A 144,179-nucleotide genomic window follows, 5' to 3' on the forward strand; every position below is an offset into this window, starting at 1 on the left:
TAAATAAACTTCAATATCAGTTACTAACAAGACTTTAACCGGGGCATCTTCTACTTGCAAACACATAAATACAATAGGCATGCATTTTAATTTGCTTTTCATGATTAGTTTAATACCGAAAAAAGCATAAAAATTGCTCTGCTAGGCTTTTTCAGCCTCTTGCACACACCTGCATACGTTTTTGCAACCACCAGCATATAGAGGAGATTATTAATATTTACATTGACAACGGGCTTACAAGCCCTATATTTGCAATGTAAGTATTGTAAGTGACCTGATTTGAAAGACTGTTTTTGAAAAAAAAAAAGTCTGAGTAAAATTTTCTCCACCATGGCTATAACTACAGAGGTCAAAGAGTTTATATTTTAATGTTAACTGACTTTTTGGTAAAAGAGACATGTAAATGTTGAAATCAAGTCATGTTTCAGTACTGATAAAGTGCTGAATTCCAATGGCAGGTCTGGCAATAAACAGCTCTGTCGATGACAACCCCAAGGAGATATTTATGCAGATCTTTGATCTGTATAGTGCTGGGTATTAGACAATGTATGACATTTTCTTTCCCTGCCTCTTTGTTTTGCTTTCAGAAAATCTGCCTTTCAACCTTCTGTATTGCACAATATTGATAGACATGCTGGGCTTGCAGGCTTATATAAATGACAATAAATGGTAAACAAGAGATTACCATTGAAGAAAGTGAGGAAATTCTTCTTTATTCCTGCAGCAGACTAATAACATATTTCCTCCAGATTCTTACTAGGAACATTGGGGGATAAGGCAGATTTTGGACAGAGAAGCATTTGCCCCTGAGGCTAGTTAAAATTATGTATGTTGGTCTGGAATTTCTAAGTCAAGCTACCTTTAATCATATTAGAGTAAGCAACAGGCCAGACAAGGTATCTTTACAATCATTTAAAACAGAAGTGCCCCTAAACTAAAACTAGTCATTCTGCAGGCAAAATGTTGTATTTAACCAGTCACAACTCTGTTTGTTGTTTTCCTCTTTCTACAAATACCTATTACAGCAATTCATTTCTCAGTCCTATGTCTGTAATTGTTATCAGGCAGATAGGAAAGGTAGGGAGCTAATTATGAGTGAGGAATCTTTGTCTGCTATATCCAATCACTGGGGTGTAAGTCAGTTGTGTGAGGGGAGAGACTAAACATCTGGGGATAATTTTATATCAAATCTAGACATGGCAGTAACTAGGTCTGGTTATTTGGTTGCCTGACCACAACTTAGGGGTCTTTTGATACAGAAGATACCATTGACTCTGTGTGCCATTATGTGTGTTTTAAATATTCTGCACCCCTTTCCCTCTCTCTCAATCTCTATATGCTAAATTAATACCCATAGACAAGCAAAAGTGTCTGGGCCTGACAGTGCTACATATCAAGCAGAAAGAGTTTGAGGTCGGGGGTAAAGCTGCAGTCAGTCCAGGCAGCAAATTATCAGATGGTCAAAAAGAGCGAAGGTCAGAAACAGGTATCATCAGTCCAATGACACATACAAATAATAATGATACACTCACAGCAGTTGAAGATACTAATGCTATATTAGGCTGGGTATTCAAGTGCTGAGTGAGCTTTTATTCATCCCCTGGTCAATCAAAGTATAAAGTAGGGTCACAAGGGGGGTAGATCCCCCAAGTCATTTGTATGTGCTGTCCTTTGTGGCAGGCAGCATGACATCACCAAAAGTCAAAATGGATGCACATGCATCTGCAAAGAGAAGCACAAGGAAGCACTTCAATTGAAAAGCATGGACCATTAAAAAGAGAGGTAAATAATAACACTTGGTACCATATCACTTATTTTGGATGTTGCATGATTTCCTTTTTTGCTGATGATCAGGACAATCACGTTGAAGGCTCCAGCAATAGTCTGCCAACATGTGTCTATCCCATTTCTATCCCATATTTTGATACTCCCATATGGGCTAGTAGTCCAGGGATGTTACAACAGTACACAAAGTCTCCATATTCACTGAAATATGGTAGGAGTGTCACCTCTCTTGTCCTATAAACTGGTCTGTTAAGCTGCGTACACACGTGCAATTTTTGTCGTTGGAAAGGATCTTTCACGATTCTTTCCAACGACAAAGGACTACACGATGCATGAACGGTGCTGTACATACAGCCCCATTCTGCTCTATGGAGAGGGGAGGGGGAGAGCGACGGAGCGGCACCCTGCTGCGCGCTCTCCCCCTTCCCGCCAGGACGGTCGTTCGGACGATGGATGACGCCGACTGTACACAGACCAGATTTTCGCCCGATATCTGGCCGATGCTTTAACGTCTGGCGTCAGACAGTTCTTTTCTTTTAGCCTGGATGCTAAACATTCAGATGCTTGTTTTGACAGACTTAGGTCACGTATTAAATCATTGAGCTCTTCTTGGGAGAACTTCTGGTTTGATTAAACACTTCCTTCATATTCACTTCCACTGCTAACTCCAGGATTACACTCCAAACCCTGTTCAGTTTTCCATTGACACTGTACACAAGTTTTGCATACCATATGGGGAGCCCAACAATTATCTTGGTCCCCCAGTTTATTACCAAAATAGGCAAGATATGCTTGTTTCACAAATTCTGTAATGTTTCTTCTCTGTTTTTTGCTGAGAATATTCACCACAAATGTAGCAAAATACATTAGAGTCATTTAAACAACTTCTTCTTGAAGAACTCATATTTCCGAAAAAAAGAAATGTATGAATAAAAAGAAGGCAAATGAAAGTTTCATGAAAATAATGCTACATTTAATATATAAAATGCAAAACATCGGTGTAAATAAAGATTGATAATAATATGCTGTGTTAACATTTGTTGTTGGTAAAATCGTCTATTCCGATTCTTGTATCACAAGAACTAGAGCCAGTTCAATGAAACTGATGTCATTTCTGGATTCAGCAGCCCTTAAATACACTAAATATATTAAAAAATCCTTGGCAAGTGAGAAAAAAAAATATTTTTTGTTGAGCTGTGTTATCAGTATCTGTATGTATTCTTATTCTGTACATATGAACATTAAATAGACCAGTGTTTCCCAACCTTTCTTAGTCGCGGCACATATTTTACAATTAGAAAAATCCCACGGAACACCACCAAAAAGTCAGACACGTAAATTAGCTACCTGCTGCCATCTAGTGGAAGAGTTTTTTTTGGTTCTGCCTATCACTATACATCGCTGGTATAGACAAATGAAGACAAATTTTTTGCAGTAAATAAATCATTTTGGGACCAATTAACTGAAATTGGATAATTTCCCACGGTACACCCGAAGATCTCTCAAGGCACACTCAAGGCACACTGTGCCGCGGAACATCGGTTGAAAAACACTGAAATAGACAATGCCTTGTTCTGTATGCTGGATGTAATTCAGTATCTGTTCTTAACTTCATATGTATGGATACTGCTCAGCAGCACTTCCCTAATTCTGTATGTTTTAGTTAATTTTAATAATTATTATTAAATAAAATATTATTATTATTATTAATAAAAATACATTTTATTTATAAAGCACAGTATTGTACTAAATAGGGATCACAGATGATAATCCGTATAATGGACAAAAACAAACAATGACTCAGGAGAGGACCCTGCCCAACAGAACTTACATTAGAACGGCAATTTTTTTTCGTCCATTAAAGAAAGAGCTCCTATCCTCGGACATGCGCAGAAGGAGCAGCCAAGACCTCCCGGGATGCGTGATGTAAATATATCGGGAGGCTTTTCACTCCATTCTGTCTTGATCGCCATTGCACTAAAAAATAAATAAATAACTGGATGTAATTCCCAGTATTTCTTCTAATTATTAAAGCTCACCCACACCAACAAGTTCAGTTCTGCTCTAAATGCCTTACCTGTGAGAATGCACTAAATAAAAAAAAAGTAAAGTGATTTTATTGTATTCATTTTGGTCTGTTAGGTATACCATAATTTAGTGTTTGATGTATGTGTGAAATCTATCAATGCCTGGTGATAACTTCCAGTCCATTCTTCCCATTTTGCATTCTTACCAGATATCAATGCAGACACACTTCCCTAGGTCATGGGCAACCTTGCATTTACTAAATAATGGCATTTGTGGGGATTCCATAGTACTTTTTACCAGTAGATGGCAGCAACGCCTTCACAATAAATCTGCAATTCCATCTGGAGCAATGATAGTTCATTTGCAATAAAATAGTGTTAAAACTTAATGAAAAAAAAGTAACAGTTTATAGAGCTATTTGCAAAGTTTCTTAACTAAATGTCTTTAATTGTTTTGACTGCTCTACACTGAGGACTTGCTCTAATTGTTGCAGAGAAGTATTATTTACACTGCTTTATTAGATAAGACCAATTGTGCTTAAAAGCACAAATGTCAAAAACAAATCCCAGCATTGGTAGAAGTTATATAAAATAGTTACAGCAGCAAGCATTTTATGTATGCATCGTCCATTTCCTTCCTCAAGCTTCTACAATACTTGGTAATTGGAGTGCTACATTGTGAACAATTACACTTCTTAAATGAATATTACTGCACTGCTTGCTATGAAAACATTTGCCATTTGACACCCTTGGAAAGCTGCATGCCTTAAAAGAGGTACCAAAGAGGGGTGTAACTTCTGTGCAGTCCTTCCTACATATTTTGCATCGACCATGCCCACTGCCCCTGTGGCAACTTAACTCCTCTTTTGCCAGGCAAGCTTCACACAACTACACAATGATGTTCTTCTGAGTCATCTGGCAGCAAAGGGGTTACATTATTGCTGCTACCTCCTTTCTAATTATGCTTTAAAATTTCACACACATACAAAAGATTTGGCTACTGACTGGGAATGCTCCTTTAAACACAACCCCTTAAATTATGTGAGGTCAATGCACTTTTTTTTTTTTTAGGAAACCAGCTGCCAGAAAAATAATCCACTACATAGATTGCTTAAAAAACTAGGAAAGAGCAGGTCCCAGAAACATCAGGATCAGTGTGTGAAAAGCCGGCACTCATTTTAAATCCTCAAGGAAGATCCAAAAAATTTGCTCAGGTTTATTCTTCTACAGAACTGGTATGTATCAAATTTTTCTCTTAATGCACATTGTAACTAATGTATGGCTGTGCAGAAAGCTGCTGTTTTGGAGTATAATAAAATATTGGTGCCAACATTATTTTTATTTTTGTAGACAATAAGACAAATACAGTGTGTGTATATTTAATATAAGTGTAACTACTGATAATGATATTATAACTCTGTCTGGCTTAACATATTGCTTTACAGAAATGGCGAAAAAAAGTGAATAAGGAAATATATTTTTAAAAAAGGAATTTGATCAGCTGAAGAACTAAAAAAAGTTTTGATTTGAATTTAGTGAAGGATTGAAAATTGTATTGGGTAATTGCACAAAATCTTTTGTTTTTCCTGATGATCACATTTATTTATTTATTTGTAAGCTGGAATTTGAACACAGCCCTGCTGGAATGCATAGGTTAAGTTACAGGCAGCCAGGTTGTAATGACTGTATCCCCTTTACAATGCACTCTTTGTATAAATCCCCTTATTATCCCTTCAATAACTAATTGCTGAAACCTTGTGATGTGGCTCTATAGCAGCTCAACTATTAGAATAATGCATCTGTTTCATTTGTAATATGTTATTCAACATTGTTTAATGTGGCTATATACTCTACATATGACAAGCACTCACCCTATATTTTTTATTACTCTTGAGCAATCTTCACAGTGTCCGGTAGTTCACACTAGAGAGCAATCATTGCATTTTGTTAGGTTTTTCCTTAGTGAGACATACCAGTTTTTCTTTGAAGTTTGACTCCAGTGGTTAATTAGACATGAGGAATCTTAAGACCTTATGGAGGGGAAGAAGCCATTGAAATAATGTGTGCAATTATTACAATAAAGCTAGGAAGTACTCAGAACTAGCAACAAATATATATTTTTTCAGTGAACATTTACACGACTAAACATACATGGTATATCCTTACTGAGTTCTGTTAATTACTTTAGGCTTAATTATAAGAGAATCACTAAATAGGTGAATAAACCTTAATCTGTTGTGTCAAGTCAGGTAAATGAAATACAGGCAAATCAGCCAGAAGTCACTGTGCAGTGTCATAATAAGTAGGCCTAAAATTACCAGTTGCCTGACACTTGAACAAGAATAATTGTTATTGCAGGGATTTGACTAAATCAGGTTTATCTACTTAATGCAAGTATTTATGCACTTACATGTGCATCTGAAACCACAACCAGTTTTGGATATATCTAGACAGAGTTTCAACCTCATATATTAGGGAGTTGTTCCTTCACCTTCTGTCTCAGATGTACAGCTGAAAGTGATAGGAGATATAGTAAATGGTAATGGAACTCCTTCGCTTAGACAGTAGTCACCCTAACATGTCATCAATGCATAGTGTCTCCTAAGTTCCTGTTCTTTTAATTCTCCTAAATGCTAACAGATGTTCTAACCTTTCCATACTTTTTAAAAAAAATTTAAAAAGGGCATAGACACACTTGATGCATTATTATTATTTTTTGTTTTTTACAAAAGGTTTTGCGCTATTTTAACATTAGGGGATGTTTGGTAAGTCATAGTACTATACAGTACCAAGTCATTCAGGACATCTCAGACATCTGCAGGTCTTCCTGTCCCAATCAAGAGTCAAAAAGGTTTCTGTTATAAGGCAGAGTGTTCATATAAAAGCATTTTAGGGACACGTGTGTCTGTACCCTCATCTGAAATGATATTGGTTCTGACCAGAGACTTCACATCAATACAAATTGCATTAAGGCCTCTACTGCTATTTATACACATTTTTTTCTTACTATTCATCATTTGCTTCATCTTTTTAGATTTTACTGACATGTTCACACTGCTTGCTAATTTAACAGGGGAATACCAATCATGTGGAAATAAAAGACTTCTGCCTCAACAGGTTATTTTCTAACAACATTAGGGGCAAAAAAAAACAATCTCCCAGATTTCAATTCTATTTCCAGCAATAAGCACAAAACAATTAGTATGACTTGTTTAGATTGAATCAGATGACTGCTTATTGCTGCAGCACACAACACAAAGGATCTCTATCTGCCACCATAACGAAGGCCCTCCCTGGTTGCAACACCCACAGATGCTGAAGCCTAGAAAAGGCTGTTCATATAACTCAACCAATTATACATTTCTTTGCATGCAATATAGCCATATATATGACAGGCAAAAACAAAATCAGCAAAAAGACAAAAATCAGCATGGGTGGTAAGTGGACAGTAAAGTAACCAGAGAAGCAGCAAGCAGTAACACAGGAACACAAGATTTTAAACGATTCCTAGAACACCTCAAAAGAGGCATAAGGTTTCATAGGAAGTCACAAAGGGTAACTGGAAGTGTCAGTAGGGGGTGCAGCACTAGTATAGCTATGTGTTGCTGTGCCTTTTAAAGGCCGAACCAATCTGGGCAAAACCAAAAAGGTTTATGAGCCACACAACAGAGGGGAGGCCAAGAACTGGATTTCAGGATTCGTATGTATAATAATATTTCCCCCCTACAAGGCCACTTTACCCATCTAGAACTTGGCTAGATGGGTAAGAAAAGTGTACCAGTTGGGGGAAGAAACACATCCAGTGCAGTGACCCAGGTTCAGTTAAGTACAAAAGTCTTTCCAGAGAAAGTACAGTTTGGTGGGCCTCAAGAATCTATTCAAAACCAGACATTTGGAAGTAATTTGAGATGCAGATATGGACAATTTGAGATTTAGACATGATTTAGTTTGGTGGGTATCATGTATGTACATGATTTGGTGGAGATAATGTATGGTTAGATATACCGTGTAGCAGCCTTGAATTTGGAAAAGATATCCAAATAGTCTACATAAGGAGTAATAATGGAGAAGGACAGCCTAGGAAAAAGCCAGAGAAATTGATTTAAATGGCATGCCTTCAGTGTGGAATGACAGGAGCAACAGACCAGCACTGGGCAATATAGTTGGAGTACCAAAAGATGATTGTAGCAGTTGTTTGTGGAAGAATGAGGAAAGAGATAGCCTCCCGATGTAGAATATTTATAGACTTTTGATAGTTTTGGTATGAAGGTTGATGGAGATGGTGCCATCACCTGCAGATATCTCCTAGATTGTAAGCTCTTTGGGGCATTGTCTTCCTCTCCTCCTGTGTCACTGTGCATTAGTCTGTCATTTGCAATCCCTATTTAATGTACAGAGCTGTGTAATATCTTGGCGCTATATAAATCCTGTTTATTATTATTAACCTTGATAGGGGCTCTATAGACAGGTCAAATCAATTGACAAGACAAGCAAAAATAAAGTTGCCAGCTTCTCCTGAATCAAGGAATGTCTCTTGGATGACAAATATTGTGTCAAGGTACAACTGGTACCATGGGAAGGGAAGTAAAGGGAGTGATCCAGCATGCCCCTCTTCAGACATAATTGACGCTAAACTTTTTCTGGTCAACTCAGGTTGTCTATCATCTACTTTTTTTCAAACCTACACACAAAAAAATAGCAAGCAAGTACAAAGAGAAGGTGGAATGCCACCTTAGTGTCTACTTTGAACCATGTTACCATGCCTATGAGTGGAGGAATAGAAAGAAAATAAGAATGTAACTTTTTATTATTTAACTTAGTCCGAATGTCAAAGAAATAGAAAATATACTGATTCAGTACTTTAGAGAAGAGATGGATCTCCTGTCTTGCATGCCCGCCATTAGTAACAATAATGGTTCTTTAGCACGCTGACAGACTGCAAGTAAAAAAATATCAACTATATTAATAGTGATTACTGTAAGTTCTGAGAAACCAAGAAAGGAGCTCAGTCTAATGCATTATAATTGTGATTATGGAAATTTTAGCCACTTTTTACCATTGCAGCATACCCTTCAACAAATACACAGCATTTTTAAGGAATTGACATATATACATACTTAACTGACTGTCTCTCATAATCAAATGAACCATTAACTATGCAGGCTGCACCAGGGTCTTATACTTAACCAGGCTGCAAGGGTCCCATTAAAAGGGTGTTCAGTTCAACAGGTGTAACCTCCAGGAGTACCAAACCACCAATGTGTTCTAAATAGATTCACCAAATCAACTGTGATACCGAGTTTAATATGTACAAAATTTGCTACTTTTGTTTATTAGTGCTTATTGTATTGTTCCTAATTTTCACACAAACCAAGGTTAAAAAAACTTAAATTAGAATGTATGTAGGAATATTTATTATTAAAATTATTTATTTACATTTCTTTAGCCTGAAATTATTTTTCAATGCTGAACTGTTCCATGACTATGACCTGGTGATGGGAAGGTTGTCTATTTAAAGGACAAGACACCTTTCATTAGATACTTGGAGTCCAGTTGTACAGTTGTATCCCATTACTGTGCCCTGGCATTATATATTCATAGATTCCCATCTCTTCATTTTTTCTTCCACCACAATTACATTAGGTACAGCATTTAGATTCCAGTACAGAAATTGTACACATTAATGAAGAGACCGTAAAAATATATAAGCATAATTTGTGTAGTATCAGTGTTGGCAGCCATTGAATATAAGTTTTTCATGTTTTTTTTCTGTAGTTTTGTAACTTTGTTGCACCAAATTAACACGGATGAACATTGATATATAACGCAACGAGTTGGTTTATAGTACATTTTAGTCAGACGTCTGTATATACGGTCATCTCATTGTTGGCTGGCTGACAGTTAATTATGTGTTGGCTGTTCTAAGATATAAAAAAAAAAGTTATGAAAAAAAGTTTGATGTTATGTTGTACTTATATGCATTTTGTCTTTCACTGAAGTGAAAAAGTACACAGCATGTTCACTTTTACTCTTGGCACAACTTAAAAAAATTATAAATAAATTGATGTGGTAGTAAAGGAAGAACCTACAAAATCACCACAAATAACAGTACTTACATTTGTTCACTGATCACTTCAGATTATCCTGAAATATAAATGGTGGGCAGGATGTTTTTTAAGATTTTGGCTCACTCATTATTCTCTTAGTAACCAAGGGCTTAGATTTTCACTGCAGTAAAGGAAAACACAATGTGTATAAATGATTTCATGTCCTTAGAGGAAGATGGTTTTATAAAGGATTTAGCCAGCTGGTAAAAGTGATTTACTAGTCACTGGAATAAACCGTCATATTGAGATGTTTAGCCATGAAAAATATTTGTTTAAAAAATGGATGGTTTTCTGATCTTTAAACAAGAGAAATGTCTTGTCATTCACTGGTTGTTATTTATTGTTTGCATGTGATGGAATTACTCTTTACAGATTGCACACCACATCAGGAAAACTACTTCTTTATGCCTAGCCAGCTAGGGCTGCCCTTGTAAGGTCTTCAACCATCAATACAATTGTTGGAAGGAGAATTGTGTAATCGCCAAAGCAATCGCAAATGCAATAGCAGATAGCAAATCACTTTTCAGAAATCCATTCCAGGTTTGTTGGATCGCCCAAGTTCACTGATGTAAGTCTATCTTCTTCAGCCTTGGAGAGCTTTAATAAATCAGGCCAATTGTTTGTAGAGGAGAATCTACAAAAATATACAATGTGTAATACAAGACCCAACAAACCAGTATGTGTAACCTATAAATAACACATAATTATAGACAAATACACTTGAAGCTTAAGTTTCACTACAGAACATAGTAGTAGTATAGTGTCTGTTTCTTATTTGGACATAATAAAGATAAAAAAAAACAGCAAGCCTTTAGATGTGGGACCAGAGAACAGAAAATTCGGCAGGGAGGAGGAAGGCACACAGTCCACATAAACCTTATTACACAAAATATTATGTTACAAAGATCTCAAAGTTACATGGTTAATAACAGATCTATCAAAATCTGGTGGTAAGTAGTACTCAGGGCTCCCACACTGTGCAAAATTTTAATGCAGAATCACGAAATATATATTTATTTATATATATTTATTTATTATATATTATATAAATATATTTAATATGGGAGATGGTCCCAGTAGTTAAATTTTCATGTCTTTCAAACCCCCGCATTGCAGAGGTAACTATAAAAACAAAGAGATGAAGCCACTGATTTAAAATAAGGTGTGAGATAAATATACTAGTATTGCTAGCAAAATGTTGGGGGGGGGGGGGGGGCTGGTTGGGATGGAGGGCTGACAACATGTATTATTATACAGTATTTATATAGCACCATTATATTACACAGCGCTGTACAAAGTCCATAGTTGTGACACTGACTGTCCCTCAAAGGAGCTCACAATCTAAGGTCCCTACTATAGTCATATGTCAATAATGTAGTCTAAGGTCAATTTTTTGGAGGGAAGCCAATAAACCTATCTGAATGTTTTTGAGATGTTGAACTGGAGTATCCGGAGGAAACCCATGCAGACATGTGGAGAGCCTGCAGACTTCATGCAGATAGTTTCCTGGCCGGAATTCGAACCTGGGACCTAGCGCAGCAAAGGCAAGAGTACTAACTCCTGGGCCACCGTGCTGCTCTTGCATGGCAAAATATTAGCAAATTAAACTAAACCCTGATTGAAAAACATATGCTTAGGGATGTGCATGCTAAAGGACATCATACCCTAGCAGCAAACACTCAGGGCCACTTTAAGCTAAGAAAAACCCCACTTACCTTCCTCCATTGTCATCCCCGTTATCCTTCTGGTCCCCACAGGTCCTGGGGACACGTCTTCTCCCTCCAAAGTGAAAACCTGAGATCTACGGGGTTTCCCGAGAGGTCGGTGCAGGTGCTGTTTCGTGCAGGTGGATCCGTGGGAAATTCAAATCATTTTGTATTGGATTCAATACAAAATAACTGTTTTGAGCCCAATACAAAGAAATCTTCATAATATATATAATTATATTATATATATATTATACATATATATTATATATGCTACTGTACAGTTATATTACCTTTTTAACAATTTTTTTAACAGATTTTTTTTTTAAGTTTATTATTAAATAATTAAATTTATTAACAATTGGACATATTTTGGGGAGTTATGCCTAAGAATTATAGCCTACAATGTAAAACAGACTTTCATGCAAAAGAATTACACTGCTAGGGGGGTTAAAATAACTAAATAAATATATTAATTTTATTTATACATAACAAATAAAATATCTAATCTTTAATTTTTTATTAAGTAAAATAAGTAAAATGTTTTTGATACACACAAAATACTGTAAAGTTATGGTTTATTTGAGCTTTATTGTCATTATGCACGTTAATTAGAAAAATTTCACGTGTGGAGCTGCAATATCCAGCCCTCTCCTCATTCCCTCTCCCCTCGTTGTTCTACAGGCGATGGAGAGCGCACATTTCCTATGTTTTTTTTTTTATGAGATCGAGCTACCAGGAGACGGAGCTTCCTGTCAGCTCCCCGAGAGTGGGTGTATACTATAGACCTGGCAATGCTGTGGCTGCTACCTGCCCACCTTGTACTGTGAGATAATATCACCCCTCGTAAAGCAGCATGAGAGCTCTGTCTGTGTCCATGCAGCCGTCAATATTTCCTTGTATAAACCTTGATATCTCCTTTACTGATTTTCATACCAATGTGACATTTTCAGGGGACCCCGAGAGCTGGTACTAAACCAAATTTTAGTCACCTAAACATAACATGTTGCCAGATATGCAAAAGCATAAAATCTTAACAATAAGGGATATTTTCACATTAAGGTGGGTTATTTCAAGACCAGGTCTGTGCTGTGGTGCCCCAAATATATACTTGTTCGTTTACAAAACTTCAAGGCTGAGTTCAGACTGGCAGTGAGATTGCAGTGTGGTTACCCCTTCCTCATGCCATGAAACCCTGCCTAGGGGGGGACGCTCACTACCGCTCACTGCCGTCTGGAGTCAAATGTGCAGATGCTGCAGTGTGAGGGACTGAGCTGCTGGTGAGGTGCCTGTTACACATAGCTGGCCACCTTCTCTGAACAATTTCTCTGGAAAAGAGGATTGTTAGCAACTTGAAATGTGGCCAGTAGGAAACCCCTTTTGCCCTCCCTCCCCCAATAAAATGTTATACCCATCATATCATGCTAGTCTGTCACACTTAGCTGGGCACTTACCTTCAGTGAATCCTAATTTTTCGGAACCCAACGGGGTAGTAGTATGTAGTAGTAAGAACATGTAAACCACTTAGCTATCTGTCACATGAATTTAACTTCTCTGGAAGTATCCATTGCAGAGATTTTGGGGTACAAAGAGGATTAGCAGCCCCTATAACCGATGGGACGCATTGTATGATGTAGTTTCTGCTCTTACAAGAATGGTGATCAAGGGGCAATAAATGATCGGCCAGCACTGTATGCAGTGTTAGTTTTGTATCTTTCATTAATAAAATGAACATCAAATTGTTCAGAAATTCATGATTTGTCATCTCTTTTATTTGGTGCTTATACGTTATGGTAACTAGAAACATTTCAATTTAAATTAATTTTTAATTAAAACTATTTCACTTTTAAACATGCATCTTTAATGTTTGTTTGCATTGTGGCCCACAAGTTTTATCTCCATGTAAACAGCGGCCCACAGATGAAAAAGGGTTGGGCACCACTGATCTAAATAATTTGCATCTGCCAGCTAATAGCTAGGCTATATATTGTAGTAGACATTTCATTCACAGACATACATGTTATATATATTTCACATTAACATTTTGCTTCATAGGTTTTCACACACAACCCACCCCTGAAGTGACAAAATTTGAGCTTTGTAATAGATTTCTTAGTCAATAAAAATTACATTTTTGGATAGTGGAGAGGCAGGGGCAATCTCCCATTGCCCCAGAATGCACTTTGGCAAACAAAGTAAAATGATTACTTGTATTCAAACTAAACTACAAACTGAATAACCTCACTATTAGCTTCTATGTTTTAGGGAAAACAAATATCTTTATTTTTTTAACATCCTGTCTGCTCTAAAATGATAGTTTGCTGTTTTTCACTCCTGTGATATCATGAGGATAATACTGCACCCCCTAGAAAAAAATCTTTTTATGAATTAGTTATTTAATATTTTGATTTTCATGGTGTGTCAATAGGTCATCCTGTCTGCTGCAATATGAGAAGACAATATTTAGCAGTATATAACAAATTTATCTTTTGTATACTTTTTTCATGTTGGGTGTGTTATATTGTAAAATACCAGCTTTTATGTCTGATTCATGTGAATGCTTTGTGGCTCACAAAATTCAGCAAAATAACTGAAAAGTGGAAACAAACAGCGAGAGCAGGAAAATATTTATTTTTTTGCCGTTGTGTTGCCACACCCTATTAAAGAGTCCTTTTTTTTTTTTTTTTCTTCAAGAAAAAACATTTGGCTTCCCCCCACCACATTCTCAACAAAAAAAAAATACATAAGCAAAAAATTTTTTAAAAAACAACAGTTTTTTTTATGCACAAAAGTGATAAGAAGGATTGTCACTAGTTTTATGTCAGATGAATCACTTAACAAATTAGTAGATTGTGGTAACAAATTAGTTAGTAACAGACAAGATGTGAGAAATGTTTGCAGATTAAATTTAGTTCCTACTACGGATTGTACACTTTTAGATGCATGTACATCTAAACATTGCATTCAGAAACAGACACCAGTTAGTAGTTACTGCAAATGTATTTTCAGCCGAAGTTTGCCAAATTCCAAAGTTTCATAGATTTCTGAGACTCAGGAAAATCACTCCTTGTATTTAATGCAGAACAAACACTGGGATCTTTGAGTTGTTAGGTAAAGTGCTCTCTGCAGCCCCAAAGTCTAGTTTTGTTTACTCTTAAGGCCCAAAAAGATGCCTAATCAATGTCAAACTGCATGGTTTCCAAACCATCATCAGATAAGCACTAAAACTGGGTAAAAAGTTGAAAAAAATCCACAATCATTACCAGATGCCAGAAGCAATTCTGTCAGGGAAATTTGTTTGGATGATTATCACCAATGTTTATGTCTGTGTAGAGATGTCATATGTATTGGATAATGGATTGTGATATTATTTGGGGAGAATGCATGTAAATTGGGAATTGGTCATTCATAACTATTGTTGGTTAGCTTCTGTATGTCGCCTTACTATTAGAGGTTTAAGGTAAATTTATACCCAAAACGTTTTTTTTGGTTTTGGATAGAGTGAGGACAGATTAAAAATATACAATTGTTGCTTCATTAATAGAGATACCTTCACTTCATAAAAAACTCCCTAACAGCAGCACAGACAAAGTAATTTTAACTTAACTTAAAATTAAGGCATCCCAATTGTATCCCGTCAAGTGAGAGGTTAGCTTAGCTTTTACTTTCATGGATGATGGTGTAAGGCCCTGGTTAGCACTAGTTCTCGGCAGACACCAGTCCCCTAATCTAACACAGCAGTCTTCACCTTTAGTAAACCCGTTTAGTAAGCCTCAGGAGACTGCTTGTGTCTCCCAGCACTAGGTTGGCCCCAGGACTTACTGCGCAAGGGACAGTGTCTGGCAGCAAGCCAGGAGCCCACAGATAAAGCAATACCAAGCAGAGGTCATACACAGAATATCTGTCCACCAAACGAAGTACACAAGGACAAAACACAAGCAGGTTAGGGTTGCAGGCAAGGGTCGGTCCAGGCAGGATAAACTGGCAAAGTCAGAAACAGGAAAGGTCAGCAACAGTAAATCAAATGATAAATCTCTAGAACAGATTAGCCCAGCTATACGCTACAACAGGCACTGGTGACTGGGAGCAGAGAGACTATAAAATCCCAGCAGCCAATAGCAGTGCAGGACTGAGTCAGGAGATAATTGCCTCTGAAATCCCCTTCAGCTGTGCACAGCCTCACAGAGTGGTGCTGGAGATGCCAAAAATACATCAGGCTGCACGGCTAAAGGAAAGCAGGGGCTGCTGCTATCTTAGTTCTCCTGCCTGCTGCAAATGACATTGCTGGACAGAATAAACAGTTTTTCATACTGCGATGGTACACAGCACAGAGTCGCCAGACAGATGAGCATCTCCATCAGATGGCTTGTGATTTGCAGCATGGTATCGACTGTTTAGTGCTTTGAAACACTTTGCTGGTTCACAGCATAAATCCAGTTGAACATATGTGTTTTTTTTTATTAAATTTTTCAATCAATTAACTTTAGTGAATCTTTTGAACACAGAAGTAAAAAGGGGCCTTTGGTGTTCCAGGACACTTTTCAAAGTTTTTTGTTTTTAGTTAATTTGCTATTTATATGGTATTACTGAAGTTGTAATCTGATTTGAACCCACAGTTTGTTTTGCTGCTACCCCACTGCAGATGATACACAATTTTCCAGCATTTCAGGTTAGATTTCAATTGCAAATATTGTTCAGTAGATTTAGACAACCCACCATAAGATGAAAAAGGCACCTACTGCTATTCTAGTATAAATAAAATTATTACAAATTACCATTCTATATAAATAACACCAGGGAACAATTTTGAACACATTTTTTGTTGATTTCAATTTTTAAGCCTATTTACACTAAAATAGGTATGCTGATTCTGAAAGTGCAGTTAGTTTTCTTCTATCACGTCAGGTTTTTTCTCTACCACTTATTATATTATAATATATATATTATATTATTGTGATTACTATAGCGTGGATTTGTATAGGCTATTCATTTACATGCAAGACAGTGTGGTCAGAGGTTGTGCACTGCTCTACGTAGTGAGAAAGCAAAATTTTTTTTTTCTACTTATACACGTATTTCCTTTCTTTCAGATCATGTCTGGCTTTGCTGTTTCTAGTTGTAAGTGCCTAAACAACCCTGATTTATTTTGTTATATCTGTGGCAGTTTCACCATTCCCAGTCAAAGGGCGAACATCAGCACATTTGTAGAGCAAGCATATTTGGCATATTTCAAAAGTAAACTTGGTGATCAAGATAAGTCTTGGGCCCCTCATAAGGTATGCACAGTGTTGAGGGTTTATGGATGTGGACAAAGGGAACACGTGATAAGATGCCATTTGGTATACCTATGGTTTGGCGGGAGCCAGGAGATCATTTCAGTGACTGTTACTTTTGTATAGTGAAAACTTCAGTATATAACAAGAAAAATAAATGTAACATAGAGTATCCTACTCTACCATCGGCTATACGCCCAGTGGCTCATTCAGATGAAATTCCAGTGTCGGTTTTGCTTACACTGCCCTCTCTTGAAGAACATGATTATAGTGATGAACTAGGTCAACAATGATGAAGAGTTGGAAATTGAAAAGGACTTTGTTCGTAAGGGATTTGATCAGCATGATTTGAGTGATTTGGCACGTGGGACTATCAAAGAATGCTTCAGAACTCCTAGCATCAAGACTGCATGAGAAAAACTTACTTGAAAACTTGGAACGAAGGTATCATACTTTCGAACCAGAGCAATTGCATTTCTGCAGTACTTTAGAACTGACAGTGGCTTTGTGTATTGCCATAACATACCTAGTTTAATGGAGGAATTGGGAATTTTAATCTATAACTCAGTGACTATTCATCTATAGCTCAAAGTGGAGCTTAAAGTGTGTCCTCCTTCACCATGGCTATATATTCATTCAGTTTCTCTTTGTGGAGAATATGCAGACATAAAGAGAGTCATTGAGTTGTTGCAATATCACCAACACTAATCGCACATCTGTGTTGACCTTAAAATGGTATGCTTCCTTCTTGGTCAGAAACGCGGATACACCAAGTATCCCTGTTATCTGTGCATGTGGGACAGCAGAGCTCGTGAGAGGCATTGGGTGGAAAGAAATTGGCCTCCAAGATCTGCCCTAAAACCAGGTGATCCAAACATTCTACATGAGCCACTTGTTGATAGAAAGAATATTATATTCCCGCCTCTGCACATGAAACTGGGTCTGATAAAGTCATTTGTTAAAGCTTTGCATCTGAAGGAGACTGTTTCAAGTACCTCATTTTGGCATTTCCTAGCCCGTCATTTGAAAAAATAAAGGTCGGTGTGTTTGATGGTACACAGATTCGGCAGCTCATCAAAGAGGAACATTTCAATGACAATGTCAGAAGTCGAAAAGCATGCTTGGTTATCATTCAAAGCCAATGTCAATGACTTTCTTGGAAACACACAAGCAAATAATTACACAAAAATTGTCCAGAAACTCTTGGAGAGCTACAAAATGCTTGGTTGCAATAAGAGAATCAAGGTGCATTTAATGCATAGCCATCTTTCTAACTTCCCAGAAAACCTGGGTGCAGTGAGTGATGAGCGATTTCACCAAGATTTGAAGGTCATGGAAGGACGGTATCAGGGTAGATGAGATGTACATATGATGGCTGACTATTGTTAGAGCATCCGGCGGGATTGTCCTAACACTGAACACTCCAGGAAAAGCTTTAGGCGTACATTTTTACCTTACCGCTCACCCGAATAATTTTCAAATGTTTTTACTGTAAAAAAAAAATGTCATAGAGTAACAATAAATCCTTTGTATGAACAAAAGAAATAAAAAAAAAACAGTACATTCAAGTTATTATTTCATCATTTTTTCATTGTATGTAAAATTTGTATGTTTTTTTGACAAAAATGTAGGGTATCCTGTACCGTAAAAACTGAACGTGATAGCAAAAAACTGGATTCACCACCCAAAAATTAGTAAAAAACAAGTGTAAGATCTAACTCAACAAAAAATGCGTTCCCCGTAATAGTCTGGTTCTTTTAGGGGGTCTCCAAATGAACCATCAGAGATGAGACAGTAGATTCAAATTAATTAAAGGTTTAATGTTGCAACAGAGAAAATCAAATGCTTAGCAGTTAAAGCATAAAAATTCTGATTGAAACAAGGAAATTCGTCAATTTCAGAAATTCATCAATTCCAGTATTAGTTTTTCATATAAGCAACTTATACTTTAGTTCGGTTTATGTTTTTTCAGGCCCTTCCTCCATTCTAGGTTTTTCTGAGGTGTATAACAGTCTTTTTGCACTTATTTGCAAATGCTAATTACATTTTTTAGAAAGTAAAAAAAATCGTACAGTAATGTTGGAGGCTCCAATAGACCCTGGCAGAAGGGGAGGGAAGTAAAAGAATGCAAGTAATGTATCATACTGCTTTTACAATACAGGAAGATTTTTTCTTTCAGCTTTCCTTTTTTTAGGTTGTCACATAAAGATAGATGACATAGAAATAATTTACTGTAAGTGCAGTACAAGCACCAGATATCTTTGCATAAATCATAATATTGCATTCAAAAGTATACAGAAACTTCTTCAATCAAGAGTTAAGGAGTGCACAGTCACAGTTCACAGGACAGATATCATGATAAACCATCCAGATGGTAATGAGCATATAAATAATATCAAAAAGCAAAACTTATCTCATATTCATATGAAGGAATAGTACAATTGTCAAGTTTTTATTGCTCTGTGTGTGTCCATCAAGGATATAGATATTCTACATTTGTCTTGATCACCAATCTTTGAGGTGCCACTAGATCAAGGGGCAGCAACCTTTACTATCCAAAGAGCCATTTTGCCCCCTCTTCCACTAAAGAAAAATAGTCTGGAGCCGCAAAACATAACACGTTTTAAACGTTTAATCTTTTTTTAATTTTACCTGTTACAACAACAGACTACAACAAACAGAAGTGCAGTGTGCATGTGTAGGCCTACTTTGAAATAAATTAAACACTGAACTGTGCAGGCCTTTTTGAGTCCTGTAGACAAAATAGACAATTCAACAAATCTTTAAATGCTTTCCAAATTTGAAAAGATTGAATGCAAAAATAATGTGGAGCCTTACTTAAGTGGGATAGTTCATCTTATTTTATTATCAGTTATTTTAAATAAATTCACTGTGCTCATGATCAAATTAATCCAGTTCATATGATAATATACTTATTTATTTAAATGTATGTTTATCATGATTCATTATCCCAAGATCAATGCATAATTTATCAGATGATTAATATATGATTAGTTGATATATAACTGAAAAATCCATAATGGTAAAATTTAAAAAAGATTAATAAAATTAATTTGGCTATATATTGCAAGTTTGAAATATGATGTTTAAATACGCCAAAATCCTTTATTGTAGTACCAGAAATTGAGAGGTCTTACTCCCATAACAATAAACCATGATAAAAGTGAAATAACATTTATTAAAATAGTTCCAGAGTTGTAATAAAAATTTTGCAATCCTGCATCAATAACCCATTAGATTGTAGTACAGTATTTCAACAAACTAGCTGTAATTTCATTTCATACTCCGCTCATGTGGAAATGTATAGGAAAGGTAGTAAAGCCACTTACAGCAACAGGGGGATAATAACTTTGAACAGTCAAAAATTTTAAGTCCAATGTAGCAATTATTCACTTCATATAAACTTAATTACACTGGGGCTATCCTTTAAGCAAGATGTGTTGAGTTTGTTTTCTTTCAACACTTCATTAAACACCAACGACAAAAAGCCAATACCTTACTAAACATCTGAGGAATTTGGCTTTTGGCCCTTTTCTGCCTTTTATCAGTTTTCTTATCAGGTTTCACAGTACAGTTATGCAGCATAATTTAAGTTTTGTTTTCTGTTTTTTTTAATGATTGTATTATTCCACCTATGTTTTATTTCTCAAATTTATTAATTAGAGCTTTCCAAATGTACTCAATAAAACTGAAGTTAAGGTAGATGCAGTTCTTTACTTTTAAAATTTTGTATTTAATGCTGTTTTACTTTATACTAGTCTAAGATCTAAAATTTGACTTATAGGTATGTTGACGGTGGTGGGGAACTGTTATGAGAAAATCAGGTGTGCTACATGCACATGAGCAGATAAGAAATATGTTAAAAGCAGGTGAGGGCAGAGGGCTTTACAGTTGTTAACACTCTACAATCCAGTCAAGGCCCTTAGAGATAGCTTAGTTTTTTACATTAAATATGTATCTATGGGCATCAATAAACATGTCCCTCCACTAAATTGTTGTACTAGTGTGTACTACAATTGCATTAAACAGGTTGTTACAAATTGGTGTTAAGACTAATCTTAACAAATATGCTGTGATACAAGCAAATGATCCATGTATGGCAAAGAAATATCCCAAATCTATTATAAACAGTAAATTTTAGACCTTGGACAAGCTTGAATTCTGCATAATATAATTTTGAATAAAGTCAGCAGAGCCACCCTTTAAAGTTTATGAAATATTCCTGGATGATTTGCTACTCAAGGGTCAATAAATATTTCTGCATTCCCCAGTTGTGTCTGATCTAGTTTTTATTTGAAATTATGGTTCTTTCAAAATTTTTTACTATTAATTCATTACTAGAGGTAAACAGAATAGGAAAAATCCCAATTGGTTTAAATCCTGTCATATCAGTCAGGAATTTTAACCAGATTTGAAATTCCAAGTTAGAATTTGGATGAACTTAGTATTGTTTTTTTTAGCCAATTTTGGGAACATTGGACAGCCATGAGGCCACCTTGAATCTCTGTTTCTAATTGGTTCACTTAGTTAATTGTGCTGTTGGTGGTTGTGCTGGTGGAACAGTTACTCCTTGGCATCAGAAATAGGTGCCTGAAACAGGTCACCAATCCAGGATCAATTTATTTCAATGAACCTCAATTGCTTCACACCAGTGGCAGATCATAGTCGGTTTTGGAGGTACAATTCCACCCTTCTTTTCCATGTTCTTCTAGACGTTCTAGGGTTCCTTGAGCAATAAGCAATTTGTGACTCTCAGGTGAGATGCCACTGGCACTATTGATCTTTTTGGCTATCTGTAAAGGTGATATTCTTTGTACTGGCCAGCAAAGTAAAAGCCATTCTTCCTAATGACCACCATGCAAATGTACCATGAACTGTGGATACAGTAAGGATACAATAAGGTTTCCCCTGTGCTAAAAAGGTTTAGAAACTCAAGCATAAACTGTTGTGTCAGATAAATATTTCTGTTAGAGTTACAGCATTGTGTGAATATTACCCAGATGTATACCTTATGATTTTTTGGAAGTTGCTGTTTTCTGTTGGAACTTTTACTTTGTCTTCTAGATAGTGTGTAAATTTGTGTTATACCAGACCAGGGTTTGTTAAAAGATACAATTTGAATTGTTTCAGGTAAAGTACTTCACAACAATCTCCAGTATTAGCTGAACAAATGTAATATCTCTACCAAACATAGATGTATTTAGTTGATGGAAAGTCGATTAGTGCATGTGCCCTATTTGTTGATGGATTACTTACCCTCCTGGCAAATGGTAGTCAGCAGACAGATAAGGGATGCTTTGGATCAGGTGCTTTCAGCCTTATTTTGGAAGAACATGTTTTGTCTAAGTCAGGAACATTCTGTATCTTTTCATTTCCTGTATATGCAACAAACATTATTATGTAGTGTTATATATTATATTATAAAATGTTGTATTTATGCTATAGCAAAAACTGATATCAATGTCCATTCCTGAATTTTTTGGACTTTCAGTGTGAATTGAAATTTGAATTTGAATAAAATGAAATTTTGGAGGTGCTGATTTGATTTTCATTCTGTGTTGTAGGGTATGAAGATTTACCTGATCACAAATTGATTGATATGTACAGGAGGTAATCTTTTTCATTTTTGGGTTTTATTTTCTGTGTGGGGTTGAGGGTATCCTGGGTCCAAAAAAAGGTGAAATCAAATATCTCCATGGTTGGTGTTCCACAAAAGTCTATATATTATTTTCCAGTTTTGTATTGTCTGTTTGAAGTCACCTTGTAGTGCTTGCAAGTCTGTGGCTATTGTCACCACAACAGAAAGTGATGGGGAATTCAAAACCAGCCTCATGCAGTATTTTGAGAACTGTTCTTTGCAACATTGTCCTGTGAATCAAAGGCCATGTGATGCTGCACCACAGGGTGTATATCTATGGGTTCCTGGGCTCACATTAAGTTAATTGAATGTTGCTGGTCACCATACTTTCAGGAACAGATCCTTTGCTTCAAAAATTGTGAGTTACTGGAGAGGACAGCTTCTTAAAAATTTGCATTATAGCAAAAGTTAAATATTACTATGAAGGACTCTAAATTTACAATTAAAAAGAATTGTTACTTTCCCATATTTCCCATAATGTTCAGACTGCCAGACCAGAATCTTTATTGCTTTATTAGATATATATAGTATAAAGAGTTTACACCATCTGCAAAACAGTTTTACCAAAATTACTTGCCTGTAATGTTTGGAGCAAAACCTACAACGTTTTTACCATACATATAAGCAGTAAGAGTTGCAAGCCTACAAAAAATAAGAAGCTGCCCTATATGAAAAATAATTTCTCTTGTAGTGGGGATATTATATATGCATATGGGGCTTAGTTGTGTATTTTGACCCTTGAACACATTAGGCTCTATTGTTAAAATAGTCAATATGATATTTCCTCAAATTTTCCCACATGGGAATAAATTACTGCCATTAAAACACATGGACTTGCTGTAGGCAATTTGGATGAACGGTAGCTAATTAGGCAAAAGAGAATCATTTTTATGATTGCATCCACTGGACCATAAAAATGTAGTTAGGATAACTATGTCATAACCCTTTTTTTTTAAAGGCATGATATGCTCTTTTAAAGAGGAACTAAAGCTCTGCTTTTGAGATTACATGATCAGGAAGGGTTTTATTGAAGAAAGGGACAAGCAATATCCCTTCTGCAATAATCTCTCCTAGTTACCTGACTGCCCTGGGTTTCTGGCAAGAAAGCTGAGCTGCACATGCACATGGTCAGCTTTGGTTGCAAGGATACCTAGAATTTCGGGCTTGACCTGCCTGTGCAGGGAATGAATAAACTGTCATGTCCAAATGAATCAAACTGGCTGAAGATCACAAAGAGGAAGTGGAGAAAGATGACAGTCCCTGCAAGGTATTGGAGACAGGTGAGTAACACTGGGTTTAGCTCCCCTTTAAAGTAATAAACACGACATGTCAGCAGTGTATTGTCTGGACTCCATTGAGCTAAAGCATGTCTCCATATGAGGAATTTGTTCATCTAAATGTGCTGGTCTCCTGCCCCTAGAAGTACCATCTTTCCTGCTGACAGAAACGTAGCGCCCCCTATGACACTATGCTTTAGGACATCTTTGGGCGTAGCTAAATTTGGTCACCAGTTTGGTTTCTGTATATTTGTACATGGATATGTTATCCTACTCTCAAAATCCCCTGAAGCGGTTTTATCTGTGAAACGCGTCAGACTTAACTAAAATGTTTGATAGTATTTTATTTTATATAGTGCTCAACGTCTGAGGCATTTTGTTTGCGCCTTATGCTTTTATCAATGCACATGGAATGTTTAATATTGTCATTGTACACTAAATAAAAATATTGTTTTTTAACTAATTTACTTGCCAGTAATTCCCTGCTCAGGTACATCTGTACTCTGTTCCATTCTCTGCTGTAAATTAGGTTTAAATTAAGTAAGTCTAAAATAGATAACATAACATGAATAACAGGGAACTTTAATTACTTTAATGAGTTACACCAAACCATTACAACACTGTGATCTCTTACTTGTAAAAGAGGTTATACTGCAGAAATACATTCTTATTAGGACTTAGTAGCAAGTGGTAAAAAGAAAATAGTCAACACTATAAAAGTCAGTTATGATTGCTACTAATTTTACTTAGTTGAAAGGCAGTCTATGGGTCCAACGAATATTTAAGTATTTATTGTTTATTAAAGAAGACAGCATAGTTAATAAAAAGTGTTGTATTGACCAGTGTTTCTCAGCAGCTGTTCTTTGAGCAATGGGAAATTTGTGCATCTTTATTCAGTTTAGGTGGCACTAATGATCTTTTTGGCTGTTTGCAACATTCTTCCCAATGGCCAGCAATGTACCACACTAATATACTGTGAGCTGTGGATATAGTAATTATGCAAAGGGTTCCCTGAGGACCTAAAAGTTTTTTTACGAGTTCCCTTATGTTATAAATGTTGAGAAACACTGGTATAGACCATTCATTTTTTTGAAAGAGCAAATTATCTGCAAATCATTGATTTACTTCATGCATTAAAACTGTACGTTAAACACAGACTATGTATTAAATCTTACAGACGTTAATAACAGTACTTAGCTTTAACATAAGCACTAGACCTGCCCTAATTCAGTCTAACAGGTACAGCATACATATGTGTGTCAACAGACTTGACCCCTATAATCAGACAGCTTAGTGATGTATACAGGAAGCCGCTGCCCCAAAAGACAGACAGTCTTTCACAGGAGAGCATGGCTAGAGAACAGCGACACTGTTGTATTAAAAAAGAGACCCTTCCATGCATAACCTGCATTTGCTGCCCTCTATCTAAAACAAAAATATAGTATCCTGCTTACACAATGACAAATTCAGTACATAGACTAGCAAAGAAATCAATGACAAAAATAAGAAAAAGAAAATTACATAATTAAGAATAAATGACAAAAGCAGGAATTGTGAGTTTGTTGTGTGAGTTTGGTTTCAACATTGCAGCCTACACGAAAACAGTGATAGATATAAAGAAGAAGGTTTTTAGGAACTTTAAGATTTTAAATACTTGTATTTGTGAAATATTATTGTTTTATGGCCTACTGGAAAATTAGAAGCATTTGGAATGTTTAGTTAACTTTGCAGCAATCTCCCTATCAATGCTAATACAAAACAGAGCAAACTTCCACCGGTATATGGCTGGTTTTCTGAGAAACGCAAAAAGCATAGTTTCTTTCTTAAAAGGATAACGACTTTTGACATATCTCCTTGACTTTGCAAATTAACGCAAAAATTCAGAAGAGGCGATTAAATGGAGGAGCTGATTAGGATGGAGTCCTACTTTTGAATAGACATGTAAGGTAAAGGGGCTAAAAATGGGGACACAAGGTAGTATCTTACAGTTATAGTGTGATATCTAGTAAGAAGGAAGACATAGGACCTGTTAGGAAATGAGCTAGTAGTGCTAGAAATTTTCAGGGAAAATGAATTCCTCCTGCTCCTTTCTGTTAGGAAAGTGGTAGCTAAGGATCACAGAGTTTTTCCCATTTGGGGTTGGAGGTGAGCATTCTTTTTCCATTTTTTTATATTGGCACTATTAGCCAGTGAAAACATTATTGTAAAGTGGACTGGTGGCCTGGCTATATAAATTCAGGTTTGCTTGTTCATAAACAATAAATGAGCTTTAACACAAGCTCCCACTAGCATCTGTAGCAGCAGGCAATATGAAGCATTTAATCCTCACATTCACAGCAGAAGCACTGGGTTGTTTAGGTTGTTCTCCTTACAGCTTGACTAAACCTACACTCACACACAGCAGTGACTCAGCAGCCTTCCAGCAGTATACTCTCCAATGTAAGCATAGGTGCTCTAAGAGGGAAGGATGGGGAAAATGAGCTGCTAATATATAGTGCTTCAGCTATGAAATTTGACGATTTGCTCCTCAGTGCCTGCAGCTACAGAGGTCAGTTCCTCTGCTGGTACTATTACTATTTTTCAAAATAAATAAAAACATAAACATTTCTACGATTGTTAAAAAATATTATTTTTAAATGGTGGTATTTCCAAAAAGTATTTGGAGCCCTCGTAACATTTTTGATCTCTAAATCAGTAATGAGAACATAATGTGAAGGAGTAATTATCCCTGCTAAGCACATGTTCTCCCACATTGTCTTTCTTCCAGATTGTGTATTGTGGAAACAGAACATGTTTTTTTTGTTGCTTTTGTTTGTCAGGCTTTTGGAAGAGAAGACAGTGTGCCTCATATTTTATGTTTGCAATAGGTCAAACTAAGTTTAAGCCAAAACGTATTTTTTGTTGGGTTATAGTACATAACAATCAAAGGTTTGCCTTGTTTTTTATCCTCTTCAGTACCCGAGGATTTTTGCTCCAAACTCTTGTACTTATGATAGGGAATCACGTGGATAGATGTGATGGAAAATCTTTCTTCTCATTGTGATGGGTTTGAGATTGCAGATGTAGTCTTGGCTTTCTCCTTTACCTTGGCTTGGCCTACACAAACCCCAAGTTGCACCTGAGGTTGAACAGAAGATTCTTGATTAGTTACTCTGATTTTGATGCAACCTGAAACCAAGAGAAGAATACCATTAAAACTAACTGAACTAGAAACACCCCACCTTGTTTTGCCGCTCCTGTAACTTTCTCTAACCATTGTGGTCAGCCTTGGATACTTTTATAATGAAAAAATAAAAAAAAAAATGTTGGCTAGTACATGGAACTTATCTTTCATGCTACTGCTACTACATAAGGAATATGATGAGGGACAGTATTTCTTGATTGAAGTTAACTATTAGAAATGTAAGAAATATCAACCTATCTCTCGTTTTCTATAATTTAGGAAATAGTCCACACCAAAGCCACTGGTCAATGTGGCCTTTTATATGAAACAATGGTTTTCTTGTCTGTTGGCAAACAGGTGTGCTAAATAGGGGACTTTATCCTGGAATTGACATTTTGTGTGGTATTGTGATGTAAGGAATAGCAGAGCCTAAATAAAAAAGACTTTTAGATAATAAAAACATAAGTACAAAATAATCAGGATATGCTGCTATTATTATTATTATTATTAAACAGGATTTATATAGCGCCAACATATTACGCAGCGCTGTACATTAAGTAGGGATTGCAAATGACAGACTAATACAGACAGTGATACAGGAGGAGAGGACCCTGCCCCGAAGAGCTTACAATCTAGTAGCTAGAACATTATTTAGAGACAGTGAAACTCTAAACAGAAACAGGTAACTCAATTCTACTATAATTGGATTGGAAACTATATTTGGGAAAGATTCATTAACACAGACCCTGACAGTAGGGTCATCATTAGAGGGCTGTGAACTTAAAAACAAAGTTATCCCCCATATCCAGATGTACAGAATACAAAGCAGAACATCCTTCTGTCTAGCAGGGATATCCGTGTAATAGTGTGGATGGTGTTGTATTTTGCCTCGCTTTGAGGAAGAAAGCCCAATTTCTGCATACATAAGACATGGTAAAATGCATTTAATGTGGTTAGCTAGCATTTTGGCATCTAGTTTCATATCATTATTGATTAAAGAAATAGGTTGAAAACTCCAACAGTTTAAGTAATCATCTAAAGATTTGAGAATCACTGTAATATGGATTTAGAAACGGTAAAGAGGGAGGTCAAATGGTCTTTAAAGGTTTTAAAGTGGATGGTGAATCCACCACAACCTGTAATTTTGCCAGAAGGGTAGTCAAAATAGCTTTGAGAAATTCATCAGGGGTAAAAGATGATAAGTTCTGTTGACAGTGGTGGATAAGTGAAGGGTAGTATCTAGCCGTGTACATGTTAAATTTTGTCTGAAATCCAGAGGGAGAAATACATCTAAATTTGGGCTGAATATTATATAGGGAATCGTAGAAATAATGAAAAACATCTGCAATATCAGAGAAGGCACAAATAGCAAATTACTCATAGATATAGTCTTGGGGATAAAATGCACATTTGTTCCGATAAATAAATAAACCAACATTTACAACATTTACAGGATTTTTCCTAATAGAGAGGTATTTTTGATTAAAAAGGAAACAGATTTGATGGTTATCAAGTTTAGAAGTATCAAGTCAAAAGATGCTTATGCAACGTGATTACACAATTTTCTCACATCCCCATCAATCAAATTCGCACATTGACCATTTTTGGCTCCGCCAGAGAGACCTAGACTGAGTTAAAAGTTGCAGGAGCAAGAGTTTTACACTCTCGAAACATGCCCCAGTATCCTTGAACTTTGAATAAGGCCAGACTTTAGAACCAATGCTACCCCGGACAGTGACCCTCTGGTGGTATGGGAAGCACATAATAATCCGGAGTATACAGAGTATCCGGTAATCCGGAGTATACTCATCTAACATGGCACTAGGCTTAAACAGGCGAGACTGAGATAATATCCCTTTTCACTAGAATCTCCCAAAAAGAATGCACACATAAGGCCGACTTTAGATGTGACCCTGGCAAAAGCTAAGGCTAAACTTGCTAGGTGCAGACGAATTTTACGAATTTGGAAAAAAAATGGGAAGATCCTGGTACAGGCACTTAGAGCTCAGAGAGAAAGGTCCTATATACCATTTATTGTGGATAAAAAGCAGAGAAACAATTTAGAGTGGTGAAAATTGCAGAAGCCTTTTGTGGCTATTACCAAAATCTCTATAATTTATCGCCAGTTAGTGAAGGAGGGGTGCAAAAACTAAGGAGGAAGCCATCCAAGCCTACCTGGAGCACTCTGGAATGCCCTAGTTTGAAGAGAACATGATCTCGTCTCTGTTACAGATGACAACATCTTACATCAACAAGCAAGTCTCCTCGCCTGGATGGCTTCACCCTGCCATATTATAAAGCATTTTATGATACCCTGGCTCCACACGTTCTGAAAGTATTAAACACCATCGCGGAGGGTGGTCTCTTCCCACAGGACTCTCTCATAGCACATATCTCAGTTATACCGAAATAAGGCAAAGATCCAGCAGCATGCGCAGGCTACCACCCAATCTCCCTACTCAATCAAATATTAACAAAAATACTGTTACTGAGGTTACCACCTCTACTGCATAAATTATTTAGACCAAGCTGGCCTAATACCCTCCAGGGAAGCTAGTACCAACACAATTAGTGTCCTAAATTGGGTTCATGAGGCCACGCTAAATGGAACCCCTACTGTTTTGCTCTTTAGAGACACCGAAAAGGTGTTTGACTGGATAGACTTATCCTTCATGACCATGGTTTTTAAACATATAGGCCTAGGAGACCAGATGCTTGCATGGATCCACTCACTATACAGTGACCCCTCAGCTGGAGTTGAGGGTAACGTATATACCTCCTCGCCCTTTCCCATACAAAACAGAATGCAGCAGGGCTGCCCGCCCTCCTTCTGATTTTTATTCTGACACTTGAACTATTATTGTGTGCTATCAGAAATAATACCGATATCACAGGGTTAGAGATGGGAGGTGCTCACCAAAAGGTCGTAGGGTTTACAGACGACCTAATGTTTGTCATTTCAAACCCAACAGTTACCCTACTCAATCTTATGAGAGAATTTGGTACTGTAACATCCAATTTTAAGATAAACTACTCCAAATCAGAAGTCATGAATCTTACACTGCCACCATGTTTGCCCTAACTTCCCCACTTCTCGCCTGTAATAGGGCAGATATCCAGGGGTGGGCCAAGGAAATATTCTGGTTTGGTCACATAAATATTATCAAAAAGAATGTATTACGGAAACTGTTGTATCTGTTCCAGGCTCTGCCTATAGCTATTCTAAAAGATTTTTTTCCAAAATATCCATACCCCGCTTTTCAATTTTGTGTGGGAAGGCACAGGTTCCAGACTAAATCATAAATCCCAAGAAATGTCCCAAATACTGCATTCACTACCCACAAGGTTTTCCCCTACCTCCTTGAGGTCCTAGGAGGAAGAGATGGAGATAACACTGTCCCCTGACCAAAGATCTTGTATGATACAACTGACTCGCAAATCTTCAATATGTAGTACATTTAGGAAGATAGGGTATATGTTAATGTCACAGGGTGACATTAACTTATACCTACATCAGATGTTCCTGGAGGCATCTGACAGATGTTGGAGATGTGCACAGGATAGAGGCACCTTCCTCCATATATTTGGTCTTGCCCAAGATTGAAACCATTTTGGGGCAGCTATAGGAATGTAGTTTCACAAGAAAAACAAAGTCAGTCATGCTCATGACAGAGGACAGGTTCTGCAACACTTGGTTCCACTGGTTATAGTTTCAGGAGTCTCCTGAATACAGGGAGTATTTAACCCTGAGCACTTAACTATATAATTGTATAAGAATTACTGAAACTTGCTGGTTGTGGGGATGCCCCTTGATGATTGGATTGAATAAGTTACGTGTAAGCTATTAAATTGTATTACATAAATGTACAAAACCCATAACCCTTTTCCTGACACTTACTATCTCCCATTTTTCCCCTGTGTATGTTGGTTCTACTAGTTTTTATGTTTTTTAAGTATGTTAATGATTTTATATACAGCTCAAACTTGTTCAATATTGTTTTTATTTATACTGGAATTCTATGTTAATAATATCTGCTATGTTTGTTTAATAATTTTAAAAATTGCAATAAAAAAAAGTCTCTCAAGTAATAGTCACTCAAGCTCCATGTGATGGATCTAGCATTGAAAGTGTGTATCCATAAAGATAGTGGCAAATGTGGTTGGACCATAAAGTATTGTCAACAGAAATGTGAGGGGATAAATTTAAAAACAAATGTTGAATCCAAATGGGATCAGTAATACTGTAGGTACCACATACCATGGAAAAAAAGTTATAGTCTTAGTCATTAGAACTCAGGATTTATCATGTGTCAACAAAACAGCCACAAGAGCATGTCTGTAAATAGTAATAGCAACCCCTTTGATTTTGAAAGTATTAGTGCTGTGAATCCAAATCTGATTTTTCCTCCCAAAAGGGATAGTGGACATCCTAAATCGGGTTTCCTGGAAAAGTAACATATCAACCATTTGTGATATTGTGATTTAAAATTTTGAGACCCTTTTTCTGGAAAGTGTAAGCCTTTAACAAAAAAAAAATACTATTCACAGTTTGGACATATGGGATCAAAATATATAAAGAAAATGGAGAGAAGTGATAGAGGAGGAAGAACAGAAGAAAAGAAAAAGAATAAAAGCAGGGAGGACAAGAGAGTGGATAGTAAAAAAAATCAGATTACCTGGTAGCAAATCGTTTACTTAAAAGAGCAAGTTAAAACCAGAATAGATTACAACCTAAAAGGGATATGGTCCCAGCAACACTGTAACATAGGAGAGTTCGCATGGCCAAAAGGAAGTCCAAAAGAAAGAAAGCCGCAGCACTAGGAGGTCTTTTGAACAACAAACAAACAAGATTCTATACAGGAAGTAAACCATTGATTAGTCAAGTTGGTGGAACAGGAGGGGGTCCATCTGCTATGGGAACATCGGGTAGAACCTTTAGTCCAAGTAGGATGCTAAAGAAGGTCAGGTAGTGATAGCTTTAGTGGCCACAGAGGAAATTATATAATTGTACCTGATTGTCCACCGCTGGAAGCATGTAGTTGGAAAGTGTTGTCGTGAAAGTCAACAGGATTTTTGGAGTGGCGGCTAATATGATTCCTTCCTTCTCAAAGATGAAGTGGATGCAACAAAAAATATCACTCAGTTTGGTAGGATCCAGGCCCCTGGGTCCCAAAAATCCATGAGCTTGGTCAACTATTATTACTAGTCTGGAGTCTTATCCAGTGTTTGTTTTTAAAGATCTCTTTATTAATTGCTGATGTGACCTAGACTGGTGGGACCGTTTCAGATATGCCTCACGCACAGTTCCCAGATGGCTACAGAAGATCCTGGATATGTGAGGTTTGCTCATATAAGGCAATTTCATACAGCTAAAGTTGATTAGTAACAGAGTAAAGGGTCTTGCCCATATCACCTATGTTGATGTTGTGTTGTAGAAGGTCAGATTTGAGGTTATGCATTTCCTTCTTATACACAGATTCCAGTAAGCCACTATATCCTATTTATCTTGTCTTTGTCCTGGCCCCAGAGAGCAGCTCTGAAACTGGGTCCCACCTTCATATAGAGTTGTAGAGGACTACCTAGAAAATGGTTTTAGGGATGTGGGAGTGTACGTAGACCACTTCAATGTGGAAGCTAGCATTATATCCTTAAAGTCCAGCAGGGAAATCTTCATATCAGCTTTGAGCCAAAATAGGTACCAATCCTTCCAAAACCCACTCAAAACGGTAAAAGTGGAAGCTGGTTGTTGCTGTGCCTGCTCATGAGAACCTTCTGGAAGCTTTAAGGTGAAAAGATGGATGAGACTCACATAGGTATAGCACTCCTCAGAAGTGCTGCTCATCACACCATAGCGAACCAACCCCCTTAAAATTTTGCTTTTAAAACTATGCACATGCATGTATTAGTGTCTTTGGGTTTCATCATTGTTATTTTGACAGTTTTTTTTTTGTCCCTTTTTTCTTGGTAACCTTAAACACATATGGATGAGTGCAGGGTCAGGTCAGGTGCAGTGACAAAAGTGAGGAAGATGCTGGGTATGGTGATGAGAGCATGGGGAAGGGGAAGAAGTGAGGTCTCAGTATAGGTAAGTACATTTATAGTGCTGCCACAGCAAATGTGTGTTGTCAAAACTGCACTCTTTTTGAGATTTTAGTCACCTTGAATTATTTCACTGAAAACCAATGGGCTTGGGGAGCGGAATGTGTGTGTAGAAAATGGGTAGGGGTGCAAAATTGGTGGGTGTGCTGACTTGGATGTGAGGATTTCTTTAGGTGTCAAGATGTAAAGCAGGTGTTATAGTGGTTAAAATGATTGTGTGTGAACTCTAAATAAACTTTAAGAACTTTAAGTAAAAAACTATTTACCTGATTCCTTTGGATGCACTGCTAGTATGGAAGTACAATCATCCACAAAAAGTGAATGTTAGAGACACTGACATTTGCTAATGCCTAAATCATATTTAAAGGTCAGCATCCAGAAAGGCAGTAGAGGCGGACATGGCATTGTAGCATGGCATTCACTGATCAATGCAGTATGCAAGAGAAATGTACATGGGTGGTCCATATACAGAAAATTGTAATAACTAAACAAAGCTAATAAGCTAATAGGTAAAATAGAAATGCTAAGCTGCAATTTCAGGAAAAAAGTCTCTCATGATACAGGTATTGCCAATAGGAAAAATTAAAACTACCATACCAGTTTGAGCATGGTAAATTCACAACAGGTATGGACAGCGCCTTCTAATTTTCTTCTTCCACTCTTTCATTTTTTATTACATTTAATACCAAAACACCTGTGGGAACTTTGCAATTCTTTTTTACAAGTGCAAAAAAACTGGGGTTCATAAAAATGACTGTGCTTTAACTTGTGAATTTGGATCCTTGGAGAGATCCTGCCATTTTGTTGTTTGGAGAGAAGCAATCGGGACATTTTTTTTCTTATATATTTTGTGGCTTTATGTTACATCATTGGGCATTTCATCAAAATACAAACTGAAAAGCTCACACTGAAAATGAAAGGATAATATGAAGGTTTTGAAACCAGCTTGACCTTGTTTTATTGGCTGTGCTGCATCCAGAAAGTTTTGTGCATATAATTTTACTGTAATCATATATTCCTTACGAAATTCATAGCACATGTGGATACAATATTGGTAGCTTCTTGTACTTGAGACCTGTTCCTTGAGGCCAGGAAACCAATCAGAATCACCCTTTTATTTTTTCTAGTGTGGTAATTGGAAAAAGAAGGGTGGAATCTGATTGGTTGGCATGTATAAAATAATAATTTTAATTTTCTTTTCAGGCTCTTATAATCTTTTTTTTTTTTTAAAGCAAAGCTGATGTGTTTGCCATGTACAAGTACATGGGCGAAAGGATTCTATTATTTTAGAGTAAATGTAGCCTAATGCAGTTGTAGATGAATCACCACTTTTTATCATACCAGAGTATAGTGATGCTTTAGAATTTTTTAAACTAATAGTTTGTTTTACCCTAGGGAGAAAAGTAAGCATGAATCTTTTGTCTACTTTTCTTCTATGTTCTCTCTAAAAATCTCTCTTGCTTTGTCTGTCAGTGCTTGCTTTCCTTTCCATTTCCCCATTTCAGTCTTTCCCACGCTCTGCTTTTCCTCACTAGCCCGCACATCTGTTCCTAATCTCTTTTTCAATGTTCTCTTTTCTCTTGTCCTCCTCTCCTCCCTGTGTATTTTTCTGCCTGTAACACATAGCAAACTTGATGTGTGTTTGTAGCCAGCTTTTAAATACTACTAAGAAAAATATATGAAGCTTTCCTGATTTTGACACCTTCATTGCCTGGCACAGACATGATTTCTATAACTGTGGCATATTTATTTTATTCTCTCTTCCTGTACTGGTAGTTAAAGTAACATAAAGCTCTCAAAACGTTGCGTAAACTACAAACAAAAAAAACATAAGAAGTTGTGGATAGAGATATCATTTGGAAAAAAACACAACTACACACACTGATGGTGAGTAGGTGTGAGTATACTAGAAGTTTCAACTCTTGCATTCAATCCAAATCCTGTGGAATCTCCTAGATAGAAGTCTAAAGACACTCAAGCTACTACGTCAGCCACATCAGCCATCTGGTTGCAGCAACATACTTGCAGCAGTGGAATTGTGAAAATAAACCTTCTAAACCACAAGGCTGTTTTTTTAATACGTAAAGAAAGACATTTTAGAGGCAGGCTGTGTCAGGCCATTTTGTTAAAACTGAAAAGTCAAACTTTTGAAAGCTTGTGGGTGGTTCCCATCAAAATTTTTATGCCATTTGAAGGTCAAGGATGATTTTGATGAGGTCACATGTTTCTGTTCCCCTCCTCCCCCCGCCTTTCTGTCCTTGCCCCATAACTAGTTAAGTAGGTTTGGTGTAATTTGTAATACTACAGCTGTATAAAGTAATTGCAGGAGAAATGTTTAGCTGCAGCCTGTGGTATGAAACTTTCTGTGTTGCAAAAAAGACAATTCTTAATATTTGTGTTCCCGTTATACTTACCCATTAAAACTATTCTAGTTTAAAACATACATTTTTAATGTTTATTTGCATTGTGGCTCGTAAGTTTTATCCCAATGTCAACAGCGGCCCCCAGATGAAAAAAGATTGGGCACCATAGCTGTATACCGTATCAGAAAGGGAGAGAGACATTGCTTTACAAACGAATGAGGCTTTCGTGCTGCTTGTGTGCAGGACGGAGGCTTGATGGGGTGAGAGGAGAGGTTTGCATGATTTGCAGAAGAAATCTTTTGCTAAACACAGCTGAGTTTGTGGGTAATCTTAGGAGGGTGAGCTCTTCTGCAATCTTTTGTGACCTTTAGTGACCAAGACAAATTCTGCAGTTGTTTTTTTTTTTTTTGCATATCAAAGCACAGCTTGCTCCAGAAGGTAATGAATGTCTAGGCTCCATAAAGCTAGTTTTTCTTCGCTTTGTGATTAACTCACATTGAGGTTTTTTTTACAGTGACTGACACCATGCTGCCTATTAATGTTGAGACTGTTCCGATTGGGAAGCTGTTCATTTCAGCCTTTGGTGAATTTATGATCTATTACATTGTGCTTTATACTATTTTTTTTAAAACTTATCCAGAAGGAATTAAATGATTTTTTATAGAAACCTATGGGAATTCATGTTTGGGCTAACAAAGATTTCAGCTAACAAATGCGATTCCGTAATCAATTATCTTTGTTAGGCGAGGTATCACTCACTGTATTGTCAATATGCTGTAGTGAAACAAGCAGCCTCGGTATCCATATCATATAAAACATACCATACTACATGGAATGCCTAAAATCATGTGTTAGCTCTAATCTAGTGTGGATAACAGTGATTAGATAATCTTCCTCTCAAAAGTCTTTATTTTTATTTCCCTCCTTTTACTCCTCCCCCCGGAAAGTTGCTCATTGCTCCCTGTCCTTCCCAGAAATCAGAAATCACTTTTGCTCCAGGAAGTGTGTTTATGCATTATGTGGGATTTCTACAGAAGGTGCCCTTATTTTGACATGCATTAAATTCCATGGAAAATGCAACGAGTTAGTACATTGATCTCTAGGCTTTGCAACACAAAACATCAGGATGCTGCTCTGCATATTGCAAGTTTGTTTCTCTGGTGCATATTAACAGCCTTATATTTAATGATGGGTGCTTTGATGGATTAGCACTGACAGGCATTGGGTCATCATGAATGAGAATTAATCTACATTATTAGATGTCATGATTTATTCTGAATCAATTCTGTAACTGTACTTTTTGCCCTGGAAGGTTGGATATTTGGTCACTGATTCCACTGTAAGCCTCTGAACAAGCCTCCACACACCTGGGAAACCAAGAGCCAATGCACAACAATTCTATTTAAAATATATTGTAGAATTGTATTGTATTGTGTCACTCAAAGTGGAGAAAAGTTCCCCCAGAGTGACGTCATGATGCCCAGGTCTGAACCTGCGATAGAAGAGTGGGCAGGTTGTGTCCAGAAACACCAACCCGCCCACTGCCTTGAGCCTGCAATACATACAAGAAACATGGCCGTGGCTCTGGCCGATGCGCCCTCCCCCAAGCGGGGTCCGTAGTCCACAGGTTGGGGACTGCTGGTCTCCATGCTCTCGCGGACCAGCTGTCAGATGGGGTTGGGGACCCCTGTGTTATAGGACCTGTGATGAAGAGAGTTTCCTGTTGTCAAATTTAACATTTAAGTAATTTTTTTCTGTTCATTATAATGCAACTGAATCTGATCCTTTTGGCTATCTGTAAAGGTGACGTTCTTCCCACTGGCCAGCAATGTCAGGGGCATTCTTCCCACTGACCACCATGTACAGTACGATGTAGATATAGTAATTGTAGCAGGAGTTGCCTAAGGATCTGAAAGTTTTATTAAAGGTCCATCTATCCTTAACATCCTTATGCCTCTAAAGACACAACAGACGCACCCCTGTTTTTATGCCAAAAGGATGTTTTTTTGCTTAGTGGATACCGAACTTTATGTACAATTTTTAGTTCTGAAATAACTCTACATATGTTTGTTTTGTTTTACTCCTTACATATTATGTATACACATTTAAAAAATAGTATAGTGCTCCAGACAGTACATTTATTCCCTCACACCAAAAAGATTTGTGATAGAGATAATCTATTTTACAGCAGGACACATAATTTATGTATATGCAAACCATTGTCTAAGTGTATTTCAGCTATCTCTGGCAGGCTGAAGTTTATAACTAGAGCTGTTCAGCCTCAATCCAAATATAATAATTGTTTTGACATCTGGAGTAAGTCATATCTGCCAATATTCCCAACTGTATTCAAAAAAGACAGATAAGCCATGGATAACAGGAGATGCTGGAAAAGGTCAAACAGAGTAATTGGGGGAGCTGCAGGGTAAAAACATTTGGAAATGTAGAGGCTGTTACAGGAAAACATTATAATAAATACTTGAAATTACAATACGCTGTGTAGGTAGAGCCTCCACAGCTCAAAGTTAAACTTCAGGGAAAATAAATCTAGGAAACAAATTAGATTGTTGTTTACGTAGGTAAAATTGCTGAAATAGCTATTGGATTTGTTAGTATGGCTCATTGCATTTCTTACTTCTTCTTTTTCTCTTTTTATCCTTTAGCACATATGTTGTACAGTAAAAATAAAGCAGGTGAATCAATATGTGTCCCATTGATCTTTAATAACTCTCTTCATAATGTTCCTCCTTAGTTTGATTAGAGTGTGAGAGGTTACTAAGTTAGGTGGGCCTTTTGAACAAATAAGGTTGATTTACCACTCCATGTTGTGGTTTCTCCTAAAGGAGTTGTACATGACATTCAGATAGAAAAAAGAAAAAGAAGGGAAAAGTGGAGAAGGGTTATGATAATAATTATAGGAAGGGTGGGAGTGGTAGAAGAGAAGGAACATTTCCGTTATCTAGGTATAATGTTGTTCAGCTACCTCAAAGTCCACTGAGTTTATGCATTGTAAAATTGCATACACACAATTATAGTCGTTGGAAAGGATCTTTCACAATCCTTTTCAACAACTAAGCACTGAACGATGCATGAACGAGTGCTTTACATACAGCACGTTCTGCTCTATGCAGAGGGAAGAGCGACAGAGCGGCACCCTCTCGATCCATCGTCAGTGGATCCGCCAGGGCGGTCATTCGGACGATGGACGACGAGTGCTGTACACACGCCAGATTCTCGTTTGATATCGGCCCTGAGCCGATTATCAGGCGAGAACCATTGGACGTGTGTATGTAGCTTTAGACCTAATAAATGAAGAGAAAAATAATTGTCTAATTTGCATTGCTTCTCAAGGGTGTGGGAGTATCTATAGCTTGAACTATGGAATAGTTTGATTTTCTGAAAAAGAGTTTCAGTCTGATTTAGTAAACTAAAGCCTGTACCCTGCATATATAGTATATGCATGGAGTTTGTAGGTTCTCTCCGTGTCTGCATGGGTTTCCTCCAGGTACTCCGGTTTACTCCCACATCCCAAAAACATGCAGTGAGGTTAATTGTCTTCCCTCTAAAATTGGCCTTTGACTGTATAAATGACATATGACCATGGTAGGGACATAGGATTGTGAGCCCCTTTGAGGGACAGTTAGTGACACAACTATGGGCTTTGTACAGCGTTGCGTAATATGATGGTGCTATATAAATACTGTGTAATAATAATAATGTAGTATGAATGTGCTTAGCTCTAGGCATGAAACAATTTTTCAGCCTCCTTAGATTTTAAAATGTACACCCGAGTGAGCCATGTATGCATTTAAATAGACCATAGAGTAGTCAAATGTTTGTTAAACATATGGAAAAACTATTTACAGACTATAAAAAGTTTTAAACATCTAGTCTGGGAGAAGACCTTTACATCTGCTGGGGTGTTTGTATTTTTTAATCCTGCATTTGGGTCTTCCAAAAGACTCACTGAAATTAGAAAATAAAGTTTATTTAGCAAGTAAATATATATTCTCTTTGGAATGTTTATTTATTAGGTCATTGCAAAGCTTGTGAAGAATTAATTGCAAGCTCTGGCAACCCATGGCCTAGAATCAAATAATAGTTTCCTGCACTAATATCAGTAAAAGATAACCAAATATCTTCTTTACGCTTTGTTTCTGTGTTGAATTTAAGTTTGTCAAAACGCCAACCTAAAATTCCAGTATTGGTGAATATTTCTTGTGCTTAAACCTGTGCTTCTCAATGTTGCTCTTATTTTTAGGCATCAAGCACTAGAAGTCTATAGGATGTCTGACCTTGGATTTTAGCAAGACGTTGACTACCACATTACCAGGTTACAGAAGTCACTCAGATATGGACTTCAGTTTGTGAATTTGAAGGTCAAAGACAGGTTGGTGTGTATATTGTAGATGATCAGTACATCAAGTACCATTGATATTTGCCATAATTAGTCTTTCTACAAGTATTACAAAATTATTTAGTTACATGGATTGTAGTGTTTGTAATCTGCTAAGGCTTAAAACATTTTTTTTCTTTCCAGGGTAATAATTGTTCAGTAAAAAAAATTGAATATATACTATTACTGAAATTAACAAAGAAGAAAAGAAGGCAAAACCGAGAAACTGAAGTGCTGAAGGAGATGACTTCACAGGCTTTAGGTTAGTAGTCCCTGGGAGAAGGCCTAAGGGACAGCGTCATGGTGAAAGTGGGCGTTACAGTTAAGCTGAAGAAGACCACACACCATGGCAGTTATTTGGGGTTTACTGGCTTTGGCCTTCTCCGTGACTGCTGCAAGACCTTCTGGTTTCAAAAGATTCAGAAATCCCAAGCACAGCTCAGAAGGTGAGAGATAAATATATATGTTTCATGTTACAGTTAAACACTGATGTATTGTCTGTTTGAATCGTAGGTAGGTGGACACATATGTGAAATACCAAGGCATCTTGCCTGATAAAAAAAAAATTGAGAAAAGGATAATGTATGTATTACTTATATAGAGTCCTGCTGTAACTGGTTAGGTTAACAGGAGTAAAATAAGACATCTCTGTGGCTGTTCCAGTCAGTAATAGGAGTGACCTTTTATTCATCGGATTCTTACTGATATGAAACACAACATTTTAATGCTAATATACATTTTTGCTTGTTTGAAAATGCAATGTCCTTTAACATTAATAATGTATAACACAAATGTTGGCATTACCCTCCAACCCAAGAGAAAATATATAATGTATTGCATCTTACTAGTCTCTAAACATGGTGACTGCATTTGTTTTCTTTTTTCAGGTTAAGTATATTTTCTGCAAGTGCAAAAAAATCATATCCCAAAACCATTGTGTTGTAACTATCTGTTTAGTAAAGTAAAATCCTAAACAATGGTATCTAATTTTCAGCTTTCTTTTGTGAACTAAACACCCTTCTATAATAGATAAAATGTTAGTAGTTCAAAACAGGGGGCAGCCTAAGATGAAAGCACCACTCATCCATAGATTCAATAGAGTAGGTAACACTAGTATGTTACTTATCAGGTGAATAAAAAGAGATAAAATCATGAAAAAAATGTATGCGGCAGCAGATTCTTAGAGAATAAATAGGTGTCGCAGTGAGTGGGACTAGTACCTCTCAATGCCGCCAGCTGTGAAATGTGCAGATACTGGTTCTCCAGCACTCCAGTGCAAGTGACTGATTGACTTCTCCATCCCAAAGCAGGTCTGAACCCGCCCCAAGACAATTATTTAGATGTTGTAAAAGCATTCTGTACAACTCCTTGTAAATTCCCTGCACTAAGCAGTAGAATATGTCTTTGCCTTCTGTCTTAGCTAACAAACTTTAAAATGTATGTAAATAAACTGCCACCAAAATTGGTGACAACACCTAAGAAAAAAAAAGTCTAGTGTAAAGCAGCCACCCAACCTCCTTTAGTGATCTGCCATGGTGATTTCTGGTGATTGATTTCTTGTTTCTATGGTTGTTTGAAACAAAAGATAGATATAAAGTATACAATTACTCATTATAAGCTTTCTCTGCTGGATAATCTACAAACATGTTTTAAATGTAATAAACAAAACCATGGACACATATTTATTTATAAAAGGTGAAAGTGGCTAATTATTTAATAAAAACCCTGTAATAATACATCAAATATACATTTACTAAAAACACACTATACTACACTACACTATCTTTATTATTGTTGTTTTTTCTGCTTGGTTGCAAGGAAGTTCATTCAATAGTAGATTGTTAATGCAAAGTATATTTTGCACTAGAAGTAACTTTACTGTGGCAGGTAATCTGTGGATTTTAAAGTACAATTAAGGCAAAATTAGGGGTAAGTCTAAAAAAGAAGCTTGGCCCTATATGTCTATAGTTTTACAATTATTTGTCTAATACCTAGAATATGAACTACTGGCCCACTAAAAAAAATAGTTATGGATTAGTTTTACAGAAAATCATTTTACACAGCTTATCAAGTGCATAAAACGTATCATGTGTGTTATTGTTCCCTATTTTCCTGTTTGCAGTCTCCTGTAAAAGTTTTAAGGTTCTCACTGTACACATACAAGGCTTCATATGTAAAAACTGCAGGGACTACCCAGAGCATCAGTAGTCAAGTGTGTTTGACATGATCATTGCTTTCCACTTTCTCCAGTTTTATTCAGTGAGACAATTTTATCTATCCTAAAGAATATTTTCTTGAAGAATGGCAAATTCTTCACTAATGCTGATATACCAGTCCACTTTAGTACTCTGGAAAAAATTACACCTTAAACATGTTCCTGCCATTAGTACACTTTGGTCCTTTGATCATTATATAGATTGTGATTGTTATTGTGCTTGACATGGTGCCTTATAATTCAGCCCAAGTCACTGCATCGTTGGGATGACAGCAGCCAGTGAAGTCCTCTCCTCTGACCCAGCAGATTTCCTCTCCCGTCTGAGCCATTATGAGATCGCCTTTCCTGCCCAGGTGGATGAGAGTGGGAACTTCTTGACGTATGACCTTCGCAGATCACCACCCAACTTCCGAAGGTCCCGAAGGAGCATCCCTGATGAGTCTGAACGGCAGGTCTTCTACTGGCTGCAAGCTCAGAGTTCTAACTTCCTACTCAACCTCACCCTGCAGACAGATCTACTGGGACAGCACTTCACGGTTGAGTACTGGAAAAGAGGGGGACTAGACTGGAAGCATGAGCTGTACGAAGACTGTCACTATGTTGGCCACATACAAGATCAGTTGAGCTCCAAAGTGGCAATTAGCAACTGCAATGGACTGGTGAGGACAGGCTAAATATAATCAGGAGAGGAGAACAAATTGATACCTATAAAAAACTTTCTGCAACATATATATCTAGCATTCTGATAGCTTGGTACAGAAGTTATTTTGAACCTGTATAAATGTAGCTTGTTATAAAAAAATTTGAATAGTTTAGTGTCACTGATGACCAAAGTGACCTAATGAAAGTTGCGTGTTTAATAGAGTGACAATAGATGAATACTTATCTTTTTTAAACTCAGAAGACACCATACAGTAAAATATATTAATTTGTATTTTCCTTGTAGAATTATATTTATTCTCGAAGCACAGGAGCATACTTTGTAATCCATTTTCAGTATCCTGTGTAAAAAAAAAATATATATGGAATCCAGCCAAGTAGGACCCTCTCATTATGAGAAGGAAATATGTTCAAAACCATGCCACTAGAGTCCCAATCAGTAATAAGAAGATGATGAATGATTTGAAACAGTGGAATCCACCATTTTGTTAAAACATTGATTTAACAAATCAATGGGTGGATTTATATGTGATGAGTATTGCTATCAATGCTAGAACAACTAGGTTTTTTTGGTTTTATAATTAGTAATTAAGTTAGTTGAAACAGACTTATAATAGCCATCTTATTTTCTCCATGACATCTCTTCTTCTTTTTCAAACCAGCTAGGAGTGATTGTATCAGGGGATGATGAATATCTCATTGAACCACTACCTCAAGGTGGAAATTACAACAAGACCAATGAGGGGACTCCTCATGTGGTTTACAAGCGTTCTTCCCTGCAAAGACAGCATCTTGATGCAGCATGTGGTGTAATAGGTAAAGATATCTAGACGCAGAATAATGGGTACTATTGTCAACATTATGGCTTGGTATATGAATTATAGGAATGCCATACATTATATAAAATGTTAATAGCAAGCACACTAGGAAGGTTTTCAGGGTTGAAATTGTGAACAAGTATATGATGTAGAAAAAAAAAGCTAAGTACATACATTCTGATTCTTTAAAGTGCTCTTCTCCATACATTAATTTATCCATATATTATGTTCAAGAATATAGCAATATAGCATTTTTATTTCTTTTTATTCAGTTATTTAAATAACTTGTTTAATGATGTGCTGTTAAACAGGCTTATTAGAATAATCTTAGATTTTGCATGCATAAAGCTGAAAGAGTCATCTGAATAACTTTGGTAGACACACCAACATCCTGCTATCTTGGAAGAGATAATGCAGTCTTGACCTTAAGTCTGTACAGTTAAAAAAGTGGGCCCTAGGCTTTCTGGTTAAAAATCCAACATGATCTATACAGAAATACACAAAAACTGCAAAAAGCAGTGTCAATGTAACAGTAACCACACAAAGAACGTCCTTGCTGCATTAACAACCTGCAAGTATTTTGCAGTGTTGAAAATACTTGGTCTTTATATACCGTTTATTTGTGTACGCTTTAGTATAACAGGATAATATGATACTAGGCATAATTATGATATTTTGTAACCAAAGAAAGTATATGAACAAATGTTTGTTCTACTCCAGATGACAAGCCTTGGAAGGACCGTCATTGGTGGCTGAGAAATCCAAGGCCTCCACCTTTGCGACCAGCATCTAACCACACACATCGTGGACCTCTGCCACTTAAGCGATCAGTGAGCACAGAGAGATATGTAGAGACTTTAGTGGTTGCTGATAAAATGATGATTGGTTATCATGGAAGAAGGGACATTGAGCAATATATCCTGGCTATCATGAACATTGTAAGTATTACAACCTATGCAAGCTATATTTTTATGTCGAGAAGAGATGAAAATACCATCCTGTGTACCAATTGTTAAGCTTTTGTCAGTGATATTAAGACTGATCTTTTTTTCTTTCCTGGAGGTCAGGTTGCCAAACTTTTCCAGGACTCAAGTCTGGGGAACATTGTGAACATCATGGTGACTCGACTAATCCTGTTGACTGAAGATCAGGTTAATAAAATAATAATAATGCACACACTAAATCACTAAAACCACATTTGTTATTGTTTTTAAAGTCTTTTTTTTTAGTTTTTGAAATATTTTTATATTTCATATATTTACATTTCAAATGATACTTTTCACAGTATAAGTATGTCTGATCTGTCAAAAGTTTTGTTTTATTTCTGTTCTAGCTTTTTTTTATTATCCTTTCGCTATAGCTGAAGGTATGTTGCCCTATAGACATTTCCGTTTTGCACAATTATGTGATCAGTTCTAGCTATTATATCAGTAAATACAGTATGTTATTCGTTCAGGTTAAGTGTTACCATACACAATGAAGGGGATGATTTGAGTATTGCATGCAGTTTAGACAAGCCACAATAAAAAGCAGAAGGAGAACAAGTGGTTCTGCTAATCAGATGGCCTTGAAATCAGTCTTGTAGTCAGAAGGTCTTTTAACATGAAAATCCTAACTTGACTTTTTGCTTAAAATAGAGAAAAAAGGACTTTTCCTCTACTTGCAAACATTGGCCATGTTGCCTAAAATGTAAAAGTTGGCCCAATGGATGCAATATTCTGTCATCTATAGTTTGTTTAAGAATATCAATCATACATTGTATCATTTTTTTCAACGTAAAGAGAGAGACAGACAAATGATTAGGTGTTCAGTTAAATTTTTAGCTCTCATTAAAGTAAAATTAAAGCAACATTATGTTTCTGAAGCTTAGTCACTTCTCTCTCTTTAGGGTTTGTGCAGGTGAGGGTTGAAAGAAAATTGGATGGAAAGTTTAATTTATTTACCATGGGTTAGAAACCTGTTATGGTCACTACTAGTGCGATGCCAGACCTATGACCAAAGCAAGCTGCTTTGAGCAAGCTCCCTATGCATGTCAGTGAAAACAACCCACTTTTGTGCGGTTTTCTTGATTGAGGTTCAACAAACATCTGTTTGTCCTTTTTATCTTCATCAAAACTAAAAGCTGAACCTCATGCATAGTGCTTTTCTCACTCTACCAAACCTACTGCTTTTAATATGTGGACTTCCTCCTAAAATCCATTAGATCTTAGAAAGCTACATCCTAACTTACTAACTAATTAACTTGGTGACAGATTTAAATATCTATTGAAATCTCAACCCAGTGCTCCACCAACATATTTTATTAATTATTAAACCTTATAACTATTATTAAACTATATGAAGCCAATGCCTTTGGTAAATGCAAAAATTAAGTTTAGTCATTGATATACTGTAGGTTAATGCAGCTTTCCTTGAAAATGAATGCCATAATATATTAGCATCCTTAATGTAACAAAATGGATTGACATTATTATAATATTATTGTTGTCTTCAGCCCAATCTAGAAATCAACCACCACGCAGGAAAGTCTCTTGACAGCTTCTGCAGATGGCAAAAGTCCATTGTAAATCGGAATGGTAATGCAATCACAGAGAGTGGCATAGCTGACCATGACACTGCTGTCTTGATAACCAGGTAATCAAAACAATAATAGCAAATGCAAATATATGCTTTTGTTTAAGTGTTCTGGAAGGTATAATTGCATTTGAGCCTTGGGTAAAATGTGGGAGTCAGTAAATGAAGATGAAACAGCTGTAATAGCTATGGCCTAAGTTTAGATAATAATTGCCATTGCAGTGGTCTAAAGGAATGATGTCAATAATGTTTCTTATTTTGCATTGCTAATAACACTACATTATTTGGAATCCTATTTTCAAATAGAACAATCATAAATGTCTGCAAACTATTGTGCATTTCTTGTGTGTAATCAGCAGTCCCCACAAAACGGTAAACTATTGCAGGTATTCCTTGAGGTAATAATACAAATCTAAATGCATTATAAGGATTATTATTTCTTTTTTTTTTTTTTTGCAGATATGATATTTGCATTTACAAAAACAAGCCATGTGGTACATTAGGTAAGAAGCTATCTGTTTTATATTCCTAATTGAATGAATATTTACTATATATATACATATACTCCTTTTTAAGCATGTGTAACTAAAGATAATTCCAGATCTGTGATAAAACTGTTTTGATTTCTCCATTATTCTTTAGGTTTAGCACCAGTGGGTGGCATGTGTGAAAGAGAGAGAAGCTGTAGTATAAATGAAGATATCGGCCTAGCAACAGCCTTCACCATTGCTCACGAGGTGGGACACACGTGAGTGAGTTCCATGTACACTTTCCATCCTCCAAAATCTAGCATCCTTTAGTTTATTGTTACTAATTGAAATTAATATTTTCTGTAGTAATTAAAGACAGTAGCAATTTACTGTACATAGAAGTCTCTTTACCTGCATAATAGTCAAAAAAACATTATTATTTATTGGGAAAGAAAAGCTGCAGCTAGTCAGTACCATTTTGCAGTTAGGGAACCTGTCTGGTTGAAACTATTTGAAACTATACAGAACATTTGAGAAACATTAATAAGAGACCCATTTTTTTTATTTAAAAAAACTAAATTGGTCTTATTATTATAGGAGTGCTTCAGAAATATTGACCTAAATATGGTGTTCCATACTTTTATACATAAAACTAAACTGTGTAATTTCTCTTGCTACTCCATCTACACCAATAGAAAAAAATATTGTTTTAGCCAAATGGAACATTTTTGCATAGGAATGTTAATATTAGACACAATAGCAAGAATAACCTGGTTATTTGAAGTTGGGTAGCATACAATATTTAGCACTGGATATGTATAAATACTTGCACCTTTCCTATCTATCAGCTGGCATTTGCAAGCTTCATGTTTTTTAATTTGGTATGTATGCCCTTGTATGTTCAATGGATATAGTATATGAATAGCCCAAAACTGGTTAGATTTGCATAGAGCAGGCGGAAAAAGGAGAAAAAGGGAGAAAGGCTGGGGTTTAGAGGCAAAATAATAATTGTATTTAATATATATTTAGTGAGTTATATTCATAGCATACAACACACATATCATATAGTAATATACCATATAGTTAGGTGGTTCATCCCCTAGCTTCCATATTGGGAAGGTGAGGTAACTTTTTGGACTAACTAGACTAGACAAAGCAAACTCTCTGAGTTTGTGAACGTCATAGAATGTAGAAAAGCAATATATCGTACCCTGACACGTTTCTTTACGGGACTTATTAGTTTCAAATAGTACACTGTTTACAGAAAATACATATATAGGGTTTGAATAGGTATATTCATTCTAAATATTAGAATATAATACAATACATATATAGGGTGTGAATAGGTATATTTATTATTATTCATTATTATATTAGAATATTTAGAATAGGTATAAACATTTTAAATGAGGTATATTAGCATTCTAAATGCATAGAACATGAAAATAAAATAACAAATGAAGGTGCGATGGTAACAGCATTAGTAGGTATTCCAGTGACATTATGTAGAGCACATAGAAGTATATGTATGAATACAATATACAGGTATAACAGTAACAAATTTGAACATAAAATGTACCCAATGTATATACTAAGTGTTGAACAATAAAATGAGGTAATAAATATAATGATAATATGAGGTTGAAGGAATGATGATGAATTAATTCTGTGATGTTGGTACAAATATTAAGTGGTATTGGAGATTAATGAAGATGTACTCACAGTTAATTGCTGGAGTGAAAAATCAAATGAAAAAAGTTGGTGATGCTGGTCAAATATGAGACAGCCTTGGACAGCCTTGGAGTGGTTACTAGGGATTGCAAATAGTAATATAAGGGTAAACATTTAAAAAAATGTTGTATAAAATGTTGTATAAAATGTGTATAATGATGATGCAAGAAAGCCGCAATTATAATTTTGTAGAAAATTATACTGTAGCCCTCGGGAGTGCATGCTATTTTTTCCTCCAGACAAAGGTGTGCTTTCAGATTGACTTGACTGAATTGTTTTTAAAGCAGAAGTAAACCTGGCCAACTCTCCTATCTGCGTTCCAGCACCTGGCGCCTCCATCTTCTTTCTATTTTTTTTCTGGATGATCTCCAGCCATCTTTCTGGCACACAATGCCAGGAAAACAAAGGGAAATGCTGTTTCCCTGGGAACTAAAGATAACATTAAGCAAAATTTCAGGAAAAATCAGGCAGGTAAGTTGCATTATGAACCTTCACATACACTGTGCAGGTGCAGGATCGAGTGACGTAGCCCGGTGTAAAAGGGAAAAAAAGAATGCAGATCACTGCACATACATGAGATGGGCATCTCTTTCCCCTTGGTGAAGGAAAATGCCCTTCTGCACATGCCCGAGAGCATACAACATTGACTTGAAAATCTCACTTCTTCATGTGTAGCAGAGATCTTTTAAAAACTGTCATTTTTTTATATTATAACCAGGTTAGCATATTGGAACTTAGAGAGCTGCTTGGCTAGACATGAAGCTCATCAGACATTCCTGCAAACAGCTGGAAATATTTAGCATTTTCATCATTTTTTTCATCATTTAGTTGTGATAATTAGAATGTTTTATTTCATAAACTTTATAAAATTCGTTTATAAAAGCTATTCCAGCCATACAGAAGACAAACGTGTTCACACTAGTGCTATTAGGATTAGTGCTGCCATTAAACCTTGGCAACCACAGCACATGTCTTAGATCTTCTTTGCGTTACTGCAATCTTTTCATATCACGGCAACCTTATTCACTGTCTTAACCAAACCTGCAGTATACAAAATGCCTTCCCAGTGATGTACCTTTCTTACTTTGTTGTTAAGCCACCCCCGGGTTCTAGTTGGCTATAATGTTAGGTCAAGAAAAAGGCTCCAGAAGAGAGTATCTAGCCAATTACATTTCTCTAAGTGAAGGTAATAGTTGAAAAATTATTGCAAACAGGAAAAAAGTGTGTTTTCTTTCTCTATATAGTAAAGTAGAGAGAACAGGGGTCCAGGTAATGTTAGTTGCAACCACATTGAGTAAAATAACAACAAATTTGTCTCGGTTTTAATTTTAATTATAGTTTATTATATACAAAAACCTCAACTCATTTCATTAAAGAATATTCATGTAATGAATATAGAATTCTAACCATAATGGACAAGCATGCTTGCAAAATGTTCTTTTAGCATAATGCTGCATTTTACAAACATTTTTGATGTCCTTTCCTGTAATGTTACCTAAAGATCACTTTGCAAACATTGTCATAGACTATAAAAGAGGGTAAAATTGTTCTGAAACTTCTGCAAGCAGGTTATTTTTTTTGTTTAAAATACCAGCTGCAAAACAATGTTTTCTTCTTTTCCAAGAAATGTTTCAATCCTTAAAAAAAATCAAATAGCCTTTAAAATTGTGAAAAAGTCCTGTGTGGTCAGAAATGACTAAAGTCATGAGACATTTCTAAAACACATGCATTATACAACCACATCCATGTATTCACCACTCCCACTGCCCCAGGGAGGTTGTAGACCGAAGGTCGATTTACTAAAGGAATCTTAAATTATCCAGAAGTTTCACATGATTTTATACCTTAAAGAGGAACTAATTAAAATTGTGATCAGACAGGATTTTTATTGTGGAAGGGACAGGTATTGTCCCTTCTGATATAACACATACTTGTCTGCCTTTTGCTATCTTTTACTTTTTTTGGACGCTGCTCAGCGTATGACCCCAGAATATGCTGAGTATCCCCTGGGACTGCCAGGACTGAATGATCTTCTGCATGCATGTGCAGGAGTTACATCATTCTGGCCTGACCAATAAAGATGGCTGAAGATCAGGCATCTGGAAGAAGACTGGGTGAAGATGGTGGCATCCGTGCTGGAAAGAGGAGAGGTGAGTGTAATTAAAATAAATGTTATCAGGTAGGTTATTTTATTGCAGAAGGGACATCACTTGTCCAGTCTGCAATATATTACTTGTCTGTTTAAAATCAGTAAAATGCAGAAAATGTACAATGTACAAATGAAAATGTACAAAAAAATTTGTATTTTCATATGATTAAAAAAATTCTGTTATGTGTAGATAAAGTTTTCATGATCAAGCAAGTAAAAACTATTAAAATTATCACATAAGAAATGCAAACCACTAATCAGAATATATAGACATTCCATTATACAAATATTTTAAATAAACCTATTTGTCTCACAACCTAGTGTTTTCTGAATACAGGGTTTCTTAGTTACAAAACAAAATAGGAGTCGATTTATAAAGCAGTGTGTCTGACATTCATCAAGTATTCTCTAATGGAGAATCTTCCAGATCCATGAGTTTTCCAAACAGACCCCTAAATCAAACATTTTCTTCTTTTAGTTTTGGCATGAACCATGATGGTATTGGCAATGGTTGCGGATCCAGAGGTCAAGAGACGGCAAAGCTTATGGCAGCTCACATTACCATGAAGACTAATCCATTTGTGTGGTCAGCTTGTAGCAGGGACTACATCACCAGCTTCCTGGAGTAAGTTACTCTAAGTACTGTCTGTATACAGTTTAACACTGTTTTACCTTTTTTTTTTACTTCCAACTTATCTTATGGATGAATGGATGGAAAAAGAATCTCTGCTAAATACATGGTTATTTTATTAGCTTTAAAAAGAGAGCAAACAAGTGAGTGATTATTAGTTTTCTAAAAAATTTGCAATATACCTGACTTAATGATGCATTGGGTATATGATGCACTGAATGCTTTGCAGCTCTACTTATACAAATTTTCAAAGTGGCTGTCATATAGCCATATGCCTTATACTAATTACCTCCAGGTAGTAATACTTTTTAAAAAGTCCCTGGGCCCTCCAAACTCTGAGGTGCTTTGGTATGCAACCATTAAACAGTTCCACCTCCTTCCAGGCATAACTATCGATTAGTAAGTCCTCTATGAGCCAAGTCCAAGGGTGAGAGGGGCTAGAGCACATTTACTGCTTTTATTTATATTGGCCCCTATTTTCAGAATACCTAAATTGCAGTCAGCATTGAAAACAGTCTAAAGCTACGTTCACACATTTGAATTTTGTTGAAAGTTCTGTTCCAAAGACAGAAGACTGGAAGATGCAGGAACGAGTGCTTTACATACAGTGCTGTTCTGCTCTATGGAGAGGGGAGGGGGGAGAACAAACCAGCGGCACCCTGCTGCACTCTCTCCCCTTCACTTGCATTGTGGTCGTTTGTCGATCGTGGATCTGCCAGGACAGATCCCCTGAACGATGTTAGACGGCTGCTGTAGACGCGTTAGATTCTTGTCTGATACTAGCCCTAAAGCGATAATCGCACGAGAATCATCTGATGTATATACATAGACTTACACTATACAATATATACATTAAACAGTGTATACAATAGATGACCACTATGTAAGTTTTACATTTTACTATGTACCACACACTGATCTACCTGCTGAAATAGTCTTTAAAAAGGGGAGAATCTTGGAACAATAAAACTACCTCCTTGTAAGCATGACGTCTTGTAATATGTTAATTATTTTAAGGTATATATTTTTTTATGGAATAAATCCCACACTGCACTGCCAGAAATTAAAAAATATAAAAAAATTACAAAAAGACTGGATGACTTCTATGTAGCTAATAGTATCTACAGTTACAGTTGCTTGGGGATAATATGGAAACATTTCGTTCCAGAGAATTCAATCTGACTTCCTTTGTGGGTCCAGGTAGGATGTTTATTTTTACAACTGTGAAGCAAAGTTGGCAACAGCCGCTCAAAGAGTTGTGTTGTGCCTTTGTTTTGACCATAACTGCTAAATTGTGTGAGAAGTAAATGGACGTTGGTGTTTTTAGCTTAGTTTATTTTGTATCTATGCAGCAAACAGCGTGTTTCTTGTAAAAGAAAAAAAATCAACTTTTTTTTACATCCCCTTCCTACAAAACAAATGATAGATTGCTGATGCTCACAAGTGGTTACTAGGTTCAGGTACCTGAGCATTTTGTAGCAAATGCCTTTACTGTTAGGCCTGTAAAGAAGGCCTGCTGCCAACAAATTAAGTAATAAAACAGGTGGTGGAGTGGGTGGGAACATTCTCTCCACTAAGGCGCAGTACTGTACAGTTCTGGCTGGTATGTAACAAAGTGTGCTTTAAGAAGGGAAATAAAAAAAGAATTAAAGCATATGACATATAACTGGCTTGCCCTGTCAATGCAAAAAGCAACCATGATATGTGGTTGGGGTGATTTCTGGATGATACTGTAATAGAAAACATGTTTATTAGGATAATATATTTAGAGGTGGGGGCCCAAAAGGTAAAAATTCTAGTTTTCTTCATTAAAGACATTTTTCAGAAAGAAAAAAATGAAAACTTTAAACCCTTTATAATGTGCCAAATAATAAGGTCCATGAAAGACCCGTGTTAAACAAATATGTTCATTGACCAGCCAAAGTCACATATACTCCGGAGACTCTTCTTATTAATGTATGTGATGTAGACATATTGCAACTTTTCCTTGTCGAGGGGCCAGCATGAGCAATGAGCAAATCTCCACTAAGGTAAAATTCCTAATGTCTAAAAAGTTATCCCATATCTCATAAATAAATTTTTACTCTCATGAATTCCCGATACAGGGACAATATTTCTTTGGTGACACCTTTGGATTCCACTATCAAAATTTTAAGGGATTGCATTGTGGCAAAGAAACAGTAGCTTATTCCAAGATAATTCCAAGATTTTTTATTTAGTAAAATGTACATAACACAGTATAAGCAAAGTATGTATATATCAACAGTTTCAATAAACACAATAGTGTAACCACATACCGAAAATAAACATTTCAGTAACAGATCACTGAGAAACATTTTCAATATGTAAAAAAAGGGAGGGTAGAAATAGGGGAAGGTATAAAAAATGCTAGGGTTTGAAAGCGAGTATGGATAAAGGAGGGGAAAAACAAGAGCAGCGGGAAGGCACCACATCCTATTCCACAGTACAGGAGTAGATTCTTATATATTGGTGGGTAAAAGTAAGTAATCAAAAAAATTCTTCTTCATTATTTGTGCACATTAGGGATAAATATTCCCAAGTAGTAGTATACTGAATCCAATAAAACCACGTCCTTTTAGATTTTTCAGTTCTCCCATCTTGTGAGGTAATTAGATCCTCCATGGTCATAATATCATTTATTCTGCAAAACCATTGTGACACAATTGGAGGGGAAGTATGTTTCCAGAGTACTGGAATACGCACCTTTGGAGCATTAAGCATATGTTTAAGTAGAGAGTTGTGATACTTTTTCTTAGAAAAAGTGGAAATATGCAGATAATGCCAGCTCTGTCCTATTGTGGATGGAAACATCTGGTAAATTATGGCTAATGTCCTTTACCTTGGACCAGAAGGGAGCTAACACTGGACACTCCCAAAATATATGGAGTAGACAACTGGGACTGCTCAGGCATCTCCAACAGGCCCCATCTGTTTGTGGGTACTTTTTCACAAGAACATTCGGAACCCCATACCACCTCTTAAGTATTTTGTAATTCAGTTTTTAAAAAGAATTACTAATTGAAGCTTTATGGCCAAAATACAGGAGTTGGTTCAGCTGCTCAGGTGAAAACGTGAAAGGTGAAAAGGTCCCTTTCCCATTTGGTAACAAAGGGCAACCTCAATGAGGTTCATCCAGCCAACATTAATTGATAAGCATAAGACAGCGTACCCGTAACAGTCCCTCTCCTAAACAGAGTAACTTGAAATCTGATAGAGAACATACAAACTGGTGTGGTGCAGGAATGGAAAGAAAAACATGCATTTTCTGCAGTTGCAGAGCTCGCCAGGCATCCAATGCCGGAAGTGAATGCTCCAGCTGCAGAGTTGTGCTTGACGTTCAATCAGATGTATTGTAAAAATTGTGGATGGCCTAGGATAGGAGACAGAAGTGATGTCTGCAGTCCTGATGCCTTGAAATATTTAGAAATTTAGAAGTAACATGTACATTTGGACCAATTGGTGGGTACGTAGAAACCTCTGTAAACATATTGTGAGGGGACCACACTATTCTACAGCAGAGGTCCCCAAGCAATGGGCTGTGAATCTGTGCCAGTCCATAGCTAGCAAGTTGAGGGCTGCAGATGACAGGAGGCAGAAGTGCAGGCAGTGGGAGCACTGGTGGCCCTCCTTACACAGCTCTGCAACTAGTGACAGTGTGATGACAGGAGGCAGAGCTGCTGAAAATGGCAGAGCACTGAAGTTGTTGTGACAATCCCCCTTTAAACAGCAATGTAACCCAAATATTTAGGCTTTTCTGTGTCAGTGGACTTAAAAATATTATTTTAATGCAGTCTGTGAGTTTTTCAAAAATTCCATTATGTTGTACACAAATAACTGTATTGCCCATATAGGATAAAAATGACAGATGTATTTGTTTATGGCAAGATGTGGTACTGCTGGCAACATAATTAACATAATTGTCTTTTAATCTCTTCACATTGCAAAGCAAATTGTCTTCCTAACACTCCTCTGTCATGTGAATTGGTAGAGTAAATTTTTTGTGTGTGTACCCAGTACAGCACAGCAAAAAAACAGAAAGTAGCTCGGCTCAGCTAACATCACTTAATGAGTGCTTTCCATGTCACTACAAAACTTTCAAATCCTTTAACAGCTGGACTCGTTCAAGCAAAGTAGGCAACTGTGCTAAATAGTAATAATTACTTCTTTTAAATTAGACTTTAGTTAAAAGCACTATAAAAAAAATTATTTTATTTCTTGAGAAAGTTTCTGAAAAAAAAAAATACTAATGCAGACTTCCTCTCTTCTCTCCACAGCTCAGGCCTGGGTCTCTGCCTAAATAATGCTCCCCCACGTCAGGATTTTATTTATCCAACACAAGCTCCTGGACAGGCCTATGATGCAGATGATCAGTGCCGTTTCCAGCATGGAATTAAATCTCGCCAGTGTAAATACGGGGTAGAGTCCCTTCCTATTTTGTCTTGCCAGTTTATGAAAAAAGAAATTAGGAAATTCTTGGTGTGTGACATAAGATTTAAAACGGACCTTAACTCAAATGTTAATTTGTCAGCAGTCTTGCTGGGAAAGAAAAAATAAAGGGCTGAAATCCCTTTCCTGGAGAAAACATTGCCCGGGTTCCTTTTAGTATTGACCATGTGACTAGAAAACTAGATGTTTGTGCATTTATTCTCAGTGAAATGGGATAATCATTTTGCATCCCATGAGAAACCACAGGACCAAAAGCAAAGACGCTGAGTCACAAAATCTATTTTGGGAATAAGGGAAGATTGCACATTATGGGACTGATTTACTTAAGGAGTTTAGGCTGTTTACTTAGTAAAATGAGTTACCGCACTGCAATGAACAAGATGTTTAGCTTAGATAAAGGAACTAAACTGAAAATAAAAAATCACACTTACCTTTAATCCAGCAAATCCCTCGATGGCGCTGGATCTTCCCTCGACCCGGTCCTGCGCTGTCCTACTGATAAGGAAGTGCCAGGTGCCACCATCTTCCGTCTTCTTTTCCGGTCGTCTTGTTACGTCACCAGATCTGGCACTGTGCAGGTGTGAGATCGGTTGATTTAGCCCCCTGTAAAGGGGGCAAAAAGAGAGCCGATCTCAATGTGCATGGATCAGCATCTCTTTCCCCTTAGTGAAAAAATTGCCAGAGCCTCCCGAGATGCGTTACATAGGTATGGGCGTAACGCCATACCTACCTCTTTACATATAAGGATTATAAGGACCCATTTATGTACAGTAAAAATGTTGAGTTTAGGTCCGCTATCCTTGCATGTGATTGGATATTGTTTGCAAAATAAATTGTTACTGTGTGTAAGCTACGTAAATGATCTCTTGCAAGGGCTTATTTACTTTGCTAAGTGAACAGCCTAAACTGCTTTAGTTAACCAACCACTGTGTTAATCTACATCACGAGCAGAGAACCTGTCAGTGCATTAGCACTAATAAATCTAAATTATACATAATATATATAATATATTAATTTTAATAATAATTTATTTACATATAGCTCACCATAAAGCAGAATGAGGTCTTAACAAAACTATCCAGAGTATGGATATGAAATGCACATTTCTTTAAAATGGATAATGTCATCCTAATAGAACACACATTGTGATGTTTCTCATAAAGAAAAAAATAAGACAAAGACATCAGAGATGCTTAAAAACATCAGCTTAAATACAGGTTAGCATTCCTATAAACTCAAAACCCTACAGTAGTGGAATATTTTGTTATAATCAATTGCTCCAATTCTTCCCTCTGGTGTTTGTAAACCGTTTATAAAATTTGGGTAATTTAAAACATCTCACATATTCAGTATTCATATTCAGTAACTCATTGTTGATGTCCTCTAAAGAAACAAAATAAGCTCCATTTTAATTACAGACCCTATGAGCCTGATTTATTAAGGCTCTCCAAGGCTGGAGAGGATACACTTTCAGTGGTGAAGCTGGGTGATCTAGAAAACCTGGAATGGATCTGGTCCAGGATTGAAAACATTTGCTAGCAAATAGCAACTTACTTTTAAGAAATTAATTTCCGGTTTGCAGGATCACTCATCACTCATCAAATCATGACATATTCTTTGTCATCAGCTTTAAAAGTGAAATAGAATGAAAAATACTATGACGTTTAAAAACATAAATATTTTACGTATTTTGTTAACGTTACAAAAACAGAGAATAAATAATTATGCAGAATGGACAGGACTGACAGCAGTGCGTGTGGTTACCATTAGAGGAGGTCAAGGGAGTAGAAAATCTTTACCATCAAGAAAGGGCACGCTGAAGCCACACTATTTTAGGGATATATAAAATAGGAAATATTATTACCTAGTATTTATATAGCCCCGACTTATTACGCAACACTTCACAAAGTTCATTGTCATGTCACTAACTATCCCTCAAAGTGGCTCACAATCTAAGGTCCCTACCATAATCATATATCATTAATGTACTCCAAGGACAATTTTTTTTGATAGAAAGCTGATAAACCTAACTGCATGTTTTCGGGATGTGGGAGGAAACCCACAAAGACACAAGGAGAACATACAAACTCCATGCAGATAGTGTCCTGGTCGGGATACAAATCTGTGAACTAATGCTGCAAGGGCTAACCACTGAGCCAACCGTGCTGCCCCACAATTCACAAGGGATAAATGCTAATTTAAAAAAAGGCACAAATATCACAGCAGAAACAATTTAGTTTAGAATTCGACCTTGAGTTATACTTTATTAAAAATGAACTTTAGACTTTGCATTTGAAAACATACTGGCTGCAATATATCTTAATGAATCATGCTTTCTCTTTTCAGGAGGTTTGCAGTGAACTTTGGTGTTTAAGTAAAACTGGCCGCTGCATCACTAACAGCATTCCAGCTGCTGAAGGGACCATCTGTCAAACTAATACAATTGACAAGGGGGTAAGAAATATTAATCAGAGGGATTACAAATAACAAGTTACAGCATAACAGCACAGAAGCACATGTAGCACACCCAAAAGAGTGATACACGATTTTATTAGAGTGCATACCTGTAATACAATCTGACAACACTCCTGAAATACCCAGTATATATGCTTATATGTTTATAGTGTTCTAGATTTGCATTTGAAAAAGATTTATTGAATTTCCCTATTGTCATGTATGTATATCCGCTTATTACATATATTTGAAGTCTAAAACCAGCAGAAACATTATACTGTATTTTCGTTTTTAGACCTTTCTCAGATATTTACTGCTATCTAGGGCTCTATTTGAAAGATTTTAATTCACTTACTGTGCTAGTAATATGATTTTCAATAGGTGGGGGAGGCAGAGGGGAACTTCAAAATCAACAGAAACAGTGAACACAAGCAGCAATATAAAGTTCAAAGAGGTTCTAACCCTCTCTGCTTTAGTTAACCATTGAAGTTTTTACTTCCTGCGTGGTCATTATCCATTGTGACAGAATAGAGAAAGGGGGGAAATGTTTTAACAGAAAGTAAAGCCTGATGTTATAGTTATCCTTCACGTCTCTATCCCTATAAAAAAAGTTTTTACTATTTTATTACTTATACTCCCTCTAACTTTGGCTGTATACCTCTACCCTGAAATTCTTTATTAAAACCTAATATATTTATTTATATGCTTTGTTGTAATGCAGTTTCATTCATTCATTAAATTCACCCCAACACACCTTGCCAAATGACATGCTAAGCTGATGCGCAATCCATTCTGTGAACTCTCTCCAATGTACTCTACCGCAATTCTGTTCATAGTTTAATCACATTAAATTTACACTATTTATAAGGGCTGTGCCAGCAACTTTACACTCATTTAAGATTTTGAGGTGTTGAGATGTTGAGGAGTGCTGTATTTACCCAATTTGCACTTCTAGTCCAGTGCCTTGGAATGCCTTATAATTTACAGATGTTAATAATTTTGGTTTGTGGCTGAATAAAAAGAAGTACTATAGGGAAAATGATGTGCAGTAGATGTTTTGTATCTTGTAGGTCACAAAATATGAAGCCATTTCTCCTTTCTCTTGTTTGGTTATCTATTCAGTTAAAAAGTAGCCTGCATATAAGGAAGCTTCCATCAGTAGTTCATTCTAGCATTTGTTTTTTTGCTAAAATAAGACTCTTGCACAAAACTCATCATTATTAAGATGCGCATAAGTTTGCAAGAAATCGAAATACAGCTCTGATGGTGAAAAAACATTTTCCTTAATGTTATGCATGACCATGACCATGCCATACACATGACCATGCCATAATATTAATGCATGATGCTGAATCCGTCTCAAGGACCTTCAGTTATTATTGAATAATGAGTTGTTCACCCCAGACTAGAAAGAAGTTTAGAACACATTTTAGTAGCCATTCCTTCAAATATTCAGAAAAAATGTTCAGGTTTCATACACATTTCTTAACTTTAGTTTTTAATGAAAATGCAGAGGGACCACTTTACATCCAAAATAATTGCTTTAGGTGAAAGACAATCTCAACATTACCGTTTTTAATTTTTAGTGGTGCTATAAAAGGGAATGTGTTCCTTTTGGGACTCGGCCTGAAGGGGTTGATGGAGCTTGGGGACCCTGGTCTTCCTGGGGAGAATGTAGCAGGACCTGTGGAGGAGGTGTGTCATCATCTGTAAGACATTGTGACAGTCCTAGGTAGGTTGCTTTCCGATTTTATTTTCTAAACCTATTTGCTGTGTCAATTGCTTAAGTTACATTCTGCATTCCTGGCTGTTTTGCTTAATGACTAACTTATCTGTAACAAGCAGTTATAACTTTTTTAATTTCTGTTGTGGGCTTTAGGCCAACTATTGGAGGAAAATATTGTCTTGGAGAAAGGAAGAGGTATAGATCTTGCAATATTGATGTGAGTACTGATAATGCAAAGTGTATATGTGCACATGGCATGTGTATGTTTGTGGATTTAAACACGATTACTGTTCTTACTCTAAAACATGTAGGCAAAGCATCTTGCAGACTAAGGCTAGGTTCAGACCTGCCTCGGGATCAAGCAAACCCACGCAGCTCCTGGCGACTGGGTCCTTGCCAGTTGTTCTGTCCCTCACACTACAGTGTTTATTCTTCAAGAACCAGCACCTGCAGATTTGACAGCTTGTGGCAGTGAAAAATGTTTTATGATTTACTGCTGCCTTCATTCATTCTCTAGGGAGCTGCTGTGGGTAGAAGCTACTTGAAGCATCCACACCAAGGCAGAGGTTCACTGGCATGAGGAAGTGGTCTCTGAACTGCAACCTCATTACCAGTTGAACAAGAGAGAACCCTTAAAGTTTGAGTGTTACATGGCTGCTTCAGGAGAGTAAAAATGGGCAAGTTAGAAAAGAGGTGGCTGGGTGGTGTTAGAGGGTAGTTAGGATCATCCCTGATATTATCTTTAATTTTTAGAGCCCAGAATACAAACCAAATATTAGTGCACTGAATAACGGAAAGGTTTTTTTTTTTTAAATTAAGAGTTTTATCTTCATGGTCTTCATTTGTTCATCTTTTCAAAAGTGGCTTACAGACTAAAAGAAAAAAAAATACTAGTAATAATTGGAAATAATACTAGTAATAATTGGAAACACATCATCTAGATGATCCCCCTCTTTCCTCTCTTTAATATTAGAGAGACATGGAACCCTACTTATCAACAACACTGCCAAAATAGACCTCTGAGGAGCTTCTTCATACGCCCAGTTTGTTCCCAAAGCACCCAACACCTACATTAAACATGTGGAAGGAATGAGCAAAGTAGCTTCACACTTTGCTCTTTGCAGATCTGTGTTCCAAGCAGCATCCTTCTGACATCACTGACCCTGAAATGACCCAGCAGTAATGGCTTAGAGCAAATAAATTCAACTATTTTTTCTTTTTAGGACTGCCCACCTGGGTCACAGGACTTTCGGGAAATGCAATGTGCAGAATTTGACAATGTGGCATTTCGAGGCAAATACTATTCATGGAAGAGCTACAAAGGAGGCAGGTATCTCTATCAGCACAGTTTAGTTAGTAGGTGTTTTGTGAGAAAAACCACAAGCTTTACATGGAAAGAAAGGTAGTAATATATTTTATACATGTATTATGTTTAGGATTAAAAGGAGATTATGTTCTGATTAAAATCTGGTTAAAAGTATAGATATGAACTGAGGACCTGCCTTCTAAGGCTGCATTTTGTAAATTTAGGTTCAATGATCCAGTAAAAAGTTCTTCTCATTTGGTAAAAATATATCTTTTTTCTTAACTGTTATCACTTTGGTGGTCTAAAACTCTTTTTTCCATCACAGATCAATATAAATTTGTAAGTGATGTCAAAGAATTCTTTGTGTTGACTTTGCTGAAGTATTAATTTGTTTTTAAATTGTACAGAATAGTATGTACCTAAAAAGAATCCCCAGAAGAATATAAAAAACTTGCAAAACTAAAAAAAGAACTTCCCAGCAGTTCCAGCTGATGTGCTCTTGAGAAGCCTTTCTCAACTTTTATAGCATGGTGGAGCCCTTGAAATAACTTCCAGGGGAACCCTGGTATATCTACTATATCCATATCTTGCAGTACATAAGTGTGGTGGTCAGCAAGAAGAATACCTTTTACATTGGTGGCAAATGGGAAGAATGTCACCCCTACAGATAAAAGGATCATAGGTTTCAGTTAAACTGACCTGAGAAGCACAACTTGCTCATAGGTCAAAGATCCCCTAGCAATCTCTAGAAGAGATCCATGGAATCCTGGTTGAGAAACACTGATGTGAAGAATCACACCTGAAGATTCAGAGGTTTACTGACCCATGCTCATGCTGTTAAAACCCCCTTGCATTGCTGGTTGTTGGCAGTGCTGTTAAACAACTCCTTTCCTAACAATAGAGGTCAACGGCAGTGTTACGTAACCTCCCTGCATTGGAGGTCAGTTGCAGTGCTGTTTTACCTTCTCCCTTTGGTTGTAAGTGATGGTATATGGTGGTATGTGGCAGTACTGTTACATTTACCCCTGCATTGGTGATAAGTGGTTACTTGCCTTGCAGCACTATCTCTCCCCCTCCCATGACAACGAAAATATTTGTAGTATAGGGCAAGGATTACTTTGCCTGGCTAGAGCAGGTGTTTTCAGTGACAGCTGCTTGAATGAAGAAAGCATTCCACACCCAGAACCCCATTGCATCATATAAACTGTTTGAAGGTGGTAAATTAGATTTAGGTTAGTTACTAAAGCCCCAAATACTATTCATCCCACTGATAAAGCAAGGTTTGATACCAATATTCTGGCACTGGGACTTAGGCTGCAATACATTTATAAAAAAAGAAATAATGGATTTGGGGTAAATGGGTTTAAAAAGGGCTTTCCTGGTTGACTTCCTAAACACAGTATTCTATGTGATATAATGTCAAAAGTGTTTTGTCAATCTATAGTGTGTTAAAATAAAAAGAGACCCATTTCCTATGTACAGCTGAAATTATTAGAATAAACAAAAGTATTATAGCTGTTAAATGTGTCTTGCAGACTTTGCCCCTTACATCTTGTCCTGTACTCAAATCCATGAACTCAGGTATCTTATTTAACCAATCAAAAACAGCTGCACCAATGGAAGACAATCTACAACTTTTACACAAAATAGTAGAGTTTGACTTTGATCCATATCATATTCTGCACCTGTCTCTCTGGTCTTCTATATTAAAATGTGTACTCTGTTTATTTTACAATTGTGTGTTAGGCCCCCCTTCACGAATCATCCAGTCAGCATTTTGTTCACCCCACCTCCTCCCTTCACTGGCTTGTTGGGGAATTTTTCCCCTGGGAGACTCTGCATACAATTTCTAAAGTGGAAGATTTAGATGAAATGCTCAGCTCAGCGCATTCCTGAAGGGAGAGTGCAGAGGTGCAAAGGGAAAATGAGGCCAGGAACAAAGCTTATCTACACCAGATGCAGATAAATTCTTCCAGAGATCAGGAGTGCACAGAACCTTGTCTATACAAGACAAGTGTATAGAAACCAACACACTGATACACAAAAACCAGCACATACTAATAAAAGATTTTATCATGCCTTCAGTTTTGTAAATATTTGGCTTACTATGTAATAGTATATTTAGTTTTAGCAAAATCCAGTTTATGTTTTTATCAGCAAAAACACATCTGGACCTGGAATGTCAAGACTTCTCTGTCATAACATTCTGACAAAGAGCAATTGCTCTACAATTCTTAGGCATGGATACAGCTGCTTAATTCCCTAGTCTCAGAACTGGTTCCACAATATATGCTGTTATGGCTTGTTGGACTTGTAAATCCAATATTTCTAGTTAACTAAACAAATTATCCTAAAATGCATGTATAGCCAAAATGTTTAGTTTTTGATGTTAATGGTTTGGATGCATGGATAACTTTTCTTCAGTTATATTGTGTCAGGTAGCCTATTCAAAAGAATGACCTGCCATAATACAAAGCATGAATCATTATGTGAGGCAAAGTGCATTCACACACACATTCACATCTAAAGCACAACATTAGATTGAGTTGGTGTGAATGGGCCTTGCTAAATGTGTTTTATCATTTGTTATACACTGGTGCGTGCAGATTTGAGAATTAGGAGAAATGTCGTTTTCTATTGGGTACATGTCCCTAGGAAGTGTCAGAATGAACTCTCTGATGGTGTCATAACCATTTTTCAATGTAGTATATTTTTATTTTACATGGGCATTATGGTCATATGAATTAGAGTAGTATCCTTTAGACAATAACTAAAAGTTGGAAGTTCACCTTTAAGAACAATTTATGTTATATTTACATTACATGCAAAAATGTATGTTATATTTTTTACCCATAAGAGATTTGATAGATAAACAAATAAGTAACTTTAACGTTATTCCAACAATTTTGTAACTTTGTAGTACAAGTGTTTTTCTGTTTATTGCCAAGTAAAAGATTTATTCTAAATCACCGGCATGTATAATTGTAGGTGGGGTGAAGGCTTGTTCACTCAACTGTTTAGCAGAAGGCTTTAACTTCTACACAGAGAGAGCGGCAGCTGTGATAGATGGAACACCATGCAGACCAGACTCCTATGATATCTGTGTCAATGGAGAATGCAAGGTATGTATGAAGACCTAAATTTACATAACCTAACTTACTAATATTAACTTGTATTTATATAGTGCTGACATATTACACAGCGGTTTACAAGTCCATCGTCATACCCCCACATACCCCCTTAGCTTCACCTATTATAAAGATTGTATTTTTGCATTATTGTTGTTGCACATTTAAGATTTGTGCATACTTATCTTTATTGTCACTAATCTAATGTTCTGTTCTGCCACTGGGAGTGAGAAAAATAAGTCTTGACCAGGTTGTTTTAGTCAGTGCTAAAACAGGACTGATGACTTATTTTTTGCCCCCTATGGGCAAGGCTAGTCAAAAAACACTAAAACTGTCATATGGGAGGAAGGTAAGTGCTCTTCTGTACTCAGGAGTATCATATTTTTTTTGTGCCAAACAGCTAAATGTAATGGTGGGGAGTGAAAGGAAAGGTGCTGGTAATTTAAATACTTTGTGGACAAGACACATCTTTTCTTTTAGCTGTGTCAAATGCTGTCTCATTGTAGATGTCTAGAGGCAAGATGTTCCCACTAGGCAATAAAATTACAAATGCCCTAATGGCTTCGTCGTACTTTACAGTATTAAAATTGCAACTATGCTTCCCTTTGCTCCAATAATTGAAGGAGTAAATGGTATTGGAAGCTTCATATTGGGACGAGAGGACCACTTTCATTCATTAGGGGATAAGTAGTTTGATATTATAGATCCCATTTGAAAAAGAAGCAGGGAAATTTCACCACTGGTGTCTTTGAAATAAGTATGACATTTACAAGCAACACAATCCAGTGTTTCCAATGCAAAATATAAACATCATTATTAAGTGAAGCTGGTCTCCAACGCTTTAGTTAAGGTACAAATTATTCTTTTGAAATGTAATCCAGCATGTCTTGATTTTACCAATAGCACGTGGGCTGTGATCGAATCTTGGGATCTGATGCCAAGGAAGACAAATGTCGTGTGTGTGGAGGAGATGGCAACTCATGTGAGACCATTGAGGGAATATTCAATCAGTCTTTAAATGAGGGAGGTGAGAAAAACATACTGATATTGGAAACAAGATACATTCCAATGGGAGAGAACAACTACATAAGTAATTTATTACAAATGGTTGATCCTTTATGGTCCAGTGTTTTGATTGATAGTGAGTGTGAACCTTCATTTACATGGAATTATATATTTTGAAAAATCTAAGGCCAACAGGTGTCATGTAGATTTATAAATCAATTGTCTAAAGAAAGTTAAGTTAGTGGGATAAAGTAAAAACACCAAAAGGCAGTTGAAGTGAAATTAAAAAAAAAGAGTAAGAATAAAGAACAATGCAGGTCTACAGCTTATGAGGTGGAATATCCGAGGTCTGATTTTTTTCTATTCTTCATATCACTAAGGACATGGAGAAACTAATACAATTAAATTATGCTTCCCTATGTCCTTACTGATATGAAGAATAAAAAAAATCAGACCTTAGCTCAGATGTTCCACCTCAAAAGCTGTAGACCTGCATTGTTCTATATTCTTACTCTTTCTTTTTATGCTTACCTCTGATCCAGCTGAATACAGCATTGCACCTGTACTGGTGGGCTGCATAGACTTAATAAAAGGTTAATTTACAATTTTAGTTTGTGACTGGTGATTTGAAATGTTGTCAAAAAATGGTCAAAAAATGTTATCATGTGAAAGTCTAGAGTAAAAAAAATGGTTTAAAATTTGGAGTAAATTTAAACAGGTATGCCTGGAGAAGCCTGATTATTACTAGAGGCACAACACAGTACAATGGCAACTTAGGACCTCCAGTGTTTTAGAGAGGAGCAGGTGGCAGGTTCATGCATGTCTTCTACAATTTATCCATTGTTTTATATGTTCCAAGAAAGACAACTGTCACAAGTTACCTCTGCAGTCATATGTTTTATGCCATTATTTTAAACATTCCTGTGTATGTTTTTTATAACACAATCCCTGTTGCCAGTTTGCTCATCCATGTGAGCAATGACTTACACAGGTCATGTATTTTGGATATAATGTAAGAGATCCAGAGGTCCCTCCCATCCATTGATCTTGCAGACACCTTTACCATCTTGTATGCATGTACTTTTTAATTGTGGTACGTCTGAAAGTAAAACATGCAGTGTGAATGTGAGCTATGCCCTTACACGATTGAGTGTTATGTCCAACATCTCTCTTACAGCTTGTTCCCCTCTCTTCCTCCCCCATTTCTCAAGGATTTGAGGAGGTTGTCTGGATTCCAAAAGGTTCTGTCCATATTAACATAAAACAGCTCAACCTGTCACAAAACCACCTTGGTAAGTAGACTTTATGCGCTCACATCATCATCTTACTCATACAAGCAGTTAAAAAAAGTATTTAGTAAGCCAAGATTTAGGATGATCAAACATGGGCTAGTCTGGTTGCTTGGTTAGTGGTATGCAATGCATACTGTACAACGTATAGTCATACATTTTATTTGATCAAACTTATAGAATTAGCATAGTATGTGTTTGATTGAAAAATTACAGTATACAAATATTTTGTGTTTGATTTTAGTTAGATTAGGACCCCTAGTAGGACACAGAGACAGCAATATAAATATGGCATAGGGTTTTATTCCTTATGCCAAAGTCATGTCCAGAACCTTATGCTGGCAATGAGTAGGCCATTTCTTTTAGTTCGGATGAAAAAATCTATATCAGACATCACCAACCTTTTCGGATCGGCGGACTACTGAATTTGCCAGCTCCAGACCGCGCATGCACGGGGAGCCGGGTGTCACTCAAAGGGGAAGAAACTTCCCCTTTAGTGATGTCATTATGCCAGAAACCGCCCACTCTCCGATCACAGATCTAAGCCTGCGATAGTAGAGTGGGCGGGTTGTGTCCAGAGACGCAACCCGCCCACTTCCTTGAGCTAGGGATCTGTACAGGGGACATGGTCAGCGGCACTGGCCAGTGCGTCACCCCAGTGGGGTCCTTCTCCTGACCCCGCTCATGGGGTGCACCGACCAACAGTTAGCGCCCGCTGATCTATATGATCCCTACTTTAATACTATCACACTGGCATCAACGTTGGCATCTTGTTACATGGAATAAAGGCTACAGTGCACATTTTCTTTTAATACAAGCCTCCCTTGCAAAGGAAAAGCACATGGAGACCTAGAATCCACCTCAGTAGGTGTTGTTTCACAGTACAGTTACAGTAGGTGTTGTTCTCAACCATAGGTGCAGTAAGTTCAGCTTTAATTAGCTGCCAATCCCAAACTCAAGTGCTATAAGTGCTGTTCCTTAGGTTCCACTGCAACCTCAATGAAAGTGTGAACCTAGCTAATAAACCTGCAGGGTAGGGAGTCCTGCTTCACGTAAAAGTTCATATGACAATTAACTAACAAAAATCAATATAAAACTTTAGATTTAATATACCCCCAAAAGATTTGAATTGTGTAATTTGGATTTTTTTTACACACACATTCAAATGCCATTTACTTAGTAATTACCATAGCCAATTAAATTGATAGAAAGTTAGAAATATGATCTATTAAGGGTATTTAAGTACAGGATTTTAAAACTGGATGCATCATCTGAATTTCGCCAAGGTGTTATTGTGTCATTTTATGTAATTTGTATATTATTTTCTGCATGCTGTTTATTTTTCTTTTTTTAAACAAGTTGTAAAGCATGCTTTATTTAGAAATGTGCTGGCTTTTGTAAATGATTAATAACATCCTTGTTAAAAATAAATGAAAAAAAAAACTAACAGAACTTTATTTTTTATAGCTTTGAAAGCAGAAGGAGGGGAATACGTTATTAATGGCAGACTCCCTCCAGATGCCCCGAAGAGGTTTGATGCAGCTGGAACAGCCTTCCACTACAAAAGACCCCAAGATGAACCAGAATCACTGGAGGCTTTAGGGCCTACTAATGCAACTTTAGTTGTTATGGTAAGCAATTTACTGTGCACAAACCAATAGATTTCAGACATAAGGGTTTGGCAGTTTAAATGTGGTGCATTTCTCTTATTCTTTCATTTTAGCAGTTGTTCTGTCTACCACTAGAGGGAGCTAAATTTTAAAAGACAGACTGTAAGTTTATCCTAATACAAGGCTATATGTTTTCAATCTTTTAACTTTAGCACCCTCATCTCTTTGAATATTGTAATTGCTGCATAATAGTGGAAAGGGATGCAAAATGGTGAGCAGCATGACTGCATTGGAAAAGTGACCTCAAAAAGCAGAGGAATTAAAGGACAGAGGTGACAGAATGTACATTATGTATGTTTACAAGAACAAGTAACCAACTCAGGTGCCCCTGCTGCTTTGGAGGACATAAAGAACAAAGCATACATTAACGAACTGGGGTTGATTTAAGTAAAATAGAGTGTTCACTTAGCTTAGGAAAGGAGATGAAACGTCCCTGATGTCAGCCATCCAATCGTGTGGCAGAAAAAAATCCTGTTCTTACACATGACTGGGTTTTCTTTACCTAAGCACAAATATGCTATATGTAAATGTATGTTAGCATGATATGGTGTGTTTATCACTAGAATCCCGTAAAGCTAACAAAGAATCTGTTAAGTGGGATATGAGTTGCATTTTGGGCAAAAAGTGAAGTGTACATCAAAGGTGGCAACGCTGAGAGGAAACATTATGACATAGGTGCCCCAAGAAGGAGTTAGGGAGGATTGGATATGTCTGACCACATTTGCAGAAAGTTTAGGTTTAGTTTAAGAAACCCCCATTCAGACACATTGAAAACCTCAGGATAAAGCTTGGGAAAAAACTGAGCAGTGTGCAGTCCTGAAGCTCTTACTCACATATAGGGTTTTCAGGTTTGACATTGATATTATTACCACGCCACGCATATACACTTTTCAGTGATTGTTGAATAAGTGCTTTGTACACTGTGAACTGATCTTGACACTGATTTTGAAATTACAACAGGTAACTGGTATGCAGAGGCCAAATTTGAAACAGTTCAGATTTTTTTTTTTTTTTTAACATTCCTGCCCCAAGGATACAATTAAACTATTCATTATCATTCACATAGACTCCAAAGCACATTACACATAGACTCTAGCACCTGGCTTTCCTGTATGTGTAAAACAAGGCTAGTTTTAAATAACACTGGGGAACCATTTTAAACGCATTTTTTATTGGCTTACATTTTTAAGCTTATTTACACTAAAACAGGTATGCTGATTCTTAAAGTGCAGTTAGTTTTCTTCTATCACGTCAGGTTTTTTCTCTACCGTTTATAATAATGCGATTACTGTAGCGTGGATTTGTTTAGGCTATTCATTTACACGCGATTCAAGACAGTGTGGTCAGAGGTTGTGCGCTGCTCTACGTAGTGAATAAACAAAATTTCTTTTTCTACTTACACACGTATTTACTTTCTTTCAGATCATGACTGGCTCTGCTGTTTCTTGTCGTAAGTGCCTAAACAATATCTGTTATACCTGTGGCAGATTCACCATTCTCAGTCAAAGGGCAAACATTAGCACATTTGTAGAGCAAGCCCCTCATAAGGTGTGCAAACAGTGTGTCGAGGGTTTATGGATGTGGACAAAGGGAACACGTGATAAGATGCCATTTGGTATACCTATGGTTTGGTGAGAGCCAGGAGATCATTTTTGTGACTGTTACTTTTGTATAGTGAAAACTTCAGGATATAACAGGAAAAATAAATGTAACATAGAGTATCCTAGTCTACCATTGCCCAGTGGCTCATTCAGATGAAATCCCAGTGCCAGTTTTTGTTACACTACCCTCTCTTGAAGAACATGATTAGGGTGATGAACTATGTGACAACAATGATGAAGAATTTGAAACTAAAGAGGGCTCTGTTCATAAGGGATTTGATCAACATGAGTTGAGTGATTTGGCACGTGTTTTTGGGACTATCGAAGAAGGCTTCAGAACTCCTAGCATCAAGACTGCATGAGAATAACTTACTTGAAAAAGGAATGAAAGTATCCTACTTTTGAACCAGAGAAATTGCATTTCTGCAGTATTTTAGAACTGACAGTGGCCTTGTGTATTGCCGTAACATACCTGGTTTAATGCAGGAGTTGGGAATTCCAATCTATAACTCAACTGAATTGCAACTATTTAACGATAGCTCAAAGTGGAGCCTAAAGTGTGTCCTCCTTCACAATGGCAATATATTTGGGTCAGTCCCAAGTGGCCATTCAGTTTCTCTTTGTGAAGAATATGCAGACATAAAAAGAATCATTGAGTTGTTGCATTCTCACCAACACTAAATTGTGTTTCCTTCTTGCTCAGCAATGCTGACTCACCAAGTATCCCTGTTATCTGTGCATGTAGGACAGCATAGCTGGTGAGAGGCAATGGGTGGAAAGGAATTAGACTCCAAGATCTGCCCTAAAACCAGGTGATCCAAACATTCTACATGAGCCACTTGTTGATAGAAAGAATATTATATTCCCGCCTCTGCACATAAAACTGGGTCTGATGAAGCAGTTTGTTAAAGCTTTGCCAACTGAAGGAGAATGTTTCAAGTACCTCATTTTGGCATTTCCTAGCCTGTCATTTGAAAAAATAAAGGCCGGTGTGTTTGATGTTGACAGATTCGGCAGCTCATCAAAGAGGAACATTTAATCAGAACAATGTTAGAAGTCGAAAAGAATGCTTGGTTATCATTCAAAGCTATTGTGAAGGACTTTCTTGGGAACACACAAGCAAATAATTACACAGAAATTGTCCAGAAACTCTTGGAGAGCTACAAAATGCTTGGTTGCATCATGAGCATCAAGGTGCATTTTCTTCATAGCCATCTTTCTATCTTCCCGGAAAACCTTGGTTCAGTCAGTGATGAGCAAGGTGAACAATTCCACCAAGATTTGAAAGTCATGGAAGAACGGTATGAGGGTAGGTGGAATATACATATGATGGCTGACTATTGTTGTAGCATTTGGCTGGATTGTCCTAACACTGAACACTCCATTAAAAGCCAAGTGTAAATTTTTACCTTAACCGCTTACCCAAATAATTTTTTACTGTAAAAAAAAATGTAATGGAGACACAATAAATCCTTTGTATGAAAAAAAATTAAACAGTACATTATGATTTCATTATTTTTTCATTGTATGTAAAATTTGTATGTTTTTTGACAAAAATGGAGGGTACCCTGTATCGTAAATACTGGATGTGATAGCAAAAAACAAGTGTAAGATCTAACTCAACAAAAAATGCATTCCCCAGTGAATGTGCTGAAGGAAGAAAAGAAAAAAAAAAAAGAAGGGTGAATATGTGCTTACTGAGGAAAGAGGATTACAGCAAACATTTTGCTTGCCCAGCACATTTTCCTTGTAAGCACCCGGAAGAACAGAAAGATGAACTGATGAATTGCCAAAAACCTATTTTTTTTTTTTTTTTACAGAAAAGACCCTAATTAAAACTGAACTCTTGAAGCAATAAACAAATATTATCTCAATACAAAAAGCATGTGAATTATTATTACTTCTATTATTATTATTACTTCTATCTCAGTGTGCTTTGTGTATTAGTACAAGATCTGTGGAGTAAATAAATGTGAACATTTGCCTTTTTTTAAACACCTGGTACATGGTGACTGGTCTTTTATCCACCCCTTTCAAATAGTTTGTTTTGCCACCATCTTGTATTGGGTAGGTCTCCTGGGTCCTTTCCATGACTCTGTGCAACACAGCAATAATGTAGCTGATTTGTTTGCATGTTAATATCTGAGTTTTAATATATGGTGCGCACAAGTAGAATTACATGCTTTATTGTAATTATAATTCATATATGTCAAAAAAAGATTTGCTTTGTATTTACTTTTAAAATGTGTTATGGTAATAAACTAAGGAGACAGTGATGTGGTACTCCAAGTATTTTTGGGCCACAGTGATTTCATTGCTACTGAGACTTTTAAATATTTTAATCTTGCTTTGCCCCATGTTTCCCAGGTCATGATGAGAGAAGAATTCCTTGGTATTCGCTACAAGTTTAATGCACCAATCAGTAGACACGCCGAGAGTGGATACATGTGGCAGCATTCCCAGTGGACTAAATGTTCTGCTCTATGCGCTGGAGGTAAACCAACATACTTTCATTGTGGTGCATATACAGGAGGTGAGGGTGCTCCAGGTGCCTTGTAAACATAGAGATATATATCTAAAAAAAAAAAAAAAAAAAATATATATATATATATATATATATATATATATATATATATAGTTTCTGTTATGTGCAGTTCTACCAACACCACCTTTACCCAGGTAAAGCAGGTGAATGACAGTTGAGTGCTGTACTTTATGGTGGAAAATTTTCCAGTGTGTACCTGCATTTCTTCAATTTTATCTTTTTTACAGTTTTCCAATTTTAGATAGGGTGAAGAAGTACTGAAACAGAATTTTCTTGCTGACTGTGTCTTCCCCAGGCACATTACACTTCCCCTAGGGACCATTGTTTTTAGGACAGAAAGTGATGTTATGTGATGTATCTGGTAATATGATGCATATTTATTTTATAGGAGTTAGAATAAAGAATTTCTCAATACCCAGCCTACCAGCCCCCAACCATTTGAATCCAGATGGTGGTCAGTATTGCAACACTATTGCATGAAAGCAATAGGTTTTCCTCCCCTTGACGTTCTGCCCGTTGTCAATACAAATCCAGGTTGTTGAGCACAAAACCTGGTGATTGCTAAACAAAAAGTTGTGATACTCAATTCTATCAATACAGTATCACTAAACTTAGTATTGTGTTACTCAAGTGTGTCAGAAAAAAAAGAAGAATTAACTTTCTCTATAACAAACTATAAAAATATAAATAAATAAATGGCATTGCATACACTTTGTCAAATCATATTTCATGTTTGCTTTTCTTACAGGAGTACAAATGCAGAATGTTGTCTGCAAGAAGATTGCAGATGGGTCTCTTGCCTCTGAAGACATGTGTGATACACAACATAAAATCCAAGAGAACCAACGTTCATGTAACACTGAGCCTTGCCCCCCTGAGTAAGTAAAGCTAAAACAGGTTCTATCGTAGCAACAGTTTATATTATAGTAATTATAATAGATAGACAAGCAGTATATCCTCATAAATCTTGTAAAACATACAGTGGTACCCTTTAAAAAGGTATATTTTTATATAACAGTGTGATCTAAAATGACCTAAAAGGTCCTTAAAAGTAGATGAGGAAAATCAAGTTTAACAAATAAAAAAAAATATTAATTTTAGATTATAAAAATGTATATATTTGATATTGTATTTATTTTAAAAAAGTATCCAATAACATATCTGTGTGTGGCAAAAGTAAGTGAATCGTGCTCTCAGTGTTTGGTGTGACCTACGTTTAAAGTAGCTGTTAATGAGCACATCAACTAAGAGGAATTTTAGCCCATTCCTCCATACAGAACAGCTTCTGGATCTTGGTGGGTTTCCTCATATTAACGACTTGCTTTAGGTCTTTTCCACAACATTCATTTGGATTAAAGTCAGGATTTGACTTAGCTATTCCAGAACATTAATTTTATTTTTATTTTCTACAAACCATTGGTAGAACGACTTGTGAGTTCAGAATCATAGTCTTGATGCATGACCCACTGTTTCTTAAGATTCAGTTCAAGGACAGATGACTTGATATTTTCCTTTAGAATCCTCCAGGTATAATTCATATTTTATTGCTTCTTCATTGATGGCAAACTGTCCAGGCCCAGATGCAACAAAACAGGCCCAAAGCAGAGTGCTCCTGTCACTATGTTTTACAGTTGAGATCATGTTCTTATGCTGGAATGCAGTGGTTTTCAGTGTTTTTCTTTCTTCAAATGTAACACTTAATTTGTCCACAAAACATCCTTCCAGTATCCTTCTGATTTGTCCACATGATCTTTAGCAAACTAGACATTTTTTAGGGGGAAAGCAGGGGCTACCCTGTCATACATATAATTGCCATTCAGTGTTCTCCTGATGCTGGATTCATAAACATCAACATTTGCCAATGTGAGACAGCCCTTCAGTTGCTTAGAAGTTACCCTGGGTTCCTTTGTAACCTCTCAGACTATTACACATATTACAGTTATTACAGTTTGATGGTCGACCACTTCTGGGTAGGGTAACAATGGACTCCTGGAATTTTCTCCATTTGTACATCTGTCTAACTGTTGATTGGTGGAGTTCAAACTCTTTACAGATGGTCTTGTAACCTTTTCCAGCTTTATAGGCATCAACAACAACTCCTTAGACACTTTCTTTATTTTAGCCATGACACTTGTCCACAAATGTGTTGTATGTGTGATCAGGACTTGCTGGCCCCTTGATATTTAATTAAACAGGGTATCTCACATACATCTGATTGTCATACCATTGATTGAAAACACCAGACTATGTTTTTCAATAAATACATGACCAAATATAAAAAAAAATTGTTTCAATTGTTTAACTAGTTTTTTTTTCTACTTTTAGCATCAGATGATGTTTTAGGTCACATTGGTATAAAAATATAGAAAACTTTAAAGGGTTCACAAACATTTAAGCAGATTCGATGTGTGTCATGAATGACTGAGCTATTAGCATGGGGGTGCAGTCTTGCTCTGCATTCATTCAAGGGAACATTGGCAGACAATTTAGAAATATTGACTCCCTTGACATAGCATTTGTGTTGTAACGCAAAGCACAGGTGTGATTTACTTAGGAATTAGTGATCAACCTGTTCTGAAAAAAGGGTTTTGCATACCATTGGGAAGTTATCACATTGTGCATTATAGTTGTCTTTTCTCTTTTAAACTAAGAATCTCTGCATGCTTTTTATGTAATGTAATGTAATGAGGCTCTCAATGGCCTGGACCTACAGCAGGGGGTCACTGTTAGACTTTTTTATTAAAAAGTTCAGGGATTTTTCTGGTTCAAGAAGTTGCAGCAACCTCTTATCCTACAGAAAGTGAATAAACATACCTGTGGACAAAGGGATCAATGCTTAGTCACTGTACGGTGTCCATGGAGGAGCAGCTTTGTCATACTAGGCTTCTTGCTCCTGATCTCTGTGTACAAGAATACAGTATTAGCATATGAAATATTTTTTTTTTACATATTTGGTAATATAATTTATTTATCAGGTGGGCAATAGGTCCTTGGTCTGAGTGCAGTCGGAGCTGTAACTCTGGGGTTCGTACTCGGAGTGTGATCTGTCAGCGCCGGGTATCAGCAGGAGAAGAGAAATCTCTAGATGATAGCAACTGCACACCACCTCGCCCCACAATGTTGGAGCCCTGCAACACCCAAACATGTCCACCAGAGTGGGTGGCACTGGACTGGTCAGAGGTAATGAGTGGACTTCATAAACCTTTCCTTCTGATGATTTGCTGCACATATGGTTCCAGGCAAAATATTATTTTGTATAGTTCTACAGGTATACGCAATACTTGCTATAGTTATGGTTGGTGTTTAGCAGTACTAAATATTACAAGGAGTAACACTTGAGATAGCAGGAGATTCCAGGTGTCTTTTTCTGTTACAGGGTTATTAACCATTCTTTATTTCTGTAAGACAAATCCTGCATAGTCTTATCATCCATTTCAAAACCTAACTACAGGTCCATATACCAGACACAAATAATGCATAGCAGGTCTTTAAGATACATCCATAAAACATAGCAAAAACTGCAGTATTAATTTCAAATTAGTTACAAATTTAAACTTAAAAACAATATATTTGAAAATAAATGTTTTCTTTTTTTTTTGTTTGCAGTGCAGTCCAAGCTGTGGCCCAGGATACAGACACAGAGTTGTACTTTGCAAGGCTGGTGATAGTGAAAACACTTTAGCCCCTTCACAATGCCCTGCTAAGGACAAGCCTGCAACTAGCTTAAGGTGTACCTTGCAGAGATGCCCCCCACCACGCTGGGTGACTGGCGATTGGTCTGAGGTAAAGTTTACAGCTTTTTAGCACACAGAAAAAAAAATGACACATAACATAAAATGCCTCTAAAGGTTATTTGTTATATTTCTTTTTTCATTCGCAGTGTTCAGCCCAATGTGGACATGGACAGCAGAGACGCTCTGTGCAGTGTGTGAGCCACAGAGGACAGCCATCAGTTGAATGCATAGAGTCTTTGCGGCCCCCTGCCATGCAGCAGTGTGAAAATAAATGTGAGGCAGGACCTTCTGATAGCCCTGATGGTAAGCAAATTTAGGCTGTCTCGAAAAAAACAAGCCATTCTCTTTTTTTATATTTTTTTTTCTTTTTGCAACTATTATATTGCACCATCTTGCTCCATTTATGTAAAACACTTTCAGTTACTATTCCCCTTTTTCTGTGCCTCAGGCTTTCATCCCTCCCACAGCATGACACTTTCATCCCCTGCGTCCTATAATAAAATTCAGACCCTCCTTCCTACACGCAGAGACCCTTTTCTCCAATACTTTCTGCTTCTAACATTTATTCCTATCTTTTTCTACAGAATGTAAGGATGTCAACAAAGTGGCATACTGCCCCCTGGTGCTCAAGTTTAAATTCTGCAACAGACCATACTTCAGACAGATGTGTTGCCGCACTTGTCAAGGCCACTGATTCTCATCATCAGCAAACTATATTCTTGCAGTTTTTTTTTTACATTGTTTTATGCACTTTCTTTTTTTACTTTCCTTTCTATACCAAAAGCTATTGCTTCCATTTTTACCTTTTAACAGTTGGTATAGTAAATGTTCTGTTAATATTTTATTTCATCACCTAAACTTCCTCTTCTCTTGATATATTTTGTGTCTGTCTCTTTCTCTCCCTCTCTCTAACCCCCCCCCCCCCCTCACCTCCTCAGCAGTGCTTTCTCAAACATCTTCTGTTCACCACTTTACTTCCTCTTATTCTTCCTGTTTGCATCACTCACTATCTTTTTACACTGCTCTGACGTCCCCTTCCGTTTATCCTTATTCACCCAACTTTACTTTTTATCAACGGCCTTTTGTTCAACATAATGATTATTTAGCCATATATATATATATATATATATATATATATATATATATATGTCACCGTTACCACCTCACTCTACAGACTTCAGTGCTGTCAAGAGCAGGAGCTGCATACATACATACTCGGAAAAAATGTCCCTCTTTGACTGGGATCCATATTCTTGAGTACATGGTCTAAAAGGAAAGTCTACTAACATGAAACTTAATGAAAGACTTGGCATTCAAAAGTATATATGGACTATTTGTAAAAGATGTATTAATTGACTTAAGAGCATTGTGAAAAAAATACTTGGTATTTGTTAAAGCTCAAAAAGCAGGAATGGAACGAAAATCATTTTAGCTTGAAACCAAAAATCAGAAACAGGAGAGACCATGGGAGGCGATGAGCATGTATCTTAGCTAGCCCTGTAAACCTATTGAGGTAATGTTAATAGTATTCAATATACTAAGAGCATAATCTGCTGCTGCTGACCAGTGCAGCAAGGCAGTGATTGTAGGGACATCTGCATAAAACACCTTTTAATTATGCCTAAACAGTACAGAAAAGATACTTTATTTTTTACGCATAGGAATGAATTGTTGCTTTATAAAAAAGGGAGAAGCCTGTTGTTCCTCCAACCTCTGCTTCAGGGCTGTTATAGATCTTGTAAAGATCATGCAATCACCTTTTCAGTTCTACTCACTGCATTCGTGGTGCTGCCTTAAAAGACTTCCATTACAGGCTTGTAGCAGGAAACTCACTTATTGCTGTTGTTCCTTTGATGAAATCATTTATTTTGGTTTATTGATGGATGCCAGTGAGTTGAAATACCCACTGATACCTTTTATCTGCTAGAAACTCCATTAGTGTGTTATCCATATGGTATTGCTAACTACAATTCATCTGTCTTGCAATGCAACCCATCCAGAAAATGGGCAGGTCCTCTTACTGGATTCTGTATACATTCATAGAAAAAAATCAAGGACAAGGAAAGGGACACCATGGAAAATATTATTGGAGTCTCTAAAAAATGGAACATGGTGTGTAATTCAACCAAACATTAGGTGGACAATTACAATTACAATTACTAATTATAAACCTATAAAAAATGTTATATTTTAGGTATAGCAATATTTCAAAATGGGTCAGTTCACCAAGAAGTGATATTTCATTCTAAGCCACCTCCCGGCTTCTTTCTTCTTTTTTAGACCTATTCATTTTTTCCACCCATGTTGAAGTCTTCTTGAAATTCACACAGCAGATGTTCACATTTGACAGTAAAACACTGTTAAATCCCTATATTAAAAACATTGGTGATAGGTGATTTAATTATGCAGGATTTACCAAAAACTATAATACCAGATTTGAGTGGACTGGCCTTATTTATCAGTGTTAACTGAAGGTTAGAAAATACAGTAATGAACGTTATGGTGCTTTACCCTGTTTAGAAGTCCCAGACGGTGGGTACACTTGCAGTTGAAGGCAGTGGGGAAATTTACTTGCATCCTGCACAGTATTTAAGTGGGACAGTGCAAAAAATGTTATCATTGGTGCTGCTTTGTTCTGCTTAAGAAATGCAGGTTGTTTTCTGTTTACGTGGAATTCAGCAATTTAAAAGTATTTGGTACAATATTATAAATGTTTTTTTTTCTAGTGGTTAAACGTGTTTATTAATTGTAATATGCAAATGTACTGTATCCCATAGCAACTAAAGAAATATGAAATGATTTGTTTCTACAGATTAGCTTAATATAAGCTAATATCTGATTGGTTGCTATAGACTGCACCATTTTGTACTTTTTGCACCATATTATTTCTTTTGCATAATTATGTTTAGTGCAGGATGAATTACTTTGAATATATTTTAATGGCTGAATACCCATCTAACAAAGTAATAATGACCCAAAAATAGTGTAAGTTATTTTTATGGGTATTTTATAGGTGCTCCAAAGATATTTTTATGTGCTGAGCTACTGCAAGTAGCAGTGTGTCAAATACATTATGGTTTCAGCTATAGCCTTTTATATTTTCATTACAGGACAAAGATATCACTTTATAAATAACCTATAAGGTTTTCTTCTTTACAATGGCAGAATATAATAGGAGTAAACTGGACAGTATTCCAGAAGCATCTATATATATATATATATATATATATATATATATATATATATATAAGGATTTCAGATTTGAGAAAATGTGTCTAAATGTATAGTCTCTTTAAATCTGTGGATACATTTATATATATATATAATAATGAAAAAGTGCATCAAGAATTGTCCCACATACATCCTAGAAAGGCAGATTAAAGTAACCTTTATATTTAGATGAGTAATTCAAACATTTTACAGTGGCCAAATATCTTCATGTATATTGTGTACATTTGTAACTGCCAAACTTATAGTGCATCTACAAGAGAGTCAAATATTGCATCCATATAAAATTTGAATTCATTTGATTATGATGGAAAGTGATACATGACACTGCTCTTATCACCAGTTTTTTGCGAGGAACAATAGTCTATTGACCAGAAATGCCCTCTGACATAATAAGCTTTTCCTGGCCTGAGAATCCTGAGGACTGATACATTCCATAGTTAGGCTACGTACACAGGTGCAATAATTGTCATTGAAAAGGATATTTCAAGATCCTTTCCATTGACAAAAGTCTGAACAATGTATGAATGAGCCCTGTACATACAGCACCGTTCTGCTCTATGGAAAGGGAAGGGGGAGAACGACGGAGCGGCACCATGCTGCGGTCTCGCCCCTTCACTTTCATTATGATCGTTCGCTGTCAATGGATCCACCAGGGGTTGGGCCATGAAAGCCTCTAACGCTGGCTGGGAGGAGTGAAAGATAACAGTCATTGTGACACATGTTATAATGCAAAGATTATGCATCAAACAATATCCTGATCCCTTGTCATGTTAAGGTGATTTTCATCCTTGAAACGTATATACAGTGACAACATAGCTGGGAGTTTGGATCTGCGTTTGGATCAAGTTTCTTGATTGAGTTAATAATATAGGGAGCATGCTATTAGAATGCTATAACCCAAAATTAAAAACAATCAGTATGACAATGGGCAGAACCTATGGTCATTTACCCTTAATGACATTTTCAAAATGCAGAAACCGTTCTAAAGTTGAAAAAAATATACAGTACCTTTTGATCCAAGCTCTATTTAATTGTTTTAGCAGCTTTCATCCTAATTTTAATTTTGGGTGAAGATAGTAGTAGTCTTGTTAAATGAATATGTACAACTCTGTTCCCTATTCATATCTTAAGTGGTGTTTTGGTGTTTGTAAGGCTGTAGTGGAACAAACAGAAACACATGGTTTATAGGTGTTCAATGTCAAGCTCAGAGCTGGTTAGAATACTTTTAGAGGGTTTATTGTTTTGGATCAGCTAAATTTACAGATGAAGTATGTTGCCTATAACTTAAATGGTTTGTATAGGTGGCCCTAAACACTATTGGTGTATTTGCTTATGTAACAGGTCCAATCAAAGGAAAACCAGCTACGTGAGGCCAGCTTAGGTGGACATTTCAAGCCCAATATACTATTGTTCCCACCTCTGAATACAATGAAAAAAGTTTATGTTAATACCTCTGTGGCTCGGAGGTTTACATACCTACAATGGTTCAATACATTTTGGCAGATACATGGAAAACAATGGAGGAAAAAGTAAAATGGTATTTAAATGCATGATCATCATCTTAAGTTTAACACCATCTTCCAATAATTCTAACAAAGATGAAAACAGTAGTAGAACTTAACAGTTCTGTGTATTTGCTTATCTCTGCTGTCCTACTCAACCTGATCTGAAGACCCCCAACTGATCATTTTCACTCATTGTTCATGTGTTTTTTTTAGCTAGTCTGTCTGGCTTCTGTGCCACACAGTCACCGTAGGTGGATCAGAATATTGCAAAGAGTGCTCAAAGTTAGAGCATTGTTTTTTGGTTATTAGGCCACTGTTGTCCACCTCAAAGTGAAGTTCCCACTGTGAGGCTTTAGTTTAAATGTATCTTATCAAATCAGTAAAATGTAATATCTATGAGGTGTATAGGTATATATGGTATAGTCCATACAAATTATACCCAATCACTAGGCTATACATTTGTTGGTATATACATGGTATATTGATGATCTGGAAAAATATGACTTTGTGTGGCAATCATTAGTCTTCTGATAACCAGTAACAAACAGTAAGAAAAACAGAGAATGAAGAGTTTGATAGGGGGGCTTTATTATATACAGAGGTATGTCTAAATTTAAGTCTAATGTTAAAAGTTTGGTTAACTTTTTTCTTTTACCAAGAGTTTTTCCACAAATAAATAAAAACTATCTCATATTGTTAATATGGTTCATTTGATGCAAATTTTTGAATGATATTTTGAACAACCCCAATATTTACATACTTTGAAATTAACCTGCTCATTGTATGCATACAAGAATTATGTTACTTGAATTGCATTAAAAACACACAAATTCAGATAAAATTTTAGTGATACTTATTTTGTCCATTGAAGGTCATGAGGTATGAATACCTTAACTGAAAACCGTAAGGATTCTACACTTAACTGTGTTCAACAGCTACTGGCAAACAATAAGTTTCAGTTATATCTGCCAAAAAGCCGAACTAGACTGAAAATAAAAAATACACTTATCTTTAATTACCCAGATCCCTCGATCAGGCTGGAGCTTTAATTTCGATCGGGTTGTGCGCTGTCCTGGAATTCCCCTTTATCTGGAGTGGAAGACACACCGCCACCTTCCTCCATCTTCTTCCCATCTTCGCAGGGGCAAGATTGGGTGACGTAGCTTGCACACATGCCCAGTGAGATCCGCACTCTTTTCTTCCTCTTTACAGCAGGCCATGTCACCCGAGCAGCCAGCAGCCTCCTGGGATGTGTGACGTAGGTCTTAATCAACAGAATGGAAGGCACTTTTAAAAAAAGAATAGTAATTTTACTTTATACACTACCCTACCCTTTTAAGTAAAGAAAACTTTTTAATTTGGGTCTGCTTTATTGTCTTACGTAAATACACCTGCAATCTAAATGTTTTTATTAGATAGAATTTAGAAGTGTAAAGCCTCTGTTAGGTTTTATTTTTGTTTTTAGCAAAATTAGTCCTGACACAGAATGGTCCTGAGACTGTACACTGAGCTGCTAATTTACATACGTAGAATAGAAAAATGTGGAGAAAAACTTACCTTCACCCTTGATCAATTCATCAGGCATGGTCATACAGCCTTTACTTAGAAAGAATTCCTGTTGGGTCCTCTTTATCACATGTGATTTAGCATGTAAGCAGTAGCCCCACTCACTCCTATGAGGTACTGCTTCTGGATGGCTGCAGCACCCCATAAGAATGAATTGGGCTGTGGTGCACATATGAGAATCAAGACAATCCAGTGGCAATGCTTTGGTTAAGTACTGCTGTGTGGCTCTTGGCATTACCACACAGTAAGGCTCACCAAATCAAGAAAAATGGTGAATATTTCTTCAGGTGGGTTACATGTTTTATATAAAACATTACCGTATATATTGTTATTATTCATTTATATAATAGTGGTATACCAACAAACAATTCTTGTGTTTTTGGGATGTGATTCTCAAAGTCAAAAGACTTCCCACAGTTTTTCTTAAAGAAGCACACAAGTCTGTTCAAAATGTGTTGAATTTGTCCAGAAAATAAAGATTTCCAGGATACACAAACAATATTATAAAGCAGATTTGCCAATTATATTGAAAATTGCAGCTTTCTATGTATAGAGTAAAGTGTTGAATAGCTGTAGACCAATCAAAGTACCATCAACTACATCTTTAGAGTTCCCAGAAACAATAATAAACATGCGAGTGAATGGACTAACAAGAAGGTGTCCTGGTCTGATAAATTTTATTTTATTTAAAATCATGTGGCTGAGTGAGTGTTCATGGATTACCTTAAAAAGATGTCAAAAGATGCACTATGGGAAAGAAAAAAGTGACAAGGCAGTATGATTTAAAGAATCAGCTAGTAACTTCTTGGTGCCAGATGCCACAAGACACTTTCAAATGTTTCAAAGGCCTTGGAAGGTAAGGGTGGATTTGGTGGCACGAAGAGGACCTACATAATATTAGGCAGGACATTTTGAGGGCAAACTGTATTGATGCTATTACCATATTATATTTTTAATAGAACGCCGGCATTCTGCTAGAAAGATGCAGTCTGCTAGCAAAGACCTAGTTTTTTTGGGGTAATGAATAGGAAAGAATACTATTGGCCAGTGGGCAGTGAGGAGGAACAATAGTGCCTAGTGGAGGGTGGAAAACAATAACAATGCCCATTCAGAAGTTGGGGAGAACAATGTTACCCAATAGAGGATTGGGGAGAACACTAGTACCCAAGGTGGTGGGGTTAGGAAGAACAATAACTCCCAATGAAGTGTGGAAAGGATAATAGGATGACAGTGTTCTGTTCCCTATGAAATGTGTCATGCGCTGCGTAATATGTTGGCGCTATATAAATCCTGTTTAATAATAATAATAATAATAATGAAGGAAAGTTTGTAGTATTACAGCCAAGAGGGCCCCAATTAATCAAAACAGGCTAGTTTGCAGGTATTGCATTCATAAGGAATCAGGCTACAACTATTTTGAGACCAAACAACTCCTTTAAGCTCCACAGTCTATACCTTTTTATACTATTCTGTAGTAGCTACTCCAATCTTTTCTATTCATAATAGTTTCCTTTAATTTCAATATTGCATAATAGTCTAATGTAATCTGGAATTAGGAAATATATTATGTGTTAATAAAGTTAATTTCATGTTCTCAAAAAATATTGTGTGTTCCTTAAAATGTATTGTGTTACTACACATTATACAGTACCCAGTGTTGCAGAATATGTCTACTTCACAAAATACAGTTTGTATTGACAGGATACATTACTTTAAAGTGGACTGCGTTCACATTAAAAGGCCACACATTAAAGCGGACCAAAACCCACATTTTTAAAAGGGTAGACAACCTTTATTTGGAATGTACAGACACAAAGAAACTTTTCATGCATATCATAAAAACATCATAATATCCTATTTCCTCATATGTAAAAGAGCATAAAAGAGTCCATACATTTGGAGCAAGTGTCCATATCAGACCAGGACATTTGCACAATTTATTTAGTATCCTTGTAGTACACTATAGATTATTGGATAACAGCATGTCCTTGGGATATAACATGATCCCACAGCCTATAGCGGATATCGACGCGCTTCGCAGTCAAAAACTGCTTAATCAGGAAAACGCAGAGCTGGGAGACCTAAAGATCAAAAAGATAATAAGATATGTATAGTGCAAAAACCATCACAGGAACTATGAATCCACAAATATTTTAGTATACATTGTTATCACGTAGTCTTGAAATTGCATACATACTTACTAACAATGGTGTGAGTGTTATTGTCACCAATAAGTACAAAGTCTCTTCCTAACATTGTATGCAGATTCAACAAGGAGTGAGGGCTCAAGCTGGAGAGCAGCGCAAGCAAACAGGAGATGAACATTCTCCGTAGGCATACGTACTGTGAATACGGAATGCTATTCTTAAGATTTCTTAGCTGATAAAATCGAATTTCCTGCAGTAGTTTTACGATATAATTTTGATGATAAAGTATTTGGATTCATTTTCTGTATCAATGCATCAAGGAAAAGAATAGATAAAAAGTTAGTTTCCATTTAAAAAAAAAAAAATAATTTAATTCAAGCATGGAACCCGTCCAGATGGCGAACATGTCATCAATTTACCTTCTCCACAATAGAATGTGGCGAAGGTATATTGACAAGGCCTTGTCACTGAACAAATCTTTCCCCCATCCCCCCAGGTACAGGTTTGCATATGTAGGGTCCCCATAGCAACTCCCTGTACCTGGAGGTAGGTATTTCCATCAAAGACAAAGATATTCCTGTATAAAATATATCTTAGTAGTGATGATATAAATTAACTTAAAGGTGCCATTTTTTGGCTTACCTCGCTTATAAAATTATTGATCACATATCATCCCCATTCATGGGGAATAAATGAATTTAGAGCCTCTATATCTATCGCCACCAAGATAGCTTCTTCTGGGATATTTAGGTTATCAATAAATTTGAGTAGCTCAGGTGTGTCTTTAAGGAAGGACGGAAGGCTAAGTACAAAGCGGCGTAAGTATTGGTCTACTAGCCAAATGGCATTGGAAGCAATGCTTCCAATTCCAGCCAAAATGAGGCGTCCTGGGGGTTCAACCAAATTCTTGTGTATCTTCGGAAGGGCATAAAAAATAGGTATCATTGGAAACTTTGAAAAATGCAAATGTACTCTTATTTATATTGTCTATTGACAAAGCCCCATGGATTAAATTGTAATATTCAGTATAAAATATTTCCCCAGTATTCTGCGGAACAATCCTATACCAATCTTTATTATCCAAGATTTTATAGCACATCTTTTTATATTTTGACTTGTTCATGACCACGGCGTTGCCACCTTCATCCAGTGGTTTTTTAATATTATCAGAATTGTTTTGTAATTTTAAAATGGCCTGAGCCTACTTTTTCGTTATATTATCAGATTCTCCCTTTGTGGGTTGCCAATCCATAACTGCCATGGAGATTTATTGAACAAAAGCAAATAAATTGGGATTCTGTTTCAAATCAGGGAGTCTAGTAGATTTGGGTGTAATTCTACATGTGGGATTCACTGAAATCCTTTGATTTGAATTAGATAAATTAATGGAGTAAGGTGTCCTCATGTGGATTTTCATTATCTAATTGAATTAGGTCTCTCATGACTCTAAAATCTAGGGAGAATTAAAGTGCAACCATTCTTTTAATGGACCTTGTTCTTGTATTGATTCAGTCTTAAACAAAGCTTTATAAAATAATTTTCTTGCAAAAAGTTGTATGTCTTTCACAAATTCAAATTTATTCACTGAATTGGTGGGACAAAAACGAATCCCCAAGCCTAGAACTTCGATTTCAGTATCAGATAAATTATATTGTGACAAATTGATAACGTTAAGCGTGTTTAATGTGGGAGTATCTTTGTAGTGTACCAATTTGTGGGGCCCACTATATAAATGGAAATGCCCCCTATTGTGGGGGCATTTTTACAGTGAATTGGTTTATAGGACCCACCTTTCGGCTCGCTATGTGTGGAAGTGCCGGACCTAAAATAGTGCTAGTGGGGGTTTTGGGTCTAGTATCTGAACTACCAAATGTGGGGTTAAGTGATAAACTCGATGCTGATGCAGCATTAGCAATTTTTAGAGAAGTGTCTTTGTCTGAGTCAAAATCAGTTCTAGTACTGGCTTGGTTTGTATCATTAGTCATCTTAAGGCGTCTCTTTTGTTTCTTTTTATCTTTTGAAGAATGGTCTTCCTTATGTCTTTTTGTGCCTTGTTTGATTTCACTAAAGGATGATGGGGGATTTTTGTTTTTTAGTGAGGACTGAGATGAAGAATCTGATTCACTCTCAGTGATCTCTGAAAACTGTTCTGTTGTTTTTCTATGATGCTTAGCCATTTGAAATTTTGGGAAATCTTGCCATTTATAAGCCCTTTCCATTATGAAGGTTTCTTGATCCTTGAGGAACTTCTTTTCTTTGTTAGAGTATAACTGTGAATGAAACTTCTCCAAGAAGGATCTAATCTCAGTATTTTTTGACTCAAAGGGTTCTGAGGACATTATGTCTGCATATTCGCTAAAGAAATGGTCTAATTCTATTTCTGTTTTCCAAGTTTCCTCATTATAGTATTTTATTAGTATTTACATCATTTGTAAAGAACATGACCATAAAACATTTTCCCAATCTAAATTGATCTGCGAATTGTCTCTTATGTTTGGAAGGATCTAGACATGTAAGCCCATTGGATTGCAATGCTCTGAAATATACTTTTTTAAGACAAATATGCTGAGTGTGCTGAGAAGTTCCTGGCTTTGCCCAGAAAGAAGAGAGCCAAAGTTTTAAAATAACACATTTACTCAACATATTCCCCCCTGAGAATTATGAACTTGGTACAGCGTAGTTGCAGCTTTTCTAGACCGTTCAAAAAAAGTCCTTTTGTAGGGCTGCAAACCAGCTCTCAGCAGCATCTTTGACGTCAGAAATGTCCTCAAAACGTTGCCCCTTCAGGTGTTTCTTGAAAATCGGAACAGATAATAGTCTGAAGGGGCCAGGTCAGGTGAGACCAATTGGAAACCCAGGGTGTTCAATTTGGCAGCCACAGCATTGGACATGTGCGCAGGTGCATAGTTCTGCAAAAAAAGGATCCCTTTGGCCAACTTTCCACAGCGTTTCGTCATAATTGCCTCCCTCAGCTGGTCCAGGAGGTTAGCATAATACTGTCAGGTGATACTAGAGCCCTGAGTTAGGTAGTCCACCAACAGAATACCGCCTTTGTCCCAGAAAACGGATGCCATGACTTTTTTGGCTGACTTCTGGGTTTGAAACTTCTTGAGCTGTGGGGACCCATGGGAATCCTTGGTTTCAGGATCATAGATGTGGAGCCAGGTTTCATCCTCAGGCACTAACCTAGCCAAAAAGTCCTGTGCAGCTTCAAAATGGGCCAAAACAGCTTTGAATGCTTTAACTTGTTCTTTCTTCTGATCATTGTTCAAACATTTCGGCACCCACTTTGCTGAAAGCTTGCGCATGTCTAGGATAGTGGTGATAACAAACCCATCACCCTCCCGTGAGATGTCAAATATCTGGGCAATGTTTTTTGCGGATATTTGCCGGTCCTCAATATTCAGCTCATGGACAGCATTGCAGGTTGCCGGGTCAGTTGAGGTTGAGGGGCGCCCACTGCAGGGATCATCTTCAAAGGTGAAATGCCCAGTCTTGAAATGAGATATCCAGGTTCTGACAGTGCTGTAGGAAGGATACTTCTCCCCCAGTGTTTGTGACATCTCAGTGAGAATGTCCTTTGCTGAATTTCCCTGGAGAAACAAAAGCTTCATGACGGTCTGTAACTCCAACAGCGTGAAACTTGCTTGTGCCTCTGCCATCACAGCTTCTCACTAAAAGAAAAAACAGTTTAAAGAATCGCAAAGACCTGATATTTGCACAGTTACATACTAAGATATTAGGCTGTCTATTTTATCTGGAAGGGGGCAAAGCCAGGAACTTCTCAGCACCCCCTCGTATATGGAGGCTCTGGCTATTTCTTCTGTGCATACCCCATGTAGGGCATGCACAGAAGGGGCATTTTTTCCACTAAGGGGAAAGAGATGCCAATCTCACACATGCGCAGTGAGATTGGCTCTCTTTTCTTTCCCCCTTTACAGCAGGCAACATCACCTGATCTCGCACCTACGCAGTGCGAGATCAGGAAATGTATCAAGAAGACTGGAAGCGAAGACTGAAGATGCTGGCGCCCAGTGCTTCCTCAGTGCGCCCAGTACCGGGACGAAGAAGAATCGGATCCAGGACCAGATTTTAGGTATCCAAAATAAGGGAATTGTTCCTTAAATTTAGACATCCAAAAGAGTTTTTTAAGAGGAATCTGTGCAAAGTGTGGACATGTTGGTAGGATAAAAGCACTAAGCGACAAGGCGAGGAAGTCATCAGTCTGCCATCTTTCTGTTTACTGTTCAATCACAGACTGACATTCCCTCAAGTATGAAGATTTTGATTGCTCTTTGCAACTACAATGGTTGTAAGTTCCCTAGATCATTATACAGTTGGTTCTTGTATTTGTACCTGGCTGTGATAGTCCTCTCCCTATCCCTTCCTTCCTTTCTTCCTTCTTTTCGATCCCCTTGCCTCCCTTTTCTTACTACCTCTTTCTATTTCAAATTGGAGTTGTCTTTCTTTATTCTAACTTAGTTCTTATGTTTACTTACCTTTGATTCTTTTTTTTTCTTTCTCTTTGTGGCATATAGTTTTCTTGATTTTTATGAAGTCTGTACCCTGTTTTATTTGGCTCTTGAGCTTCCAAAATATCAGGTTTGATGCTTGTAAGTAACATAGTTGTTGGACCGTATATATAATATAATATATAAGTATTTTATTGAGGCAAACAATAGCAATGCTCATGTACAGGCATTGGCTTATTTTAGTGTCTGATTAACATGTTGTACCTTCTGCATTGTTCTGTGCATTTTTAAGTTATCACAGTGTCGAGTTATCACAGTGTCACAGGCCGGATTGTGGGCCCTGCATCAGGCCAGGGCAGGCAGCAATCAGGAGTAATCAGACAGAGCTGGGGTTGGTATGTCGAAAAGTCATAAAATACAGACAGGAACCCAGAAGCTGGGTTTAGTAGAAATCCTTGTTCAGACACATTCCTGTTGCCAGTCACTTCCTTATATAGAGAATGACAATGACCTGCAGGTATCCAAACCCACCACCAGAGGGAGGGCTGTAAAAGAGGCAGTTCATGTGGTGGTGTTCACATTTCCTGGCAACAGGTGGAGCGTGTCTGTGGAATATTCTAGTCCTCTGAGGTAAAGAGGCAGCTGTCAGGGAGCCATGTGATCTAGACTATCAAGTGACCAGGAAATGAAACTCCTCAGCAGAGTTGCTGCTGGCAGCAGGGCAGTGCAAGGTGGGTGATAAAGAAGAGGGCACAGATCCCCTGGTTGTGCGGGTATCTGTGACAGTACACCCCCCTTAGTATGAAACTTCTTGAGGAGAAGGAGCATCAAGATCCTTTGAAGATACAGTTCCTCCCAAAGAGTGGGTTAAAGTCTCTTGAACTTTTCTCTGCCTGCTGAATATGATCAGCAATAGCAGCTGCAGCAGAAACCTCAAACAGGTAAAGGGCAGGAGAAGGGAGCCTGGGATAATAACCAGAGACTATAAAGCAAGGACATTGGTCTTTGGATCTATTGGAGCATTTGCTGTAGGAGCTAACATATAGATAGAGATATTGCTCCACGGACTGATTAGTTTGCCCATTTAACTGAGGGTGGTAGGCAGAAGTAGTCCAACTTGACCTATAACAGATACAGAAGTCTTTCTAGTAGTGAGAAGTGAACTGAGCTCCACAATCAGAAACAATGTGTAATGGTAATCTATGCAGACTGATAACTTCCTTGAGGAAGATTTTTAGTGAGAGCAGAGGGAAGACCAGGAAAAGCCATAAAATGAGCCGTTTTTGGGAACCAGCCAGGAACCGAAATGCGGTACATTCATTAGAGGACAGAAGATAAATAATAAAGTCCAAAGAAATATGAATCTATAGTTGTTCAAGAAAAGGAAGCAGGAGCAGAGGACCAGAGGGGGACCTTTGAGGCACCTTGTGCCGGGCACATTCAGTGCATGCAGTCCCAAACTCACAAACATCTTGCTTCAAAGTTGGCCAACAGTATTCGCGATTAGGTGGAAGGTTTTGAGTTGCCTGTGGTGACCAGCCAACTTCGAGGTATGCCCCCTTTTAAGCGCAAAAGGTTTACAACCCTGGAGGGATCTGATCCAGCCAAACTGGGGCCATGGGCGTGATTTAGTCGGATTCAATGAAAAAAGTTGTCTCCTATTCAGGATTCTCCTTTTCAAAGGATCGATAACTAAGGCGATAAGTAAAAAAAAATCAAATCTAGAGAAAAAGAGTGCCCAACAAGCTTAGAGAGTATTCAGGGGTTGAACAGTCTGTGGATACTGTTTATACTTATTATCCGTGTATATGGTCACTGGATGATGGGCACAACGTCTCTAGAGCACGTTTGACTTCTTCAGTAGCGGGAGAAAATTGTTTAGAGAAGAAATGGCAGGATCCAAGCTTGAAACATTCTTCTGCGATAGGACCATGCCATCCCCTTCTAGAAAGAACGACTGAAGACTTGGAGGTGTCAGGATGAATCAGAGATGGAGATGAAGCAAAGACTTTCTTTCCTAACTAAAAGGCTGGAGTGCCTCCCGTGACCAGCCTTTACGATTACTACCCTTCTTGGTCATGGGTGAAAGTGGGGCAGTTGGAATAGTCTCTAATAAATTGCTGTTGGTAATTGGCGTAACCAAGGAACCTCTGAATCAGCTTTAGCCCAAGTGCTTGTGGCCAGTCAAGCAAAGCTGATTGTTTAGCAGGGTCCATACTCAAACCTTCTGCTGAAACAATGTAACCCAGAAATTGGACTATAGAAAGTTCGAGCTGGCATTTCTCCAGCTTGGCAATAAGTCTATTTTTCAAAAGCTGTTGCAGGACCATCTTGACATAGTCACGGTAGGTAGGCAGGTCCTTGTAATAGACCAGGATGCCATCTAATTAAACAACCACACAGACATAGGGAGATCACAGAAAATATAATTCACAAAATTCTGGGACGCGTAAATTATAAAGGCTATCCTGGGTATTGAAGGCAGCCTTCCACTTGTCTCCTTCACAGATGCAAATTAGATTGTAGGATCCCCGCAAGTCCAACTTGGTGAACACAGATGCCCCTTGAAGTTGTTCAAAAAGCTCAGAAATGAGAGGCGGGGAATTGTTTTTGATTATTTGAGTATTTTTATTTAGGCCCTTGTAAGCTATACAGAGAAGCAAACAACTCGGACATAGTGTTGGTTTCTGGGGGAGGGTAAACTCTGCCCTGAGGGGAAGAAGAACCAGGGATCAGGTCTATAGTACAGTCATAAGGACGATGTGGTAGCATCTCTGCTTGTTTTTTACTAAAGATGTCAGCAAATTCCCAGTATCGTCTTGGTATACCAGGCAACGGGGCAAATTTACCAAACAGGAAGTAATGTGGAAAGACAATCCTAAAAGCAGGTAGTGCTCCATAAAATGATGTCTCCCTGGCTCCTTATAATAGGCCAGGGCAAACCAATCAGAACAGAGTGAATGGCTTTAGGAATGACCATAATGTAAGCTCTGAGCTTCATAGTAAGTGGAATGGTGACATGCTGGATACTACCAGGCAGGACTGTTCCATTCACCACAGAGACAACTAAGGGTTTTAATAGGAGCACATAAGTCATGCTTATTCCACTTGCATAAGCTCAACTGCTGGGGTTCTGGAAACTTGGGGCCTATTTAAATAATGAGCTCATTCCTGGAAGCGAGAGTCAACCAGAATGAGCCAGAGGGAGAAAGCGAGAATCAACCAGAGGGACGCCAGGTCTTCAAGCATAGACGGTCATGACCGGCAAGTTCATATTTAATATGTCTTGCAAGGCCCTGCCAGAACACTGTCACAAAAGCATTATTGTTCCAATTCAGTTCTGAAGCCATGGTTATTATTATTATTAGCCAATATTTTTTATAGCGTTGACATATTACGCGGAGCTTTACAAAGTCCATATCACTAACTGTCAGGTAGGGGTCAAAATTTTAGGGCATACTAGCCAAAAGTGAAGAAGGCCTGATATAGGTGAAGGATTTCTGATGCTGATGAGGAGGCACGACCCTATTATTCAATTATCTTGTGGAAGGTCTGCAGAAAGGTATTGAAATTACTTAAAACGAGATCGCCAATTTCCCAAAAGGGTGAAGCCCAAGCTAGGGCCTCTCCTGTCAGATAGTCTAATCCCCATATTCCAAATATTCCTGAATTCCAATTTTATCTTCTTTACTGATTGGTAAATGTTTATTCTTCCTAATGAAAAATTTTTGAAAGTTAAAAAAAAGTATGCTGAGATTCTTGCCTCAAGGTCGTTGCAATATCTGTATACATGTTGGTTGGAACATAATTCTGGGGGGAGTGGTCGTGTGATGAAGGAGTAAGGATGTGTTGGAATGAAGATCCCCGCGGCAGTTGACTATAGATTAGTCTGGCACCGATGCAAGTGAACCCCGCACCGTCTTCCTGATGTCCCGAGGTAAGAAGACGCTTGGGCAGGTTTGTAGAAGGAGAGAGGTGGTTCTATTACGTTACTTCCTGGCCGGGAGTGCTGAGTCCCTGGGCCAGGCAGAATCAAAATGAATTTTTATATTCTGCGAGGACAGGGACAATACGGTTCATACACTTAATATAATTAATTATGTTCACAAATGTATCTTTGTTTTTTTTCACTTTCTAGAATTTTTCCATCTAGCTTATTCCTATGCTGGCAATGCCTGCAACCTCAGGCTGGTTTCCTCCATATATTTTAGTCTTGTCCTGCAATTAAGTCTATTTGGTGGGACGTTGTTATTTAGGTGTCCCAACTCACCTCACCATTTATCTTCTTTATACCATCCCATTGCATACTTGTTTGGTTGAAACTCTGGCACCAAGTAGAGCAATTAGAACCCTTTTGAGCCTTCTGTTGCAATATGCTAGGAAGCTTTTAATTTTGCATTTGACAAAATCTGCCCCACCCACCTTGGAAAGCTCAAATTACCTCATAATTGCTTTTATATCAAGCTTTTTATGCTAATAGGGGACAGTTTGTTAAATCTGATTTAGGAAGAATTTGATACATTAAACAATTAAAATTATTAAAAAATTATGTTTCCTTGGGGTCTTTTTTATAATGTAGTGAATCTAACATTTAGCAGAACATGAACTCTTCAAATTTCAGTATGCTGGTCCTTTTGTTTAAAAGGTTTTGGGACCCTTTCTCAGTCCTGGTTAGACTAGTTGATTGAGTATTTCTCGAGAATTCTCTCCCCCCCATAGATCTTCAATCATTGTCATGGGTTAATAGATCTACCCCCCACTTTAGACACCCATTGCCGGGTATTACCCCTGATGTCTTGAATCTGTGGGACTCCCTGTTGAGAGCGAAAGCTCTCTCATCCAAGATTAGCCCTATGACTCCAATTTTTGATAATCCAGTTTTCCCACCGGCTATGGGGGTAGACCAATTTCTAATGTGGACGGCAGATGAGGACAGACTATTCTACAGAATGGTTGTCTACCACCCTGTCCTCCCTCGAGGCAGCTGGCATCATTTAAATCCTCTGATTTAAATACACAATTGATAACTAGAAATCATACCGCATTTGAATCTCTGCTTAGGTCTCAGAATAAACTGTCACATACCCTATCTCAGCTTTATCATATACTGCTAAAAGATAGTGGCAATTACAGCCTTTCATATGACCAATATTGGGAAAATGATATTGGAACACCAATCTCAGCTGAAGAATAGGAAAAACTGTTTACAATAACACACAAACTTGCTCTCCCATGTAAAGCTCAAGAGACCAACTACAAAATTCTTTCTAGATGGTATCTCTGCCCCACTTACATTCACCGTGTATCTTCTGCCGCCTCTGACAGATGCTGGCTCTGCCAGACAGAGGGGCACCATGGTGCACATCTGGTGGGAATGTCCATCGGTGTATAGCTAAGGGACAACATATTTCTACTCCAATATAATCACTGGCCCTGATGTAACTAACAATCCTAAAGTAACCCTTCTATGAGCAGTGGTCATTACCAGACTGCGGAAACAGACAAGGGCCCCTATGAGAGATTGGCTGACAGGCTGAGAGGTTCTAACACATGGGAATATTGGTAGCAGAGGATGATGACCAACTAGAAAATATAAATTAGTATGGTCTATTTGGTACTGGTTCAAAAAAATTCCCTAATACTGGTCCTATTGGACATAATATAGAATTCATTGTTAAAGTCCCTGAGGGTGCGGACCTGTATAAGTAAACTTTCCTTACCCTATGCCGGTATTCCTGGCTTCACATTGGGAATGAATTCCATGACACCCCCCCCCCCCCCCCTTCCATTCCTGATCTGTTTGTTTTTCCCTTTGGTTATCTTATTCGCCTTCCTTTCCCTAATATGTTTTTTCTTACGATATCCCGCTACAATAAATGTTTTAATATGGGCACTTTATAGTCTTTAAGTATTGTGTTACCTATGGTCTACTTTTATTCTATTTATTTTAGACCACTAGGTGGTACTTTTTCTTTTTCGTGGTATTACAATAACCAGCCAAGAATGATGGCATGAACATATTGTTTACTAGCGTTTTAGAGGTTAAATATGTGTATTGTACAATATTCATGTTTTTCCTGAACACTACCCCAACTTTTTATAGCCCTTACAATGCCATGTGACATTCCATGTTCCCCCCCCCCCACTTTCTTGGACCCTGTTTAAACTTATTTGGATCTTTGGAAAAGTTTAGAAACAACATGTTTCTGTTGATATTGTATTTATTTTATTGTTTCTTATGCATCTGTTATAAAAATGCTAAACTTCAATAAAAATGACTGAAACAAAAAAAGTTTTTGGGACCCTTGATCAAGAGATACCACCTAATTCACAAAATATTTACTGTACAAATAATAGGCATAAAATATATGTATTGGTTTGCAGCCATATGCAAATAGTGGTAATCCTTTAAAGTAGGTTCATAATACAATCAAGGGGTTGTGGGGCCTTTTTTTGACAGCCTATTAACTGCAAGTCTCTATTTTCACAAAGTTCCCAATTCTAGTAGCCTGAGCAAAAAAAAGGATATACAATTCCATGAATAATTTACTTTGGTATGCTTGTATTCATAAAAAAGAATCAAGCATTTTCATATACTAACCAAGGGGAGGTCAACTTACACTAGTTGCCAAAATGTTTCCATTCTTTGTAGCGGTTTCATAAACCTAGACATGCATACATAAAGTTTATTATGCCTTTCTTTTCCTGTTATCCTTTTGCTGATCCTTTCACTGGTATATTGTATTGAGTGTATTGAGCTTAGTCAGTGAATCCCTAAAGTTAAGCTGGAAAAACAGCATGAGATGGTGAATTCCTTTACAAAACTGTAAACTTTACCATTAGGCTTAGTCAGTAGAATTCCAACTTATTAAGAGGAAAGTAGTCATCATTATTCCATGTTGGGTCCCTCGAATTGATCTTTTTCCATTACTGACTTACCATACTTGATCTTACTTACCATGATCCGTACTGTGTTTTTGTGTGGGTGGTATCTAGTTCCCTAATGCCTAAAGGATAAATATTTACACACCAGCAGAATTGGTCCAAAAGAACAGGACTGAAGAATGAATAAAGCAAAAACAAGGAGGCACACACAGTATGGATTACTCTTTCCCAAGAAGTACATTACAAAATCCAACTCAAAGTTATGTAACTAGGAGTCATAGGCAGAACTTAAGTCAGCCAAACATGAGTAAATATATGCATTGTGAGCCTGCTATGGGGAAATGCTTGTAGCAACAGACTTTTTAGCAGGTCAAGGAGCAGAAGTTTAGGCTCCTCTCTGAGTTTTTTATTTTAACACAGGAAAATACAAACAACAAAACAAAATTTTAGCCCTGCTGAGCCACCTAACTACCTCTTTGGTAGTTCCCTCTAAAAGCAGAATACAACAAATGTCCCTTTGCATAAATAGATGTTGATGGCTTACTCTAAAGAGGTTGTATCTGGAGCTACTTTTCCTTTGAGATGTGTGAAGCCACTGAGCTCCTAGCAGTCTGCTGCTGATCCTTGAAATTGAGCCTGTGTACTTTATAGATCCGGGTAAAGACCCACACATGGCCAAGGTTCCCTCCAAACTTTTCCTTGGCCAGCTTTTCATAAAAGCTAACTGTCTGTCAGGCTAACAAATATTTTCCTAGGGCCATTTAAACAAAACGTACTAGCCTGGGCACTACATGTACCCAAGAGTTTCTCTGCCAAACCATGCAACTCCTTGTCACAGCACAATCAAGTAAACAATTTATTTCTCCCTGAAAATATTTGTTTACCTTGTGTACTGGCAAGCACTAACCAACAATTATTCGATTTCAGCAAAATTCTACTGTGTTGTTTTGTTTTTTTTATTCTGTCTATAAAAAAGTTGCCCTACACATTTAACAACTACATTACACATTTTACATTAGAATACATGGTGACATACACACATTACACTGTGTGTAGAGTAGTGTAAAGTCTAATACAACCTACATTTGTCAGTGTTCCAATAAAAATAAAATGAACTTTTCAATTCAAATCCAACAAACAGGGTTGTAAGTAAAAATAACATGAATAAAAAAAATGATAAAATGCTTTATGAAGGTGAAATTTCAAAAACACACCATACTGCTCATAAGCAATGACGTTGTTAATATATTTGTAGGCTTTTATCTGCATGTGGTGTTTAGCGTATCCTTTAAATGTCAGTGAGATGGTTAACACTTGTCTGTCCCACGCATACAGTTCCTCTCTCACTATGAAACATAAGGTGAAGAAGGAAATTACTTTGCAGCACTGCACCGCCATTATTGCAATATGCATGCATAGCTGTATGTCTGATGAGTAAGCAGAAAATGACAGAATGGCATTGGTAGGGAGATCAAGCTCAAGTTTTATAACAAAGCAGCAATCAACAGGTGTTTCTCAACTAAACCACATTAACTTGTTTTTGATGATGATGACACACATGCTACTCTAATGCATATGAGGAACTAGCCCGTCTTTCCAAAACACAGCTTTTACACTGCTAGTGTACACTTGCATGTTTAGAATTCTTTTAAATTAGAAGTAAAACATCTAAGTTAAGATGGACACACCTCAAACATTTATTTTGCACTTACACTTAAAAGCAATATGTCAGATAGAAATGTGGCAGCTGTCACTTAGAACTTGACTTTTAATTACAAACTGCAGGTCATCTTTCTGATCTTTCACTAACTAGCCACTAAATTGCAAAATAGGATATAACTAAACTATAACTAAATTTCACTGACGGCATGCTAGTTCATAGTTATTGAGCCCTGTAGTTACCTATCTAGTCTACTTTACACTGTTTCATTACCCATTTTTTTAACTTTTTGACAAAACTATGAGTAAATGTTGGATTTCCACCAAAATGCTCAAATATACATCCTTAAACTGGTGGACTGTTTTATGAACTTTACAGTAAGTGTTTTCATAAAACTTTTATTTCCCATCTTAGGAAATACAAAGGAAATTAACGTTTTTAACTTGAAGAAAATAGAACAGTTACACTGTAGATATAGAACAGCGATTAAGAAATTTCCCAAAACCAGTTAAGTCAAGGCTGAAAAAATAAACTTACAGTCTAATGCAGAGTTTCTCAACCAGGGTTTCCCCAAAGGTTGCTAGGGGGTCCATGAGCAACAAGCAGTTTGTGGCTCTCAGGTCAGTTTAGCAAATATCAGTTGTCTTTTTGTCTATCTGTAAGTGTGGCCAGCAATGAAGGAAGTTTTCTTTCTACTGACCCACACACATGTACTTTGATCTGTGTATACAGTAATTATAATTTCAATACCTAGGCTCCCATGGAGTTATTACCAATTAAGATTTTCAATATCCACGATCATACTAAATTCAACCAAGCCATTGCCACTATCACCTAGTGTTCATCAAAGTCTCTGCCACTCTGAAACTTCATGCTGGCATCAGCCTGGCTCCAAACACGTTTTGCCAATAAGTTGCCTGTTCCATCATTTGTCCACCCAAGATTTCCACTATTAGCCTGCATTCCGAAAAGTGATTCCCTGCAGCCGAGTTTTTGTCAGCATGTGTCCAACCAAATTTTTGCCACTAACAGTCTGTGTACACCTAAGTCTTTGCTACTGTTATCCTGTGTCCAGCCAAGTCTTGGTCACTATCAGACTGTAATGAGCCAAGTCTTTACCAATATCAGCTTTTGTATAGCCAAGTTGGAAGTGGTACAGTATTTTTATAATGAATTGTACTATACCTACTGGTAGAGTACATCTCGACCAATTCAGATGATGGACTTTGACAGCTCAGCCAAGCCAGCTACTGGAATATAACAGCTTTCATTGTCCAGCAGCAGGATTATCTAAGCCATATTTTACCTGTCATTGACAGGTACAGGAGACCACCAGTTGATGACAGCAGAGCAACATAACTGTTATATATTCCGGCAAAAAGCATGCCATATCCTATGTATATGAGTTTACATATTTGACATACAATATATATTATGCATACATAGTGACTGATGCATTACCTCATTGGGCCTGTTTTAATAAAGCTCTCCAAGACTAAAGAGGATAGATTATCATGGGTGAACACAAGCTTGCTGGAACAGCCAGGTTCAGCCATGATAGTCTATCCTCTCCAGACTTGGAGAGCTTTAATAAATCAAAGCCAATGTATAACATGCCAGTGCATGCCTAAACAGAGATAAGTAATTGCTGTGCTTTTCTGCTGTGCAGCAAATCTGGTCACTGCATGATAACAGTTGTCCTACTAGAGCTGTCAATACCACGTATAGCACACTGTCATATATTGGATTAAAACTCGGATTGCTTGAATTCTGAGTTCATATCTCAGGACAGAAAAGCTCCTATCTGAGTCGAAATTGACTTGATCATAACTATTTGGACCACCACTAAATTTAAATTTGGAAAGTCAAGTTCCTGTAAAAATTAAAACAGGAAAGTGCCAAGCACCTTACAGTTCTGTTATTAGGCAGAAGCTTTATATTTAAAGATAAAATAGCTAGCAAGTTTTTTCTAACAATCACTTCATCCTGTTTTTAGTATATCTTCGTTTTTTAGGATTAAAAATAAATCTATAAGCTATATGCAAATAGACTGATTATAAACCATAAACTGGTATTAAACCATAATTGCACATTCCAGGAAAATAATCAGTTATGCAAATCCTAAAGTGTAAAGAATTAAAAAAAAAACAGTACAACATCCTTATAAGCACATACCCCACCCTTGATGCTTTCCCTTTTTACTGCACATTTGCAAGACAAAAGTTCATATCACACACTGAACATACACAAACACACATAATATATCTGTCATTATGGACAGGTTATATATATTTTATGAACAACCAGTAACCTACACTCTGCATTGTTTCCTATTCCTCACCCACCCCAAATACAATAATCTTTTGAAAAAGCTTACAATTTGAAAGAAGGAAGTGGCTGACTGACAGAGAGAGGAACTTCTGCAACAACTAATTTTCAGTAAAGATATACAGAAGCACAAAGAATGATCTATCCAGGCAACATTTGGATAACAATGGCGTTTTAGGACTAAGGACTTAATCCATCAGTGACAGGATCACGACAGGAGGGATTCATCAGGCAATGGTAATACAAGCATTATCTATATTAACATCAGAAAGAAGCATACCTACTAAATGTCAGCAGAAGTCAGCAATTTCTTGATTGTGTCTAACATATAATGTGAAACTGTTCTCTAAAAATCTGAAAGAAGGCTAAAAAAATCTGAATATTTCTTGCATCAAATTTATTTTTGTGAAGTTCTAAAACTGGGTAACCCAGTAAATTTATTTAAATGTTTTTAAACCTTTCCTGTGTGCCAAAGACAAATTCCATCCATAAATGGGTAGATATAATCCCAACGGTAAAGGAAAGGAGGACACCTGACCATAACAGAATATACCAAGGTTATCTTTGATGTACTGAGATACATGGCTGAGATCAATTTTGTGATTAAGTAATTTTATTTTACTTTTTGGTTTTATCCTCATGAATGCATTAGATTGTTTGGGGATAGCAATGCATATGCCTGCTCTCACATACACTGCAGATTACACTATGGTGCAGCCATAGTTAGAAAAATGAGATATATTTCAGTTTGACAAAAATATCACAGATCTAGCCTTTTTTCTTTATTTGCCTTCTGTGGTTATCCCCCTTGGGCAAAAATGGAAACGTATAGCATGCCTACTAACATGTCTAGGACTTACATTTCCATTAAACAATGAGATTATTGTTACAAAAGTCAGAGACATCCAGAGACAAACTTCGGAGACATTCATTTGAAGGTTGGAGAATTTTTGGCACTTCATATTCTGTTGTTAGTGATTTATATGTGAAGCTAACAACACAGTTCAGATATCACAGGAACCTACAAAAAGGTACAGCCCATTATAAAAGCTTGAAAATATTTTTACCAGACATATAGTCAACTATTCAACATCATTGGTAGCAGCCAGCATGCTTTGGTTTGTGCATAATACATAATATAAATTGCATAATGAGAAACAAGCCTCCTAATAAATAGTAAAATTGTAGTAGCAAGTAAAACAATAAGGCCATAGGAATTATAATTACTTTTACTAAAGCCTAAACTAGAAGAATCTTGTACTTACAGAATGCTTTGTCTGGCACTTAGACAACTCTAAAAAGTAAGAAATGTAAGAGTATAGTAAGTAAGAAGTGACCTTAAAATAGTCCATGCCATAGTCAAATGCCTTGATATATTTCTACAATAAAGCAAATATGTGGCCATATAAAACATGAAAGAAACACATTATTATCTATTTGCATCTCCTGGTGCCTGTTTGCACTTTCTGATTTGTTACAGGAAGCCCTAAGACCTAGAAAAGCACTCTGATAAGGAAACAGTAACCATCTCGTGTGGCCTGCTACTTTCCTACTTCTCCGTGTCCAACAATGATCAATATTAACACTAATTTATAATAAGAAGATAAATTTAACCTCTTCCCTCAACTTCCTTTAAATTTTTCTCTTTTCCTAATAAAAAAACAATTTTTTCAGGGATCTTTGGCAGCAAATCATTAAACAGTTTAAACTACTTAATAGGTGTTAAATACACTATCTTGTGCCAACCCCATATTAACTTGGGGTCAGCACTTTGAAAGAAAATACACAAACGAAAGTGAATATTTAATGAGATTAAAGATAACATACATTACTAAGACTATGTACCATTAACACAATGCCTGTTACATGTAGGCATTTTGGCATATCTAGATGCCTCCAGGCATGTGACCACACTGAGTCTAATCCTGTAACATATACTAGGTTAACAGGCTATTTCAGGGGAATACTGCTGGGTCTGTATTTATGTAGGAGAAAGGGAAGGGCCACCTTAAAAAAGAAAAGCAGAAAAGGCAGAAGCAAGGGTGACGGGTGTATATAAAAAATAAAAAATGGAGTGATAAATGAACAGGGTGGCTGCATAGGATGAAAAATTTAGGGTCTTAAGTGTTGAGGGTGGAGAAAATTGCAGGCTGGAGAAAATTGGGTGGAGGGACAATGTAACAGGTATGGGAAGGAAGTTTGATGTCTTCCCCAGTGCTATAATTCCCAATCCTAACCATTCACTAGCAGTCCTAAAGAAAAAACTCTCTAAGCTATGAAATGTAACTCCATGATTCATGAAGGTGCAGGTAAGACCCTCCATAATATTGTTTTTGAATATTTTTATATTAAATAAGCAACATAGTGGCATAAGGGAGTGAGGAGTTGATAAAATGGATTGAAAGAAACTGTTTTTTGCTGTGTGAAAAGAGGAACTTAAATGAAGTAGACAGGCTGCTATGGATTTCCCTTTCAGGTTTTGTGGCAATGTCTGTAGGCAGGTAGGTAAGCAGGTACTACTGAGAAAGCACTGTTTACTTCCCAATATTTTACTTCCTGTCCTTACAGCAGAAAACCCCTTTGCAAAGTTTTTTATGTGGTATGATGGTTTGTTTCACCCCAGGATATGAACATCATCAACTAAATTTGACCATCACCAATGATTTATCATCACATGGTAATATGGAGTTGAAAAGGGTGATCAGCTCTACTTACCACATGATAAAATATGATATGATAAAATCAATTCCTGTTAGGTAGTTGACATGGGAAAAAGGGATTGTTTGAACCCAACAGAACAAATGATAAAAAGGTGTAGGAAATGAGCCATGGGTTGATTGCTAAATCATAGCAGAACCAAAGCAGTGATAAGTAGAAAAAAATAGGGACATGATCATGACCACATTACAGGTCATCCCAGTGCCCAGTTCCCTTTTGTTGGCACTTTCTCTACAAATTATGAGGAGATGACATACGTTATATATATATTTATTTACCAGTTTTTCATGGGGACTGGAAAACTTCATGCTAAGTCCAAATCCATTTTTCTGATTGGTTCACCTCTAAAATGTGTGCTGTTAGTGGTTGTAGTAGGGGCATTCGGGTGATTGTTGTTGGTGGTGGTGGTAAAATTACACTTTTGCATCAGGAACAGGAGGCTAAAACATGTCAGCAATCCAGGAAATATTTATTTTAATGAACATTAATCACTGCACACAGATGGCAGACAGTGTAGTTTGTTTTGGAGGGACAATTCCACCTGCCACACTGAAAACTCACTCCAACATAACATTTGAGGGGGGACAAGACACAATAAAATATTGTCCAAATGCCCAGTTTCTTGGCCCAGTAATCCAGTAATAATTTGCACTTTGTGGCATACCTGAAAAAATTATAATATCTGAGTTATCTGATACTCTAACTGCCCTCTTTTCTCCCTCTTCTAGATGCCACACTTGGAAACAGTTGCCAATTATGTCCAAGAGACTGTAGTTGGCCCTACTCATAAAGGTGCTGCTGGTGCTGGTTTTGCTGGTGCTGCCAATGCTGCCAATGGCAACTGCATTGGGGCATGGAGTGAATCTGGTTGGTGAGATAAGAAACTGGTATGAACTGTACTGGAAAAGGATGTCCTGAGGTGGCTGCACAATGTTTCTCTTTAATAGTGAAATGTTGCTTGAAATTGCCCACATTTGGGGTCTAAGAGTGTGGCTATGGGACAGTCATCTCTCTGTTTGATATTAACAATATGCTTGTTACTGCAAAAACATGCAAACATACAAGCTTGCTATGTTTGTCAAGGTGGACACCTAATCTGCTCCACTGCTGGTCATCATGCTTACCCTCAGTGTGACTAGACTGATGACCTGTGTCATCTAGCATCATATCTGAAAATTCCTCCCCTGGTACATCCTCTTCCTCCTCCATCCTTTTTATGTAGGTCACCTATCTCTACCTCATGCTGCAATGGATGCTCCCATAAAAGTTCCACTTACCACTAACACCTCTATGGTTGCTAGACAAAGGATAAGTATCTTCCTCCTTTTTTCCATGTTGCATAAAATCCAGTGTGGCTTCTAACTTGAAAATATGTGGGTTGACTTCATTGACACCATTGTTTTACCAGGTAAAAAATTTAGTTGCCTCCTCTATAGGCTTAAACATGCAATATGCATACATAACGAGTTGCCTTTGCCCTGGGTCACAGAAACCCAATGTCTTTACACTTTTTTTTCACTACTATCTGTTTTTATTAGTTGGTCCAAGCTCCGTCCCTGACTATCAATAGTGGAAATTGCACCTTGTCCACCATCTTAATAGTGGGCTGTACTGCTCTCAGCCCTCAGTAGAACACAGAGACAGATGTGCCAGTCGTCTGTAATTGAATGGTATTTCCATATGTGGAATATCCAGACATGGAATTAAAATTCTGAGTTTGAATCTAACGTTGGAGAAGTTCACATCAGAATTGGTGTAGATTTCAAATTTAACTATTCAACCTTCACCAGTCTGGGGAGTCCTATGGAATACAACAATTTTAAATGGTAATACATGTTGACAATCGAAAATCTGGCCACCGATAATCTGATTCTTTTAGTTTTATGGCATGAACTTTGGATCGCATTTTCAATAGGGGGACCGCAGTACACTGTTTGGCCACTAATGTTTTGACGGTGCTGTTCTGCAGAAACAGCTGTTAGGTCTTGCTTACTACACTAAATATACGTTGAGACGTCCCTGCTGCCTGCTCCCTGGAACTGTGCCAGATGTCCGTGGTGCTGCAAGAGGAAGGCTGGCCTGTGTGTGGAGGTAAGTGTAAAAAAAAAACAGAAATTTTCGAAGATCCGGCAAAACTCAGGTCTGGAGGTTGTCAGATTTTTGATTGTCAACCTGTTTTATGAATGGATGTGTTGGATGCACAAGTAAACCATTAAAGACAAGGATAAATGAATGCTACTGTGCAGCCCAGTGTCTCACTGTCCCACTGTTTCCCATCAGTCCAAAGTAACTAAACATTTTAGACCAGTCCACCAGGGAGGTCTCTCCTTGCCATAGAAAGTTTTTACAATTCAGCTAGGGGTAGGAATACTCCACTGTGAAGTATTTGGATTTGTAAACTGAAACTATAACTCCTTACAGATTTTTTTTTTAACATTAAAATATTTTGTGTTATTTGATTATTTGATTCATATATAATGGAAGCTATGCATATACCTGAGCACTCTATTCTGGTTATTATCTGTTAAACAGGGTTTATATTGCAATATGAAATAACTTTTGTAGTCTTTTGGTATGACTATGCCATGACTAAGACCACATATTAGTGGAGACGTTGCTGTTTTATCCTTTGTGCATAGTAAAGGATTTTTTTGTATGTGACTAAGAGTGTGCTGGCATTTGCAAAATAATTCCTAATGTAGACAAAAGACGCAAAATATTTCAGCTTTGTATTCATAATATTTAAAAATTGTACAATTTTACTTTTGTTATGTACAAACAGTGCAATTACCTGAGTTCGACTTGTAATCAGCTTCTTGTAGCTCCTGTATAGCAGAGTTCAGACTTGGGTAGGGGAGGAGGTGACAGCCCAATGAGCCAAATCAGTTGTTCTGCAGTTCTTATACAATATATATGATAAATCCAGCTAATCTGTAGAACAACTGTAGTGACATAAAGGCATAATATTCTAGCATAAAAACCTAATACAAATCGTAATGAAAATACAGCATTGGATATGTTTTTGTTAATTTACAATATATTTCACCGAAGGAATAATATCTTAAAAAGGGCCATCTTGAGACCGAACTATAAAAGTAATTTTCTAACCTATATATATTTATAGTATATGCATTTCTATTGATAATTAAGGTGTGAATACTGCATCGTGGCATGAGCTAATACTAGGACTTTTTGCTACTGCTAATTCTTTACTAGCTGGGTCTGCTGATCAGTCAGGATCTATTTTAGAAAAAGTTATGGTCAAGGCTTTTAGCCTGGTATATGATATTATCAGATTTTTTTAGTACACGTTTAATAAGTTTAATGAACAGTCCCTTTGTTCCTTTGTTGAAATCTCTGCCTACAATTAATAAATTATCCATTATGTTTTAAAACTGTAAAGCCACATACACCCAGTCAGGAAAAAAATCTGACTTGTGTACAGCTGGCCCCTGATGTATTTCAATAATCCTCCACAGTGGATCAATGAATGACCAATCGGGAATGACCGCAGTACATGTCACTGGAGGAGAGCACAGCGGACAGAACAGAGCATGGGTGCAAATAGCAGTAAAATAGAAAAAATTAGCCATACAGTTTAACTTTAACCTGCTCTTTCCAAAAAAGTTTTTGATTTAGCTGGGCTTTAATAAATATAATAAACACATTAGACAATAAATATAAAGACCTAAACCCATGTACTTTAAATAGAGTGAATATGCCTAGGTTTCTTTTTAACACTTTTCAAATACTTGTGAAGTCATTTAAATATTTGAACCATTTCCAAAAGCTTTGAGAATTTTTAAAGCTAAGTAGCAATATTTTGTCAAAAAAGGTATGGACATGCGGTGCAGCCCATGGACCAGTATGAATATCATAGGCAAGTTGTATTTTAGCTATGAAGTTTTTGCTTTTTTTAGCAGTCTAATTGCTTAGGTTGTTTTAGGGACATTTTTTTTTTCAAATGTGATTTGAAAAAATTGGTTAAAAAAAGGCAAGTGTTTTTACTGAAGAGTTGAGTGATTTGCAGATGATTAGGTGTTTTAAAATTGGTAATTAGCTGGATAGTTTAAATTATGGATAATGGGCCTAACCTCTGTATGAATAACATTTATTTTACAATGGGGATAGGATGTGAGTAAAATATAATGTGAGTTGGTTTACGTGCACACTTTTTTGCACTTTAGCATGGCCTTAACGTGTTGCTTAGAAAACATTTACATCAGAATCCTATATTTACAGCAGAAGCCCCCAGACCTCTCAGCGGCTTACTTGTGAGTGTAACCTTTTTGGCTGCTCACTGGAATTGGGGCTGCAAAAGAAATCATCTACAACTCACTTCACTTTAACAATCCCTCTTCAAATCTGGACCTCCTCTTTACATCAGAGTCCGCTATATATATGAGACTTCCCACTTTACATCAGAGGTTAACCTTTTACATCAGAGTACCTCACTTAACACCAATATCCCCAACTTCACAACAAAATATCCCCTTTACCTCATAGCCCCATTATCACATTAGAATCCTCTCTTTACATCAGACCCCCCTTCCCCCCACACACACATTCACATCAGAAGCCCCCAGACCTTTGTCAGCAAGGGCTTTGAATGGTTTACCTATGACTGTAACCACTGGTGGACATGGCTAGTGCAGAACCGGCTTGGGGTTCCTTCACTGACCTGATTGGGGCCTTTGTGGGGCCCATGTAGGCTGAGAATGGGGCCCATGTAGGCTGAGAATGGGGCCCATGTAGGCTACGAAGGGTCTGGAACCTCATACAGTGGCACACTTTGAACCCCCCCTATGTCCACTTCTTAACTTCACCTACCACTTACTGTTGTAATCTGGGATCTTCTATGTCTGTCTTCCTTTGCCAGGCTGTGACTGATGACATCGTCCAATGCAGGGTCAGGATGAGAAAGTCAGTAAGGGCCCAGCAACTTCTTTTCCCATTCCACTGCATATATTGTTTATTTATATAATAATGAGCTTGTTATTTGAGGCAAATGATATCTGCAATTATAATAGTACATGTAGTGGTAGTGCGTCAGATGTGTGTTTAGATGGCACAAAAAGCCTGGACAGAGTCACATGTAGGCAGAATTGACTTGGAAATTTAGAAAAACAACTCTTTGAAGTCTTTAAGCTTTCAGGAAAGAGTTTTGTAACTTTCTTCCAAGTTTGATGTTTGTCGAAGGGCAGTGTAGCAAATTACAGAGTATGAAAAATTTCCCTGAAATTGGTAAGAGGACTTCCCCATTCTCTGGTGAAGTTTTCTGCTTCACCATTCAGGCTGAAAGGCAGATTTATTCTGATTGGTTGTTGTGAGAAATGTATTACTGGCCTTTTCTACACCAGACTTCCTGCTCCAGCATCACCAGCAAGTATATTTTAGACTAGTTATACACTGCAATATTTTTGAAAAGATTTACATTTACTATCATATTATTGTTCATGCCTTATTGGGCATTTCTTTTTTTGGTCCTTTATTGGTTAACAATCATATTGAAATAGAAACCACTTTTTGTGTTATATGGTAGATCATTATCACAACCGAATATTGAATTAAATCACATACATTTACTTGTAAGAATATGATCAATAATTGTATTATCGAATAGTTTACCTACTAAATAGAGGAGCAGAGGACAAGAAGGTGATGTATTTTAAGTTCCTATTCGCCATGGGAAAAGTAAGGGCCAGATCTAAAAAAGTAAAGGTGACTGAGTTTTTTTTTTTAGTTTACTTTCACTTTAAGCAGAAACAGACAACAAACAATCAGGAAAATGTTTAAAAACAGGTATAGAAGCCATCCTGTTACACGATTTTGTAAAAAAAAAAAAAAACTTAAAATAATCAAAACAGTTGAATAAAAAATAAATGTATATTAAACATTAAAGATGGTAAAAATAACAAACAAAAAAAGTTCTGCTCATCCTTACCTCCACATTAACAAATTGGCTAGCAGAAAATGTCCAAACCTATAGCTAGGGCCAAGATTGGTTTAGGCATGCTACGCGATTATTAAAAGCTTCTGAAATAGAAAGTCTAGAGCAGAGTATCTCAACCAGGACTCCGTGGAACCCTTGGGACCTTTCAGAGGTTGCTAGAAGTTCCTTGAGCAATTAGCAATTTGTGCACCTCAGGCCAGCTTAAGTGACACAAATTATCTTTTTGGTTATCTGTAAGAGTGACAGCCTTCCCAAAAGCCAGCAATGTAGGAGGCAATTTTCCCACTGACCATCATGCTAATGTTATGTGAACTATGGTTATAGTTATTATCGTAGGAGATCCCCTGATGACCTAAAAGTTATTTCAAATGTTCTTCTATGGTAAAAAGGTTGAGAAACACTGGTCTAGGGTGTACTGTCTTTTTAAAGATAAAACAAGTGTTTGAAGTGTAGGAAAATTAGATTATATTTTTTTAGTTTTGGAGAGAGTTGTAAACGTTTAGACTACTGACATTATTCTGCTCCTTTCTGTTTTCTTGGTGAGGGGATACACCTCTATATCTACAGCTTCAAGACAGGTAGAGTAGAAAACTCTCCCCATATGGAAACAGACAGCAGAAAATACCTGCTAGGGGGGTTTACCATTTTCCTACAAAATTGGTTTGACTTTACATGCATTATTTAAAAATTGACCAAAAACCATTGTAATATCCCTTTAATATGCTAGTTTGGAACTGAAAATGTGGTCATAAAGCAAAAATACCATGATCTTGTTATTCTTACAGAACCAGAAACCAATGGAAGAGGCTCCTGTTTTCTCCACAGCAGAGGCACACATGACCTTGAGGCATTACCCTTTGTTTTATCACCAACTTACAGTAGGCTATCAAGGATCTATTACTGTGATGAAGGAAAAAAAATACCGGTCCAGGATGGGAATATCTGTAAATCTTTCTGACCTTATCCCAAAAATGGCCTTAGGCATGACCACAAGGTGTGCAGGAATGCACCTCTATCTGCCTCACATCTCCAGCACTGATCCAAAACTTCAGGAAACAATTGATATAGGCAGATGGGTATCCTATACCATTGTGGCAAAATCCTATAACCAAGTTCCTAATATTTAGTATAGATGGAAAAAGGGTAAGAGCTATGTTTTGGGATCTCTGGCAGTCAGCTGGAGTAATACCTAGTTTTATTTCCCAGACCCTAAAATAGGTGGGAGAGAAATCAGTCAGTGGGGCATGTAAATGAAGAAATGTAAGTGAGGCAAGCTACTACACCTTCAAGGCAGAGCCTCCCAAAGGGGGTCAGTAATTGGCAGAAACTTTGTACCGGGAGTAGTGCGTGTAAGAAGTAGAGTAGTTGGCCCTCTCTCCATTGCATCAGTTCGAAAGGCAGATTGGGTGAGACCAGCTCTGGCAGGGTGGGATATTGACCCTGGATGAGCATATGATGGACCCTGCAAAAGTTGCGGGTTTGCTTGATTGCGCATTCTGAAATCCTCCAGACCTGGGATAAAGTAGGGATGACCAATAACTGGGATTAATGATGAGGGCTGCAGAAAGAGAGCTGCAAATGGGAAAATGTGGTAAGCAGAGGCTCAAGGTGGGTTCCATACTGAGATGTGTTTTGAGAGCCTGTGTCACTACTGAATTGACCCAGGGCAGCATGTGCAATGGTAAGTTGCTAAAAGTCTGTTCCAAGTAAACCCACTGTTTACAGGAGGAGTGTCCGCATCAATCTATTACCCTAGCCAGGTGGGCTGCAGCATAGTAAAGAGTAATTTGGAACCCCCAGGCCTCCTGCTAATTTGCGGATGAAAAGCTCCCTGAGTCTCATGCAAGGGGTTCTACCTTCCTAAAAGACAATGATTTGTTTTAGTCAGTCCTAAAAAGTATCACTACATGTACTGTATGTTCTGTGATAAGAAAACATAAGTCTCTCTTTATAATGTATAATAATCTTGGACCACCTAATAACAACTACTGCATACTAAAATATAGATTTAGGTTTCTTGTAGAACCCAGGTAATACTAACCATAGTGACATCAATGAATCATGCAATTGCATTGATTTAAAGGGTGGATTATGTGGACCACTCCTCTACTGCAATGGTCTCCATAATTTACCAATGGAGATGCGGAAGTAATCTATATGGTTGCTTACTTTTATTTTTTATAGCCAGCAGTGAGATCTGGTTAAATGCTGTGCTCTACAATTGAATGTTAATTTCCATTCTGGGAACTGGAGGTCAGCCATGGTAATCCACCAAACCCCAGCTTCTGAACATGGATGACTTCATAACCTACAAGCTTCATTTAATGCACACTTTAGGGGTTCTGCCTTTTAAAAGTCTGACAGTTATTTATTTGCATGTAAATAATGTAAGCGTACACTATGCAACTTTTTCCTGATGTTATGTTGTTGATGTTAAATCAACCCCTCTAAACACCTAGGAGCAATGAATTTATTATTCACTTGATAACTTATCAGAACTATGAATTGTTTTACTGAATTGATTATATTGCAAAAAAAAGTGTTTTTAATTTAACTGAATATGATTAACTAATCACCAGAAAATAAAATTATTTTTTTGTCAAGATTCTGTTTAAATATCAGTTTAGGTTTACTGTTGGCTTTTTCATAAATATACATTTTCTCTTTTACTGTCCTGATGAATTGTTTCTCATGTTATCACCAAAACAGGAAATTATCTGGGTGTATGAAAATCTTCATACCAGAAAGTTATCGTAGCTATCTCCTGTTTCCAATTCTGATAAATGTGAATATATAATTCTTAGTAGTTGTTTTTGAAATCTAATTCCACTTTTAGGAAATCTCTGAGGAATGTACTTAGTATCTCTGTAAAGCTATATTTTTTAGTTTTCCATTTTTTATGTGAAAAAAATGTCAGTTTTAATAGTAAGCCTTTGTTTTTTTAAGACATTTTACTATCAGTACAGTAGGTGTTTTCTAAGTTGTTTGTACATCAAAAAACTGCACCTTATTAATCATTACTTTCTCTAGATTATATGATTAAAATTAACATGTTTTTTTCAGTTGCAAGCGGGTGGTCTGTGGTGGCAGTATTCTCCCAAGAAATATTTTTAAGCTTTGTGGGAAAAAGATGTAGGTAGGTGATTTTCAGTAACCACTCGAAAACAGCTGGGTGGTTACTAAAAACTGGGTGGGTTCTCACATCTGGTGTGGCGCAATAAATACACAGGCTCAAACCTCAGCTTAAGTTTAGGGATATTTATTGGTCATCGCAATTAGCAGCAGCGAAGTACACTGGTGCAGAGTGTCCAGATAACAGCTCACAACAAGGGCACTTGGATGGCATAGGGTACATTTCAAATTCTCTTTTTATCCTTATCCCTAGACCAACAGGCTTTTGTAATAGATCCACACCTGTGGGCAAAAATCATCAATAAAACTCCCTACTGGAATGGGTAACCTGGCTTTTATTATTAATATTATTATTATTATTATTATTAATAAACAGGATTTATATAGCGCCAACATATTACGCAGCACTGTACATTAAATAGGGGCTTGTGGACTTCTTGAAATAACTTCCAGGTCTTTAGGGAACGCCTGCTAAAATGACTATAATCACAACTCCTGGTACATTAGTTTGGTGGTCAATATAAAGAATGTCTCTTACCTGGCCAGTGGGAAGAATGTCCCCCATATCCATTACAAATGCTTTTCTGCAACTGGAATTTAGACATGCAATTCTGCAATTGGACAATATTCTAATTCTGCAGAAGAGTATGTAGTATACAGGATAGTATATGGTCTAAAGTACTCAAAAGTATGTAACATTGTATATTATCTCTTTATTAATGGTCAATGGGAGTAGCAAATCCCCTTACGATGGTTTCAGTGGAAAGAAGATTACACCATTATTAGTTACAGTAAAAGGAAGGCTTCCTGTCCCCTTTTAAATGGGAGCCGCAATGCCCCGCAAATCATTGTCACTGGGATGAAGACTGCTCTGTAAAAACGTGAAAGGGTGTCAGAGTAAAGATACTGCATGTACTGAAAGAGGTTTTTTTCTACTAACTTTTTCTACTTTTTTCTAACTAAATACTTAATATTTTATTTGATAAATGTATTTCAGAAGAAGGATTTTTTTAAAGATCATTTCACAGATAAATAAACCTGATAAAAGCAGTAGGCCTTTTTTTGAATGCCAGAACTCACAATTCAGCTCTTCATTGAATTTGTATAAAGCTTGTCAATGTAAACAGTAAAATTCATTAACTAAAAATGTTGTTTCTCAGCAAAATATTGACTATTTGTCTTTTGTTTTCCTAGGGTAGCAAAGAACGATATCATTGGCAAAGCCAAAATGTCAAGCAAAGTGGGGTGGATGACATGGTCTTGCTTTCCAAAATCACGGAGGATGCAATTGTGGATAACCTCAAAAAAAGATTCATGGATGATTATATTTTTGTATCCTTTACTAAAGTAACATGAGGACATACCGTTGTCTGTCTGAAACAATATAATGTTTGGAATTTAGCAGTCCCATTTCCCTTTTTTCGCTTTTTCCTAATCTGTAAAAAAAAAAGTTCTTCTCATGTTCTTTTTCAGGGGTGTCTTGCTTAGGACGTGACATATTAAGAATTACTTTCTAGGGAACTGGGATATGTTCATAGCTGAGCATGATATCTGTTACATATATACAGATAAATATGGTATATGAAAGTCAGTTTTTCAGGCCAGGACATCTACATTTAGCAATTTAACTGCTTTAGATATTTAAAAATGATTTATTAGGGAAAAAAGCCTTGTCTTTCCTGCCCCAGCTGTGGACAATATGGTTGGCCTTTAGTGATTGTGCTTTGTTGAATAGACTTTGAGCATAATACACTGGATACGCTTATATTGGTGAAGCTGGGTGATCCACCCAATGTAACTACTTTGTGAAAGGTAACTTTGATGCTGGCTAGGGTATCTGGGGCCACAGTTACCTTTTTTTCTGGCTTCAAGCAAAAAAAAAAAAATGGAAATGGACTGGACTTTAAACACCTTCAAATAAGTATATGGTGGGTCTTCGCCTAAATGAAAAACAGTAAATAGTAGCATGTGAAGGGTAAGGCTGTTCTTTAGTATCATATTGTAGAAAACTCAACTCCAATTGTCCCCGATTTACAGACCAATCGCACAGCCTTCTAAATCTAAGTACACGAAAACCTTTATTGAAGAGGTGGTTCCAAAAAATCTTATCAAGTGGGTTAACAGGAAGATTACTGTACATAAAGTCATGTGAAAAAAAGTACTCACACTTCTAGAAGTTTTTAAAAAAATCATCTGGTACTTAGCAGGATCAAAGGATTCCACAGTGTGATTATTTATTTACAAAAATTAAGCCAACTTCGAGAGGCCTTATGTAAAAAATAGGTACACCCCCATGAGCTTGTAGAGTCAATTTTAGCCGTAATAACTTGAAGTAATCATTTTCTGTCTGACTTTAGTGGTCTCATATCATTGTATAGGAATTTTGGTTCCTTATTCTTTACAACATTGCTTCAGTTTTTGAGGTACATTTATGAGTTGCATGCATTTGGTTATCCACCCTCTCTCTTAAGGTCCCGTCACATCATTTTGATAGGGTTGTGTCTAGACTTTGACTGGGTCATTGAAGAACCTTGATTGTTTTTCTTTTAAGGTTCATGTACTTGGGATCATCGTCCTGTTGCATGACCAAATTTTGGCCAAGCTTTAGCTGTTGATTTTAGCACAGATGGTCTCACATTTGTCTCTAGAAAACTGTGATATACAAAAGAGTTTATGATCGATTTAATAACTATGAACTGAAATGATGAATGAATTGCTTACCTGAACTAAGATGTGCTATCATGTTCCTTTTAGAAAGAAGAGGCTTTCTCCTGGCAACTCTGCCAAACAACCTATACTTGTTCAGTCTTTTTCAAATTTCAAATTGTCATGAACTTTAACATTTACCATGTTAACATTTAACATGTTAAATAAAGCTTGTAGAATCTAATATGGATCTATTCAGGATTTTTTTCCCTGATGATTGCACTAAACTTGGGTAATTGGCAACTGTCATGAGTGGAATTTCTTGTGAATTATCTTTCTTGCTGTAGAATGATGGAGTTCAGATTGTTTGTTCAGATAAACTATGTATATATGGTTTTCTGAGATATGCTGGTTTCTAGTGTGTTTATTTCTCTAGTGGTTAAACTTGATGAACTTTTATCCACCTGGCTAGCTGTGCTGTGTAACTATGTTTGGAAATGGACTTCAAAGTTTTCCAAGATAGCCAGAAAAAATAGCTTTTCTAATATCAATCACTGATGTCAGCAAACTGCCAAAATGTCTGTTTTTAGGGGTGGTCACACTTACTAGTGATCAATCATTCAAGTGCATTTGATTAGCAGCACCTGGCTGCTTTATAACCTCTTCCTATGGAAGTGGTAAGGGTAAACCTAACTTTTCAGAAAATGCCTATGCATTTTAACTTAGTCCTTGCTAAATAAATAATTATATGGTGTAATATGTCATGTGTTGTTGTTATGTTGAGTTTGTATCTAATTTTAGGACCTGCTAAGGACCATATGCCCTGCTCTTCAAATCTTAAAATTCAAAGTGGGTGAATTTTCACATAACTTTATGTATGATTCACATCCAGGAACCTCTTTTTAGTAATGCCTCTTCTTGCTTCACCATTGCTACAACAAATGACAAAGACAATTTGGATAAAATAGTACTTACCACCATGCACAGCTAAAGAAGGTAAAGTTGATGTCCTCTTGGTTTATGACTTGGACTGTTGATTATGCTTTAATCAGAATTATTGTAATTGGTACCTGAGATGAAATGGTAGAACTTGTAATAGAAACTATCTGGAAGTATAAGACATAATTGATGACTTGGTTGAAAATCTAAGATTCATCATCCTGCTGCAACTGCAAAGACAAAAAATGCCATCCTGTTAACAAGATCAGGTGAATAACTAGGATGAATGAGCTCACTGTTGAATTTTATATCCTAGATTATATTTAAAATATAAAAATACAAAAATAGAGGTACTTTTATAGTATATCTAGTATATATCTAGTATATCTTTTATAGTTTATCTAGTATACTTTTTGGAAACAATTTTTTTTAGGATGGCAAAGTAACAAATACAAAATTAAACAAAAAGGAAATATGAGGAAACATGAAATGAGGAAGGCATATGATGACTAGAAATGATGCATAAGACAGTAGTGACACAGACCATTTGAAACAAGAAAAGAAACATCCTTTGAAATTTCCAAAGGTACATTTCAGATTCCATTCACAGAATGAAGAATAACAGGGGGATTGTTGGAAATCATTCTAGTTATATAACAAGATGTAAGTAAGTAAATAGTGTACAATTCTATAAAAGACTGTCGTATCTCAAAAACTCGCACACCTCAAAATCACATATTTTATACCCCTCGTCCCTTCAAAATTAGGACAACAATAGGAGGGGCTAAAACCCAAAAGAAAAGCACAATGTGGCCCAACATTAAAGTACTTTTATTATCATTTGTGTTGACAGAATTTCACTTTTTTTATTTTGCTTTCAGCAAACATTATGGTGGGATCTGTGCTCAAAACTGTGGACATTGGATACATGAGTTTATTTGATGAAATTGTTCCTTTCATCAGAACAGGCAACAAGCTGGATTATATCATTTAGTTTTTCTGTTTTATTTTATTGAAAAATATATTTTTAATAAGTTTAATGGTAAACACTACTTTCCCCTAAAGGCCTAATTATTAGATAATGCAACAGGTCCTTACAATGCACATACAAGTATATAATTCGTTCCAAATAAGGATTGTACATAAAATGCACTAACTTTGTTTTGGCCTAAGAGAAAAGCAAAATAATGTAATATTCCTCTGGTGTCTGGTTGTCTGGTGTTTCAGAAGCAAAGCTTTGAATTTTGGAGGGATTTGAAGGAAAAGCACAGGAGCTTGAAATTGCATCTAAGGTGAAATGGAAGCCAGTGTAGAAAATTGCAAAAAGAGGCAGCAGAGTAGCAGTGGTGAGAAGGATAGATAAATCTGGCTGCAGAAGTTATGATAGATTTTAGAGGAGAGAGTTGGGTTAGTGGAATACCAGAGAGGAGGATGTTACAGTAGTCCAGAGAGAGATGACAAGAGATATAATAAGAACATGTACAAAAAGTTTGGTGGTCTCTGGGGACAGGTTGGGGCAGATTTTGGGGATGTGGCAAAAGGGGTGAAAGTGACTGAGGGAGACAAGTAAGGGATGGACAGATTTGAGTGTCCTCTGCATACACATGGTAATATAAACCAAAGAAGGATATGAGCTTGTCAAGTGAGGAGGCGTACAGAGAAAAGAGAAGCGGTCCAAGAACTGACCATTGGGGCACACCAACAAGGAGGAGAGTGGGAGAGGAGGAATTACCATTGAAAGAAACTTAAGGAAGTGGTCAGACAGGTAGGAAACAAACCAAGAAAGAGCATTCTCACTGATACCCTGATAAATGATGTAGTTCATGATTTGGATTAGAAGGGGGTATCAAAAGCAGAGGAAAGATCTACAGTAGGAGAAGGGAAAGGTTGCCCTAAAACTTGGTTCTGATGACGTCATTGGCCACTTTAGTAAGGGCTGTTTTGGTGGAATGTGGAGCTTGATAGCCAAACTGGAGAAGATCAAGTAGAGAGTTGATGTTCAGATAGTCAGTCTTTCATAGACAAGGCGTTTAGGAAGTTTGGAGGCAAGTGGAGAGGGATAGGACTGTAGCTAGAAAGTAGGAAGGGGTCTAGTGAGGGTTTCTTCGGGATAGGTAGAATATTGGCATGTTTGAAGGCTAAGGGGAACATATCAATGGATAGGCTGAATTTAGTTAGTGCTGGGGGAGGAATGGGCAAAGAGTAGATCAGAGGGGATTGTGTCAAGTGGACAGGTAGATGGTGAGGGAGATGTGGACATTGGATACAAGAATTTATTCATCAAATTGTTAGTTGTATCAGAAAAGACAACAATAGTAACAGTAATGACCATCAACTACAGCAAATAAAATGGCAATTAATTAAGGGATCTTATCTGATAAATCTATGTGATCTTCCTGAACATACTTGATGTGATTTTCATTTTTTTTTAGGGGTAAAGCAGTTTTATGGTATAAAAAAGCAGCCAGATTATGATCATGGACTGGGTGGGTTGCAATATGCCACTACAGTACTACTGAATCCAATGTTTGAAATAAAATATTGATTGCTGTAAGATGATAAAGACAAAAACAAAATCCTATCTACGCCAACATCTAATGAGTAACTTCCAGTAGCAGGATATGCACATTTAGCAGTTCAGTTAACAGATCTGGGGTGTGTGGGAGGAAAATGTAGAAGAGAGAAGCTGTGGTTCACTGTAACTGTGTCCTTAAATGGGCAACTGAGGTAGATGGAGGAAGAGGTAGCCTGTGCAGATGGTTTTATTAATGACTATGACACATATTTTTGGGCAGCACAAATATTTGTTGACACACAGACACAACCTAATGATTACATTAACATTGATCAGGTTTATGTGAGTAGGTCTGGTATATGTTAACAGAAAAGTATGTTTTAGCACAGCGTTTAATTATTTTTCTTTTTTTAAATAATAAAATAGAACTAAATTGTAATATTATATTGCAGGAAATGAGCAAACATACCTGTGGTTTAATTGTTAATAGTTTCATTTTGCATCACACATGTTATTTAGTAGTGGTAGCTAGATAAGTGGATAGCTGTCTTTTCTAGCTACATTAGGGAAGGGTCTTTTTTTAAGAAAGAGATATGTCTATTATGGGGCACCAATGGGCAAGACAGCAGCTGTACATTGGTTCATTTAACTATAGGTATATTTATGTGCATTTTATGTGGTTATACGTAGAAGAAAAGTCTCTGTTATAAGGTCTATAGGATCAAGCAGCTGAATGCAACAAATGTCATACTGCAAGGGGCATTTGATCCACTTAGACTTTAAACTCTTGCATAAGCCCAGATATGAGACATCCTTAAATCCTTAACTTTAACTGAAGTATATTGAATTCAACTGTCTAAGGCAGACATCCTCAACCAGAGTTTCTTAAAACCCTAGGTTTCCTCATAGTGCTGGGGTTAATGTTACATAGAAGAGTCAGTGGTATGCCACCATTTTTTTGTAGGGGTGGAATTCTTCTTAATGACCACCAAGCACAGGAGTACCACTGGTCAAATACTGTCAATTGTAAATATGTTTTAGCACAGGCTTAGTGAGACCTAAAAATAATTTTTCAGAGATCCCAACAGATCATTTGCACCACTAGACACTATGACACATGTATGTGTTTCTGTAAATTGTGTCTATATAAAGGCTTAACCTTTCCTTAACTCTGTTACCAGACATACATAGGCTCTGTGCTAATCTCTGTTAACCCATTTAAGCAGATGCCTTATTTTACAGATCGAGAAATTGAATTATACCAGGGTGCTGTAAGTTATCCAGTCTATACACATATATTTTAGGGTTAATAAATAAATGTATTTTTTTCTAAACAGTATGTTTTATTTTAGCTGTTGGTCATAAATGTATACATACTCTGTAACTTGTACCAAAACAGTGAATTAAATGACAGGGTGGCATGGTTTGCTCAGTGGCTAGCACCCTTGCCATTGCAGCACTAAGGTGCCAGCTTTGAATCTCGGCAAGGAGACAGCATGGAGTTTGTATGTTGTCCCTGTGTTTGTGTGAGTTTCCTCTGTGAACTTTGGTTTCTTCACAGGTCCCAAAAACATGCAGGTAGGTAAATTGGCTTTCCCTCAAAATTGATTTAAGCTATGTTTATCACTATGGCAGTAACATTAGATTGTGAGCACCTCTCGGAGACGGTTAGTGATGTGACAAAAGACTTTTTAAAGTACTGGGTAAAATGTTGGTGCTATATAAATACAAGTTAATAACAATATAATTATTATTATATTAATGTGATCATTTGATCCGCCAAATATGTCACAGAGATTTGCATAATAACACTTAATACTGTGTTTCTAAGGAAATATATTCTGAGCATTGATACCTTAATACACTGCCCTCAGGAAAGGTTTTCCTTGGTTAAAAGTAACTCTGTCAAGTAATTTCAATTGATTTATACACCTTTTGTTCTCAGGCGCAGTATGAGAATCCTCCTCATATCTATGCATTAACAGACAACATGTATCGTAATATGTTGATTGATTGTGAGAACCAATGTGTCATTATCAGGTAAGTGTATTTTCTTTTTTTTTTATATGCTCTTTTATGCTTTATATTTTTATGCTCCTGCCTTAAACAGTATTACTTTACAATCTTTACAAACTATATAATTATTATCAATATTATTATCTTTACACCTTAAAGCCTAATTGTGCCTTCATTTTAAGATAACCACATTCCTGGTAAATCAAAAGAAAAGGGTGTTCTTACAGTTTGTTTTTCATTCCAAACTCGCCACAGCTAAGAAGAAAACCATGTTCCCTTCCTGCAAAAGCAGAATGAAATCTTTGCCTTCTATGTGAAAGCAGTAGTCACATTGCATAGGTCCAACATGCCCCCTACTGGATCTGAATTAGATTGCACATGAGGCCTCTGCATACCGATCACTGCTTCCTTACAGAAAACAAAATAAGGAAAAACAAGGCAGAAGGAGAGTTTCTGTATATCAGATATATAATAATCTGTGTTCAGTGTTAATCATATATTTATTTCAGTGAGGAAATTAAATGTCACGTTCACTATTGCTTTTCCAGTGGTGAGAGTGGAGCAGGAAAAACTGTGGCTGCTAAGTACATTATGGGTTACATATCCAAAGTGTCTGGAGGAGGAAGCAAAGTGCAGGTATTGTGAATCATCATCAGGCATCATATTGCACTAATATCTTTTTTATTAATCATTGTTTTACATGAAAAACATTGATGTATTTTACAGTGCTGGCAATATAGGTAACCAACTAAAATAAAAAACACAAAAACTATTACATATTTGCTACGTTATATGGCATAGCTGAAAGGCTTTGCTTTTTTTGTTTAATTTACCTCTCAGTATTATAGACTATTATCATAACAATAATTATATTCCTTGGTGATCCTCAGGTCTTCATATTGCTGGAATACTGATTAAATGGGCTGTTTATGATTGATGTAACTAGAGGAATGCATTGAATAATAAAATAAATTATACTTATAATAAATGTATTAATCATTATAAATGAAATCTTATAATAAGTTATAATTATATATTCCAAAGCAACCGCTGGTTTTATGGCTCCAATGATGGTTCCAATAATGTAATTAAGATCTTTGGTGCCATATGTGGTACATACAGTAATTTTGGTAGTAAGTTAGGTCAGAAATTAACCTACTATTTATTTAGGCACACTATCATGTGTAAATGTATCAAATAGATTTTTAAGTATAATAAATAATGACACAAAAATAAACATATACTTACTGTGCTTGGATTGGCCTGTCAAATTAATTAATTAATTTATTTATATAACTTATACTGTTGTCAATGGAGACTTGTATAGAGAAAGTAAGTAGGGTAACATTACAGAAATTTCATTTTGAAAACTCTGGTTTCCTAGATAGTGACGAACATTGATGCAGTCATTTCATGTTTCACCAATTCATTGTGCATATATTAGTAGTTATCTGAACTTTATGGTCATATACAGCTACATGACATGAGACGATGGACATAAATGTTATACTGAAACCTGATGTGCTTCAAAATTATCAATACAACATTGGCCTACGCATTCATGCATTTTTGTTCAAAGCAAGCATTTCTGCCACCAATGTTGTCTCAGGTAAAAAAACTTTTGGTCAGGATAATCCAAACCAACCAACATACTATTGCCCTTAGATTAGTTGGCTGAAATGTATGCTAAAACTGTAAAATGTCACCCAGTCCTGCTGAAATAAACATCGTATATCCTTGGATTTCTTTATATCTTTATGTAATGTTTCATCATTTTACCTGTTCTTATTTCCCAGCATGTAAAAGACATCATTCTTCAGTCCAATCCTCTTCTTGAAGCATTTGGAAATGCTAAAACAGTCAGGAACAACAATTCAAGTCGATTTGTAAGTTGTGGAATAGTAGATCAATAACTGATGACAATAGGAATGGTCTATGATGTAACCCTGGGCAGACAATAACTGCAACTAAACAATAAGGGAAAATTAATTGTAAAAAAAAATAACAGGAAATCCCACAAATCTTCTGGTATCAGTAACCTGAAATGATGGCAATTAAAGGCAAAATTTTCCACCATTGGAGACTTTCAGCTAGCTGTACACAAGCACTTGTGTGACATATATTACTCTGCATGAGGCTTCATTAGTGATATAACCCCAGATCTAGCATCATTTGCAAATATTTGGTAAAAGTAGTCACCAGTAGCTGATAGATCAATAATGTTCTGTGAGGACTTGGGACAAAAGGCCAAGTGAGCACCCTCACTGCTTTTTTATGCTATTGTGTCTGGGAGTATGAACCAGACCTATTGTGTCATGTTGTTTGTTTTTGTACTGTATACATAAAGAAATAAAAGAAAAGTAAGTAATATGAAAAATGAATAATAGTGATAAGCACATTTGGTGCATACTAGGCCAAATTGGAGGCATTCCTTGCAAATGGAGTTTTTTTTTGCTAAAACAAATCTCTTGGTGCAGAGGCAAAAACAATATGCAACATATTGTGGTGTTTTGTCACCTGGAGTATTTAACACAAAGACACTATCACTAAACCAATATTAAGAAAATAGTAAAAAAACACAGCCACTAGGGCTTCTGAGGTCAGAGTTGTTGTGGCCAGACATGTCTTTGATTTAAAAAAAGCAAAAGTTGCCCCCCTTCCCAAATCTTCTTAATATGATGAAGGACAGGTATGACAACGAGCTGTTGGGAGGTCTGGCCTGATGGAGAACCACTGGCTGAGAATTTCTGGGCAAAGGACCCTGCAAGTATAGGAAGTGTAGCCAACCTTGTGCACTCATGCTACAGCTCTGGACACAGGCAGTGTAATTCTCATATGTATATTGTCAGGTACTTTGATTTTGCCTGCTTTTGGTGGAGGATCCAGGCCTTCCACCTCAATGTTATCAGGCAGGAGCTAGTCTCTGGACCCTAGGTCCCCTGCTGAATTTCTCTAACACTTCAAAGCACATTTATATTGATTATTATTATTACACAGTATTTATATATCACCATCATGTTACACAGCACTGTACAAAGTCCATACCCATGTCACTAACCATCCCTCAAAGGGTCATACAATCTAATGTCCCTACTATAGTCATATGTCATTTATAGAGTCTTAGGTCTGTATATATTGTATATATTGGGGGAAGCCAATTAACCTCACTGCATGTTTTTGGGATGAAACCCACACAGACGCGGGGAGAAACTGCAAACTTAATGCAGATAATGTCCTGGCCAAGATTTGAACTTGGGACCTAGTGCTGGAAAGGCCAGAGTGCTACCTCTGAGCCACCATGCTGCCTTTATAATTGATTGGTATTATTGCTTTTATTATAACCAACTGCAGAAAGGTCAGAACCACCCAACGGCAGTTTACATACATATATTCTTTCACCATCCTCATCCCTTTCTGACTGCTTGTTTCCACTGGGTGGAACTTAGAGAAGCAACAGATGATACATTATGATGGAGCTATCCTTGCAAATACTCCCTGATTTGTCAGGAAGCACTCTGGTCCTCTGTGCGCAGATGTACTCCCTACTGGATTTTATCCTGTGGGCTGGTGCCACCTATAGAGGAGGGTATCTGCTTCATCCTATTGCTAAGAAGGATTCTAATACTTTATCACCCATTAGACCTTCCAGATCCCTGCTCTGTCTGGGTCTCGATTTACTTGTAGAACAGTCTCATACTCCTTACAGGAAAATCCATGCTTCCTCAGAGGCAATGTCAAGTTCCAAGGGCTTCTTCTGCACGCAGTGATCATCACTCTCCTGCAAATTTCATTCTCCAAATATGTACTGTTGGGATTCTAAACTCTAATGTTTACTCCTCTTTGAAATCCCACTTTGATGGTCATCGTATGATTTGGGATGTCCCTATATGTCCCCTAGGAATGGTCTATGATGTAACCCTTTGCTCCCTGTTTCCTTTGGTTTCATGTATTATAGCTTGTTAGTTACTTGTATCACTCTTGAATGTTATTTCATTGTCTGGTGTGGTGAGTGTCATTGCCTTCATTTAACAGTTGCATGTGCAACTTTGTATTTCTGGTTGAACAGGATTTTTTTCCTCTCTTTTTTATGCTAGCTACCTGTCTGTTGAGAGAAATTGAGAAAATACTGTATTTTACTTTGGAGTAATAATGTTTCTGATAACCACTGTAGAGAAAATATAGTAATTTCATTCTCCAGGTTTAATTATCAGGAAACAAAACTTGTTCTCACCTAAATTAATATGACATTCTAAAAGTGAAGAACAAAAAGTGGAGACCATTTTTCTGTTTGACGCTTTTTCCTAAATACTGCATATATATGTATATCTAAATACAAAACATGGTACTTATTTTTACCTAATACAGGCAACTTGCTTTGACTTGTGGGACACTAAATACAGCCATCACTGCTAACACTGAAAACAGTATAAATAGAAAAAAATTAACATGAATAACTAATCCATGTTATGAAAAAAAAATCAAATGAGCTTACTCCTTACTTCCTTTCTCTTTTTGCAGAATAATGAAATGTGTTAAATAGGAATGATAGGCCATTTGCTGTCAAATATTTTCTTTGCATGGCTATTGGCCAGCAGTAAATGACTCTGTGTCCACATCAAAAGTGTATACCAATCTCTTTAATAACTGCAAGCGTTTCCTACAAAGTTTACATGGGGACATAGTGGCATCTACTGGTGTGACCTGCGTATAAACCAAGATTCTTTTTTTCTAATTACATTTTAGTGCCTAAAAATACAAAAATTCAGTTTATACTTGAGTATATGTGGAATGCCCCTAAATTTATTTATTTGGTTATTGTAAAGACAGAGCCTTCACAGTCAATTTGAAAAAAAAAGTGACACATGTTAAGAAACTGAAAAAGTAAAAACCTGCAAGGTTTGATAAAATACCTGCTGTTCATAAAGTTCACCAGGTTTGTTGATTTTCTCACCAAAACTGGGACTTTATTGTAAAGTTATAATACCAGGCAAGCTGTAGGGCAGTGTTCCTCAACCTTTTGGAGCTTGCAGGCCACTAATCTCACAGACTCCGGACCACGTATGCGCGCGGAGCCTTATGTCATTTAAAGGGGAAGAAAATTCCCCCTTAAGAGTGATGTCATGATGCCAGAACCCACCCACTCTCCCACCACCCTGAGCCTGCGATGCATACAGCAGACGTGGTCCAGCGGCTCTTGCTGGTGTGTCTTTCTCCTGAGCCATGAGACTCTAGTGGGCCATGGACCGAGGGTTGTGGACCCCTGCTGTAGGAGGTGTATAATGTATAACAGACGAGCTGAAATGTTTTTGTGTCCTTGACAAATTTCCAGTTCCAGGACAGTGATTAGAGAACTAAAAACCTATTGTCATATGACATATTTATACCTGAAAAAATACATCACTCAACTGGAGCTTGAATCATCCATTGTAAGAAAATTGATATGATCAAAGCCTTAGATTTTAGTTAAGTTGTCAGCTAAAAAAAGTTGTAACAGTATTTTTTCTTGGAAAAGCACTGTAATTATTTCAGCTCCTTGTTTTTTATTTACCCATCTCAGAGAGCTTAAACCTTTAGTTCAGATCCATTTAGGTCATGTACCAAGAACAAATCTATTTAAACTTAAAAATGTAAAACAACATGGATACTTGTACACATCCCTCTTAAAATCTTTGTAAACAATGGCTACTGCTTCACTTGGTCCTATAATTCATGGTCCTATAAATTTTAAAAGTTCATTGAGCATAAAATGGAAATTGTTTAATGGTCTACAGCATCTTGTATGCTGAATGATGTTATATGAATTGTTATGAACAAATGATGTAGAAACCACTGCACTTGTAGGGTAAGGCTGTGTCTAGACTAACATATGTCAACAAATAGAAACTGGAACATTTTTTTTGCAGTAAGGGAGATTTAGGAACGAAAAAAAAGACAGGTATTTACTAATCATCGCTTATGAAAAAAAATCACTGCAGCAACACATCCAGCTATCATAATTTTTTTTTTTGGCAGGGTAAATACTTTGAAATACAATTCAGCCGCGGGGGGGAGCCAGATGGAGGCAAAATATCAAACTTTCTGCTGGAAAAATCCCGTGTTGTTAGCCAGAATGAAAGTGAGCGTAATTTTCATGTCTTTTACCAGGTAAATATATAGAATAGTGTGGAAACACAAATAATTTATATGAAATGTTTTTTGCTGTGTGCTATTTTAAATGTATGAGGTTATTTATTTAGCATGTTTAGTGGTAAACAGCAGCTCAACCTTCAGATATTATGGATGCCAAATATTACTGTGTTACTCAAATAGTCACTGCACTATTTGGCATCTCATTGTGTATTGGTACCACATTTCAAAGCTGTGTTGCCTTTGAGTGGTCATTTACACTGATGAGCATGGTATGTTGATGCCTTTTGCTTTGAGCATGCCCATTTCTTGTTTATTGGTGTCCGCAGACCAGAAACATAAAGCTATTTGTCAGTCTATAATGAAAATAGATGTTTTTTTTTCAATTAAACCAGTGTATCAAGAATATATATTTATAGAACAGTGAATCTGACACTTAGCAACATTCTCTGGTGGAAAATCGAACACTAGACCTGAAACATTTTAGCCGGGTAAAGTGTACCATCAGATTTACTGTTTTATAAATAGATCCTAAAGAGCTGTTTTGTTGACAGGTAATAACTGAGGCTGCTAAATGTGGCCTGGGCATCCATGCACCAATGACCTTTTGTGGTCACTCGGGTCATCTCGGATTAACTCTGATTGTGACATTAGCGGTAACAATGATCGTCAATTACATTTTTAACAGAGCTTGTAAATATAACAGAACTAGGAAGATTAGGTAAAAGACACAGACATTCTATATTTTAATGATTGATTAAGTTACAGTTTAGCTGTGGTTAGGGTGGAGGTAGAAGAAAAGGTGAGAAATGTAATGTCAAATGCCTAAACCCAATGTAAAAAGCATTTTATATATGTTCAGTATATTTTATAATATTATGATATCAAATTAAAATGTTATTATAATAGTAATACATTTTTTTTTGTATTAGTGGCATGTAAAGGTGTAGCTAAAGCAAGAAACTGATTTCTTCTTATCTTTTACAGCTAATAGAGGGAGCTTCACAAGAGCTAAAACAAAATTTGGGCATTATGAATCCAGATTACTATTTCTACTTGAATCAGTGGGATACTTACAAAGTAGATGGGACAGATGATAAAAGTGACTTTCAAGAAATGATGGTAAACAATTCCTAATTTTGCATCCAAGAATCGGAATGAGCAATTTATGGAATAATTTGTAATTACTTGTATGATTTGTCCATGACTCTGTCCACATCTGGTTTTACTAGAACGCCATGCAAGTCATTGGCATTTCTGGAGAGCACCAGCAGATGGTCCTACAAATAACAGCAGGCATCTTGCATTTGGGGAACATCAGCTTCCAAGAACAAGGAAACTATGCCATGGTGGAATGTGCTGACTGTAAGTAGCATTATTATTATTATTATAGTATCATTTTTTTTTATTATATCAATAATTAATAATTACAGAGCTGCCTTCATTTCTGCCTTTTGTAACTACTCTAGGTACAGCTATGCATTATTGAATACTGCAGTCTTACTATTGAGAGTTTTTTTTCCCTTTAATGTTGTGTGCTTTGGTTAAAAGGACATGCTATCTGCAACCACAATCTCCAGTGAATGCACATATGGTTTACACTGGAAGTGCCAGTAGTTTTATTTGTGTCCTTGACTTGAACACAGAATAAACAATATATTGTCTGGTTATATCCAGGAATTAAAACAAAGACTCTGTTACTGAAAAGTATTATTATTTTTTTTTTTTAACATCCCAGGGCTTTTAACATCATGCCAAAACAAGGAATCAGACATTCCCTTGTGGGAATCTTCAAGATCCATGTGTTTCAATAGCAGTATTTATTTTCCACCAGGGAATGTTTGAGGGTCAGAATCCCTGTTTTATAAACAGAGCCCTAAGTGTAAGACTGCAGTTTTACTATAATCACTAATGCAAAACTAAAAGACAAAATGAAATTGTGGCTGACTCTGTTTAAAAACATACACTGTAATGTCCAGATGTACTGTTACTACCTGGCTTTCAAATACACCAAATTATTTATTGGACAACAATGACCTGTACAACATGGGTTTCCAATATGCTGCCTCCTAAATCCCATAAACTTTGAGTTTAAATTAGTAACATGGGTGAGTGCCGGTTAACACTAAAAACATGGTGCGTTATTTGTGTAAAAATTTTGCATGGATGCTGCAGGCTTGAAGTACTGGCAATGATACTTTTTTGCTTTGCCCTGAGGCCCTTTTCACACTTGTTATAAGCCATGCATTTGGGAACTTGTGTTTGCACTTAGTTGCACTTGGGTTGCGCTTGCAGCATGGTTCATGGAAGTGGCATATTGCTTTTTCCAATACAGTTGCTTTTCCTCCTCTGCAAGAAGAACATTACTGCAAACACCCAGGAATGAAAAACCGTTCAGTTTTCACCTGAAAACTTGGAAGAGGCCAAACAGTTACATTTTTAGGACAGTCTTTAGGAAGGGTGGGATCTACCCAATCTCCGAAATAGCCACATAGAATATTAAGTGAGAACCTTATTAGATAAGCTGTAGAGAAGTGGGTCATAGAATGGGAAGGTAAGAATGGTCATCTATTTTTTGTGATTTAGAAAGTTGAGGTTTACATTTAAGGTTTTTTTTAAAGTTCTCCAGCACTGGATAATATAATATATATTTATTTTTTGCTATTATGCCAAATGCTCACATTCCTGGACCAGATCCATTCTCAGTTTGCAGGATCACCCATGTTCTTACCCAGACGTGCAAGTCTGTCTTTTCCAGTTTTAGAGAGCATTATTAAATCAAGCCCTAAGTCTGCTATCTCTTGTTTCCAACAGAATTATCATTCATAGTTCAAAGATTTCCACTCCTGAGTATTTGTAACATTCCTTCTAGGAACCAAAACATTTATATTCTCAGTGGTCTGTTTGTGAGAAATTATACCCCAGAGATGTACAGGAAATCCTGTTCTTTATGTTATTTTTTTGATGTGTGTTACTTAGTACAGTGATTTTCAACCACTGTGCCGTGGCACACTAGTGTGCCATGAGAGATCTTCAGGTGTACCGCGGGAAGTTATCCAACTACCATTGTTGAGTGTCTGTGCTGTAGTGACCTGCAGAGTAATGTAATACTCTTCCATGTCAGTGGGTGGCAGTAGGTAGCTTAAGTGCCTTGTTTATTCTTAGAGACAAGAGAATTAGCTACAGAGTGTCATTTTGTAACATTTCGGATTTGTGGCGTGCTGTTGGATTTTTTCAATGATAAAAATGTGCCGTGGTTCAAAAAAAGTTATATGTGTTAACAAATGCAATGTTATGCCTCCTATTGTGTTCTAGTGCTGGCCTTCCCTGCCTACCTGCTTGGTATAGACAAGGATCGCCTCAATGATAAACTCACCAGCCGCAAGATGGATAGTAAGTGGGGAGGACGTTCGGAGTCCATCACAGTCACTTTAAATGTGGAACAAGCCACCTACACTAGAGATGCCCTGTCCAAAGCTCTGTATGCTCGAATGTTTGATTTTCTTGTGGAAGTAAGTAAATAGAAAATGTATAGGTCACACTGATGATAATATAGGATTTCTTCCTTATATTTGCCTGCTTGACACTAAACACAGATTGCCATTTGGACTTTAAAGCAGACCCAAATGTGAGATCAAGCATTGCTAATTTTTCATGCTCTCTCTTCTTAAATGTAATTTGACAATGTCATGTCTGTAAAAATCACCTCTGCACAGTCTATAATCCCAGGAACCATTTGGTAGTGCAAGGTGTACTACTGTATAGCCACAGAAACTGAGGATTCCAGTCACCAGCACTGCCTGCTGTATATAAACCCTTAGAATTTCACTGAACACTCTAAATGATTACAGGACTGGAGCCAGGATGAGAACTAAGTGCCTGATTAGCACATATTACAGAAAAGATTTATGTGTATTAGGTAAGGCAAAAATGGGGGATTAAAAATTAGATTCCAAATTAAATTTAGGTTCACAATTATATGCCACAATCAACTTTAAACACAAACAGATCAAGTATGGATTAAAACAATATTTACACAGTTCTTCACAGCAATCAAAATGATACCATGTATGTTCACCATAGTGTTGGTCTAACTTTCTACCTAAGCTTCCTACTATTTTAGGTTTTCTTGTAGTATACCTGACCACGTCTTGTTGTTTTTTCTAGTCAGTTAATAAGGCTATGCAAAAACCCTGTGAAGAATTCAGCATTGGAGTATTGGATATTTATGGATTTGAAATTTTTCAGGTACTTTTCTTTGCTATGTATGGTTCTCCAGTTTTACAGCGATTTGAGCTGTGTATGTATGTGTTAAGTTCCGTACAGACATTACATCATCAAAGGTTTACAATCATTTGGTGTCTGTACATGGCTTTACAGGTCTACCCTAAATTACTTGATTACTTTTTTTTTGTCTTTCTGGAAATCTTTACTAATTATCCAGTTGTTTGCTTGCTGCCCGCACAAAAATGCATGTGAAGCAGATAGATAGAACAAATGTCAGTGCTAAACTCTCATTACTCTCAGAGGTGAATTAAACATTGTCAAAAAAGTGTTAATTAATATACAAATACAAATTACCTTGCCATAGAAACTATTAGCCCAACTAACCCTAACAATAAACTTCTGTTCAAAATATATCTGTGAATTCTGACACTAAAATTGTGAGCTGATAAATTCCTGTTTTTGTTGCCCCTTATACACTGTTATCAATCTCCTTCTATGCCAGGCAGAAAAGGAGGGATGAAAATGTTCTGTAGTCCTAAAACCTAATATATTTTTTATATTATAGTTCCTGGGTTTCAATATGTTTTATGTCTAGCATAGGGGTGAGCAAGTTTTTAAAACTCGATCTCGTGGCGAATTCTGCTGTTCTCGCTTACTGAAATTGTAAGCGAGAATGGCCGAAGTAAATTCATAGATCGAGCTTAAATTGCAAAAAAAAATTCATTGATCAGCTCAGTGTGCAAGCGTTCCTCATCCAATCAGTGAGCACTAGAGGTTTTGAATGGGAATACTTGTCCTTATTTAACCTCTAGTGCAGGGGGTCGCAAACAAGATTCCCAGAGCTGCAAGAATGATTACAGCTCTGAGAATCCACTGCGATCCCAAGGCACTAAAGGTTTATAGCACTAGAGGTTAAATAATTAGAGCTTATTTGAGATAAGTTATCTCTGCCAGTTGCCAGCTCCAGGAAGTAACGCAATGCTGCCCACTTTCATGATTAACATACAGATAAATAAAATTGTACTTTATATTGTTGTCAAAATGGCTAATATTCCATGAGAAGTAATAAAATATCTATAGTTAATATTCTACTATACACACGACCACATTTTATTTAAAGCAATTTGAAAATTATTTTCACAAGCCAATAACTATTTATCCAATCTCTGTTGTGCACAGAAAAATGGTTTTGAACAATTTTGCATCAATTTTGTGAATGAAAAACTTCAACAGATCTTCATTGAATTGACGTTAAAAGCTGAGCAGGTACAACATTTTATCTTAGTATGATTACACATTAAATATGGTATTTACTCTTATGTCACAAGATAGAATAGAAAATAGGAAAAATGCAGAGCATAAAACATTTTTAAACAAGGTTTACAATATTCAATAAAATAACATTGTGATCTGTGTTTGTAATGTTTCCAGCATATCTCAAATGTTCATGACAAAATGCAAGTCAGGCATGACAAAATGCAAGTCAGTTGATTAAATAGTTGCTAAATTGAGGTGCTCAGAACACAAAAATCTTAACTGATATTACATCCAGTTGAATGGATGGATCCAACTGGATTTGGTAATTATGAATCCAAATCCGTATTTTTAAAGACAGGCATAGTGTAGGTAAATATAAATATATATATATATATATATATATATATATATATATATATATATAAATATATATATATATATATATACACACCATATATGGTATAGTGTCAACTGACTTGTAAAAACAAACCTAGAATAGGTTTCTTTGCTCTTGGGATATGTTCACTTGCACCTTACCTCTGTAATGACAAAGCTTACAATTAGCCATAAATTACCCTTAAATTCAAAATTAAAATTTGATCAAATATCCTTTGGATTTTCAGGTTAATATGATGAAACATAAATAAATAAGGTTATATTCTTTAAGAAAATAGGATACATTTTATAGTGGCATATTTCTTAAAAGTGGCAGTATGATATTCAGTTTTATTATCTAGTTTTTAAATCCTAGTTGCCTTTTTAAAATTACCATATTTATGAAGGTAGAAGCAGATTTTGCTCTTTGTCAGGCTGTTCTAGTATACATGCTGTTACTACTCAAAAAACTAGCTAGGCTAGTATACAGCTTTAGGCAATGCACATGTTGCTTTCTCTAGCAGTTACAAAAGTTAACTAAACTAGTCAGCCTCACTCTCTTTAAGATTTGATTGTATTTAGGAACTATAGGAATAAAATGTAATCTAAAATGTTGTATTAGTGTTCGTAATTTCTGTTTTAAACTTCATTTAGGAAGAATATGTTGCAGAAGGCATCAAATGGTCCCAAATTGAATACTTTAATAATAAGGTGGTGTGTGACCTCATTGAGAACAAATTGGTGAGTATAACACTAAACACTGAGTAAACATAAACATCAAAATAGGAATGTTGATGATGTGTCAAACTGGGGGCCACTAACATAATTATTACATGATTTGATTTCCACTGCAGTCGGATTGACCGATGAAAGTTCCTGTTAAAATTTCAAATTTAAAGGGCATATGATTAAAATGAAATGTGTACAATGTTCTTCTTCTGACCAGAATCCTCCAGGAATCATGAGCGTTCTTGATGATGTATGTGCCACTATGCATGCTACAGGTGGGGGTGCAGATCAGACCCTTTTACAAAAACTCCAAGCTGCTGTAGGGACACATGAACATTTTAATAACTGGAATTCTGGATTTGTTATTCACCACTATGCTGGCAAGGTAAATCACAATAAAAAAAAAACAAACATACCAATGTATGTAAGAGAAAGAAAGCCTGTGCTTAAATATGTTTTATATGTATAAGAATATGTTAGCATGGCTGTCAGTAAATCAGTAGGGTATTGATTAACAATAAATTAGGCAATTATAATAAAATAAGCACTAAAGGGCTGTGTAAAATCTTTTATTATGTCCCTGCAGGTATCATATGATATTGAGGGTTTCTGTGAGCGAAATCGAGATGTTTTATTCATAGACCTCATTGAACTGATGCAGAGCAGTGAGTAGTAAGTAGGATATGTTTTACTACATTTATTTAATTTTAATTATTTAAGCATTAGGTCAGTACATTATTTGAGCAATTAACACAATGCCAAACGAAGCCAAATAAGCGATTACTTTTATAAATAATATTATTATGTAAGTAGAATAGCCAGATTTTAGCTTGTTATCGTTAAAAAGTCTGTCTTACAGTTTGAGAATGTTGTGTGATAATGTATCTGCAGATATACTGTTTGTTGAACTTCCAACTACTATATTATCTTTATTTTTAATATATTACCCTGACCCTGACTGATATATAATAGAACCTAATGCCATTTGGCTATTTTAATCAGAATTTAGTGTTTTCCGTGCCCTTAAGTCTTTCACACACTAAAAATGAGTATATATTATACTAACAGTTTAATATCTGAAATTACATTACTAATGTATTTCTGTCTAGCACTTTTATACAGAGTCTTTTCCCAGAGAAATTGGATACAGACAAGAAAAGTAGACCAACAACAGCAGGCTCAAAAATTAAGGTAAAAGTATTTTGATACATAACTTTTCTCAGTATTATAATAGGTATTTTTAAATATATCTATATGGATAATACCAGTAATACTGCTGCCAACAACCTGGTGGTGTTAGCTGCAAGCATGGGGATTTGGCACCAAACTGCAATGCACAGGAATGCACAATGTTCAGTGCATTGACGTGCTATTCATTTTGTGACTGAATATAATCCGATGAAGAGGGAATATACACATGTCCGGGAGCATTGTACCTTTTTGCTTGCCCCTAGATAAAAAAGACATCAATTTTTTTAAAGCAATGGTTCATATTTGCATAATTATCCAGTAATCTAGTATTACCATGTAACTTGTTCATCTTTGTTGCAGAAACAAGCCAATGATCTTGTAAATACCCTGATGAAGTGCACACCCCATTACATTCGTTGTATTAAGCCAAATGAGACCAAGAGACCTAAGGACTGGGAAGAGAGCAGGTATAAAGAAACTATTAAAGGAAGCCCCATGCCAGTGATTTAGAGGGTGTTGAGAGAGAAAGTTAAAGTAAGGCGCAGATGTGTCTAAAACCACTAAGTAGTACATTGAGAACAATTGCAAGAAACAACTTTGACGCAGTTGGCTCTGCAAGTTTAAAAAATAGTGATTTGAACTGTTCACAAGCGGAAACATGAAAGCAGAATTTATGCACTCATTTTTTTTCTCCTTAAGGGCTTTTGTGATATTGCTATAAAAGAAGGAGCGATGATGTGGGGTTGTGCTAATTGTGGAAAAATCACTTTAAAAAAGCTGTGGTGGTGGCCTAAATTTATCAGTACCATAAATAAATCTGGCATAGAAAAAGAAATAGCAAAAATAAAACTGTGGTGGTGTCCTAGAGATCTCAGTATCAAAATACATCTGTGTTGGAAGCCTAGAGATACCGGTAACATACAATTCAAAAGCGGAGGTGGCCTAGAGATACCAGCAATATACATTAAGCCGTGTTGGTGGCCTAGAAAAACATGTTGCATGAAAAAAGCCTTGAAATGTTTTTGTTTTCCAGAGTCAAACATCAAGTTGAATATCTAGGCTTAAAGGAGAACATTCGTGTACGCCGTGCTGGTTTTGCCTTTAGAAGAGTTTTCAATAAATTTCTTCAAAGGTATACATGCCATCTTAATGCCTCATTCACAGTACATTGCTATAGTTTTTAAAGTTTATAAAATATTGTTTTATATGCCATTACTAGATATGCAATCTTGACAAAGGAAACATGGCCCAGGTGGCGAGGGGATGAACGGCAAGGAGTGCAGCATCTTTTGAGGTCTGTAAATATGGATGCCGATCAATACCAAATGGGAAAAACAAAGGTGTTTGTAAAGAATCCAGAATCGGTATGTTGTCTGAATACCAATTTATATCAGTTTGAAATATGCTTATTACATTTTCTATTAGAATAACACAAATATGCTATGTGCCTTTGATCTACACAGTGGATGAAGAGTATAAATTAAGAACTACACAATATTGAACAGTACTAAATAGGATTGCAGATAAACTTTTAATTCTTTTTTCTATGTGACATGATAAATAATAGTAAATATTGTGTCCAACTGTAATTTTATTAGAATGCTACAAGATAATGCTGAACAAACATAGGGAGCAAGCATTACAACATAAAATCAAACTATATACCGTGTTTCCCCGATGATAAGGCAGGGCCATCAAATAAGACAGCCCCCCCTTTTTAGAGAAAAATGATAAATAAGCCCCCCCCCCGCAAATAAGCCACCCACCGATACCTGCACTTACCCGAATCGGGTGGTACGGTGGGTGACTCCGTGTGGTTCCTCCGTGTGTGCCGCGCCTCGTCATGAAGAGGAAGTGACAGGACTGCAGTGCGCGCACGTGACTCCGCCCAAGCAAACACAGGCAGCTTCCCTCATCCCTCCCTAACGGAGACTGCAGGAGTTTGTTCACGGGTTTAGACAGGTTTTTTTTGCTGTGAGCAATACCACTCTATATACGGTAAGCTTTAGAATGGGACATTAAATGGTACAGTATATGATGAATTACAATGGGACATTTAATGGTACGGTATATTATTGATTACAGTAGAAGGGGACAATGAATGGATCAGATTAATCAGAAGGGGACAATGATTGGCACAGATTGATCAGAAGTGGACATGAATGGCACATGATTGATCTGAAGGGGACAGGAATGGCACATGATTGATCAGAAGGGGACAATGATTGGCACAGATTGATCAGAAGTGGACATGAATGGCACATGATTGATCTGAAGGGGACAGGAATGGCACATGATTGATCAGAAGGGGACAATGATTGGCACAGATTGATCAGAAGTGGACATGAATGGCACATGATTGACAACAATAACTGTGTACTGTAGTCTTCTTCATGGGTAAATAAGGCATCCCCCTGAAAATAAGCCCTAGAGCATATTTTGGCCTTCAAAAAAAAATAAGACAGTGTCTTATCATCGGGGAAACAGGGTAGAATGGTTATGTTGTAATACAGGAGTTAAGTGCTGTCAGAGGCTCATGCTTAATATATTTTGTCACACAGCAAATTTGGGACAACAGCTGTAAGCTATGTACTACTATTAGGTCTGATTGTACAGTAAGATAATAAACACACATCTTTTTTAAATGATATAGTCATTCAAAGGTTTAAAAATAAGCATGGATCAGCTTCATGTAAAAAACCTTTAATAATTTATATTGAAACATTTCATGTGAATAATTTGTAGTTATTTATGTATTGCTCACTGCTTTGTGGCTCAGCACTGTCAGGTCAGTTTGTATTTACTAAAATTGTCCCTTATCTCCTGGGATATTCAATTTTAAAGTTTTGGATTTCCCATCACTTTGTATCTCAGTGACCATAGTCACAAGAAGTGTTGGTGTTCGAATTCGGGTTGTCCTTATATTTGACCTGAATATGGCTGTTCGAATTCGGGTAGACCCGACCCGAAAAAAAACAAGATTTGACTGCAAAAATTTTGATAAAAAATGTGTTAAAAAAATAAAAATTAATGTTAAATTAATTTATTGAGTGTGTGTTTATTTAACTTTTTTCCTTTTTTTTTTTACAGGTTATCCTATAATGACATGAGATCTCTTACTCTGTAAGCCTGGGTCTACCTGAGCGGTTTTAAAAACGCATATAAATGTTCCTACCATGTTTATTTGCGTTTTTATGCACTTTTACAGGCGTTTTAAAGCTTAAATTTAAAACGCTAAAAAACTTTTATAAACGCCTATGACGCCTTATACCGCGATTTGCCGCAATTTTACATAAGCATTTTTTAAAACTTTTAAATAGCAGAGCTCTGCTGACTGCTCTGCTCCCTGACTGGCTGAGGAAAGGGAAATCCTGATGATGCTTAAGCTGTCATCAGGGTTTCCTATTTCCCAGCCAATCACAGAGCCCTAGAGATGAATGGGCACAAGTCTCCCCATTCATGTCTAGTGCTGAATGGCTGAGAAACGTAAATCCTCAGCCACTCACAGAGCACTAGGGGTGAATGTAGAGCCTTGTCCTCATTTAACCCCTAGTGCCCTGCGATCCCTCACTGTCAGGAGGAGTCCCAGGGCTGTGTTCATGTCATGATTGCAGCCCTGGGAATCATCCTGTCATTGGGATAACCTGTAAAAAAAAAAAAGTTTAGTTACACAAACACACACACATTTAAAAAAATAATTTAACATTAAAGCCTCGTCCAATTTTTTTACATATATTTTAACCCTTTCAGGAAATGAGTAAGGGGATTTATGTACCCCTGTACTCATTCCCCAGGGTGGGGTGGTGGAGATCTGGGAGTCTCCTTATTAAAGTGGGCTTCCAGAGTCCAAAGTCCTGCTAAAAACATTTATAAAAGCCCCCATTGTTTTCAATGGAAGCTGTCATAAAAAGCTTAAAACCGCTTGAAACCGCCTCCATTGAGTTCAATGGAGGCGTTTTCAAACGTTTTTATGCGTTCTCCTGCGTTTATCCAGCGTTTTAATTTCTTAAACGTTGCTAGCAACGTTTAAGATAACGCTCAAAAACGTGTCTGAAGGAAATTTTCTGGTGTAGATTAGCCCATTGGAATGCACGGAGATTTCAAACATGGGCTTTAAAATCCTCAGGTTAAACACTAGGTAAACAGTCCCTGTAGACTAAAGCTACGTACACACTTACAATAATTATCGTTGGTAAACGAACGACGAACGATCCTGCGTGATATCGGCGAACGATCGTATAGCACCGATCCTGTACATGCAGATAACGACACGATCGTTCGCAGATATTGTACACACAATAGATGCGTTTGTTTGAGCGATACAGGAAGTGACGTGCACGACAGGAAGTGAACGAACGTTCGTTCATCACGCATGCTCAGACCATGGACGATCAATGAACGACTGTACACACGATAGATGGTAAACGATCGTCGTCCAATCCGATCCGCCGGTCGTTCATTTCCAGCGACTATTCTCGTTCATCGGCATCGTTGGTTACTTTTTTTACGAACGATTTTTGACCAATCGATCGTTCGTCGTTCGTTCGTCGTTCATTTCCAACGATAAAAATTGGAAGTGTGTACGCAGCTTAAGCCTAACACACTTTCCAGCACAGAAATATTATGATACATTTGTTCCATTTTTCTTTTATCCAGTGCAAGAAAAATGTAACAAATGTATCATATTACTGTGCTGGAAAGTGTGTTACAGAGTAAGAGATACTTGTGTTCTTGGATAGAGAAACTCTATCCAAGAACACATACAACTAGTAAAGGGCTGCAAAATCAGCCTGATTGCTCTTGTATCTTCAATAGTATTCGAATTCGGCATTTGATCACCCAAACAATATCTCACTATCTGATCGAATAGATGTCGAATCGAATAGTGAGATATTGGGCCAACACTAGTCACAAGTACAAATTGCCAAAAATTTATCAGTTAAAATATATTATTCTAATAAAAGGGATACAGGATATCTACCCTAAAACTTCGCTTACTATCTAATCAATACCGGTGTTTTGTACACTACCATGAATGGAACAATAAGAATAAAAAAATAGAGATTTATATTAAAATACTTTCCTAGGTGAGATCCAGGTGCTGATTGTGGTGTTTTATTAGCCCATAAAAACCCCTATGTAGTGTCTGAATCTGTGAACTAATATAAAAATATTGATATAAACTGACTATTATTTTTATTATATTGTAAGTCAATGGCTTTGTATAACTAAAAGAAAAAGATGCATTTAGCACCATAGATGGATATGGATGGGTCTGTCTTATAAATTGTTATCTAATAACTCATATTACCTACACAGCTCTTCTTATTAGAGGAAATGAGAGAAAGAAAATTTGATACTTTCGCCAGAACCATCCAGAAAGCATGGAGAAGATATATTGCTAAGCGAAAGTATGAGCAAATGAGAGAAGAAGGTAAGAAGAATAAAAAAAAGTATAAAAAATAAAATGCATGAAGCTGATTTGATGTGTGGATTATTATTCTTCCAATGTTCTGCATTTGGCTCACTAAAAAAACAATAGTATTGTGTAAAAAAAAACTGTTACACATATTTAGCTTGTAAATTTAGTAATTAATTGAATGGGGGATATAATTATGGTACCACATCCCAATTTTGTTAAAATTGTACACTATATATCCTCTTTGGGGACTTTTTTGGTAACTAAAAGTAATATTCTTCAATCCACCTGTTTAATATTACAATATTTAATAAATTCAAACATTCATAATATAAAAAATGTTTATGAATATTAAAAACATCACTTTTACAATGGATATATCATAATCAATGATACAATAGATTTATTACAAATAACTTTTCTTGATTTGTGAAGTTCTCTTGAAATTTTAATGTAATCTGTTCTTGAAGTGTTTCGCCATTCATCTATATCACATCTGCATTCCTTTTAATGTTAACTCTTCAAAATGCCCAGACTTACTTTATGTTCACAAACTGGAAAGAATTCTGATATGTCATTTAACCCGTGTTTTGAACATATCTTTGGTCGAAAAAGGAAAGTTTTTTCATTGTATTCTACTCCCACTACATTTGTGCAGTGACAAAAAATAAAACACCATACTTATTTTTAATATCACAGTTCCTTAGGTCACTTCCATCAGTATAGAGGGACAATCATTTATATCCTCAAAAGGGAGAAAATGGAAATCATGAAAATCCCATCCAATCCACAATAGGAGGAAATAAACACTTTTATATGTTGCTCAGAAAATTCAGTCAGGGATGATAATGAGATGGAGTGTCAGTAGCAGCAACATATGGCTAGCATCAGGAACAGAGCAGTGGAAGGTTTAGACGCACAGAGGCCAATAAAAGATATTCTGTCCCCCCTATCCTGTAATTATTATTTGCTGGTGTTACTTTAAAAAGTTAAGAGTTATTTGTAATATTTATTTATTATTTTTTATATTTATTTTGTATTTTTTTATTTAGAATGTAGCCAGGATGGAGGGGAAATAATAATACCTTTTTTTTTTTTTTTACCAAATAAATTAATAAATAAAAACTAAAGATGTTACCATACAAGTAGTTCTTCTCTATATTGAATTCTCTAACATTTTTATTCTTGTTTCCTCAGCCTCCAGCATTTTGTATGGTTTCAAGGAGCGCCGCAGAAATAGTATCAATCGCAATTTTGTGGGAGACTACTTGGGCATGGAAGAAAAGCCAGAGCTTCGACAGTTTTTAGGAAAAAGAGAAAGAATAGATTTTGCTGACTCCGTCAACAAATATGACCGACGGTTTAAGGTGAGAAATTTATAATAGAAAATTATAATTATACAATTTGCATCTTAATGATTACAAGTGCACAGGGTTTATTTATACACATACAGTTACTGTATCCAGTACAAGACTTTGATGTCTGGCCCTGCATAAGCAGTGACTCCTGTAGTATACATAGGATTTTACTCACCTCCTGGTTGCTGAACAGAGCAGAAGGGTAGTAAAATGAAGCTCTGTAAAAGCTGTTGACAAGGGCTAAGTTAAAGCGAACCTGCTGGTTTCTTCTGGGGAAGCATGCTGTAAGCAGAGCAGTGACCGCCCGGCTGCACTGACTTCTGCAGTGGCTTCCCTCAGGCTGCATGCGATCTCTGGGGTCACCACAGGTGAGGACAACGCGGGAATGCTGGCGGGGTAAGTACCTCATACTACCCCCCCTTCAGGAGGGGCCTCAGGACCCTCGTGTTGGGGTTTCTCCGGGTGATCCTGGTGAAACTCCTACACAAGTACCTACGCATGTGTGCGGTAGGCTGGAGCCCAGCACCTTTCCTCTGGTCCATACCCTTTCCAATCAATAAGCTACTGCAGGGAGTTAAACACCTTGAGAGAACACAGGATTCTCTCCACTTCGTATTCGGGTGCTCGCTGCACCACAACTGGCAGAGGGGGATCTGAAAGGGGAACAGAGTCAGTAGCAGATTTTATTAAAGAAACATGGAAGGTGTCTACCCCTTTCAAAAAACTGGGAAGCCTAACCCTATAAGATACTATATTTAATGTTTCCAAAACGGGGAATGAACCGATAAACTTGGGTCCTAACTTGGTTGAGGGTTGGCGGAGAGGAATATTGCGGGTAGACACCCAAACCAAATCGCTGGGTTGGAACTGGGGCTCAGGGGACCTATGGCGATCTGCAAAGCTCTTCTGCTGAATAGATGCTGAATAGATTGGCCGCAGGGAATTCAAACAATACATACCCCAAACCCTGAGGGGTACAAGAGGCGTGCATAGTAGCGTGCGTGCCTCTTACAGAAGGACCCCTGGACTGTGCTGTTCTGCTTCTGCAGGGATGCTGGGGATGCCGTTCGGCCGGAACGGTTCCCTCCAACAGTGAGGGGAAGTACGCGCTCCAGCGGCTGTGAGTACTTCACCTCCCATCTCAATGCTTTCAAAAATGATCAGTTTAAAATGTATGCAGTGCTACTGATATTAGATACCCACCTCTAGTTTCAGATACACTGTTGTCAACAAAGAGCATCAAATGAAATATTCAGCAAATCAAACTGTATTTTTTAAAGCGCCAACATATTACACAGTGCTGTACATTAAATAGGGTTGCAGGTGTCAGACAAATACAAGCAATGACACAGGAGGAGAAGAGGACACTGCCCAAAAGAGCTTACAATCTAAGAGGTTGGGGAAGTAGCAAACAGTAAGAGGGTGTTTAAAATATTTGCAATATTGATGAAAGTGTGAATATTTAATTTGGGAAAATCAGCAACAAGTCTGTACTATGAGAAATATGAAGGCTGTCATTGTTATCCTCTTTCTGAAAATGTAATTTGCTTGACTATATCTGGCCTCAATACTTCCATTGCTGCTTGGATTTGATAAACATCCAAAATTAATTTCAGATCTGTTAAAGCTGAACATATGTGTTTTTACTAACTTCGGTTGCCTCATTCATTGTAAATAGCAAGTAGCTGTATATTTTCCTCATTTAAAATAAGCATGCATCAAACAAGTGCTGTCAGAGCTTCTAATTTGCACATTTGTTTTGGATCATTGACTCAAAAAAATTAAATATATGGACCAGAGTGACAGCAAGGATTTTCAAAAGTAAAAGAGCATTGCTAGCTTGCATATCCCTCTCAGTACAAGTTTTTATTTACCATTCCATAATGCATTTACCATCTGCCACTGACCTTCCCACTAAAATACATTATTATAGTTCTTGATGTTATTGGTTAAAATTGGTGATATAAAACTCAAATGAAACCATATTTAAATAAGTCAAATCTTTATTTATAGATTTGGGTAGAGTTATAATATGGCCAGGACCTGTCGGATTTTGATTGTTGTCTGTGTCCCCTCTTATGTACAATAACTCTCTGTCCAGTTTTGGTTATAAATATACTTTAAAAATGAATAAATTGGGTTTCTAACTTAAGATCTCACTAACTAAGACATTTGCTTTCTTCTCAGTCCATAAAGAGAGATATTGTCCTTACTCCCAAATATCTTTACCTGATTGGACGTGAAAAGGTCAAAAAAGGTCCAGAGAAAGGACAGATCAAAGAAATTCTGAAAAAGAAACTGGAAATACAGTCTGTTAAACGCATCTCTCTAAGGTAAATGCATATGCATTTCTATTTTATGCTTATAGTTTTATCAAAACCCAAATCACCAAGCTGATGATTGTTAAAGAGATTTTCTTTGCAAGAATGATAACAGTACTGACATGGACAGACATCTTTACTCATTTTACTGTGTAAAACAATGTCTACACAGAACTTAAGGGTATAATTTCAGACATATACAGCAATGTATTTAAAAGAAATGTATAAAGTAGTTTTAATAATCACACAGTAATACATACACAGTCATTGCAATAATTATTCATTTGTTAAAATTACCTCTTAAAATGCTTTCTCTTCCATATTTAGTGAACTGTAGACTAACCATTAAAGGGAGCTCTGTGTCTGTTTTAATCAACCTCCCTGTTGAGATAACTGTTCAGCTAGGGCCTCAATAACACTGGGAGTTTAGCCACACTGTTTTTTGAATGGGCTGTGCTGCACCACAAATAAAAAGCAGGACTTCACATGTAATGAGTATATAATAATGGGAAATATTAGAAATACTAATGTATAGTTTTTATGTGGACCTATGCTCAAATATTTACAGAAGATTAGGGCTAGTTTTGCATAGATATCTAAAAAAAGAGTATAAGGACTAAATATGAGGACTAAAATTGATAAAAAATATTCTGAGCCAGGATCCTCTCAGTGTTATATAGAGTGGTCTGTAGCAGGCTTTAAAGCCAAGATTTATTTTTAAATGTAATTGTTAGGTGTATTAAGGACAGCCAGTGGATCCAATGCTAATGCCGACCTTTAGAAGCTCTGAGCCCTTTCTAAAGCAGTACTGAGACTCCTGGGGTTACTGTTGTTTTACACTATAGAGTTGCTTCACATTTTGTGCCACAAACCCTTTATGATTGGTAAGATCCTTTTAAAAAGGGTAACAAATCTGCATAGTCATAACGTATAGCAATACCATTTACATATGCTGTGGTTTCTGCTTAGTAGTACAGCGCATGAATTGTGTACCCATGCCAGTGCAAATCTATAGAAAGAATGCTGTCAAAAGATGTTTACTAACAACAGGGCACTGTCTAGTTGGTTTATCATGTAATTAAAGTCATTCTGAACATTAAAAAAAACTCCAGAAGGAAATGCTAATTGATAAAAGTGAGATGCAAGGTCTCATTTGACAAAAAAGCCTTAGCTGCTCTTTGTTTTAGCCCTACACCATGTAGTGTAGAGCTCCACATACAGAGCCAGACACCAGAGTTATCTGAACACACATGTAGGCCTGTGCCATAATCAACAAGTATATTGTGCTAAGTATACTTTCTGATTATGGAAGAAGCTGACCCCCCACCAACGAGAATAGTTCTGCTTTAATTATTTAATCTAGAAAATACCATGTAATGCATCTGGGCCTTTGCTCAAAATGTTTAGATGTCTGTCTAGACCACAATTATATAGG

The 144,179-nt window shown here is 36.8% G+C and overlaps 2 protein-coding genes across 8 annotated transcripts in view; both read left to right on the forward strand.

The window, feature by feature from the left end:
* Nucleotides 1–4,701: 4,701 nt before the first annotated feature.
* ADAMTS10 (ADAM metallopeptidase with thrombospondin type 1 motif 10) lies at nucleotides 4,702–81,605 on the forward strand. 7 transcript variants are annotated; one of them, XM_072405159.1, is made up of 28 exons: nucleotides 4,702–5,047; nucleotides 16,716–16,743; nucleotides 22,484–22,529; nucleotides 39,721–39,849; nucleotides 40,000–40,301; nucleotides 42,315–42,729; nucleotides 43,393–43,546; nucleotides 44,269–44,486; nucleotides 44,616–44,699; nucleotides 46,043–46,182; nucleotides 46,582–46,625; nucleotides 46,765–46,870; nucleotides 50,951–51,097; nucleotides 55,399–55,540; nucleotides 57,917–58,024; nucleotides 59,611–59,756; nucleotides 59,904–59,967; nucleotides 60,974–61,076; nucleotides 64,045–64,178; nucleotides 65,088–65,211; nucleotides 66,401–66,481; nucleotides 67,946–68,109; nucleotides 72,117–72,243; nucleotides 73,043–73,172; nucleotides 75,270–75,474; nucleotides 75,901–76,077; nucleotides 76,175–76,331; nucleotides 76,613–81,605. In XM_072405159.1, the coding sequence occupies exons 5-28, from the start codon at nucleotides 40,156–40,158 to the stop codon at nucleotides 76,720–76,722; spliced, it is 3,426 nt and encodes a 1,141-aa protein (XP_072261260.1). In that variant the 5' UTR covers nucleotides 4,702–5,047; nucleotides 16,716–16,743; nucleotides 22,484–22,529; nucleotides 39,721–39,849; nucleotides 40,000–40,155; the 3' UTR covers nucleotides 76,723–81,605. The 7 variants fall into 7 exon arrangements, with proteins under 7 accessions (XP_072261260.1, XP_072261259.1, XP_072261258.1 ...); XM_072405158.1 differs by lacking the exon at nucleotides 16,716–16,743 and having other exon boundaries at nucleotides 39,721–39,853; XM_072405157.1 differs by lacking the exon at nucleotides 16,716–16,743.
* An 18,188-nt stretch (nucleotides 81,606–99,793) lies between these two features.
* MYO1F (myosin IF) overlaps nucleotides 99,794–144,179 on the forward strand; it is a 51,999-nt gene continuing 7,613 nt past the window's right edge. The window contains exons 1-22 of the mRNA XM_072405164.1: nucleotides 99,794–100,059; nucleotides 112,820–112,957; nucleotides 118,907–118,996; nucleotides 119,671–119,765; nucleotides 120,290–120,377; nucleotides 121,538–121,627; nucleotides 125,754–125,885; nucleotides 126,855–126,989; nucleotides 127,100–127,232; nucleotides 129,183–129,379; nucleotides 130,035–130,115; nucleotides 131,274–131,360; nucleotides 132,381–132,467; nucleotides 132,673–132,840; nucleotides 133,042–133,127; nucleotides 133,565–133,646; nucleotides 134,007–134,113; nucleotides 134,680–134,778; nucleotides 134,866–135,010; nucleotides 138,966–139,080; nucleotides 140,263–140,432; nucleotides 142,611–142,756. Of these exons, the coding sequence (XP_072261265.1) occupies nucleotides 100,057–100,059; nucleotides 112,820–112,957; nucleotides 118,907–118,996; nucleotides 119,671–119,765; nucleotides 120,290–120,377; nucleotides 121,538–121,627; nucleotides 125,754–125,885; nucleotides 126,855–126,989; nucleotides 127,100–127,232; nucleotides 129,183–129,379; nucleotides 130,035–130,115; nucleotides 131,274–131,360; nucleotides 132,381–132,467; nucleotides 132,673–132,840; nucleotides 133,042–133,127; nucleotides 133,565–133,646; nucleotides 134,007–134,113; nucleotides 134,680–134,778; nucleotides 134,866–135,010; nucleotides 138,966–139,080; nucleotides 140,263–140,432; nucleotides 142,611–142,756 (2,474 nt within the window). The 5' untranslated portion in view covers nucleotides 99,794–100,056. The remainder of the gene's footprint in view (nucleotides 100,060–112,819; nucleotides 112,958–118,906; nucleotides 118,997–119,670; nucleotides 119,766–120,289; nucleotides 120,378–121,537; nucleotides 121,628–125,753; nucleotides 125,886–126,854; nucleotides 126,990–127,099; nucleotides 127,233–129,182; nucleotides 129,380–130,034; nucleotides 130,116–131,273; nucleotides 131,361–132,380; nucleotides 132,468–132,672; nucleotides 132,841–133,041; nucleotides 133,128–133,564; nucleotides 133,647–134,006; nucleotides 134,114–134,679; nucleotides 134,779–134,865; nucleotides 135,011–138,965; nucleotides 139,081–140,262; nucleotides 140,433–142,610; nucleotides 142,757–144,179) is intronic.

This window comes from Pyxicephalus adspersus, chromosome 3 (genome assembly GCF_032062135.1).
Source record: "Pyxicephalus adspersus chromosome 3, UCB_Pads_2.0, whole genome shotgun sequence".
Taxonomy (NCBI): Eukaryota; Metazoa; Chordata; class Amphibia; order Anura; family Pyxicephalidae; genus Pyxicephalus; species Pyxicephalus adspersus.

Coding starts and splice junctions, on each gene's coding strand:
- ADAMTS10 (XM_072405159.1), top strand. CDS start 40,156: ATGGTGAAAGTGGGCGTTACAGTTAAGCTGAAGAAGACCACACACCAT. Junction 43,547..44,268: donor TGCAGCATGTGGTGTAATAG/GTAAAGATATCT, acceptor GTTCTACTCCAG/ATGACAAGCCTTGGAAGGAC. Junction 61,077..64,044: donor ATGGAAGAGCTACAAAGGAG/GCAGGTATCTCT, acceptor GTATAATTGTAG/GTGGGGTGAAGGCTTGTTCA.